The 115,480-nt window shown below is 38.3% G+C and overlaps 3 protein-coding genes across 3 annotated transcripts; 2 read left to right on the top strand and 1 right to left on the bottom strand.

The window, feature by feature from the left end:
- Nucleotides 1–7,571: 7,571 nt before the first annotated feature.
- On the top strand, nucleotides 7,572–60,948 carry RUNDC3B (RUN domain containing 3B). Its single transcript, XM_075705568.1, has 11 exons — nucleotides 7,572–7,675; nucleotides 14,808–14,923; nucleotides 23,656–23,789; nucleotides 26,798–26,883; nucleotides 30,439–30,528; nucleotides 33,654–33,734; nucleotides 35,153–35,321; nucleotides 42,504–42,661; nucleotides 57,152–57,298; nucleotides 58,228–58,334; nucleotides 60,803–60,948. Exons 1-11 carry the CDS (start codon nucleotides 7,572–7,574, stop codon nucleotides 60,946–60,948), a joined length of 1,338 nt encoding a protein of 445 aa, XP_075561683.1.
- A 3,943-nt stretch (nucleotides 60,949–64,891) lies between these two features.
- Nucleotides 64,892–86,445, bottom strand: SLC25A40 (solute carrier family 25 member 40). Its single transcript, XM_075705755.1, has 10 exons — nucleotides 86,352–86,445; nucleotides 84,234–84,293; nucleotides 80,775–80,881; nucleotides 78,682–78,749; nucleotides 76,847–76,971; nucleotides 75,511–75,684; nucleotides 73,021–73,130; nucleotides 72,617–72,698; nucleotides 70,475–70,555; nucleotides 64,892–65,007 (listed from the first exon to the last, which is right to left on the bottom strand). The coding sequence occupies exons 1-10, from the start codon at nucleotides 86,443–86,445 to the stop codon at nucleotides 64,892–64,894; spliced, it is 1,017 nt and encodes a 338-aa protein (XP_075561870.1).
- Nucleotides 86,446–88,496: 2,051 nt separating this feature from the next.
- DBF4 (DBF4-CDC7 kinase regulatory subunit) lies at nucleotides 88,497–105,110 on the top strand. Its single transcript, XM_075705825.1, has 12 exons — nucleotides 88,497–88,542; nucleotides 90,999–91,177; nucleotides 93,088–93,282; nucleotides 94,464–94,514; nucleotides 95,048–95,117; nucleotides 95,262–95,338; nucleotides 96,873–96,903; nucleotides 97,182–97,224; nucleotides 99,006–99,137; nucleotides 101,781–101,895; nucleotides 102,231–102,355; nucleotides 104,045–105,110. Exons 1-12 carry the CDS (start codon nucleotides 88,497–88,499, stop codon nucleotides 105,108–105,110), a joined length of 2,130 nt encoding a protein of 709 aa, XP_075561940.1.
- Nucleotides 105,111–115,480: the final 10,370 nt, after the last annotated feature.

Consider the following 115,480-nt stretch of genomic DNA (forward strand, 5'->3'; position numbering starts at 1 on the left):
GGGAGCAGAAGCTGCAACTGGAATTTTGGACACCATTGATGTAGAAACTTTGACTAATAAGTTATCAAAATTGGGGCATATTATATGCAACATTCAAAACCCATTAAGTAAATATATATATAAATACATCTTTGAAAGTTATTTACCTAACATTTAACAATGTCACACGGGAATCAAAATGTGGATAGTAGTAGCAAAAGATGTTAGTTTTATAGAAAGAAAAGTACTGGAACTGGAAAGTGGTATTAACATTGTCAAACTACTAATAGCATAGTAGATTCTGTGAGCAATAATCACCAACACACAAGTTATGGGACAGTCAGTGTGTACAATGGCCTAAGTTCAACCATTGAAATGGGATAGAACTGTGATCTTAGTAAAAATGAAAGCCAAGACACTATACAGGAGGCATAGAGATGATTGTAAAACAGCACATGCACAACCTGCACTGCTATTGCCTGGAGAGATCTATCAGTCACTGGACAGAAGCTAAGTAGCATTACTGATGGTGTATTAGCAGATCTGGAAATGCACTGTAAGAAATGGGGTTATAGCGACTGGGGCCTATCCTACTGGAATGCAGCCTGAAGAAGCTCCCACAATGGAAACAGAATATTGCTCCTACAATAGCAGTAACTACTTGTATGAGGAGTCAATTAGCAGTTAATGATTCTAGGATCTATGACACCAGAAATGGATACACGTTATTGTTTCTCTGCATCTATTTCAGTAGGAATTGTCAGAAAACTGTGCTATGTGTAGAGAAATAAGTGTGCAACATTTCTCATCTATCTAATTTAGGGTAAACATTTGCAATGTTCACCTGTATCACCAGAATTATAACACCCAGAACACCACCAACCTGGGGCTAATTTGGAATCTTTATAAGAAAAACATTAAGGAATCACAGCAAATAGAGCAAGTAGCTAAAAAAATTCATGAATAGGCACCAAGCAGTGAAAGGACATATTACTTCAGAGAATCAACAGCCACTAAGATCAGGAACAGATACAGAAACTGTGATTCTATCCCGACATTTTTCAAGGACAGTCGAGTACGGGTACAAGAACCATGTGTTATTTTAATCATTATTCATTATCTATGTATTAATTAGTTGCTTTTTTGTTACAGCTTGCAGTATGCCTTGTAGTATGTGACAGAAGATCCTGGAGCTATCTGGAGCTATACAACTGCAAAAGACTTACATGGACTTTGCAAGAAAACCATGAGACAAGACTGGAGCTGGATGACGCTCCAACTTCTTGCTCTGAGGCCGTACCTAGCCTTGAGCCAGCAGAACTTGACACTGTGGGTTCACAGTCAAGGCACAGGGAACTGAGCTTCAATCCCATCACTGACAGGAAGCATGCCAAGGCAGAAGACTTCTACGAGTAGAAGTATACTAAGCACGATATAATCAATATTTGCTTGCCTTGAACCCACACATAAGCACACTAAAACAGTAAACCCAGCAATAACATAGGAGCATTTTGTAACACAGCTAATTATACGAATAATATGGAACCACAAAGGGACAAAGACTTGGGATATAGATTCACAAAAGGGATACAGAAAAACATGTGCAAGTAATAAAATCTGGAAAATAAGAGCTAAGGATGCAGGATAAGGAAGAAAGAAGCCTGATAAAAATCAGAACAAGTTCTAGTCCAAAAAAAAGTTAAATTATGTTGGTAGCAGATGAGATCCTCTGCTTGTTTTGATTGGGAGAGGGTGAGGAACATTACAACGTCAAGGATGAGCAAGGAAGAATGGGGAGAAAAGTCATCCACTTCAGTTCTATCCTTACTGAAGAGCTCTCAAGTCTGATCACCTCAACATCAGTGATTCAGGCCCTCAAGAACCACAGAAATCAACACAGCATACACATATTCAGTTGCAAAAAGGGATATACTGTTCCTGGATGTATAGGAAGATTATATATCAAGGTTTGAATTGCACACCTGTGAAGAGAAAGGATCTTATTTTTTTATAATCTATTACCTGATCAAATGAGGCCACCAAGTGGCAATGTAAATATTTAAACTCACAAAGGAAAAGCGTAATACCTTCTAATAACATAACAACTTTAGAATATGCAAAAAGAATAATCAAAAGAAATTAATATGGATTGAACTTTACTGCTTTATGTCAAGACACATAAAATAATCTCATTTATGGTTCACAAGCATAGCTTTCAAAAGCTTCAAGTGTTTTAAGTCACAATGCCTTCAAATACTGCTTTCCTACTCATTTCAGGCAAGCAACCTTAAACTGACTTGCAACAAGTTTTAAAACTCATAGACTGAAATTGACATCCTTCCTGTCCTAAATCACAAACATGCTTCATATTTTAGTGTCTGCTTTTTCTTGGCCAATTCTACTAAGATGACATAATTTTGTAGAATTCAGGTCTTGTTCTTATTCTCCTTCTGTTCATGACTGTCACCCAAGTATGCTCTAAAAAGACATATGGTACTCTGCTTTCCTCAATTCATTTCACTCCTTCCACAGAATTAAGTATCAGCAGGATGCCAAAAAAGATGATGGGTGGAATTCCACCTTCTAAAACATCCTCAAACCTTTCTTTTAAAGGATCCTGTACAAATTTCTTGTAAGATGTAAGGATAAGCAATAATGCCAAAGTGCAAGATCTACAAATAACCTGACACATTTACTAATTCTGAGAATTCATATAGGAAAGACTGATTTGCAAAAGTGCAACTAGGACTCCAGATGGTACCTAGCAGGTTTCAGTACAAAGACATTGGTAAATCAAATATACACAGATATGTAGAGGATGCTGGGGAAAAAAAAAAAAAGAAGAAAAAAGCACAACAAAAAAAGCCAAAACCCCTTCAAAACACAAAGTTTTAAAACAGCAAGCACATATAACTCCTACATATACACAAAGCTAAGCAGCTGACCGAAATCCATGAGATGTGCTCCAAACTATTAGTACACGCAAAACTACCCCAAAGTGCAACAGTAAAATAGATCATATCTCATACCAAATTCACCATAACCAGTTTGTGTTTTGCTCCTGAGGAAGTCTTATGTGATATCCTGGTATCAGGTTCATTTTCTCCTACTGCAAATCACACCACAGTGTCAATTTGTTGTGGGTTAACCCTGGCCAGCAGCCAAGCCCCACACAGCCACTCACTCACTTCTGCCAGTGGGGTGGGAGAGAGAATTGAAAGGGCAAAAGTGAGAAAAATTGTGGGTTGAGTTAAAGACAGTTTAATAAGTGAAACAAAGCAGTGCATGCAAGCAAAGCAAAATAAGAAACACATTCACTACTTTGCATCACCAGGCAGACGTTTCCAGGAAAGCAGAGCTTCATCATTCGTAACAGTTACGTGGGAAGACTAACACTGTTACCTCAAATATCCGCATTGTCTCCTTGTCTCCCTGCGCTTTTACCACTGAGCACGACGTCATATGGTGTGGGATATCCGCTTGGCCAGTTGGGGTCAGCTGTCCTGGCTGTGTCCCCTCCCAACTTCTTGTGCACCCCCAGCCTACTTGCTGGGGCGGGGAAGAGTGGGAAAAAGAGAAAGCCTTGACACTGTATAAACACTGTTCAGCAATAGTTAAAATATTGGCATGTTACCAGCACTGTTTTGGTAAGAAATCCAAAACACAGCACCATACTGGCTGCTATGAAGAAAATTAACTCCATCCCTGCCAGACTCAGTACACAACTTGTATAGTAAGCTTGTTCAGGTGGAACTAAACCTTGCAAATATTTAAATTGTTCAGAAGTGAAGTTTTAAAGTTGCAAACTGTGCTGAGACACAAACTCACTGAGCACGGAATAAAAAGTCTGACTTTTAGATTTTATTTTCCAATGTGTTTATGCCTTCAGAAAATAATTCAAGTGAATGAATTCTGTCAAATTTGAAAGGGAAGCACGTCAGAGCTTTTGAATTAAGAATATCCTTAATGGAGTTTTTGCCACTTCAGTTATGCAAACAATCTGTTTAAAAGGCATCTTCTTATTGACTGAAAGGCAGTAAAACTGGAAAAACACTTCTGAGTCTTTTTTTCTTTGAGATGTAGTGATTTTCATAAGGCATTGCTATCCGTAAATCCAAACCGATTTTAACCACTTAATATTCCTCATTGCTGCTATACCAGTCAGAGCTGCTGTATTCATTCATAGTGACAATTCAAATTCCTACTTTAGTAATACTGTTTCTGAATATTGTAAGTAATGCATTCCAGCTTCACATGGTTGAAATCAAACAGGAGTTAGTTCCCAATAGGTTTGTTTTGGGTTTTGGTTTGTTTGGTTTTTTAATACTTTTTTAAGAATCGCTCATTATTCATGCCTATGCTTTACAGAGACTGACTTCTAAGTGAAGCTGTATCCTCTGATGCACACAGCTATTGGTAGCTTATTAATGTTTTAAAGCTAACAACACTGTTAGAGGGAAACAGATGAAGTCTGTGCATCAACTCACACAGACACGATGTTGTCATTAATACGGTGCATCCATATTCTGCATTCCATATTCAGAAACTTTAGAGCTGAAAGTAATTTTTCTTATGAAATTAATTATAGGAATAATTCTATGATACAACTGTCAGATGCGAATCAAAACAGTTTAGGCTGGAAGTGACCAACAGAAATCATTTTTCCACCTGCTCAAAGCAGGGCCAACTTTGAAGTTAGATCAGGGCATTCTGATTCTTCATCCAGTTAAGTTTTTCTTAGCTCTGGGACAAACATTCTATGGCTGCTCTTGGCAATCCGTTCCAGTGTTTGAATATCTTTGCTGTCAAGAATTTTTCCTAATATCTATCCTTTGTTGCAGCTTGTGACAATTGCCCCTTGTCTATTTGTTAAACACTCCTCAGAAGAGCCTGACTGTTCCATCCATCCTCCCAATAGGTAGCTGAAGACAGCAAGATTTTTCCCTTAGCCTATTTTCTTACAGAGAGGCATTAAAAATGCAAGAGTTACCACAGTAAATTTCCTGATAAATTTACTGAGCTTTCTTAAGTCTAAGGCAGCTGATGATACTAAATTTATTATTGTTTTTTATTCTTTTGAAGTCTTCTGGAACCTTTTTGCAGTTCCTGCTTTGATAAGACAGTAGTAGAAGATAAATTATATTTGAAAGAAAGCAATGATCTTTAAGAAAATTCATTTACTTGAGGACTAAAACCTATCAATATTGAACCTAAAGCTCAGTCCAACAGATAAGCCTGATTTCATCTTAAATCTCTTTCAAGTATAAAAATAAAAAGTTGCAGTTTCTGGAAACAAGGCAGAGGAGAAGAACAGAGAATATACTTTTGGTTTTGATATACATACAAAAGTTCTCCTGTTGTTTGGGGTTTTTTGTTTGGTTTTGCTTGTTTGTTTTTTGTAAAGTATTGGTAATTATCCAGAATGTTTATCATAAGTTCAAGAATAACAGACCTTGCAGCTGAAATCACTCATCTGCAGAGATTAAATCTACTTCAGCCTCGGCTTGAACTTAATCAAAAGATAACTCAAGCTGCACAAATCTCTTAATAGAAGCTACAGAGATGATGGGCCTCAATAAAGACTCCGAGAAGCAGAAAGAAACCTGAAGGCAGGCTCTTCCTTTCTGAGTCAACAGGTAACACATTCAACATTTTCCATTGATTGTCTGAAATAATGAGTAAAGAACAACAGCTTGTTTCAATCTTGTTCTAGTAGAGCTATTTCATCCAAAAACATTGTTACTCTTGCTTCCAGAGTAGAACGAGAAAGCGTATCCTCCTTCAGGCTTACCTGTGCCCCCACTCCTTTTTTGCTGTTTCTGGAGAGGGGAGGAAGAGAAGCAGGAAACAGAATGAGGAACTACCTCATAGTGACTTTGAATTGTAATGTGTTTGGGAAAAAATCCACCCAAGAAAGATGAAGCTTTACCTTAGAACAGTTTACTTATCACTTGATATAAAGTTCAACAAAGATAAACATTAGTTCAAACTTAGTCAGCTACATTCCAAGTGGGGTGAGAATACAGCATATCAAGTAACATATGATGATCTTGGAAGTTTTGGTAAGCGGTAATAACACTTGAAACGATTATGAAAGATCTTCTGATAAAAAAAAAAAAAGAGACATTTGTACGTTATTACACATGAAAACATGGTCATCTATATGGAAATCTACTTTTTAAAGTTCCTATGTCAACACAGTTCCTCTTCAGGTAATGTAATTGGCAGTCAGTAACTGGACACAGTTCCCCGTTTGATGGCATCTCTAAGAAACAGCTTCAGGTCTACAAGTGATATTTGCTGAGGAAACCATAGTCCAGTGGGGATTTGCATGTCAGTAAGTAGAAATTTTTTGTATTTCACGAATAGGAATGGATAGCTTAGACTTTAACTTTTAATTTAGGAATATCATATGCATAACTCAGTAGAATAAAGAGTTGTGCCACAATTTATGTCACCATTCATCCTTGTTGCACACAAATAAAGGTATTTTCTTAAAGAAAGGGAACTTCCTCTCAGAAAATAAGGAAAACATTAATCCAGACAGCTCCACATCTCCCCAACTCTCCAGCCAAATCCACTCACAAAACACAATTAATTTACTGCTAGGTTTTCTTCAGAGGTGTTGAATCATCCCATCTTCCAGTGACTCGAACTTCGTTTCATTTTGCGTCTCTCACACAACTTGACACCAAGGCAAAGCCCTACACCCAGAGCTCTTGTAAGCATGCTCTGAAATCACACCTCTGTTTAGACCAAGGACGACTGGTTGCACGTCGGTTGCAGCGTGGATTACCATTTCATTCACATATTCCCACAGGTATGGCCTCTAAAGGTTACATATGCCATAAAGCTGTGTCTAACGCTTCGGAGCGGCTTTAACTCTAAGCCGAGCACCACCAGCAGCTGCAACCAGATGAGTTCTCACGCCCTAGACAGCAACTCGCTACGAAGAGAGAGAATTGCTAACGATTAAAAGCAGCCCCCAATTTCACAGACGCCTAGAGGGCTACAGGACTCACTCGGGGGTCCTGAGCCCCACCGACACGTACCGAGTGAGGGGACGCGAGGGCGAATGAGGGCAAAGGGACGCTGGGCAGAGCGGGAGCGCAGGAAGCCTCCCACAGACGCCCTCCTCCGCACCTGCCGGAGCGCTCCCCGCTCCTCAGCCGGGAAGGCGACCCGGCCACCCCGCCACCCCCGCCGTCGCCTCAGGTGCCGCCCCGCCCGCCTCCCCACCGCTTCCGTTAGCGGCGCGCGCCCCTGTGAAGGACCGGCCGGCGGCGGCGCGGCGCCGCGCCCCTCCCGCGCGCTGATTGGCTGGCGGCGCCGGCGCTCTGCGGCGCTGTGGCGGCCCGGCTGCCGGGAGCGGGGCGGGGGGGGGGGCCGAGCCGCCCCCGCCGCGGGGATCCCGGCGCCTCCTCGGCCGACCTGCCGCCTGCCTCGGGGCCCTCCGCCCGCGCGGACCGGGCGGCGCGAGGAAAGCAGCGGGGCCGCCTCCTCCGCGTGCGGCGGCGGAGGGCGCAGCATCCCCGAGACCGGGAACAAAGGCTCCGCGCCAGCCCCGGCGGCTCCACCTGCCCCCAGCGGAGATGGCGTCCCTCGGCTTAGGGGGGCTCAACGTCTCCGCCCGCAGGAAGAGCGTCCCGTCTCGCAACGCCGCGGTGGAAAGGCGGAACTTGATCACGGTCTGCAGGTGAGCCCCCGGGCCCTGACCCGCCGCCGCCTGCCCTGCCCGGAGGGGACCGCTCCTCTCGCCCTCCCGCCGCTTTGGCCGCGGGCAGCCCTGCCTGAGGGGGCCGTTCCGCCCCCCCCGCCCCGCGCAGGTGGGCGGGAGCGCGGGCGGCAGCCCCGCCGCAGCCGGCGGCCGCCCTGCCAGGGGGAAGGCCGGGGGGGTGCCGGCCTCCGGGGGCACGTAGCGGCGGGAGAGGGCAGCCTCCAGCCTGACTCAGCTCCTTCGGGAGCCTTTGCGTGAGGGGCGTGAGCGGCGGCCGGCGGGCAGGACGCACCTGGCAGCGCCGCCGGCCGCACCGGTGCATCGGCCGTTACGTGGCTTTTCTGGGGGGGTTGGGGGGGTGGGGTGGTTTGGGGCACCCTGGTTGTGCTCCTGGGCGAAAGGCGTGTGCCGGAGCAAGGCAGGGCAGTGTCAACTCTCAGCAGTGGTGAACCGAGGTTTTCATCTTCGTGAAAATAGAATTGGTGTAGCGTCGGTTTCTCTTAAATTGACGCGGTACGGCCGCTTTTAAAATTTAGACTTAACATATATCGGACGTGAAGTGAAACCTAAAACTGGTCTTCCAAGCTGCTGTAGAAGCGGCTAACCGTGTGTTCTTGCTGGTGCCGCAAGAGCAGTCCCGAGGAGGCTGCGTTCGGGGGATATTTTTATCTCCAAAATCTAGATCAGGAGATCCGCAGTATAGGCTGGATCTAGTGTATTCAAATTTTTTTTTAGCATCTTAGTGCTGAGCTTATACAAGCTTAATAATGCTTCCTATGGCTTTCCATGTAAGCGTCGCCACTGCTGTCATTGTTGAATTCATGCAGCATTTCCAAGTGTGCAGTACTGAGCCATTACATCATGGCAAACTTTTAAATACACGAATAGGCTGGTAGCGATGACTCTCTTAGTTCATCTGTCTCAATTGCCAAATTTTTAACTTATCAAACTAATTTCAATATTACCTGAAGAAGGTCATCAGCAGACTCGTGTGAGCTATGATATAATTTTAATACTCACAAATTTTAAGATTGTACCAGGACAACTGTTAGATAATTTTGTACCCTCACCACTTAATGCTGCAGCAGTATTTTAAAAAACAGTTTAGGACCCCATATTCTTCCTTTTTTTTTTTTTTTTTGCTTTTATTGTTCATTGTAAATGGGTTTTACAAAGTGTAAGTGTATCATCTGGCTACTGAAAGGAATTTGCTTCAATATTCCTTCAAGCCCTAGTATCTGGGTTTCAGAATAGCATCGATAGTACTCTGTCTTTTCCCAGGCTTTTATGCCGACCTCGACTATTACCTGTGAAAAAGCTACGGAACAAAAACATAGAAAACAAAGATTTTTATCAAACTTGCTGAAGCAGATCAAATAGAAGAAACAAGCTCTCAGTTTCACCATTGATACAGAGATACAGATATTGCCAACCTGCAGGCTTGGGAAAACACGAGTTTTATCAAGTAATAAGATAATTGTACAAGATATAAACAGTTCTTTTTAAAGGCATATATTGTATATGACAGAGCTTGCTATTTTCTTCTGCCTCCTCATTTCAGAGGAACTTTTCTGTACTCTGTGCTGTTACGTTTAATTTTCAGTTTATTTCATGTCCTTGTCCTGCAGTTGAAATTATGTTGTAACATATTTAAAGATGCTCAGAAATCGGAGGGAATTCAAACACACATGAAACAAAGAACTACTACACAAACTACTTGAAACTGGTGTATTTTAATTATTTTCAGTTAAACAATTCAATTTTTCTATATCTTCATGAAACCTGAAGTTGCTAGTTTGTGGATACACCTCAAAATTTGGAAAGGATGGTGAGGAGAAAGGATTTGCATTGTTATGATGTGTATACATTTATTTATATTTTTATTCTTCTGCTAGTGTAAGAGTAAATGTTTGAAATATTTCTGTGCTTTACTGTAGTTATTACACATTTTCTAATATTGAAAAGTGTTACTTGTTAGGAAGAGCCAAATTAGTATCAAAACCGGTAAGATAATAGTCCTTTCCAGTGAAAATCCTATGAGAACGTGAAATATTTCTGGTAAAAATAGCTCTAATTAATTGCTTCAACTAAATTTGGTTGATATGGCTTGCTACCCAGTGAAGGTGAGGGATCACAAAGAAGATATTCTTCTGAATTACCATCTGTTGACAGCCTCTGATAATTTAATGAACTATTTTTGTCAAAGCCTCAGTTTAGCAGATTTTTACTTGATAGTTAAAACAGGCTTTTGGTTTTTAGTCTTTTCTTACAGTGATGATATCTAACTCCATGCCGATGTGGATAGTTTCTTATATTTACAGCTTTGGAAGGAACAATTTGTTTTCACGAAAATGTTGAGTGGCAATGTAGCCCCAGGAAGTAACGTAGTTACTTAAGTTCCATAAACCAATTGCATGTGACAATAGATGGTTATGTTTGTGTAACTGCACAATGGTGATTTAAATTGCAATAATTTTTAGCTTTTTTTTTTTTTAATTAGTAATACATGCTCTAAGGTCTGTCTCTCTCCCTACCTTTTTTCCCTAAAGCTTCTTGCCTTCCATTTTCCAATAAGTGATGCTGGGATTTTGAGGTTGTTCTTTGTTTTGTTTTGTTTCAATCTAGTCTCCCCCAAGATTCATAGATCAAAGATCTGTATAGATACAGAACCACCAAAAAAAGAGAGACAGGCCTTGGAAGTGAGGATCATAGCTTAAACACAGAATGTTAACACACAGTTGAACAACTGTCAGGAAATGTATTTTTAAAATAGTGATTTTGCTGATAAGCATAAGAGCTGTTGCAGTGACCCTTAGCTGAACTGTGGTTTCATGTCCAAGTCATGTTTTCCAGCATAAGGGATATTCGTTTATAATCTTGGGGATTATTCTATATGAATAGTTTATGTTCTTTAACATGGCATTTTAATGACATTTCCCAAATTGCAAGCTAAATAAATTTGACAGAATCTTTCCATTCATTTGAAAACTGAGAGGAACAGGATCTGACAATGAAAAGTGACATATTCATATAGCAGTCAAATTTTCTGCCTTTTTGCTTTTTGATTAGAGGCTTGTTGCTGTTTTGGAAATAAGCCTATAGACCTGGGACATATCTACAGAAGGTTTGACTTTGGTTTGGAATTATTCAAGAAATTTGGGACACCTTCTTGTGCATCTTGTAAAACAGTGGAAGAACCTACCCCAAAAAGATTGCTATAAATCTTTCTTATTCAAGAATGTTTCCTTCTTACATAATTCAGGTCTTTTTAAGGTTGGAGAATGCTACTGTTGCTACATCTTTTTTTGGCTCAAGCAAGACTAGATTCGTGACAGAGAAGACTATGTAGAAATCTGAAAACATCAGAGGTCATGAAGGTCATTTAGAAACACTGATATTGGAATCTCTCTAATGGCAGCTACTGTATGAAAAAAAAAACCAAAACCCACAACACAACCCCCATATTGTTGCAATGGGAAATGATTTGATAAAACCCTTTTTTTTTTTTTTTTTTTTTTCCAAAAGAGTCTTGAAGCAACAGGTGTTGGAGCTGTTATTACTCCTCTGCCCCCACAGTCTACCAAAAAGTTCATCTTAGAATATTTTAAGTTTGTTTTCAAGCCACTTTACTGTCTCATGCCCTTTTGTTACAATTTCTCTGTTAATCTCTGAAGTGTAGGTAGACTGTTGCTCTAGAGTTGTAGTGCTGCTGTAGTAGTCCAGTGAGGGAAGATGAAGTTAGATTGGATATAGATTTAGATTGGATATTAGGAAAAATTTCTTCACGGAAAGAGTGCTCAAGCATTGGAACAGGCTGCCTAGAGAGGTGGTGGAGTCACCATCCCTGGAGGTGTTCAAAAAATGGGTAGATGTGGCACTTTGGGACATGGTTTAGTGGGCATGGGGGTGTTAGGTTGACGGTTGGACTGATGATCTTAGAGGTCCTTTCCAACCTTAATGGTTCTATACTAGTTTTACTTTAAAAAATAATCCAGCCACCAAGCCAGGAAACATGAAATTAATTATTACTCTACCCTTAATTGGTTTAGTGGTGGACTTGGTAGTGTTAGGTTAATGGTTGGACTTGATGATCTTAAAGGTCTTTTCCAACCTAAATAATTCTATGATTCTATAAGTTGGGAGCAACAAAGGGAAACAAGGAAGTTACTCTAACTCTACCTACTTGGACTTCTTTTTCTTCATAGCTCTTGTGTACTTTAGACCTGACCTTTTTTTTCTTGACTTTCAGTCCCTAAGTAGTTCCACATAACTATGGAAGAGCATGGGCTTTCTTTGCTAGGGGGGTGTACACTGGAAACAACATATAAGGCATCTTTCACAACTGAGTAAAATTGCATACCTAATGCTTACAGTGTAACCTTTTTTCAAAGGCATCACTTCTATATACCTTAAATCCTTTTTCCAATCTGCGTGGTAAACATAGTGAAGTGTGGATATCATGCAAAATGTGTTTGTGACTTTTAACTTAGACTCCATAGTACTGGAGAAAAAAGAAAAGAAAAAAACAACACAGGAGTATTTGCCTAAGATTTTTTTTAAATATCCCCAAAAATATTTCCGGTCAATCAAATTTTGCCTGGTAGCACTGTTATCTTCCTGGTCTATGGAAATAAGGTGTACATACTCGCACTCCCTGTCAGTTCTCCTAAAAGCCAATTTCAGCCAAACTTGACATAGCTTTAAAGGTTGTTTAGGTTTTTGGTGAAAGTGTAGAGAGACGGAAATTAATATTTCTATGGGCAGCATGGTGGCAGTAATATGAGCACTTAAAAAGACCACCATTAATAATGATGAGCTGTTAGACTGTCTTTTCTAATCAGACCCTACGTATTTAAAAGTTGCTGTATCCTCAAAAACTAAATATAATTTTTTTTCTTCAATTGAATTGCAGAGCGCTTTAAAATTAAAAAAAGAAATTACTTATCTGTGATTTGTAGAAGTGCATGTGAACTGCTCTTAAGTGTTTTTATTGAATATATTTCCATTTCTGAATATGTATCCCATGCAATATTAACCAGTGAACTTTTAAGTAGGACGCTGAATAGACTAGCTGAATAGATTAGCTACATATTATACACTACTTTGTTGTGCAGTTTATGGATGATTGCACCATGATCATGTCTCTGAGTTTTAAGATGATATTCCTATATATAGTCCAGCATATTACACTGCTGACTGACTGTCTCTCTTGTCTATGTACCCATGAGCACCTTCTTTTTTTCAGATCTGCACGGTGTGGGAGGAGTCTTCTTGTTAGAGTTAATACCAACTTGGTCATGGCATTGCTATATGCTTTTTTTTTTTCCAAAATTAAGATGATTTTTTAATAGATAATTTCACAGCTCTCATACAGCTTTGAGAAAACAATCATTACTGCCATTAGAGTAGTCAATAGCTATGATACTGACTAGGTAGAAATTTACTCGTGGGCATGAATGTCTCTCACTCAAAATTGGTTAAAAATGTGGAGGAGTTCAAAACTGAGTCATAACTTGGCACTGCAGAAGAAGCTTCCTCCCCCACCCTTCTCACTCCTAATTGCTGTCCTGCCAAAACCACTACAACAATAGAAGCCTGCAGGAAAAGGTAGGATGGGGAGTCTTTATTCAGAAGTTTACTTAGTATAACATAATTGAGTTGAAACTCTTGAAATACATATGTCAGTTCAGTTTGAGCGTAATTAATTTCAGGTAGTAAATGAGCATCAGGAGACTGTGCTGACTCCACCAAGGATGCAGTAAAGTTACTTTTACAGCACAGAGCATTTGAAAATAGTACTGCTGGTTTAAGCAGTCTCATTCCTGCCCATGCCTATACAGCATGCTGCTTCTGCAGCTGTGCCATAGAACTGTTTGTGTTGAGATGCTGTGAAGTTTATTTATTATGAATGTATCCACATTTAAGAGTCACTCCACCCCTCCTTCTCTCAAATACTAAAAATCTAGATCAGTTCATAGTGAGCCCCATAAAAAGTAGAACTGGCACAACTGAGTGGGCAGTGTGCACAGGTGTCTGGTCTGGGATGAGCGGGCAGAGCGTGAACTTCCTAAGCTGGTACTGTTGAAGTTTGGCTGTTGTGAAAACTGTTGCCTCAGGCTCTTGTATGGCTCCATTAATACAAATAAGGATTGTTGCAAAAAACCACAATAAATGCCTCAAAATAAATGTTACTTTCAAAGTTGAGGACATAGGAAACTTGCTTTGAAACTGAAAATTGAAGAACAAGGAGCAGAAAGGAGAATAAAGATGGATTACAAGTAAACTGGAGAAGGCAAGAGAAAAATCAATTTTAGTTGTGTTTTTTGAGGTTTAAACTGTCTTCTTCTGAGTAAGAATTAAGTAGTGGAAATGCAGATGTAACTAAATACAGCTAACTGGCTAATTGACTATTTACATCTTCTCTGTTTTTACAGTGGCTTGATTCAGCCTTTCCAATTTCAAGTGTTAGAGCGTTTAAATTGATAGCTTTTCTGGCATAGTAATGAAGTAATATGATTCTAAATAGGGATTGCCCCTGTTCACAGGGAAATCAGCCTGTCCAAGTTAATGCGCAGAGTTTACAGTGCATAAAAAAAATCATTGTTTTAAAATATGTTTGGATTATTCTTGCATTAGGATGAAATTACAGTGTTCTCATAATAGGATAAAGTTTATACTTCTGATGCTTGGGCATGGATTTTGGGAATAAAAGGAGCATTGGGTGAAATGTCAAGCAAAAATCATGATGTTTAGGATTACAAAGAGAAATTGATGTTGGATGCTTTTGAGTGCTTGATTTTCTACACTTTATTAAAATAGTTTAAAGAAGAGGAAAATAATTAGAAAATAATTAGCTCACTTCTACATAGAAAGTGCGGGGATTTTTGTTTTCCTTTTGGTTTTAAGGCTTTATGCCTAAGACCAACAGTGATGATTGTATTTTCAGGCTATTTCTCGGTGTGGTATGTGTTTGTGTTGCTGTGACTGAACTTGAAACCATCAAGGTGGTTTTCTGGTTCTTTGCTTGTTTGGTTTATACAAACTACTGTCCTGCTATAGAGGACCAATAGCTATCCATATAATTTGTGATTGCCCTGTACTTTTACTCTAGGTTTTCAGTCAAGACTCTGATCGACCGTTCCTGTTTTGAGACTATAGATGATACTTCCCCCGAATTTAATAATTTTGCAGCCATTCTGGAACAGATTCTAAGTCATCGACTGAAAGGTATGTTAATTAACTTCCTTACTGGTGATGTTTTTGCCATGAGAATTTGTTTATATGAAACCAGTGTACATCTGTAGAAACTCCTTGATGCTGAATGAAAACGTCGGCTTTCTTTATGTGTCTGTCCCTTTGCTGTTGCCTTCCTGACTGTTTGCATTACTGTGGAAAAGTCAAGGAAACGGATTTTGTGAAACATGTTCCCAGTGTTCTTGTTGGAAGCCTTCTTGGCTGGTAATTAAGCAAGTGGATGTTGCCATGGTGCTGAGCTCTGCCTGCTTTTCTGCTTTATGATAAGACTGTGTCCTAAGAGTCTGAGTCTGAAAGACAACTGTAGTGTTTTCTGCTTTAACAGAAGCTATAGAGAGCGTATCTGTGGAGCTACTCCCTTTCCTTTCTCCCTTCCCTGCTTTTGTTGCCTTATTTTCTGGATACTGTGTTTAGGTCCTTTCCTTAGGTCCCCCCCACCCCTCTAGTGAAGCTGGTTTTTGCGACTGGAATGTAATGGATCTGGACTAAATTGATTTTTGAGAAAGGTCGGTTGTTGATTCTCCTCTTGTCTCCGAGTCAGATGTTGTTCTAATTCAAGAAAATGTTTGTTTGCATTTTCTGATTGTTCTAGAGGAAGCTGCTTTGCTAAAAGAATGGAGCGCGCCTTAGCAGTAAGAGTCGCTAGAAAAGGACTTTGGAAGCTTCTCCTCATTTCTCAGTTCTGTCTACAGTTTCTGAAATTATTTGAGGATTATGAAGGACATCATAATCATCCGAATAGAGATGTGTAATATGACAATCTACTCCTTTTCATACTTTTGCTTTTTAATATTCATAACTAAGCTTTGTGAACAATATTGTGTGTAGGCTGACATTTGAGTAGCACAATTACTACCTGCTGTCATTCTGTCAGAGAAGGAAAAAAAAAAAATCACACAGTGGGGTAGGAACATAGTGTTTGTCACATTGTGACAAAGATTATTGGAGTGATTATGGGTACTTAGCAACTTGACACTGCAGGGAAATTGCTCTGTTTTCTCCTCCCCAGCTTCAGTGACGTTTGAGCAAAAATCATTATGATTCCCCTCCCCAACATTCTTTTTGCTTCACAGTCTATTATTCAGGACAGGCAGTACAGAGAAGAAGCCTTGACAGGCTGGCAAATGGGTTACAGGCAAATGGAATTTGCAAGTAAAAAATTATTTCAAATAAAAATAGAGAAAATCAAAAAGTTAAATTGTTGTTTCAGTCTTCCCCTTGTAATTACCAGTATGATTTTCTAAGTTTGCAGAGATAAATAAAACTATGAAAAAAGGCAGCAACTTGTGCATTGTACTGCAAATAGGGGAATATTTTGGTAATAACCTAGATCATGTAAGTAATTATTTTATTCCTTAAAAATTTGAAAGGGAAATTGAGATAATAAATGTACCATGACAACTCAGATTTTAAGAGGGTATATATTATACAACACAGAGCTTGAAAGAAATTGCATTTTATTGGTGGAAATGACTAACATATTCTGAATGCGTACTTCGTGTCAGTAGGAGCATGCTAAAAGCAGACTGGTGATTGCAGTGAGTTATACAAAATGTTTTAAAGCAGGCATAACATACATGATCTGTTTGGTTATGGTAAGGTAAATGGTGTCATTGTATCAAAGTTGTCAGGATAGTCCCATGGCAGTGTAGTTAAACAGTTGAGCCAGATTTGAGAGTTTGAGTTATAGACCTTTACTTTCTTAAGGCCATGGCAAATAACAATTCCTAATCTTTAACTTCCTTTGGAAGTTCTGGGTGAGGAAGGAAGAATTAAAAAAAAAAAAAGTTTTAATTTGCATTCTAAAGGACTAAATTTACTTTTATTAGAATACTTTTACTGGCAACTGTCTTTTCTGACACTAAATATAGTATGTTTTTAAGGAGCAAAGCATAGTCTTGACTGTTGCTGCTTATTAGTTTCATGTTCAGATAGGATCCAGACAAAACAAAATGGGAGGAAGAAGGATAGCCATTTTAAGGGAAAAAAATGTTTAACTACAGGGATTAGAATTTTATGCTTTTCCTGAAACCATTGCAATTAAGGATTCTGAAATAATAGTTCTCCAATCCTCATCCTCCTGGCTGTTCTGCTAAAAATGCCAGTTGCAGCAATATGAGCACCATTTTTAAATTGATTTTTTGATAGGTAACTGATCTGATGTTGCCAGCTCTGAATAGCAAAAAGGTCAGGAAACAATGCTCAGAGTGATTTAGGTGCTTTTGTTGGGTTTTTTTTTTTTCTTTTCAGAATCATTGAAGAATTTAGTTTGGAAAGTACCTTAGAAAGTCATCCAGTTCAACCTCTTGCTCAAAGCAGGCCTGTCTCAGATTGCTCACAGCCTTTTCCAGTTGAGTGTTGAAAATCCTCATGGCATTTCTTAAACTCAGTGCAGTTTGCTACAGAATTCCCCCACCCCCTTCACTCTCACTTTGTGCTTACCTTTCCCTGATATTGGCCATGGTCCTCACTGGATCCTGTGGTGAGCCAGACCAGGAAGTCAGACAGGCAGAAAACTAATGACTTTCCCCGTGGATGCCCTTCTTTAACCCTGCTCATTTTCTTAAGAGTGGTTTAGATGTGGGTGTTTGCTTAGTAATAAAATGAGATGGCATAAATATATCAGGTCACACAACAGAGATCTGTGAACACTGCTCGAATGCAGGTATCTGTTCATGTGATACAGAAGACTTAGCACATAATGGCACCAAAATAGTTCCAAAAATAACATAATATGCCATGCCCAAAAGGCCACATCTGTACCACCTTACAGCTTCGTGTACCCCAATGCCAATAAGTAGCAGTCAGGAATAGGACACTGTTGTTAGAAAAAGCCATCTGGCTCGCAGCCTATTTTTGAATTGCCCTAAGGAAGAGAGAGAGAGTTTGAGTAAGCCGTATTAACTGTCTTTTCAGGGATTGCAGGCTGTTGATTGCCTTCTGCTCTAGAAAGTGAAGAGATACTTATCCCTGTACTGTGTAATACCGTATGTGTAGTACATCTGGTACTCCCTAGAAGTGCTGGATTTATTGTGAATGTAGAGTAGACCAAATATCATAATGAGGAGGCTATAAAGCATATTTTCTTCCTGTCATTAAAATAAGCTGTGTGGCATGCCTGCTGGCAAGATATGATACTACTGGACAGGACAATTGAAGATCTTGAAAAGGTAGGAGAGAAGGAGTAACAGAAGAAAAGATGAGTGACTAATTAGTCTTTTTTTGAAGGTCTCTGGACCAAATAAGACCTATAGTCCTGAAAGGGATTTTACAAATTGGCATCAAATATATCTGTGTGTGATAATCTTTGAAGAAAGTTGGGTAATTTCAGGAGCCATTTTTTTCCCCCAGATAAAGGAACAAATTTCAAACAACTATTAACTGTTCTGTACTGTGGAGATTAAGCTGTATCTTGTAGTTGTCTTGGTGGTTTCTTGTTTTCACTGCTGGTCACAGATTTTTCAGGTATTTTTCCTGTAAGTGTCCTTTTATCAGATCAGCTAAGTAAAGTCGGTGCAGAAATGGTAGGGGCATCAAAAAGCATTCAGCAGCAGTACTTGTGATTTGATCACAGGTATATCCTAGCTAAGTTAAAACCTGAAGTCAATTTGAAGTGATGTGTATATTGTCTTTACTGTATCACAATGTTGTATGGTTTTCTGCCTTTTTCTATCACTGTAAATTAGTTTTAACTGTCAGTACTGAAGAACATTAATACCTATTCTAGATTTTTATGGCCATTATCTCAAATATATTTCTGAAAACTATTGTATGTATTTGTTGATTTACTCTGTTTTCATTGTAATATCCTTTACAGCAAAATGTGTTTATATGCAAACTGCTAGCCAGTATGCATGCTTAGAAATAGTTTTGGTCTATAAAATAAGTTCTGTCACTAACAACGTATATAGTGCATCTTGCTTGTGACTTCTGTAATTTTTGCATGTCATGGTTACTCTGAGTGTACTTGTCATCTATACAGTTATTTGCATTTACCACCATAACGACACAAAATAGTATGCTGTACTGTGTTTTTTTGACACTTCCACAACTTTGTGTGCCTTTTTCCCTGTACGTACATTTAGAAGGTATTATAAACACATCAAAAGCTTCTGCTAGAGTTGCTCCTGGAAGCTGCTTGTCTCTATCTGATCTATGTTATTCCTAATTTTTAGTGACTGTGGAATTAATTTGCTTGCTTTTCTTTTTTCTTTTAGGAAACTTACTATGAGTAGTAAGCTTCTAGGGTAATCAGTGCTGCTGGAGTGGAAAGATAAATGTAATAATTCTCTTCCTTTCCTCATTTGCTAAAGTGTTCTAGTTTCATGCATCATCAATAGTCTGGTAGTAGTAATGGTAAATAGCTGTACTAGTGATGTCACTGGTAAATGTTGTTCAATTTTTGCACTTCATAGTAAGGTGAATTATTAAATTCATTTCTGAAGCAGTGAAAGACTTCTCTTAACTGCAGTGCACAATTTATCCCTTCACTTATAGTTTTTATTTTACTTACATATCTTTAGGAGGGAAAAAAAAGCACTTACTCCTACCTGCTATTTCATTGAGTCTCTTTCTTTTTAAGCAATGAGTATTAATATAATTTTTATTAATCAAAATTCCCTGAATGCTAATAATTCAGGCAAAAACAGTGGTTACCGAGGGAAAGGGTGTGAATTATGTCTGCAGAAAGCAATTTGTGCTTGTAGGTCTAGGTCGCAGATGAGGAAGCAGGGTTCTTTAAGTAAGATGCAGCTTGTCATACTGCTCATCCTGACAGAAACAATACTGCTGGATAGAATAGTTAAGGTAATGGATATATAATGGGGATGAAAAAGGTAAGTTAAAGAAGTTAAGAGCTGAAGGCACTACTGTCATGAAAAGACGAAAGTTTAAGCATATAGCTGTGGTGGCCCTTTATTTGGTGTGATAATGCTATTAGCAGAATAGCTTTTGTTACTAGATTTAGTACTTATACACATAGTGACCCGATTACTGGCTTTGGCTAAAAAGAAATAGTAGGGCTCTTGTGTAATTTGTGGTTTAGCTTATTCTCCTTTCTCTTGTATGGAGAAAAATCTTCAATGAATTTATAATTGTCTTGGAGGACTGGGTTTATGAACTACTGTAAATTTTTAATGACCCATTCTGCAGACCCAAAATAAAAGAGTAGGTATCACAGAAATTCCTCAAAGGAATAGCATGCCAGTTTATTATCAACAAGTTGTATTAAAACTTACTTTTTGTGGGATAGAAAAATTTGCTGCAAACTAAATAACACAGGGAAGTCTGGAGAAAACCTGCCTGTACTTTAGAGCATCCTAGTCGTTACTGCTTTGCAACTGTGGAACTTCGTAGATATGAAATTCAACTGCGATCGAGTACGAATCAAACTGTTTAACATGAAGAATTTCTTGGGTGTGAAAAAAGATCTGCACACCTAGTGTTGCAGATGTTTGTATCTAGTTGTCAGACTGGAGCAGAAATGGGTTGATATAAATAGGTGTGTAGCAGTATTCAAAAATGTGGTGAAACAAAAAAATTTCGCAATGGTGTCTCTATTTACTTTGCTATTCTGTAGAAAATTATTGAATTAATTTGAACAATGTTTAATATTAAACATGCAGCTTCCATGGTTACCTACCAATTTTGTTTGGTTGACAAAAACAACATCATTCCTGTTGGAATAGCTGTCAGCTTCTGTGTCTTCTGCTGACATATTAACTTCATGGCAAAGACCACAAACTCTTTGTCCTTTGGACCTCCCAGGAAACTTACTCTTTCCTGAAGAAGTACTTTGACAGAATATAAGATGTATACTAAAATTAGCTTTGAAGTTTATTAGGACTCTTTAAAATTTAGGTATGATTTTAGAATCATAGAATCATAGAGCAGCCCATGCTGGAAGGTACCTCAAAAGATCATCTGGTCCAACCGTTTGTGGGAAGGGGAGCCTAGATGAGATTATTTAGCACCCCATCCAGTTGCATCTTGAAAACCTCCAGCGATGGGGACTCTACCACATCCCTGGGGAGGTTGTTCCAGTGAATTATTGTTCTTACTGTAAAAAAAATTCTTTCTTATGTTGAGATGAAACCTCTCCCAGTGCAGCTTGTGCCCATTGCCCTTTGTCTTCTCCATGTGGCTCCTTGTAAAGAGAGAGCCTCCATCCTTGTTGTAGCCACTCCTTAAGTACTGGAATACTATGATGAGTTCCCCTCTGAGCCTTCTCTTCCCTAGGGAGAAAAGACCTAATGCCTTCAGTCTTTCTTCATGGGGCAGGCTCTCCAGCCTCATGGCCCTCCTTTGGACCCTCTCCAGTCTGTCCATGTCCTCCTTGAATTGTGGGGACCAGAACTGGACACAGTACTCCAGGCACAGCCTGACAAGCACTGAGTAGTGGGAGCTATTTCATTCCTCATTCTTGAGAGTTCTTGTGGCTGTGTACATTGAGTGCCTTGAGAGCCAAATAGAATTTCATACGCTAAAAGCTTTTAAAATTGTAGGGAATATACAGCTTGGTATCTTATTTAGTAGTTCTTAAAATACATTCTCGCTATTCTCAGACAGTCTTTTCCAACATTTTTCTGTGTATAGAAAGATTAAGGAAGTTTTTCTTCTGATGTTGTTAATTACTAGAGTGTGGGCAAGATTTAAAGCTGTAGGGAGAAAACAGTGAAATATAGAAGTCCTTGGTTCACAAAAGGTCCTGAGCCAGCTGTGAGTTTCAAGTGAAGACAATTCCTATTGAAGCCTGAAACCAATCATACCCTCCCGCAGAGCTGGCTGTGAGATGAGAGCCCACTGTTACGTTAGAGAATATTGTAATTATGGCCAGCTTGCTTTGTTCATCAGTGCAAGCCAAATAAGTGCTGTGTGCTGGAATTTCTGTTGTAAAGGTATTTTTGTTTTTAAATGACATGTGTTTTTCAGGTGCCCATTGGTACAGGGAATTGCTCTGAATTAGTGACTTCAGAAAACTATAGAGTGAAGCTGTTTGGTTTTTGCAGAATATATTCTGTCCTTAAGATAAAAAAAAAAAAAAAAGCCACAAAAGCTATTGTATGATATACTTGCCTTTATTAGTTGGCACTGGAATTGGTGACACAAAGTCATCTTCACGCTTAAGTTGCATTTAATTTTGCAGGTATAATCCCCAGGGCAGAAATGTTTCTGATATGTTCAAGAATATGAAAATCATCTGTAGCTTTTCATGTTGTTACAATGCCATTGAATTCTTGTTGCTGTCCGCTACACTTGGCATTTCAACAAAAACTGTAAGTTCATAGGAGCACTTACCTCATGGGAATTCTTTTATTTTAGTCCTTAGAGCTGAGAAGATCTGAATCTACAGTAACTGAAGCACCTTGGGATTTTGTTTTTTCTTTTGGCATATTGAATAGTATGTATTAATTCTTCCAGCTTTTGTTTGGTTTTTTTTAAAGTCTTTTATCAAACTTTGAATTTGATAAATAAATCCATGTGACAAAGCAAGCAGATGGGCCACAAAGTCAAGTTACATGCACCCTTTAGGGAAAAAAACCCACTACCTGAATTTCTTAAGATCATACGGGACAGATCCTTGACAGTACTCTGGCTATGCTTGGAGCTAAGATAAGTCATGCTAGGTAAAAATGTCCTTGTCATCATATTTTGGCATTTTATTTTTCCTATGTATGATTTGCAGTATCAGTCTAAGATACTCTTTCTAGAAACCTGAGCTTTCTAACAGCAAAAGAATTAGAAGTCTTTCTGATAAATTAGTAAAGCTTCAGAAGTACAACTCAAGACTTGAAATAAAATACAGTTAGCTTAACAATAAGATCTCATTTTATATGGAAAAAAGGTTTTGCATGTATGTCATGGCAGTCATCAGACTGCTCATCTTGCTTTTTACATACCTCTTTGCAGTTGTTTGCTGTTCAGTCTGAAAAATGGGGCTGAACTGTTGTGTCTCTGATGAAATTTATTTTGTGTGCAAGTAGCAAGTAATTTGCTTTTCATTTTCTAACTGTGATACGTTCCAAGCTGGACAAAAATATGAAGGATTTTGGTTAAAGCTCCAGAAGAGATATTGATTTGCTCAATTAATTTTGGTCAGCTTCGCAAGGAATGTTCTGTGTGTACTCAAAATAAATTGTGACTGCAAAACTTTTTTGGTCATGCATCAATTTCTCCTTCAATGAAAGCACATTTTGAAAAATTCCAATCTGCTCCTAAAATAAAGCTAACACTACCGCAGCAAACAGTGGTCTTCTATGTAGACTTTTTTTTTTTTTTAATAGAACAAAACTCTCTACTTGACGGCGTTAGTGAAACATGCAGTACTACGTAAAACAAATAACAGAAATACTTCTTGCATCATATTTTTAAGTCACAACAGTGTGTGCTCTATTGTGATTTAAGAGTCCTGTAAAGAACTGTTGAGTATTATTACAGCATGCTAACAAGGAAAAAACCAACAAAATACACATATGTACACAAAAGCCCCAGAATTTTCTTTCTACATCGGTTTCAAACCGGGGTGAGCTGCATAATGCAAGTTTTTTTACATCTGTGAGCCAGTTTTCAGTAGGAATTTATGGACTTGCTAGTATAAAAACCTGTCAGTGCAGGCAACCTATAGAGAAGTATTTTAATTACGTTTATCTCCAGTAAGCAGAGAGGGAGGTTCATAAATCTTTACATATGTTGTATTTTGATTTAAGGTCAGATCACCTGGTTCGGCTATGAAAGTCCTCGTAGTTTCTGGGACTACATTCGAGTAGCTTGCCGAAAAGTCTCTCACAATTGCATCTGCAGTATTGAGAACATGGAGAATGTCGGTTCTTCTAGAGCTAAGGTAGGGAAGAGAAAGGTTAAATTGACTTGTTTATTACATTGCTCTGTGTAAGATATAGCTGACGTTTCTGTACCCAGAAAAAAACGTATTACTAAGCTTGCCCCACAAAATTTTTCATTGTTTGAAATAATTTTTATATGTACCTAGTAAATATTTACTTTTTAAAAAAACAGTTTTAAATCTGAATGTGTTTCCTTTAAAATTTATGTTATTCAGTAGAATAAATCTCATTCTCTATTCAGTGAGCATGTTGTATTATAAAATTATTGCCTTCACATATTTGAACTTACATAATTTTTTGCATTTAAAAATGCAGTATGTTGAGGGAAGTTAAGGTCGTGCGGGCATGCCTGACATCTAATTTTAAGACTGTAAAAATTTGATATTTTTTCCCCTAACCTAAGTATCATTTTATTTTATATATAATTTATGCACTAAAGAAAAGGTGTGATCAGCTCCTGAGTTTGTTGGTGTGATTGTGCAGGAAGCCTTTAATAGATTTATTTGCTACTAAATATCCATAATTTTAAAGGATCTATATAGAAATGATATCATAATTCCTGATTGTAGGTATGATGGAAATGTTAAGGAAGTAACAATTTAGTGTGTTTGTATGCATATGAACTGAAATAGAATAAGCTTTAAACTGACCTATCATTAAATCTTAATAGTGTGAGACAATATAGACCAACACCTTAAAAAATACTGTTGGACAGAGATTACAAGTTCTTTTTACTAGATTGGAATGCTTTTCAATAGCTTGTATTTCTGTGTAAAGCAGCCTTGATTGATAACTGAGAACCTTCTTACTTGAAAGTGTAAGTAATATAAACGGATGCACAAATAAATGTTCTTAATTATTTTTATTCCTAAATGAACTAGAATCAGTTGTTTGAACAAGTATCCAAACTGTGTTCCATGGCTATTTTAAAAATCCTGTAGTTCCAGATTTTTATTATACTCTGGATTATTTATGGTTGGTGTTATTGGTGAGGTGGAAGTATTTAGCCTGTTATATACAAAAACTCTGTAGATTTTTTTCAGGGGTGTGACTGTGGTTAATACCATTTAAATTACAGGTATTTACGCAACCACAATTTTCTTCAATAAATGATGATGCTTAGATCAAGCAGCACTGTGAATCTAGCAGATCTTTGAGCAGCCATTATGATGATCCATAGTATTGCAGAACAGTTTATTTGCTATGTCTACTGTTGCTCCTTTTCTTGTTTTGTATAGACTCAGTTTTAAATTTGATATAGTAAACATATCTGTAATTTGCGTGAATTACATGCTCTTCCTAGCACTCAATGTACCGGAGTAGTAGACCGATAATGTATGACTGCAGCTTCTCTTCTTGCTTATGTTGAGATCTGGAAATTCAGATAATTTGGAGAACTTATTTCCAAATACTTTGTGGAGAGACTCGTGCTCTAGAACCTGATGATTGTATTGCTTATATTCAAGATTTATTTTAAAGGTATTTCTGAATTCCAAGATTTTAGTAGATATGAATATTTAAATTTAGTAGATAATACAATGCAAAGCTATTTTCTGAAATACTCTTCTAAATAAATTAAAATTTTCTTTTACTCTGTGCAAAACTCCACGCCAAATAGTAAACAAAGAAGCTAATTTGTGTGGTAGGTGTGGAGAGCGGTGTTGAATTTTTTGGGGGGGGGGGGGGCGTATTTTGGATGTCTGTATCAGAAGAGGTTGGAGGCTTGTCAACACAAATACCAATGGTATGCATCAGTTTTACTCATGGTCCAAATAGGTGTCTGCTTCAGCCTGGAAGCTGTTAGTAAAGGGTTTGCCAGTGCTAGTTAGCCCTGCTTTCACTGGAGCTGTATAGACTTTAGTTGTTAGCTAAGGAGCATAATCAGGGTTTGACTGTTTCACTCATGTTCTAAATAACTGCAACATGAAGGCAGCTATCCAGATAAACATCCTTTTAATTTTAGTGCATTCTATGTTAAAGTTTTTCCTGTTGTGTTAGTATTTATGAGAGCTTTTTTTTTTTTTTTTGGCTATTTAGCATCTGCCTGTCCTATTGTAAGTTTAGTTTGATCTAGGTCTATATAAAGTAAAAGTAGGATTATAATCTACTGCAGGTGGTTTTAGTAGAATGTCTGTAGTAATATTCAGCTAGATGTCAATAAGCACCAAATATATTAAGCAGAAAGATGTCTTACTAATACAACTATTTGTAAGTTTATGTGGGTTACAAGAAATGTTCCTAGTGTTCTCAAAATGACTATCATAAGTATGGCAGCCATTTGAAATGTCTCTTATAAACTACAGTCCTGTGCACTAGACCTGTAAATACAGTGCAACATACATTCCTAAAGGTTATTTTTGAAACTATTGCTGTTGTTTATAGAACTGTTTGAATGAAGTTGTGCTGTTGGACTACAAGTTTTAGGCCTCTTAGATTTGATTTAATTCCTGTATATTATGTGCACCTTCTATAATGATGTCCTTACTGAGGGGAAGAAATAACTTCTGCAAATTACCTAATAGAAATATGTCACTGAGTTATAATTTTTTTTTTTATTGATCCCACAAATATTTGAATGAACGCAGAGAATTAGTTCTTACTTAAATCGCCTTGAGGGTAGGTTACTGCTGCTTTACAGCAGAACTGATTGGATGCTTCCAATACCATTGTCTTTAAAATGAAAAGCTTTATGCCCTGATCTGCTACCAATTATGCATGTGAGATTTTCAAAAGGCTGGAGTATGTAATTACAGGAAAATCCTTTTTTTTTTTTTTCCCTTCAAATTTTGGAGAACTTTATTTCACAATAAAGTTTATTTGTAAGAATGCATTTTCTATTTTCATTATTACTATAATGAAGTACATCTTAGCAACAATTTCTGTTTAGTGGTAATTTTGTTAATCAGTTTGTTTCACCCAGGTAAATCAACTATATTCATTTTCAGATGTAAAATTAAGTGTTTCATTCTATAATACTTAAACATTTGATATTTATTTCTTCTTGCAGGGTCGAGCCTGGATCAGAGTAGCACTTATGGAAAAGCATTTGTCTGAATATATTTCCACAGCTCTGAGAGACTTCAAAACAACCAGGTCTCTAAGACTTTTATTTTTGCAATATTTTAGCAAATGTTGCTTACCTGAGGGACGTAGGTTTGAAAGTGAATGTTTCACTTGATTTGTATAGGAAAGGATATCACTAGTAAAAGAGCTGTAACCTAGTAAAAGGTATCTGGAGTTGGTATCAATTGATTGGATTTTAGCATGGGTAAAACTGCAACATTGAAAATCCCTTTGTGATTTTAAAAATGTGGAAATAAGCCTGGAATTAGTAGGTAGGTCAAAAGAGAAGAAAACCTCTCTAAAGAAGGAACTAATTCTGAAATTGTAGCATGATAAGGATAGAAGACAGAAGATGTAATGTTCCTTTCAAAATTTGGTATGGTTGACAGAAAACCCTAGAGACTCAGTGAAAAATAGCTTTTATAGGAACTTTTCTTGAACAAGAAAGGAAGGTAACTTTTGAGAAATATAGAAGAACAGAATTAGTGATCAGGCATAGCTAGGATTCTTGATGTAATATGAAAAATATGTAACAGATTTTTGTTGTACCTTCCAATTGTAGAAGCTGTTATGGACAAGAATATGCGTTGTGATAGAAAGTACTCTGGCAGTTTTGGACTGGTTCTAGATAATGCGATTATTATACGATGCTTTATCTTGTAACAAGTGTGTCTTGCAGATTTGTGATGAAGTCTTCTAAATATGAGTGAGTCTGTAACATGTTGTGCTACCTTAAGTTGAACTCTAAGTTTTAGACATACTGAATGGACTATTTAAACAATAAGAATTTTCTCTGTACGGACTGTTGTTCATTCAGAATATTATTTCTGTTTGTAATACTATTTGTCCACAGATCTCCATATATTTTGCCAATATTAAGGTGACTTTGAAATACAATTAGGTAAACATCCCATTTTTTTGAAGTTTCCAGACCTGTCATCTTTATTTTACCCAGATTTTCTTGCATTTACAGTAGACAAGAAGCTCATAAAACAAAGATTTCTGGAAAAGATTTACTCATGTTGCCTCAAACTGAAAAGTCACTTGGGTTTTTGAGGGGGAGATGAGAAGGAAGAGGAGGGTCACAAACTGTGTAGTTAAGTAGTACATTCTTTGTCCCTGTTTGGTAGTGTGGTTTGTTTGCAAATGGATAACTGTTCTTATTTCATTAGCAGTTTCAAATTAATTTATTTAAACATGTTTCATATATTTGAATGATCTTTCAGTGGTATAGCTTTTGGAAACAACCTCTCTTGCATTCCAAACATAGTAAGTGCAAAGTTTGTTTTGAAGTAATATTTTAAATACATCTAATGGAAATAAAAGTTACAGTTTCAGATCTTGGTAGTGTGGATTTCACATCCGCTAGCAATAATGGACACACCCTCTTTTCCCATGTGGGATTTCAGATACCTAATAAGTGGCCTGATTTTTTTTTGGTTATGCTTTGCACCATTTAGTTAGCATTTTAAATTATGTGTTGTGCTATATGTATATGTAATAATTATTTATATAAACTATGAAATCGTCTGTTACACGTCTGTATATGTAGAATGTCATTCATCTATCATACTGCTAGCTCTTTTTAAACCTCACTGTTGCGTTTGGGTGCCTGATCTTAGCACTAGTCCTTTAGTGAAGCATGGGCATGCAATTATTCTGTTAACAAATTGGTCAGCACAGACTTTAAAGTAGACTGTTCTGTTGTGAGATGTCAACTGCATAACACTGAAAGAAGATTTGTGAGTTTTCCAAGGGGACTGTTGTTTTGGCTGGATTACTGTATCTGGTTTAAGAAGCATTGTCACTGTCAGACTAACATCTGCATCTCACTGTTACAAGTATGCCCTGTCTTTTTTGTCTTTTTTGTGTGATTACTTTCTAGGCACCATTTTACAAGATAAACTGAACACAGTACAGATTCGTACCTGGCAGTGATTTTACGAATGCCAGTGAAATGGTTTGTAATCAGCTTGTACTGGGAGCATTGCTGTTAGTTCACAAATAAGAGTAATTGTACTGAATCAGACTGTAAAGTCCATCTAGCTCAGTATTCTGTCTCAGCCAGTGGCCACTTTAGCCTCCTGGTGCCCTTCCTGGAGTCAGAGGGTAGAGAGCTGAGTCTGTACATCATAGCCTATGTCAGGACTATAATCTCTATATTGCCAGAGGAAGTCTTCCAGATTTCTTGCTTCCACTGAGAACATCCAAGGTCTTGGACAGCTTGTTTCCTTAACAGCAAATGGATGTCTCTTACGAAACTGCAAAAGTGGGACTTCTGACGGTATGCATTATAACACAGTTCAATCTTTGGAGCTGTGCCCCAAAATGTGTCTTTTCTGGATATTCGCCATGCAGCCAACTTGAGTTCTCACTGAGCCATCCCAATGCTTTTATGCAGTTCTTAAAACAGATGGAGCTTTTGGTAGGGCAGTGTTGCTGGTATTTGTCTGACAGATAGGTTACATTCAATAACCTGGCACCTTCTTGCAGTCATACATTGCTAGAATGTATAAGTGGACTGTGCATCTCAGTTTCTGGTAAGTGACCTTTCAACCTTGCCTTTGGTACTGAACAGCTCTTGGTTTCCTTCTTTCCACATGTAACACTCAAGTGAATTCTAGTGACCTTTCTGCCTCTGCTGCTGCCAAGACTCCTTTAACACAGAAATTAAAGTTGTGTGCTAATTTGCTAAACAGACCAAATGCCTTTTTTATAAGGCCATGCATGGCAGTGGTGGGTCCTGTTCACCTGCCCTGTGCATGGAACATTTCTGTCTGGAGTAGCTTCTGTGGTAGCTGGGAGGAGAAAATTAGAATAAATGGGAGAGAATGGGGAGGTGGTGAGGGACAGGTTTAAAAATTGTTGCTTTATTGCTCACTGTTTTCAAGCAGCCTTCACAAGTCTGCATATACCAGGGTATGTGAAGTGTATTTTGAGATCGAGCTGTGGAGTTTTTAAACTTTGGCCGATAGGTGTGTTACAATAAAAAATGGTGTTAAGAAAACACTCCTCCTTCAAATAATGAAGATTTTAAATCTCAGAATAACTGGATGCAGCATGCATCTTCCCAGCATGTAGTATTTTAAGAAAAAGCACGCTACCTGGAAAATAGCTGATTTGTGAAAAACTTTTTTTAAAAATAATCAAGTACTGAGAATGAAGAGTGAACGCTGAACTTTAAAAAAGCTTGCTAGTACAATTGTGAGAGAACTTTTTTTTTTTGTACAATGGAATAATTTTTTTTACGTACATGACACAGATTCTTCCTTTCAGCAGTAAAGTATAAGATATCTTCTTCATTTTCTTTGCATTTTTTCCATACTGCTCTACTATTTCTTAGGGCTAATATTGTAAATTCTTTTTGCTTATGTCTAAATTTTTATGTGCTCTAAGACTGTGGTGGTTTGTGCTGTCCGGTCTACTGGTTTGCTTTATTTGAAATCAAATGTGAATGCCCCTGGGGTTCACATGAGTTGTTTTTATTTAAGCTGGGTTTCTCCAGTTTTCTGTTAACTGTGAAAAACATTATTATTATTTGAGAGAAAAATGGTATTAACTGAACTAATTTCTTTTTTATTGAAGGAGATTTTATGAGGATGGAGCAATTGTTCTTGGTGAAGAAGCAAATATGCTTGCTGGTATGCTGTTGGGACTCAATGCAATTGATTTCAGGTATTACATTTGCATACTTCACAATAAAATGCTCAGGGTAAAGTGCTTATAAATCGATGTATTATGGAAAACATTGTTAGATTCCCTTGATAGTGTGAGAGACAAAACTTAGGTGGGGGGGAAGGAGGTAGAGGGAAAGAGAGAGATCTAGAATGGCTCTTATAGATAAAAACAAAGTTATGCCATAGTTTATATAGCTGCGTGATTACACGGTCTTTCTTTCAGGTATCAAAATCCTGAAAGCAATCAGAAGTATAATTGCAGAAGGTATATCAAACCTATTAAGTGAAACTTACAGACAATTGAATCTTTTAAAATTATTTTTAAACTGTAAGGAAAACCGTGTGATTAAGTACATGGTTATGCCCTGATACTCAAGTGACAGCGTTATAACTGCATATGTAGAAGGTGTAGGTATCTTTAACTTTAGCACTTCTAGATTTTAAAAGCTTAACCTACAAATGACTGTTTAATATTAATTTGTGTTATAATTAACTGCAGCCAAACTGCTAAGTATCAGCAAATTACATGAATTTACCTTTGCAATCTCTAGGTAGACTTTTATGTGTTTTGTTATATGATTAATTCTGTGTTTTAGGGTAATAAAGGTGCAAGCACACCCTGGATAATATAAAACACATCTTGGTGTATATATAAATATATATATATTAAAAAAAAAAAACAAACCCAAAACAAAAACAGCAAGGTATAAAGACTAGAGCGCCTATGGAAAGATCAAACCTGGCTGGCACAAGGCCCTGTTAATATGCCTGGCTGGGCCCACTGAGCCTCATACAGAGCCATGGGGGAAGGGTTTTCTAATACAGCATAGAGAAAAGGAGAGTGATGATGCTTTTCTTCAGTCTCCTGGCAGTACACTGTTAATATTTACCTTGCAGCAGCATTAATGCTTGTCATAAACCAGTTTAGGAGATAAACTGGCAGAAAACAGCACATAGTCTCACTGGATGCACTGAGTGATTGTTGCCAAAAGGCCTTTGGAGATTTACTCCTGCTTACGTACCCTTATACCAGTTTTGAGGCTTGTTGGACCCTTCTGTGAGTCTGCTTAACTTGTTAAAGAGTAAAAAAAAAAACATACCCAGTAAGAGAAGACAGGATAGTCATTTTGTTGTTAGCTAGTTTGGTTCACAGAAACATCCTATTAGTGGGAGAGATAATGGGACCATAAGGCTTAGAGAAGAGAAGGAATAAAAAGGATCGAGTAATATCTTCCTTTTCTGGTGGCAGTGAGCATTTAGGTCAGCTGCCTGTGGAACTGCAACTGGATGCTAAAGGGGAAAAAACCCTAAAATTTCAGGTCTTGGTGGCTGAACTAGCTCATCATGGAGTCAGATAAGTGCCAATACCACTGTAAAGAGGGGAAAGGGAATGTCTGGTTGGGGTTTTAAAAAAAACAAAACAAAACAAAAAAAAAAAACCCAAAAAGTGGAGGGAGAGTTTGAAAACGCAGGATAGCTTCTTTTGCCAGCATTTAGTTGTTAGATTGGCTTAACTGCATCCTCAACATATGTTTTGGGGGAACAGAAGTGTGCTGCAGGTTAAGAGAGCTAGCCTTGTATACAGCACATTCAAATCTTACCAGATTTTATTAGTTTAAGCTTTACACTATGTGAAATTAAACTGCTTCTGTATTAGCACTGTACTTGGAAGCACTATAGCTATACATGAATAAGCAGCATAGCAAGAGTAGGTCTGCAGTATGTAAATCCTCCCATAATCATCTATTGACTGTTTGTCTCATATAAGCCTCAATGATACGTACTACCAGTATGAGAGCTTAGTTGAATGAGTGTGCTTGTTCTTCCTTTGTCCTCTGATTTCCAACATAAGCATATTTACAGGTATCTTAATAGTATTCAGAGTAATGATTAGTTCTTGTTGGAGACATGTAAGTTTTTGTCAATGCAGCTTTTAAGAGCCTAGAAATTTTCTGGGCAAAATAGGAACATAGTGCTACAGGAGCATTTTTATTGTGCCACATATAATTAATAGTATTGTGGTTTGAATGACTGAGAAGCTGTAGCCATTCTTTGCATGTCATATTTGAGATTTTTTTTTTTTTTCAGTTCAAACAGTCTCTTATAAATGTTGACTGGCTTATCTTTGTGAAACTGTAAATAAGACTTTGGGGTGGAGATGGGGGAACCGAGGTGAGAACAGAATCTAAGTATTTTTTTTCCTCCCTCACAGCAATGTGGAATTAGTATCTACTTAAAATAATAGTGGTTTTGCAGGGGTGCTGTTTGTTGTTTTCTTTGCTTTTCTTTTCTTAGGGAAAAAAAACCCCTTCAGATGTACTTCCCAAATACCACTTAAGTGACTGTGTTGTCAAAAATGGCACTTTGCAATTAAGTTAGCAAAAGCTGTGTCTTACTAGAATCTGTTTTTTGATGACAGAGATAGGAGGAGTGAGGAAGATGAGCCTTGTGGAAGCATAATTAATTTTGTCACTTCTGTGATAATTAAACATGATTCAAATACAATCTTTTACATCCAGTACAAAAAGAATACAGTGTAGATGAGAGCTTTATAAAGCTACAGCCATTTAAGAACATTTTCTGAAAGTTAGTTTCAGTAGTGTTCCTCATCTTCCTGCAGCCCAACACCAAAAAGTATCTGCAAGGAGAAAGACTGAAATATTTTTGAGAACTGATTTTTGACTTAAAGTTAATAGGATGGTTACATAAGTACTCTGCAAATGAGCTTAAATACTGAAGATTCCAAGCTCATCCATAACTCTTGTGTTTCTTTTGCTTCAGCTAACTTTCCTTTTCCTGTTATTCCTTTGTAATCCATCTGTATTTTCAGAATAAAAGCAGATATTTGAAAATTAGGGTTACCTAATAATACCACTTGCCCTGATCTATTCCCTGATTATGTGGAATTTCTGTTTGTTGAGGTTTTCATTATCCTGTCCTGAGTGACTCTCATTTAATATTAAACAGTCTAGCTTGGCTGAGTAGGATTTCAGTGTTAAATACTCTAGGCCTTTCTTATTACCAAAAATGAAGAAAAATCAAATTTCACATTGGTAAGATTCAACTGTCACTGTCATTTAATTTTCTTGTTATAATCTTATCATTGTTTCTCTGTTTTATCAGTTTTTGTCTGAAGGGTGAGGGATTGGACGGTAGCTTTCCAGCTGTCATAGACTATACACCATACTTGAAGTTCACCCAAAGGTACTTTTTATCTTTACACTGCTTTTTTATTATATTTCATTGGCAGAATTTTACTTCATGCTGGGCCTCTTACTTTTCATTTCACATTCAAAATAATATCTGTATGTAAATACAAACCTCTACATTCAGCTACCATGTTCTTTCAGACCGGTGGAATTATTACATGACTCAACAGAGTGAATCGTGTGAGCTTTGTTTACTTGGATTAGAATCACAGTTCAGCAGGAAACAAATTTTTAATTTCCTTTGAAGATCACCAAACCAAGTTGTCCTTTCTCTTGGGCCTTTTCCATGTAGCCATAAGCTAAAAAGTAGTTATTTTGTAAACAAAAATTATATATGCCCTGGTAAATGGTAAGATATGACAGATAAGCAGTATGGAGTATGAGCAGTTAGCACATAATAGAAAAATCATGACCAGTTGCGTATATAATCTGACCTTCCAGTTACGTTTTGCTCCTCTGGTCAGCCATGTGATTAATAATAAAAAGAATGATCTATATCTGACAGATCAGATGGCAATCTGGCATCTGCAAAAAGCACGCAAATGGGTCATGTTGTATTGTTAGGTTTACTGAAATGAAGAAAGCAGTTGGGAGTTAGGAGTAGTCTTGAAGATGTACAACTGAACATGAAACATCCTAGTTATTGTCTTGAGATTTCTTCTTAGCTTACATGTTAATGACAAATTGCATGGTTCAGTTAAAGCAGAATTTGCATCACAGCAGGCTCATGGGGTTGCAGAAATCACTACTTAAAAAACTAGTGTAGTGGAAATCATTGTTGTAAGGGAAGATTCCAAATGGGTATTGGGATAAATTAAAATTCTTTTCTTTGAGACTGATGTCTGAATTCTCTGGCATACATTGATTCTGGATGATATGGAGATATTTTAACAATGAATCTGCATGCTATGTAGGGAGATACTTATGTTCTGTGAAATAACAGGCACATAGTCTTCGCTATAACCATAACTATACATTCTCATTTAAATTTATCATGATTTAACATAACAACAGTCACTTTTTTTTATTTTTCTGCATTTTTAGAAACAAATACAATTTATTTTCAGATGTTATTCTTTGCCCTGAATTTGTGAAGGAAAGATTAAGTCACCACTTCCTTAGATAGCATAGTGTAATGCATTGCCCTTTCTATTCCAGGACAGTGTCCCACATACAGTTGTCTGACTTGCCTAAGACAACTTGACTAAGATCACAAGCAAATCTTTGCCCATTCTTTTATACAAATAAAAACTTGAAATATAAGTTGTATTTGGTGATCTATCCCAACATTTCTATTCTTTTTCGTTTACAGAGCTTTAGATATCTTTAAGAACTTTGGTGCTTTAATTTCAAGGGGAATTTGCATTTTAACAAACATAGTTTTTCACTTGGCTAATAAATATGATCCTTCAGTTCTGACAGCATCAGCAGCGATGAAGAAGAGCTAAGAACACTGGGCAGCAGTGGCAGTGAAGGCAGCACTCCAGAGAACATTGGTCCTCCTTTCATCACAGATGAAAACAGTTGGTACAACAAATGCAAAAGGGTAGAACAGAAGTACCGGCTTGCATTGGAACAGAAGGTAAAAGATTAGTTTTGGGGGGTGATGGAGCCAAAGCTCATCACCACCCAACTGGTGACATACGCATTTAAGTAAAAGCAGAAAAATATATTAAGTATTATTTAGCTTCACATAAATCATAGAATCATTTAGGTTGGAAAAGACCTTTAAGATCATCCAGTCCAACCATTAACCTAACATTACCAAGTCCACCACTAAACCAATTAAGGGTAGAGTAGCAACCCCACGCCTCCTGGCTTGGTGGCTGGATCATTTATAATGAAAGTAAAAACTAGGAATCATTAAGATTAGAAAGGATCTCTAAGATCATCAGTCCAATCATCAACCCAACACCACCATGCCCACTAAACCATGTCCCAAAGTGCCACGTCTACCCGTTTTTTGAACACCTCCGGGGATGGTGACTCCACCACCTCTCTGGGCAGCCTCTTCCAATGCTTCACTACCCTTTCCGTGAAGACATTTTTCCTAATTTCCAGCCTAAACCTCCCCTGGCGCAGCTTGAGCCCATTTCTTCTTGTCCTATTGCTTGTTTCTTAGGAGAAGAGACCAACACCCACCTCACTACAACCTCCTTTCAGGTAGTTGTACAGAGCAATAAGGTCTCCCCTCAGCCTCCTCTTCTCTAGTCTAAACAACCCCAGTTCCCTCAGCCGCTCCTCATAAGGCCTGTGCTCCCGACCCTTCACCAGCTTTGTTGCCCTTCTCTCAACACGCTCCAGCACCTCAATGTCTGTCTTGTATTGAGGGGCCCAAAACTGGACACAGTACTTGAGGTGCGGCCTCACCAGCGCTGAGTACAGGGAAACAATCACCTCCCTGCTCCTGCTGGCCACACTATTCCTGATACAAGCCAGGATGCTGTTGGCCTTCTTGGCCACCTGGGCACACTGCTGGCTCATGTTCAGCCGGCTGTCGACCAACACCCCCAGGTCCTTTTCGGCCAGGCAGCTTTCCAGCCACTCTTCCCCAAGCCTGTAGCTTTGCATGGGGTTGTTGTGACCCAAGTGCAGGACCCGGCACTTGGCCTAGTTGAATCTCATACAGTTGGCCTTGGCCCATCGGTCCAGCCTGTCCAGGTCCCTCTGCAGGGCCATCCTACCCTCGAGCATATCGACACTCCCACCCAACTTGGTGTCATCTGCAAAGTTACTGAGGGTGCACCCAATCCCCTCATCCAGATCATTGATAAAGATATTAAACAAGACTGGCCGCAAAACAGAGCCCTGGGGAACACTGCTCGTGACTGGCCACCAGCTGGACTTAACTCCATTCACCACAACTCTCTGGGCTTGGCTACCCAACCAGTTTTTTTACCCAGTGAAGAGTATGCCCATCCACGCCATGAGCTGCCAGCTTCCCAAGGAAAAGGCTATGGGAGACGGTGTCAGAAGCTTTGCTAAAGTCCAGGTAAATGACATCCACAGCCTTTCCATCATCCACCAGGCGGGTCACCAGGTCATAGAAGGATATCAGGTTGGTCAAGCAGGACCTGCCTTTCATGAACCCATGCTGGCTGGGCCCAATCCCCCGCTTGATCTGCACATGCCTGTTGGTCTTAAATTTTACGATCCTCAGAGTATCTAAGTATCTTTGCTCATTAATTTGAGGGGAAAAGAGGTTTGGGGAGAGGGGGAAGAGAATAATAATAATCATAATTCAGAGATCGAATTTCACAATCTAGTGTAGAAACTTTGGCTCCTTTTTCCAATCTCAGAGTTACAGGCAGTGTATCTCTGAAGCTGTTAGGTTGTGAGCTTGAAATGAACACAACTGTCCACAGGATTTTCTTCTTCCTTAGAGGGCATACAATTTTATTGATGTGAGTAGACTGCCAGTTGAAGGCTTTTATAATGATAGTGATGTTAAACTTTAACATTTAGTCTTACAGGAAACAAAAATGATCAGCAAAGTAATCCATCTAGGAATGAAAAGCAGAACTATCTTCTCAGTGATACTGAGTTGGCTTTTTAGAAAATACATAGTTTTAAGACCTGCTTCTAACTAGAATGGGAACCTGCCCCCTGTGTTTGTATTTGATTTTAATAATTTAGGTGGCATATTGAATGTTATTAAACCAAAGGTAGTCCTACCTCTACCACCCAAAATACTGTAAGTTTAAGGTGAAGTATATGTCCAAACTTTAGTATTTTAGTATTTTTAAAAGCAAAGTGCTTGTCAGTTTTTCATAACAGCATATTACAACTACAGAAACAACAATGCATATTAGCTAGTGGCAGAGAGAAAGGGGAAGACACTGAAGAAATAGTGCACAGAAAAAGAAAGGAGGGGTCAGGAAAAATGAAAGGGAAGAAAAATGAAAGACAAATGGTTAATGTTTTTTAAAGAACTTTATTAGTATTCCTTTTTCCTAATGTCAGAATTTGATTTTGGTGAAACTCTGAATATAGTAAACCATATGAAAAGCTGGAACTACATAATGGTGCTTGGAGGTGTAATTACTTCCCTTCATTTAGGACATTAGAATCACAAGATTATCTCTTTGCCTTTCTAGTTTTTACTGTACTGAGAAGAAAAAAGATTTTAAAAAAAGAAAAAAAGAGAGGGTCAGATGGGATCTAGAATAGATCTTCTGCCAGTTAGGACTCAGTACATTAACTGTGGCCCAGGTTCTGGTACCAAGTCAATCACATACATATTTAAATTCTAAGAATGATTGTTGGCATGGTTGTGGCCTGGGACAACTAGCACTCTCCCAGATTATTTTAGGTCACAGTTTGTGAATTAGTTTTTGTCAGTGATCATTCCAAATAACCGGTATGATTTCAGACGTGGTCCTTTGGAACTTGAGTTTTAGTATAGCTATAGCCAGACTGAGAAAATATACCTGAGAAGGACTCCTGGCTATGTTCAGTTCATTAGGGTAAATGTAGCTATGGACTGCTAAATTCCAGTTTTAATACAGAATGGGTAGAATCAGAGTTGGTTTACTTTAATGCATGTGAGAGAACCTAGCTGAAGTTTTTTGAAGTAACAGTGAAAAAATCAGATTTACTGTGGGATGATAGATGTGAGAGGTATTTTTTTTAAGAATATGCATGCAAGTATTTCTTTCTATTTTTGGTCCCTTAGACTTCTCATTTTTTAAATATGACCTTAAATGTTGGCACACAGGTTGCTGGTACCATCTTTTCAGCCAGTGTGGTATCATTTTCCATATGGCAAGAACTTGTGTTCCTTGGGTGTCTGTCTGGTACAGAGGATATTTACCATGCTTTTGTAAACCAAAATGTGCCATTCAGAAGGAATCTCTTAAAATGCATAAACAAAATTAAAACCTTTCCCTCCCCACCCCAACAGTCCTTGAAGCACAGAAATGTATTCAAGACAGCATTTCGTCCTTGTGTCCAGACAAAAACATAGGATCGGTTTGAACTCTGCTCTTCCTGCCTCTGCCCCCCACCCTGAACACTGAAAAATATTTTGGGGTTTAATGAGGAAAGTGTCATCAGCTCTGGAGAAGCATTGAAGAGAACAAAATAGGTGAATATTTATTTTTCTTGGTACATCCAGGTGGTTCATTTCCAAGGATACCCCATGAAGGATACCCTATCAAAGCTGTGACATCTATAGAAACAATATTGAAACAGGGTGTCCAAATCCACTCGCCAGAATCACTAGGTAGCTGTATGTCTACAAAAGCACAAAGATCTTCAGTGGCTGTAGCAGGAAACTGAGGTTTTGGTTTATTCACAAGTCTAAGATCCAGCAACATTTCTATTCCATGGGAAGTTGTTTGCTGATCTGATACTGAGTGTTTCAAATATTTGAGCATTACTATTTTAGTGAGTCACATTATTCCTTGTAGCATTCTCTTAATGAATGGCCAACTTCTACAGTCAACTAATGTAGGGGTGAATTCAAGTCAGTTCTGTGATAACTCTTTGGAAACTTTGGTGCATTTAATACAATTTTCAAAATGATAGCTACTCTGACAGCCATTGACACTTTCCTAACTGCCCTCCTTTAGAATGCCTACTTGACAATTGCAGCGGCAAAATAACTTTTTTTTATTCCCACAGGCAGAAAATTTTCCAGTGTCTAATTTTCATTTGGGATATGCCTGCCAAATTTTTATTTAATTCACTTCAACTATACTACATCTGTTCTATTACAACTTGAACAGATGACCATTAAGAGGTTAGATGGACTGTGGAATAGAACTGCTTTCCTGAGTGTTTCTCTCCTTCCCTTTTTGGGACCTTTTTCATGGCTGTAAGTTGCAGCAACTGCCTTGTTTTCACTGCCGTAAGTTGCAGCAACAATCAAGGTGTGCACAGTGCAGTAGGTACCCATTAATCAGAGACAGACTGTTTCCTTTCAAACAAAGGGGCTTTCTGACATTCTGTGTGTTGGAAAACTGGATGTTTGTGACAAGAAGACCAAGTTGAAAATAGTGTATTTTTAGTAACTGATACAGTAAGTCTGATAGATCCTTCTTTTGCTCTATTGTCATTCACTTTGTGCAAACAATGATAAATTCCTTTTTTGTCTCCTAAGTAAGTATGTGCAGTCATTAATAGCACAGGTGAATGAAGTTTACCAGGGTCACAATATGACAAGCTATTTGATTTCAGCTAAGATAAAGGTATCTGTATCTTCTGAGCTGTTTGAATGGTAGGATAGGGTCAGGTATTACTTTAGCAAGGTAAATCCTAGTGTTGCTTTATTGCATCAACAGTGCTGTGCTGGTTTAGACCAAGAATCCTTGGTTATCCTATTACCCTATCTTGGATACTTGCCTGAAATAGATGTGGGGGGAAGAATAAAAACAAAGCAAATGTATATGCACTGTTTTTCCTCTAATACTTTCTCGGCCAACACATATCAGCTCAAGGACTTCCTGAAGCTGATAAGGTCCGTTTAGTAATCCGTGATGGATTTCTTCCAAATACTTGTAAAATATCCCCTTGACCCCATGTAAATTTTTAGCATCCAGATAATTTTTTTGGCAAAACATTCTGCATATCTACCATCTGTTGTGTGAAAAGCCACCTCCTTTTCTGTCTTTTGAATGTGGCTCCTACTGGCTTCGTTTCATGGTGCCTAGCTCTTGTATTTTAAAAAAACGATGAACAGTCACTTTCTTCTCGTCTTCTCCAGGCCACTCTGGAAATATGATGAGTTTGTCTTTTCCAAGTTGTATCTTGTCCAGATTAATGATTCATAGTTTACACATTTGTTACTTATGTGGAAGTTATCCCTTCCCTATTTTGGAATGGTGTAAACTGTTCACTTTTTTATAGTAAACTCCTAAATTCTTTGTGTACTGTTTATACTGGAGTTTTATATGCTTTCACTGGTGGGATGATGCATCTCCGTGTCATTATAGATAGCGGTATTTACTGTTCATAGTATTCTGTTTCTGATACTGATGCTTCATATTTAAAATATTTTTGTAAAATGTTTTTTTGACATTCTGGGATTTGTGTATGTCCTAATGCATCAGTTGGTACTTTCAAAGCATTACTTAGAGCTCCAAGGAGTATCTTAAGAGTCGAGGTAACAGTAACATTTGACAGGGCAGAACTAGGCATACTGAAAAGCTCTCAAGATTCCTTGGAACTTGTACTGCGACCAAAATAAATTCCTGTAAAATATAAATATATTCAGTGGATAGAACTGTATGTAATCATAGAATCACAGAATAATTGGGTCAGATGGCACCTCTGGAGATTGTCTAGTCCAACTCCCCTGCTCAAAAAAAGGTAGACTAGAGCAGGTTGCTCAGGGCCTTGTTCAGTCAGGCTGTGCATATCTCAAGGATGCAGACTCCCCAGCCTGTCTGGACAACGTGTTCCAATGTTCATTTAAAAATAAATTTAAAATTTTTTTTCAAAAAAAGTTTTTTTTTCTACATTTAAATAGTTTCCTGTATTTCAATTTGTGCCTGTTGCTTCTTTTCACTGGATACTGCTAGGAAGAGTCTGACTCCATCCTCTTTACACCATCCTGTTAAATATTGATAACACATTGATCTGATTATCTTCTTCCCTCTCCTCGCAACCCTGGACTGAGCAATCCCAGCTCTTTCTGCCTCCCCTCATATGAGAGATGTTCCAAACCCTTTATCATCTTTGTCATGATGAATTATTAGTAGCATTTTACTGACCAGCTAATGTGAAACCTGTTTTCTTACTCAACAGTACTATGCCTGTTCTATGTCTATGAAAACTACCTTTTAAATTTTTTTTTTTTAATGTGGACATCTATGAAGGAGTTACACATTTTTCCACAGGCTTCAAGGAGTGTGCAAAATTTTATGCAGTATAGACTTAGTGTACCAGCTTTAACTAAGAATTGATAAGAAGTTACTGGCATGTGACGTGCTGGGACTCTTCTTGAAGAAGAAAAAGAAATAGCTCCTTAGTATTGTAACCAGATGTGTAATTTGTGAACATACTTTGTGACCAGCCTGCGATCATAGCTGCTGTTAAATGCTCACATTGTGGATTTTTGTAGATGACTAAGTAGCTGGAGTGTGATTAGGACTGCCCCATATCTTTTATAGTATCAGCTGGAAAAATGGTGACATAAATGCACATGCACATTCCAGCTGTGCATGTCCAATGTTACTAAAATAAGTGACCTTCACCAGTTGTCCTACCTTATGCTTTACTGTAGATGAATATTTATTTCAATAACTTTTTTCTTTGTCATTTTAATGTGTGATGTGGTATTACAGTTTTCAAATAAACTTTAAAATAATGTTGGATATTTTTTATAATTCTGGATCCCTTTCATTAACTATACAGATCCATATAGATACTTTCTACTCTTGTCCTTACACAGTATCTAACATCCTACATCTGTTAAGTCATAGAGTTCTGATCTTTCTCTTGTACTAGTGACTGTTCTATGTTGTTGTTGAAAAATGAGTTAGTGTTTCATGGTGGTAGCATTCCTGTCTCATTGTTTCATCCATTATCCTATTCCTCCACAGGAATATAAACAAGTACATGATTTTCTTGGTACCTATTAGGAAACATCACGCTAATCTTAAGTCAATTTACTAGTCTGTTTAAAAATAATTAAAAAAAACCCTACAACAGAACCAAAGTAGAACTGCATACATCTCAAACCAGAAAAATGTGAACATGTATAATGAAAAGTTTTTTTGATAGTGTGTTCTCTAAGGCTTTCTAACACTTACATTTTCAGGGTTACCTTGAAGAATTGGTACGACTCAGAGAAAACCAGCTGTCTGAATCTGTCTCACAGAATAAACTGCTGTTACAAAGAATTGAAGATATGGATCTAGCCCATAAAATGGAGAAGGAACAGCTGGAATATATCATTGTGGAACTGCAAGACCAGTTGTAAGTTAGTATAATGGAGAAACGTTGTTAGAGCAGTATTACTTAATTTATTTAACTTATTTAACTATACAATACAAAGAACTTCTGGTCCTGTGGAAATGAGTCAAGCTTCTTAAAAAAATTGATGTATTTAGTTTTTTTTCCTGACAAATCTTATATTCAGAACTGGCTCCCCTGAAAACTGCAGTAGTGTAAGACCGAATAATTCTGAGAATTTTTTTTTAGCTCTGAAATAGCTTACAGTAAACTTGCTCAAATTTTTAACACCTTTTTATAAAATGTTCTTTATATTTTATTACTTCCCACTTGAAGGCTACCCTTAAAAAATAATATTGGAAACAGCTTCCTTTTGAACAGTGTTTTTAAAATGTTAGGCAAGAGAGGATAGAGAAATACTTATTTTCTTTGCATAGAATCTATTTGATTTGCATGGGGCTCAGACACAGTAGAAATTCATCTGGTAGTCCTAAAAATATTCAAACTGGTGAAATAGTTTGCTACTCACCCTTTCTTCAATGCAAGGCAAAATGCTAAAACAGCAGGAAAAGGCTTAATTTTTTAATAGCATATGTGACTCCTAATATGATAAATATTCGACTATCTTTTGATCTTTAGGTAGTTTATCCTCCCAGCCCTATCTGTTGGGTAGCGAGGTACTGTCCTTTTGCAGAAACACTCCCTGGTAATGTTTTAAAGACCCAGATAGATGGAAGACTGGCTGTGTGGTGATAAATTGCCACAAGACTCTGTAGTATGCATCTGAAGTAATTGTATATTCTGTTCTGTTCATAACAAATACAAGATAAATTATTTTACCTTATATCTGGAGTAATCTGTATGTGTCTGAACCCTGAGGTAAAATGGAAGTAATCTGTGGCCTTTTTAACAATCCTGAAACAATCCAGGATGAAGAGAATATAAAGATGGCTTTGGGGTGCTTTGATTCCCTCTGCCTAACGTCTCTCTGAGACACCACCCGGAAGGGTCTTTTCTATGCTGAAAAAAGTACTAGCTTGTAAACAGAGCCTTCCCCTACCCTCCCCTTCCCCTCTCTGTCTTGTGGTAGATAATTTTATTGCCAGTGCTTGAAATGGATTTCATGAAAATCCTCAGGAATACAGCATTTGCATTTTATTTATGCCAGTTTCAGAGTTGAGGAAGAAAAAAGATGGTTTTCTGAGTCTTTTTCTTTTTCTCATTGCCTGTAAGCTTTTGAGAGATACCTGTTCTTGAGTTCTTTTCTGAACTTACTGATATAGCTAATGATTCATGTTATACTTCTTTGGCCTCCCTGATTATTTGGTGGTGGTGGTGGGGGTGGTGTGAGCTCATTTAAACCCACTCTGATACTTGGAAATTTTGAACGTTCAGACCTGCTGTTAATTTTTGGTTGAGCTATATGCAATCAGACTGTTCTAAAGATCTTGGTCTTTGGGGTTTGTTTTTGTTTGCTGGCTTTCTTATGTAAAGGCTCAAATTGTGGAGCAGTTTCTGTTGTATCTTGACAGTGTGTTCTTGTATAGCTGTTTATGAGACACTGCAATCAGGAGCCTGGACTACACTAGATATTTGGTGAGAGGTATAATTTTGCATTGTTATTGCTGTGAGTGTAGTGTGCCTCTCAGATGAACTCTTCTTAAAGTGTGTTAGGAACTCATAGTTCCTTATTGGGGAAAGGGAAGGGAAGAAATATTCCTAGCAGGTTTCTGATGGTGAACACCAGCCATAATTAACATCTTGCAATCATTCTTTCATACTTGTTTTTTTTCTTTTTTCTTCTTTGTTTCTTTTTTCTTTCTTCCCTCCCTCTTTTTTTCTTTTTGCTTTTTCTTTTTTCTTTCATTTTTGCTTTTTTTCTGACCAAGGGTAACCTCGCAGCAGAATATGTTGTATCACTAACATGTCTGTAATGAGGAATGAGTTTTGGCCAATTGCTTTTTATGGTCTAGCCATTTTAGAATGGTGTTCATGTAATTCCAAATCTTAGTGTTTTGCTCCCTTACCTTTAGTAGCATTTTGAAGTAGTGAATGTATGCTGTAATCTTTTTGAATTCTTTACCAGCAGCTAAGAGCAAGTTTGGGATTGTAATTCTGCCCAAGGCATATTACATTACTGTTTGTAAAACATGTTGAGATCTGATTTAGGATCGTTTGCTGTGTAATGGACACTATTATAAATAAACATTCTATATTTTCTTTTTAATAACGCTTTTCTATTCCACTGGTGGTTGTTGTTAAGGTAGCAAGTTCTACCACTTCAGGTTTCTGCTGAGTATTTGTTGATGTTTCCAAAACGGTATTTCACAGGCATGCAAGTCAAAATGTTTTACCTATATTTCTAATGGATTTGGGCAAAATCTGAGCCTATGTCAAGGTCTGCCTTGCAAAAAAAAAAAAAAAAGTGGGGATGGGGAATAGAGATCTGACTTTCTTGGCAGTATAGGTTGTTACTGTTGCTGACTTGGAAACCAGATGACACTAGTGATCAACAAGGCCTTCAGGTTATAAATTAGATTACCTACAGAGAAACTTTTCCATATTCACATTTAATAAGGCAGTTTGCTGTAAAGCATGAAATAAATATGGAAATAGGAGATTGGAGGAACTTGGGAGTAATTTTTGGTTTACAGCTGCTATGGAAATCCTAATGTTCTACAGTTTTCAGTATTCTTGACTTTGTCTCACACGCTTGAGTATCCAAACTACAATGAACAATATAGTTTTCAATTTAGTTAAAAGCCATTTCATGGATCTCATGAATACCAGTATCTGGAAAATAGAGAAGCTGAAAATTTATCAAATAAGTTATTCACAAAAGAGTAACATTTTTTTGCATCTCTCAGCTTACTTGGATTTCTTAGTAATATGCCCACCCATCTGGGGACTGGACGTCTCACTTTGCTGGCAGGTGTCTGATGGGAAATCAAGTTAGAAAAGTGAAACTGCGATAGACCACCTGATCATCGGTCAGACACATTTAAACTAATGCACAGCTGATCAAGAAGAAGGTTCAGACTAGACAATAGGAAACTTCTGTACTGAGAGGGTGATCAAACACAGGAACAGGCTTCCCAGGTCATCGATGCCCTAAGCCTGTCAGTGTTTAAGAGGCATTTGGACAATGCCCTTAATAATATGCTTTTTTTGATCAGCCCTGAAGTGATCAGGCAGTTGGACTAGATTGTTTTAAGTCCCTTCCAACTGAAACTATTCTGTTCTAGTCTAAGAACAGCTTGCTCTTTTACCATTTTCAGCACCTCCAGATGAAATGATTGCCTAGTGATATGTGTCAATTGTTATAATGATGAGGCATATTCTGGCATTCATCTGCTTTCTTTAGAAGTGTTTGCCATCACTGGGATGTGTGTTTGCCTGGGACTTGTAGTTGAACATTAGAGAACAGTGCTTTTGGCTCCACTCTTCTATAGAAATAGTGTATTTTTACAGTGAGGGTGGTCAGTTCTTAAGGCCTTAAAATGCTTAAAATTATCAGCTCTTAAGTGCTTAAAAATAACAGCTCACAGGAGGACAGCCAAGAGAAGCCTGTGACCCATGGTGCGTTTAACTGAAGAAAACCGTTTGAATTCCATAACATTCAAAATGTGATGGGAGAGAGGGATCCCAAATCATGAAGGAACTGTATCCTGGAATATTCAAAACTCACAGAGGCAGCCATTTCTTCCCCCTCTAAGATCCTGCAAAGAAGTGTTGAATGTCTTTTGGAGCAGAGAAACATTTGATTGTGCACTCCATCAGTAAAAAAATTCTGAGCACACCCCCCTAATATAGGTATATTTATTTATTTATTTATAAATTATATACATCTACTACTAATAAATTATGTTCATTATAAAACATACACAACAATAAAATTAAAAAGGATGAGATAAAGATTAAATAATCACTATTTTTAATTTTTTTTTTCATTTATTAACAGTACAAAAAGTATTTTCTTCCTGTACCCCAAATGATTGTCTTACGCACCCCACTTTGGAGACCACCACCTCCAAGGACTAGTTAGCTCAGTCAAAGAAGTGACTGGGCAAAATCTGGAACTGTTTGCCCACAGCATCCTTGCATTAAAGCTCTATCTCAGCTTAAACAGGCTTTTTTCCCCCTTAGGGTGATTCTTTGTCTTTCTTTTGGCTTACATACTACCTAAGGCAAACTCTGCTGATCTTTGTAATTTTAAAGTTCAGATTCTGCATCTCAAATTTGTATTTATATATACCAAATATTGAGGTATGATTACAAGAGAGATTCCATCAATTTCCTGAATAGTGACTCATCTCCTGCATAGTGACTCACTGATGTTATAAAAGCTAATCACTTTAACAAAAAAATCTTTTTAAATAAAGTGATAAGGAAAAAGGAAAGCATTGTATGCAAAGGTTAAAAAAAACTCAAAATGCTTTAAAATTTTTTTCTTCTGCTGTGATTTTTGTTGAAATGACAATAGTGATTTGGATAATGTTTACCAAAATGGGTTTCCTCCCAGGGTGGTTTTCAGATTGGTGTGCCTGGTGTAAGATGGTACAGCCCCTTTGTCCCAACTGGTGCAATTTTTTTTTTTTTTAAATTTATCACATGTATTGAAAATGTATTTCTTAGATTCAGTGGCTATGCTAGATTTTATACTGCTCTGCTTTTTCTCTCCCTGTGTTGTGTCTTCCTATATCCCTGTCTTGTTCTGGTGTTTTATGTGGACATGTGGAGGGAAAGAAATTCAAGAAAACTCTCGTGTTTGGAATTCTGTCTTTGGTTATGGCACAAATAAGACTCAAATTAAATTGTAGGGACCATCACGTCTTACATTGTATTAAGCTTGTCTGTATAATTAAGAATTTTTTTTTAAGCAAATCTTAAAGCTAGATTTATTTAATTTGTCTAGCTGTTATTGGTCAGTCTTTTCAAGGCCCAAACAGTGCTTGTACTTCATTCTTGGTATTTTAATATAGCTGTCTGATAGATCCAGCAATACTGCAGTTCTTATCTGGATAATACAAATGTCTTTGTAAAGACAGGAAATGACAGCTTAGTTGCAACCCTGAGAGACTGTTTGCATCAGTGACACTCTTTAATTACAGGAAATGTTCTGTGTATATTTCTACTCCTGAGTTGTACACAGCCTCTCACTTATGCTTCACTATTTTCCAGGCATTGACTGTTGGAGCAGTCTGTCCACACACTTACTTTTCCCTATGTTAGCACTGCATTGAGCTCGGGCTAATGCATCCTGCCTTTCAGAGGAGTCCATCAGCTCATTCTCAGCATGAGAATGAACACAGCCACAATAGTTCTGTGAGCAGCATGCCAGAGTAAATTCATACATAGAAACATGTGTAAGTCCAGGCAAAATGAGCTTCTCTCTTTCAAATACACCATGTTCTGTCACATCTGTTATGGAGTACTTAAAAGAAGATTTACTATATTCTTTGTAGCAAAGGTGATTCCTTTCCAAAGATTGATCATGCCCCATTTGGTTAAAAAACTTGTTTATGAAAATAGTACCTGTGCTTCTCCTCGCTTTGTCAAGATTCTGTTTGTAAATGCTCTAGAGCCTTCAGAGTGCTGCCACAAGTACTTTGCCTCAGAGCAGGCAGGGGAGGGTCACAGATGAAGGCACAAAGTTGTAGAGGATGTAGGCTATACTGTGCTGTCAGGGACAAAGCAGAGAAAAGCTTGTCCAAGGAAACAGAAGCAGAAGGGTCTGAGCCAAAGGCTTTGAAATTTACCCTGTGTTTTGTGTCTCCTTGTGAGTAAAACTTCAAACGGTGGGTTGCCTGGCTTTGTAATCCTCGCTCAAAAACTAAATCATCTGGAGAAATAGGAAAGCTGGATTGCTTTTATAGTATACTACCTTCATTTTCAGGTAGTCCTCTTGTATCACTTTTTTTTTTTTTTAAAAGAAACTGAATTCGTCAGCTTTGTAAGTGCAGTAAATCCAATTTGTTGTAGCTGCTTTATTTTCTCACTGAAAGGAATTGGGAGATTAAAATTTAATGTTTGATCTTCTTGGTGAATTTCTTTCCTAGACTGTCAAAACTGAGAATGCTAATCCTTCTTTCCTTTTAAAGCTTTCATGGATCCTTGCTATCAAACCATAATTCACATTAGCCACGCTTTTATTTGTAATGCTTCCTGTATGTCCTCTGTCTCCCTTAAGTTTGCAGCAGCAGTTTTAAATCCTTAGTATTAGTCTGGTCTGTTTTCAGCTCCTTTGTTTCACAACTTGTCTGTACTTCTTTTTTTAAACAGCATAGAAAAAATATTGCATATTTTGACAAATGTTAAAACTGTTTTGTTTTGGCAGTATTTTGGATTTTTTTTTTTTTTGTGTGGAATTCATTCTTTTGAAGTTTACTGCACTATTGTAGGCCTGTTCTGTTTTACAAAGGTATGGATAGACAGCAAGAAGGTTCTGTTTTCAGTGAGATGGAAACCTGTGAAGACATGGGAGTTTCCTTTTTGCTTAAAAGTGTAACTAGGAAAAGTTCAGCTGTGTGTAGTACCTGGACAGATAGATTCCTGCAATTCAGAGTGGAGCATACAGAGTGAGGAACAGCAAAGAAATATGCAGAATGAAACAAAATTGCAGCCAAGCCTCTGACATGATGGAGGACATGCTAATATTAGCATCCAGAGGGATTGCATGGATTTATTGTGCAGCAGGAAGCCAAAAGTTTCTGGATTCATAGCAGCCTGAAGAAAGGACTTACTCTGCAAGGTGCAGTAGATAGGGAAGGATTTATTTTTAAACCCTCATATATACAATTACAATGTTGGATATCTCTGCTGAAACTCTTGCTAGCTTAATATGGGAGTGGAAGTTTAAAAAAAGTGGTTGTTCTGTCAACCCAAAGTTTACCCAACCATTTCGCAGTTGATACTGGTGTTTTTACTGAATCCAAGGGACACATGTTACAGTGGCAAAAAAATTATTGAGAAGACCACTGGTTTGGGTGAAGTTTTCCTGTTTCTGTTCTGAAGGAAGATCTTGATTGCCCCCCACCCCCATAGAAATGTTCTTTTAAAAGGAGTTCAGCTATAGACAGGTAATGTGTATTTACATCACTGACATAGAAAAAAAAAATCCTTGAATCACTAGCTCTGTTTGAGAGGATATTTACTAAAGGCAAATTTGATAATCTGTCAAAAAAAGCTGTTGCTCCATTTCAGCAGAAAGGATCTGATAGTTGAAGAACAGAATTAAAAGCTGCTCTTTTTTAATAGTTTGGTTGCTAGTCAAGTTCAGTAGTTTTCTTGCTTTCAGTGAAGACCTACTGTTTGGGGAAATGCATTATGCCTGTTCTCCTCCTCCAAAGGAATCAGGCCTGGTTATTTGTCCAAGGACATGAAGAGTGTCAGTCATGCGCTGCAGTAGTATTTTAATGAGCACATGCAAAGTTAACATACTGTAGTGTGTTTTGATCCATTCTGGACGTCTGTATTCTGAAATAAAGTCTCCACTGTAATTAAACTAGAACTCAAGAGTCAAGCTGCCTGTATTTCTGCCAATATAGGCTTATCCAAGTTACTCCAAAGGTCAAGGAGATCAAAGGCTGTATAAAATTGATTACAGTAATTTTATTACTGGAGGATGTATTTCAAGATCTCTAGGAGATAACAAAGGAGGACTAAAAAGATTGCTGAAGAAGCTTCAAGGGGATCTGTTCTGTGGCACAACTAGTACCGTTGCTGTGATGCACGAAGATCTGTTGGCCAGTCAGAAAGAGTAAGAAAATGTGGTGCGGTAGGACATACCTGCTTTTTTTCACTGCAGCGGCTGCCATTAGAAAGTCTGCTGGGATCTAACTGCTCTGGCATCTAATTTGGGGAATACTGTGTCTGTGCACAGGGCACAAACCTGAGAGAGGTGATGTATTGCAGCATCAAAGTCTTCTGGTAAGTAACTCATTCTCATACCTGCTGATCTAATTTCTCAAAGTCCAATGACATACCAGTCCAGACAGCTCACTGTCTTGCTACAGTACTGACAATTTGAGAGTTCCCTTTTATTTTAGAGTTGCTCTTACAGATTTTAGTTATATTCATGTATGCTATCAATTTGAGTTTGCATTCCATATTTCCTGTCCTAAATAAAGGTTTTTAAAGCTTGTTCTTTCTTATTCAAATGTTTTTATTTTTTTTAAGCTTTTATTTTCACTTTTACTTTTCACTACTCAGGTAGTTCTTGAACTGGAGCACTCATCTGATATAATTCCCTTTCTTAGGGAATTAGTCTGTTTGGTTTATTTCCTGTCTTCATCTGCTGGTAGGAGGGCAAATTGCCAACTGGACTGGCATTTTCTGGATTTGGAGAAATTAAACTTGCAGGTAAGAAATTACTGGTTTTTATAGGTATAATTGGAAACAGAACTGACCTTTTGTTTATTAAACAAAAAAACTGTGTAAATGAGTCTTTCAGAATAGGCTTCCAATGGCACAAGTCTGGATTTGATCCAGGGGAAACTGGAAATCCAATCTAGCTGAAATGAGACCAGAAATTTTGTGTTGTTACCAACATAAGGCTTTTCTATATTACCTTTGACTAAACTCGAGATTCATTTTGATTTACTTATTTATTTTTAAATTCCCAGAGGTAATACAGTTACGATATAGTAAGTGACTAAAGATAATCACCTTTTTATATCATTTCTGTTTTGCGTGCAGGTTGTCTTTTGTCCCCATCCCCCACTCTGAATGAGTGAATCAAGTCAGGTCACACGTTCACGATGCAGAAGTCTTAGACGTGTTAATTCAAAGGAGCAATTTCTTATCCTTTGGAGAGGTAGCTGAGCTGCCAAAAGCAGTGCTAGTGCAAACAGAACTGTTTGTGGGGTTACTTTACGAATTAAAAAAACAAAACCAACAAAAACTTCTTTAAAAAAAAATCAAAAATTGACCATTTCGATGAGCCATTTTCAGAGTAGCTGCTACCTGATTGCACCAGAACAACTGAAAGGGCAGCATACTGTGGAGCAGGGATTGAAATGAGCAGTAATTTATCAGTTGCTTTTTATTGTTATATGTGTACCATACATAATGATATTCTGCTTGTGCTTAATAAATAATCTCAATAAATCATGAAATAAACATCTCAAAATAATAAACATGGAGGACGTCAGCAAGTATATATTCTGGAGAGTACCTGACAAAGACAGGGCCAGTGACCAGTAGTGGAGAAGGATGTTCATCGGAAGACTTCACTAATTTCACTTTTCCCCACTTCTTAAATACACAATTAAAGGACTGAAAGTCAAAAGCACGCAGAGACTTTTTTGGGAATAGCTGTATAAACCTGATGTTAAAACTCTGGCTGTTGCTGTTATTCTTGAATAAAAGTAAGTAAATTTACAGGCCTGGAGGGGAGAGTTTGTATCTGCACTTCAAGCAGACGCTTAATTCCTAACTTGTGAGTATGTTAGTGTTGATTAGTTAATGAATCATCAGTATTCTTTTGTAATAGGCAGGAATTCGTTAGCAGGATGTTTTTACTGAATACTTTTCTTTGTTTTCTAAGAGGAACTTAATTTGAATAGCGGTTCCTGATGTAGAGAACAAAAAATAAAAATGTAAGCCAAATATTTGTTAGTTTTTAATGATGTGTTCTAGTATTACGATGATGATGTTCTCTCTTTTGCTGATTGTTTTTCTGGATAACAAGAAGTCAGTTGCAGTAGAATTTTGAATTGGTATGGAGATTTTCTTTTTTTAGACATTAAAAAAAACCCCACAATTTAAATATCATAACTTAAACGGTATCCTGGGCTAACATGGTGAGACTGTACATTATACTTCTCTTATATATGTGCATTATGGAAAAATCTATGCCATGAAGTAATACAGAGGTTATTTGATCATTTTAAAAGCAATTTTTTGAAAATACAACACCAATGCCCCTCTCCTGGAATAAATCCCAACAAGAATTTTGCTGGATTTGCCTCACCACTTTTCAGTATGAAAATAGCAATTCAGCAATTACTTCCAAAGGAATTAGAAATATTCTCTCTCTGCCTGCCATCTCTTCAGTATTTCTTGATTTTTTGTAATTTTTTTCAGAACTTTAAACACAATATGAAATTATCTTATACAAGTATTTGTTGGGGTGAGGACTGCTCAGTGCACAAGTGTTGAGAGCAGGAGAAAAATAATTGTTTTCCTTCTGCGGATCACAAAAGAGAGCTGCTACTTTTTGCCAACATGATTATGAAGAGATGGACATGATTGTAGGTAGAGAAGATAGCAGTTAGTGGATGGAGGGAAAAAGTTCACAGGCTTTCAGACAACCAGGAATTCTTTCATGCCTGGATTAGGTGATGTACCATAAATCAGTTTAACCCCCCTGCTCTCATAATAAATTCTTACATATTCTCCCTCTTCTAAACAAAACTTTCTTCAGTCTGCAGTCTCGCCATGTTAGTCCAGGATACCCTATTCAGCCATATCTCACATGCTGCCTTTCTTTCTTTCATTCAAAAAATAATCATACAGTCTCTTATTAAGATGGACTGTATTCTCCATGTACCATCTACCTTCCTGAGATTATTACATTTAGAAGCCATTGTTTTTATCTTCTTTTTGGCTTTCAAGTTTTCTATTTCCAGTCTGAAGAAAAGGAGTTAACAATTTGTTGTATGTGCTCATTTCCTTGTTTTCACTCAAACTTGATCCTATTTCCTTCTTCTTTTTTTTTAATTTCTCTCTATAGTAAACCCTTTTCTCTCTTAGTTTTCCTCTTCCCTTTTTGGAATGTCCTTGCTTTTACTCCTGTATTAAATGGTTTAACATATTGTCTACAAACCTTATCTTGCATCATCCTTAAATCACCACAGCTACAAAACCAATAGAACAATATTTTATTGAATTTTATTTAAAAATAGAACTGCATGCTTGTGTTGTTCAGTGTTATTCTTATGATGTATTATGAATTTTGTTCCGTATAAGTTATGCTTATAAGTTATGAGGTAATATCTTTCATAAAATATAGACTTTGAGTCTTGGTCTACAGGCATTCAGGTCGTTCTGGTTTTCAATTGGTGTTTCTCACCAGCGGTTCGTTCTCGGGAACAGAAGCAATAGAATAAAATCTGTTTGTACATAGGTCGTTCCAGTTCCGTATGTTTTACTACAGACCAGCATTTTATACAGAAGCTTATATATTACATTATTTTTATGTGAACTTTTGGTAACACTTTTGAAATATTTCCCAGTCAGGGCCCAAAGAGTTCAGTAGTTTCTTTTTTTATGTGTGTGTAAATAACAGAAAATACTAATTTTACATTTTAGTCCTGAATATTTTTGTGAAACTTGTAAATTTCACAAATATCCTCATTTGCCATTTGTACCTCTCACCAATTCTTCATTTCTTATTTTTGCTCTATGAAGGCTTTATTCTAATTTTTCCTCTGAAAGCTTTTATATGCCAAACTTATTTTGCTATACTAGCAGATAAGTCAGTTTTAATAGTAATATTCTTGGTTTTGTTAAACAGCCTGACAGTAAACATACAGCGGAAAGCTCAATCTTCATTGTACTCACTGTGATCATTAAGAAAAGTTCTACTTCAAACCTGCAGTATTGCAGCCTAGAGTTGGCCAGCACAATGTTTGCATTCTGAGGAACAAGTGCTACTGTAGAAATTCAATCTGCCGTGCATAAAATAAATTGTTGTCTTTTGAGAGCTCTTAACTTGTAGGAAGAGCTCCTCTTGTCTGACCAAGAGTAGGACAGCACTCAATAATCTTGTGCAGCGTTTTGTCACATTGAGTGTTTTGAAATTTGTATGCTTTTTTTCATTAAAAATTGATCATATTGCCTTCCTTTTTAACTCCTTTCGATAGTAAACACTTTCGTCTCCATTTCTCTTCCTCTTCCTGTTTTTGAATATTTGTAGCAGGATCATTTTTGCCTCATAGTGATTAAGAGTTTGAGGATGACTTATGCTGTGTAGACGTGGCGCTGAGGGACATGGTTTAGTGGTGGACTTGGCAGTGTTAGGTTTATGGTTGGACTTGATGATCTTAAGGGTCTTTTCCAACCTAAATGATTCTATGATTCTGTGCAGTTTAATACTTTGACTCTTAAAGTAAGTCTGGTTAATATGCATAAATTGATGCTGCCTTTGTTAATCTTGAGAGAATTGCTGTTTGCAAGCAGTGCCTTTAATAAGTCTGTGCTGCAGTGGAACCTCATGATACTTTAAAAATGGCTGCAAGAGAGCAAACAGCTAAATAATCTACAAGGCTGAAAAAGGAGGTGGTAACTACCACCAACTGCTGTGAATATATTGTCTGATTTCCTACTGTCTATACTACTATTTTATATATACTGAATACTGTGGACTGATTTTATATATTCAAAGTTATTTTTGCATATTTTTAAAGATTCAGAATAAAAGCATAAAAGTTTTAAGAAAGGAATAGTTACTTCTGTATCCTACCTGATGCCTGGTTTTCTTCCTGAGCATGGTGGAGTGGTTTAACTAGTGATCTACTGTAACTGTCTTTAAATGTTGTTATGCTAAAATCCCTGGAGCAGTTTGGCTAGGCTTTGTTTCAGAATTTCTTTGTCCACACAAAGGGTGAAATTTCAGGTTACTATAACATAAAGATTTGTGGGAAAAGCCTCCATATAGAAACCTATGTAAAATGCCAAATTTCTACTATTAGCAACTTGTCTGTAGATGTGTGGTTTTGTCATCTTTGCTCAGCATGTTTATTTAATAACGACACTGCTGTTGAGTTGTGTGGTGATAACGTACAGGAGTTGTCCAAATGGGAATTTACATGTACATGTTATATGTGTATGAATTTGTGTTTAGTTACTGTGTGCATAGTTGCTAATACAGACTGTGTCCTGTTAGAAAACTTCTATGAAAGCATACAAGAAGTCCTTCTCAATAAGGAGGTGATGTAGTGTAACTGGCTAACCTCACAAGAACTGGCTAGGTCAGTGTTTCAGTTTCCTCAAATCCACAAGCCTTTAACAGACCTGTTTAATGCTGGATGTACCCCATGGGATTAGGGAAATCACATGGGGAAGTGAATACCATACAAGATACTTTAAATTATTGAGAGCTTTGGGTTATCAAAGTGGTTATTCCTATAGACCCCTTAGAAGGGTGAGGGGGGAGATCCCAGGGTAGAAAAGCTGATTGTTTACTTGCATGAATACTGGGGGAATTCGTCATCTTGAAAAGTTTCTTGAAAATACTTTGTTCCCTGTGGTGCTTCATCACTTTCTCTTGCAAAATTGCTGTGCATCTGTCTCCTTTCTCAAACTCGGCTACTAAAAATTCCTTACTGAACTTGCTATTGTTGTACCTTGTTTTGTGGGAAATCTTGGTTCTTTGGGCAGTGTTACGTGCCCTTACTGAGGTTCTTGTCTAACCAGTTCAGATACCGCCAGAATTAAAACTGCATTGTAAAAGTAGACCAGTTGACAATGTTATTTGTGAATTCACATAAATATATGTGTACCAGGAATAGTTAGTTAATTTGCTATGCAGTTTGGCATTTCAGATAACAACATGGCATTTGGCTTTGAACTCCCGAGTACATTCGGTATGGAGATATGTAACATCAGATATTTGCTTCCGGCCACAGATAGTCAAACTTGTTGTAAAGCAGCATTTAATTATTGCCTAGTATTTCATGGATTGGAGGATTTATGGGTTAACAAGCAATATTACTTTCATTTCTAGAGTTATTCTACAGCACTATAAGGGTAGGTTGGAGGTTGCCTTTACTATTGGAAAAAGACTGATCTTGTCTTGGAGCCTGAAGAACCATGTACTTTCCTTATTTCTGTATGACTCTTGGCAGATGATTTCCAGTATTAGCATAGTAGCTTCCTCATTTCCAGAATTTTAGAAAACTGGTCTGCTTCATGGGAGTATGAGGCAAAACTAATTTGAACATATAAGGTACTCAGTTAACACATTTTCTGTAATTTAAAAATATCAATTGCTAGCAACTCTAAGGTGGTAGAAAATAGAATAACTATGTGTTATATTTTACCTGGAAGTATATAAAGGAATTTACATGTCTGGTTTTTAGTTCATTCTGCAAAAGTGGTGGTGGGGGGAGAGTTGTTAAAACTGAAAAAAAAATTGGGGGGGGGGGGGGGGGGAAGGACATAATTTTCCCATAGTTGATCTGCAAAATAGTTGGCCTATGAATTCCCATCATGCTGGCAGAAAGAGTCTTTAGAATGCAGTTAGTTTTGGTGTGTTTTTTTTTTTTCTTTAATTGCTTTTGCAGAAGGATCTAATTTCAACTTTTTTGTGTTCCTAAATACATCTCAATAGGTTTCTAAGTTGCTTCCCCTAGAAAAAATGAACAGTCTAAGATGCTTTATGAAATTGCAGTCTGTTGGTCACTCGAAGTAGAACATCAGCTTGGTCAGGACTATCTGTCCTGTTATTCTTTCTGTACCTTAAGGAATTGCATTTAATAGACTGAGATTTACTGCTTTTTGTATTCACAGGACTGTGCTAAAGAATAATGACTTGAGATCAAGACAAGAATTAACTACTCACCTCACCAATCAGTGGCCTTCCCCAGGAGCTCTGGATGTCAATGCTGTTGCCTTGGACACTCTACTCTATAGAAAGCACAATCAACAGTGGGATGAGTAAGTTGAATATTTATTTTGATTCGCCTTTAGAGGAAGAAGGAAACTCAAAATTTATACATTTTCCTTAGCATACTCTGAAATATATCCTATTGGAATTATCTGTTTGTACAATGTACAAGGATCAGCTGGCAGAAAAAAAATCAGTTTCTCTTGCTTACCATAAAAATTTCCTTCCTTTGGATTAATTTAAGAAAAAAAAAAAAAGGAAATCATTGCTTTAGGAAAAACCAGTGTTTTAGAAAACAAGCAAACAAAAAAAATAGAGTGTTTTCCTGGTTTCAGTTGGGATAGAGTTGATTTTCTTCCTAGTAGCTGCCTAGTGCTGTGTTTTGGATTTAGTGTGAGAAGAATGTTGATAACACACTGATGTTTTAGTTGTTGCTAAGTAGTGCTTACACTAGTCAAGGACTTTTTAGCTTCCCATGCTCTGCCAGGTGCACAAGAAGCTGGGAGGGGGCACAGCCAGGACAGCTGACCCAAACTGGCCAAAGGGCTATTCCATGCCATATGATGTCATGCTCAGTATAGAAACTGGAGGGAGTTGGCCGGGGGGCAGCAATTGCTACTCATGAACTGGCTGGGTATCGGTCAGCAGGTGGTGAACAATTGCATCGTACATCACTTGCTTTGTATATTCTTTTATGATTATTACCTTCTCTTCCTCTGCTGTCCTATTAAACTACCTTTATCTCAACCCATCGGTTTTACTTTTTTTTTTCCGATTCTCTCCCCCATCCCACTGGGACAGGGAGGGTGAGCAAGCGGCTGTGTGGTGCTTAGCTGCTGGCTGGGGTTAAACCACAACAGGTGTTTAAGAGAAGAAGGATTAACTGCCTAGGTTTTTTTTAGAAAACTTTTTAAGAAGAATTGAAGATATCTAGTTAGATTTTTAAATGTGTTAGTATTAAATATTACTTGCTTTGCAGGAAAAGTTTTCAAAGTCTGGACCAACTTTCAGCAGAAGTTAGTCTTTCTCAATCCTCTCTGGATCCAGGTCACTCACAGGATGGGAAGCAGAACTTGTTAAATGAAGGTATAGAGCCAATCTAGTGGCTTAATTTTATTTTGTTCTTCATAGCTCTCATCTTCAGTCCCTGTGAGATGAGTTTTCAGTGTGAACAAAATATGCATTGAACAGCATATGTTTCATTGTTATGCAAATTGTTTCAGTTTCCCTAAGGATTATACTTCAAATAAGTTTGGATTTATGAAGATGTCCGCCCTGCCAATAATTATAAGACTTTGTGCTGTATTTAAAGCTAAGCTTCAAATATGTTGCGTATCTTCCTTCTCCATCACAGAACCAGAGACAGCTCAGCTACAAGGAGGATAGGATCTTCTGTCATCTTTCTGCTATAACTAACTGAAATCTTTTGAGTTTGTTTGCTTTTTTTGTTTCTTAAAAGAAATATAAAGGTACTGGATTTGCAACTGCCACTGTCATTCTTGCATCTTGCATTCAACATTTATCTGTGGAGATGCAGCCTGACAGTGTTTCTGTTAAAATAGAGAGAGGAACATAATATGAACCATGCTATACATATAAATGTAATATCCACCCGCCCCCCCCCCCCCCCCCCCCAAAAAAAAAAAAAAATCTGTACACTTATCAAAGTTTAGCTGCTCCATCTTGTGGGCAATTGTGAAAAGCAGAAAAATACTGGAGGACTTCTGAAATAGTAGTATTCTGGGTCCAGAACATAAATTGCTATAAAACACCCTTTTTGTATCTCATCAAATGTTAACTTTAAATAGACTTGAGAATACAGAGCCTTAGTAGTTCATAACTGTAAAATTTCTTGTTTTTAAAATATCAAGGATGTAAAATTTAGAACTTTTTAAAAAACTAAATAGTCTATAAATTATTTCAGGTTAGCTTAGAGAAAATGAAATAGAATCAGCATGGCTATTATGAAGCGAGTTCTTGTGCAGATCTACTTTCAACTGGTTTTTTTCAATATTAATCGTTTGAAATTATGCTTTGTTTTATCTTCTGTAAATTGAGGTGTGGCAAAACCACAATAATAATAGTTTAGGTTTTGATTTCAAGACTCTGTATTTAAAGGTAGCATAACATCTTTCTTCTACATCACTGAGGTTCATCAGTACCTAAGCTTTAATCTAATTTTGTAAGACATGGCTTGTGATCCTGCTGTTCAAATACCTCTGCTCTAACTCTCAGTATGGCAGTTTTAATTAAAAGATTTCAAGTAGTAAACTTTCACATTACTATTAAGCTCGCTCATGTAGTCAGAGTTTTAGCTTCACACTTGTTGAAATCAAGGGCTGTGCCCAAACAGTGTTACACTGTGCTCTTTGTGTATTTTATATCCTCAAATTGAAGGTAGTCTTTAAAGGGTAGTTTTTGTGGGAATAAATATTTTTCTAAAAGTGAAGACTTTTTAAAAGAGCTAATCTAGTTCATTCTTTAGTGAAAGCTATTCTGTTACTTGAAAAAAGCTCAGTAGAGGTGAGACCTAAAATCTACTAGAAACTGCTAATAAGAACCATAAATGTGAGGACTACATCTCATTTTTTTCATAATTAATTTTTGGGCAGGGCACAGTTTGGGTTGTTTGTTTTTTTTTCTTACACCATTCTCATGAGAATAAAACTCTCCTGTCAGGAACAGGAGACACAATTTTAAGAAATGCTACTTTATAGATGTGATTTAAAAGAAATTCTGGTTGACTGGCTTATCAGTAAAATCTTGTGCCAGTAACCTTTTTAAACGGATTTTAATCTCTAGTTTAAGGTGATCTTTTTCTATTCTGCAGGTGAGCCAGGAGGATGAAATAGGGAGATGCTGGTAGATCAAATTCTTTATAATGTAATTTATTAGCGGAGTTTGCACAAAGTAACTTGAACGGATATTCTGAGAAGGGAAGACATAAAATAAATAGAAAAATTGTCCAATGCAGTCTTATACCTATAGGCATGTTTCATGTTAACTGTCAAGTATACTCGGGTGACGGAGCAGATACCTGTACTGCCACTCTTGCACTGTAGGGCTTTTTCTAGTGGTGGGAGCCTAATGTACTTCAAATTACCAAGGTTTAAAAAAAAAAAAAAAGTGTGTATTTTTAAATAAATATATCCTGATTCCAGTTAATTCTACTCCTTTTTGAGGGACTCAAAATTAGATCTCTGATACTGATGTATTGGTAACATCACTCCATTTATATATAATGTATTCGACTAAAACAGGCGCTTGGATTAGTAACCTCTGTCCTCCATGTAGTTAGTGGAGTCTCTGTAGGAGACTGCCTACAGCCCAGCCTCTAATGCACGGGTAGGGATCTGTCTACCACCTGGACAGGGAAGGTGTGGCATAAATTACATGTCTTCCTAATTGCATTTATGAAGGTCGTGTGTGCAGAAGCAGTAATATGTAATTCATAGTAGTGTAGATGAAACAGTTTTTCTATTCCCTCATATTTTTGTGGTCAGGTCATCTTGTGCTGTGAAAATGATTAGCTTAATTCTTGTTTTTCTTAACAGGGAAGGAAGACACTCCATCGTTGCTTGGTCTTTGTGGCTCTCTTACTTCAGTAGCAAGCTACAAATCTCTCACGAGTCTGAAATCAAGTGAATATCTTGCAAGTCCCACAACAGAGATGACAAGTCCAGGCTTAACACCATCTTGAGATACACACAAGAAGGAAGAGCTTTGTGTTGTATGCATTTGGTTTATGTTCCATAAAATGACTTGCAATGAAGACTGCTAGTTCTAAGTTAAAAAATAAGCTGCTTTATTTTTTCTTTTCATGGTTACCTGCTTAAAAATTCACAAATTCTGTCAGTTTTCATTCAAACATTTTTTTCCCCCCAGAGGACTTTTCAGATTTGCTATTTTAGTCTTGAATTATTTAAAGCTCTTGGTCAGGTACAGGATGTATAATCTGATGCTTATGACTGATTTTTAAAATGAAACAGATGGAAATCAGTCCCCCACTTAACTGCCGTGACCTTCGTTTCTCCTTGCAATGGCCTGGCCCTACTCTAGCCACGGTGCTTCTCTGCAGTGCTTTAAATATCTATCAACTCTTGCAGAACAGACAGGGAATCCTGAACACCAGTCTTTGTAGGCAAGTAAAGATTTTGCCTAAAAATCCAGCTTTTCATCTGTGTATGTTGCATAGGACCTCGAATAGCATATTTAACCTATCGACAGCTCTCCTCAAGTTGACTCAGTGTTAGATTTTGCATTCCTGTTAGTATCATGGCACGTAGATGTCTGAATCGCACTGAAGAATCACACTGAAACACTAATTCTTGCAGTTGCATGTAAAAAACAAATGTAAGTTGATCATGTAAATCAAGCATACTTAGCAATTTGTAAATGTTGAGGAAACTCACTGAATGCTTTTGAGTGACCTGAGTTACAGATAATCAAACATTATATGAGAAATTTCTTGGTTTATTGGCCTTGCTGGAAAGATGGGGACTAAGGATGGTGAGGTTAGCACCTTGGGAAGTTTGGATTGTGTGTTTATTGGCAAGATCCTGAGGAGAGTGAAAAAGGGGAAACAAAGACAATACAATGACAATATTCTCATGTTAAAGGTTTTTCTCATTCCTGTAGTAGTGCAATAGGTATTTTTCTTGATTAGGTAATACAGCAGAACTTCTTTAAGTGAGTTTTCTCAAATTACTTGCCATTGATTTAAATTACTGATAGAAAAAAAAAGTGAGACATTTTTTAAATGAAACTAACTTTCCAGATTACCCTACAGTTCCAAAGTTTGCAAATTAATTTTTGAATTGCAAACTATATTCTTAATTCTTTGTAAGATACAATTTTGCTAATCAAGGTAATGCTTAACAGTATGATTAGTAACTTTTTAAACAAGACTTAAATGCATGTAAGTACCTTGTATTTATAAGTGCTAGGGAAAATGCTTTTTTGTGCCAAAGAAGTTTCATAAATTGTTTACATGAGTAGCTGCAATACAAGACAGATTTTTAATTATTGCTTACTCTTAGGTGTTTACAGTATGTCACAACACTCTATGGTTTTAGTTTATTTGCCTCTTGTAATGGTACCTTGGCACTACTACTATAGTCTGGTCATCTTAGGGTGGGCTTGAAAGAAAGAGGATTCATTTTTACCTTTATTAAAAACTACAGGAAATGTTTAGCCTTTCTAAGTATGAGGCTACACACCTCTGGAACTCAACGCACTGTTGGATTTAGCTGGAGGAGGTTCAAGATGCATCTCCTCAACTCTCTAGTCCACAGTGCTGGAGGTTACTCCATCCATGGCAGGGTAAACAACTACTGATGCCATTTTACTGCAGATTTTTAAAGCAGCCTAGCAAAATCCACCAGAATTTGTCTTTCAAGCCCTCATGTACCCACTCAGTTAATTTCTCTGTAATAAACTCTGACCATTAAATCCTTTCATACACTGTCAGAATGGCCATTACTTCATGTAACTTTTTTTTTGTTGTCACATTGAGCACCTGTTCTCTCATGGCAGTTGAGTAACATTATTAAATAATAATTTGTAAACTAGAGATGCATTTTTACTACAAATACAGTGAGTGAATCCGAATTCCACAAGTTAACATTCTACATCAAGGTACATCAAGATTTAATCGGTCTTGTTTGCTGTTGAACACTTCTACATCCCACTACATCAGTATTTTGGAGGGGCCTATAATCATGATCTTCAGTCATGTTCGCTGATGGCTCTTTTCTTGGAGCTACTGGTGTGAACTTCATATGTCATTTAACTGAAGTCTTTTATGTAGTCTGACACCATTGTGAGTTTCCGGGTGTCATTTTGTGCATGGGAAATCAGTTATGTGTGTCTTTCTCAGTTAATTTTTAAAAAATTTGAAAAAATGCCAAAACTGTGTGTTTTGTTGCCTTGACATTCCATAAATGTTGCATGTAAATTAAACGTTTTGTATCATCGCTAATTACTAGTTTTTGTCTCTGTTTTAATCATGCAGGATAAAATAAGACCATTTGGCAAATTGCAGTGTTACTGAGCTTATAGCAAATTCTTTTCTTGCAGAACAGGGAGACTTTGGTTTTACTGCTGTATTTCATTCACTGTGGTCCAAAATCTGCCGTTACTACTTCCTCTCTCTTAGGCCTTGTTTTGTGGTTGTAGTGTAAAATTACTTGGAAAATCACAACGGGGGAACAGTGTCAAATATGACAGTACCTCTTGCCTGCACCGTATGCTGTAACCTTGTACCAAATGTCTTTACAACTAGAGCATTTTTCAGTGTGTGGTGAATTTTCACCAATGCCAAACACATGCTGCGATACCTTCTTCAGAGTACAATAGGACTGAAGTCTGTTTCTTGGTAAAGCTCACCCGAAAGTTGGTGTCTTAATGACCTGATTACCGAGTTGCTTTTGTAACAGCACACTCCCTCATTAAAATATACAAAGAATAAAATTCAACCACTTTATTGAAAATGCACAAAAAAAGGGAGGTAGTGAGGGTAGTTAAAAAATAATTTAAAAAAAAAAAAACATACAGAGGAAGCTCTGATTCAGTAAGTCAAGTGCCTGTGAGCAAGGGAGATGTTGCAACTGTTCGTACCACGTGTGTGCAGCACACTGTAGCAGACCACGGCTGCGTCTATAGTAGTAAACTAAATGTGCTCTTGCCTTTGGCTAGATACACGTCCGAGTCAAACTGGCATGGAACCACCTGTGTTTATGCCAGCAAACTTGGCCTTCAAAACCAGGTGATCCCATACAAACTGTATGGGGAATGCTCCCTGGCAGGCAGCTTGCACCTCCCCAGGCATGCAAGGGAGCGTTCCTCCAGAACACCTGTATAGGCAGTTGTCTTCAGCGCCTGGGTGTACTTTCATTTCTGAAGAGTATTACCTTAAACTAAAAAGCCACTGCAGCACCTATCAACATATTCACCATGCTCTCTGGGTTTCTAGTGAGCATGATCTACTTTCTCCAGTTTGATCTAAAGCATTTTTCATTTTAAATAAACCTGAGAAGAAGCCAAAGACTATTTTATAATATGCATTTACACAAAATACATAGCTGCAAATAACAAACATGCACAGAATTAAACACGTATTAAGCAAGAATAAATAAATGTTTATTGAATTCTATCAGCCTTGTTGTGGAGGAATAATCATATCGTACAGTTGGAAGCCCAAAGCATTTTCTAAACATCATTTCAAATACCCAACAAAAATCTTTAGTCAGACTGAAAATTAAAACAGTGACAGTGGTTATTCTTCATTGCTCTGTCCAGCCTCAATTTTTTTTACCTTTTCATCATCACTGAAGAACAGTCAGAGCACCTCTTTTTTATCTTTTTTTTTGTTCCCCCCCTTCTTTCCTTTTTTCTCTCTAGCTGCAAGAGAAGTCACAAAATCTTCAGAGATAGTTTAAGGGTCATGTGTATTTTCTTAGTCTTAACAAAAAAGAAAAAGTTAATTTATCCTTTTTGAAACAGTTAAAAATGAAGTTGTATTTAGTTATCAAATGTAATGGCAGAACTTCACTGGGAATTCTAGAAAATGCCTTGATAGATTCAAACTTCGCACAATATATTTCACCATATATTTTGACTTCACACAATCCGATGAAGGAGAATTAAGGGCGTTGGTTTGTTTTTTCATTTAAATGAGAAAAAAAAGACTTTCCGTATTCATACGTGCTGATCATTATGGCACAAGCAGGAGCAACTTTAAACAGCCGTGGAATAGCACCTGCCCAGAAAAGAAAGGGAAGTATTCACTATCATTTGTTTTCAGACTGAAGCAGACCAGCACTATTTAGTGGTCACCATATGCTGATACCATAGCGTATCAGTGTAGAACTGGGACTCTGCCTGTCCACATTCCTCAAAATACCAAAATTACTGGCTGTAGGTATTACCACCGTAATAACCACACGCGCTCACCTACACTCTCCTGGGTGGCCTGCCTGCCTCAAATCCATTGTGTCTCTGCCCCTTCTGTCTCTCCCCGGAGATGGAGCACCTTGACCTGCAGGGCTATGCTCTGGCCCTGGGGGCAGACTCTGTGCCCTCCCCTAAGGGTCAGCGCAAACTTGCCGCTCACCTGGGACAAGCAGAGGCTTGTGACCTCTCAGGTCAGACAACAAGAGGTTCAGGAAGCCCTGAATCCCGAAATGGATAAAGTTAGGGAGGAAAGGGCTCAAGTACCACACTGGGCTGTAGCCTCTGCTACAGGTATGCATCTCAGCCCTTCAAGCCAACTGTTGAGTAAAAAGTGTGATTCCCCTGCCACTGCCTCCCAAGACCTACAGCACTTTCACTAAACTGCAAAGATCCTAGTTATGTGTACAAACGATAGAATTTAGGCATTAAATATCTCCCATTATAATCAACTGTGATCATCAGTGGAGTTTAGAAAGGGATTCAGCTTACCTAGAGGTAGGAAAATCAGGCTGAATCCACTTGTCTACACACAACCATCTACCTCCACTTGAAATGCAAAGATGTCTGCATGGAGCTAGTACAGATGATGCATGACCTATGGAAAAATTGTGTCCCTTTGGAACAGTAGCAGGAAGCCAGGCAGAATAACCCCACGTCATCTCACCTATGTGTGGGTGACTGAACTGAGATAGCAGCTGATCAAGAGAACGCCTCTACACTCTGTTACTCACATGTCAAGACCTAAATGTAGGTATCGTAATCCATGAACTACACTCCACCCAAAATATGTAATAATACTGATACTTTGTAGTGTCATGCATTCTGCTAGCATCAGTGCTCTGAAACATGCAAACCCTCTTACCCGGTTATGTCATCACTGTACAGCACATAAAGCAATTTAATCTTTTTCAGCAAACACAAGTCTTGCAAGTCTTCAACTGTGTAGCCATTCACAAAGGGAATGCCAATGAACCCATGCAGTGCTGTCAATACTGGTAAGCATCTTGGGTTTGGAATGTCTCTTGCAGTTGTTCATTTAAGTATGAACTACTATGGGCTTTTATCTCAACAATGTTTTAATCTCAGTATCTCGTCATTTCCTCCTGAGGCTGCCAGAGTCACACATGACAACACGTGTGCATTATGAAGGCCTGCTGTGCATGGCAACAACAGGGCATTGCCCCAGCCATTCAACAGAACAGGACAACAGCAGCCTCAACCATCAGGTAGACTTGCTGAAGACAGAAAGACGTGGGAATCTCTTCCCCTACAGCCTGGGAGAAAGGCATGGGGGGAGCTGAATGACAGGTACCAGGGAAGTAAGAAGGCTTAGGGAGATGAGCATCTGGAGGTGGACATGCAGGAAGTCAAGGGCACTTTGTGACTATGAGCATTTTATATGCATTCAAGGTTGAATTTTCAATCTCCAGTTGCCATATGTAGAAAGGAGCATATTCAAAAGAAAAACACTTTAAAAACAGTTTAGTTATGAAGTGATACTGTTTTAGTCTGGTGATACTTGGGCTAGCAAATTATTGATAGAACTACCTCAGTGTACTTATTCAACAATGCGAAGTTTCACCCCCAGGTAAAGACTTGCTTTTGTTTAATAGTAGTTATAGTAGTAGTAGTTATAGTAGTGTATTAGTTGAAACTATCTAAAATTTTTCCTCAGCACAAGAAGGACATAGACCTGTTGGAGCGGGTCCAGAAGAGGCCCACAAAAATGATCCGAGGGCTGGAGCACCTCTCCTATGAAGCCAGGCTGAGAGAGTTGGGGTTGTTCAGCCTGGAGAAGAGAAGGCTGCGAGGAGACCTTATTGCAGCCTTTCAGTACTTAAAGGGGGCCTATAGGAAGGATGCGGAGAATCTTTTTAGCAAGGCCTGTTGTGACAGGACAAGGAGTAATGGTTTTAAACTAAAGAAGAATAGATTTAGACTAGATATAAGGAAGAAATTTTTTCCAATGAGGGTGGTGAAGCACTGGAACAGGTTGCCCAGAGAGGTGGTGGAGGCCCCATCCCTGGCAACATTCAAGGTCAGGTTGGACGGGGCTCTGAGCAACCTCATCTGGTTAAAGCTGTCCCTGCTCCCTGCAGGGGGGTTGGGCTAGGTGACCTCTAAAGGTCCCTTCCAACCCAAAGCATTCTGTGATTCTATGATATTTTAATAGTAGTTAGGCAGTAATTCTTCACAAAAAGAGATGAACCAGTAATTAGAATTCTTGAGGATGTGTAATCAGCTTGAACATTCACATGGTGAATATCCATTTGCACTGTCATGCAAGGCTGGAAACTTACTCGCTCAGTTCCTGTCACATGGTGGCAATCCCAGCGTGCCTTTGTGCATACTCAGGTATGCAGAGTGGGAAATGCCTAGCACCAGCTGAGTTTCCTCTTAATTCCCATTCAGCACAATGCAGGAAAGGGAGAGAAGATAGATAGTGAGTGCGCTTGTGGATGGCAGTTCTCAAAGAACTCCATTAACTGATAATCACAGCACAGCATACAGTGCACAGTGTAACACAGTAACCTCCATATTCATATTTTTTTGGATAGGAATCGTGGACTGAGCACTGTGAAGCAAAACTTAGAAGCATTCACCATGAAATGCATTTCTTGGAATAGTGGAAGAATGTTTAGTTATAGGTAGGTTGGAGGAACTAGGAACCTCATACCAAGACATCACCCAGGAAAAAATACTCTATTTCATTTGCTATGGGCTGAAATGACTGCAGACATCTTGCTAAACCCTCTGACATTTATTAAGACAATCTTGATAATGGTGATGAACCACAGTGAAGCACAAGTATTTTGGAAGGTAAGATATAAAATATAACTTCCTGTAAGGTACAAAAATAAACGTCTAGAAGAGCTAAAGGAACGTATCAGCTTCTTTCTCAAATGGCTCCATAGTCACCATACTACTGCTCTTGAACCCATGGATAAAAACTTTCAGCATCTCCCATTCAAATTAGGCCCAAACACCCCCATTCCTCTACGAAATAACAAGGCATAGACAAATCTACTGTAAAAATGCCCTCTATTCAGAATACAAGCATTTCCACTTGAAGTAGACTCTCAGAGAAAGAAGAAATGAAGTGAGGAATGAAGAATGAAGAAAGGAGATTGAAGAGGGACAAATTATAAGATGTAGAGTTCTTTGTGTCTCAAGAACTCAAGATATCTGCTGTGATGTTTAGTAAGTTGTAAGGTTCTACTCTAATGTAAAAGAGAAAGAAATCAGAAGAGAAAGGGAATTGCAACCATCAGAAGAATAATAGACAATCCTTTTTGGTAACTACAGAAATGGAACATTCCCTGAAAAATCTTAAGAATTGAAAGAAATCGTCAGTTTCAGGATGAGGTAACAATAAGGAAGTTTTGCTCCAGTGCTGGAATACCATTTTTTCTTGTCTCTTATGTCACACTGGCCAGCTCACAAAATGCCTGTTCTGGCCAGGGCAGTTTGGTTATGCAGTGGAAAAGACACAAGTCTCATGAGGTCTCAGAAGCCTCTATGATCACTCCTTGATGCCAGAAAGTCATCTTAAAATCAAGCCATAATGTTGAAAATAAGGAGGAATAATACAATATTTCCTGCTGAACCTCTCAGGAAAATGGCCAGCTTCGTTGCTGGAGGCTTTGAGTTAGTAGCAAGAATTAGGTCGTATGATTAGGTAGGGCTCACTGGTTTCAGAGAGTTGCCAGAATTTGCAAAAGACACCAGAAGGTATTCCTGGGGGTCTCTTTTCTGTTCTATCAATATGCAGGGTTTAAATGGCCAAGATATCATATGATGGTCAGGGATACATCTGTGCTGGTCAGCAGTAGAAATAACTACTGCACATAGTTCAGGGCTAAAAAGTGATCTTTGCCAAAGCTATCAAAAAGACTAGAAGACAGTCTTTAAGACAGTCCATGCAAGAAGAAAAATAAAACACATCAAGGAATTACACAGCCAAATGGGGTCTTAACAGTGACATTCTGTCTTACTGAATGGCTCAGAGGAACTGAACAGTACCAGCTACATATTAAACTAGGTACTGATGTGCTGAACACTGGACACAGCTGGGCAGCAATGGTCTCCTGATAGGTTCAGTGAGGGTAAGAAAGTCATGTCATGTCAGATGTGTACGCTTGTGTGAGTACACATGAGATAATGTACAAGTAAAATTTAAAAACTCTTTGCCTCATTCAGAACTCATTAAATTGTCAAGCCTGCATTTCTCCATCTGTTTAAACATAAAAATTTAACGAAGATTTTAAATAACGTTTGTAGTTTGATAGAAAATTTAAAGGAAAAAGTTCTTGGGGAATAGTTGTTGCATGACCTTGAATGTCCCAAATATTATACTGTATTTGACATAATTACCCCCATCTAGCAAACAAACAAATACTAATATAACTGACATATCTTCCAGTCCTCTGTAAAAAACTGCATCATAGTCCAACTTAAAATGACTGCATCATAGGATAGATGGGATCTATCTGGGCCTAGTAGTCCACAGGCCAATAACAGTATTTTATTATGTAAATTCTACTTCAACATATCTATTCCAATCAGAGTTCTTGGTTTCTCAATAATGCATCTTCTTCAAAGACTAAGAAGGGAGACAGAAAAATACCACTGAAGCTTAAGCTCTGTTTCTAAGACAGAAAGAACCAAAACAGTTGAGTATAAGAACTAGTATGAGATGAAGAACAAAAATCAGGATGGCTATTCCTAAATATAGGTGCTGCAACAGTACTGACAGTTTGGAAATTTTTATCACTGGACTAAAAACTGCATCTAAGAAGCTTTCCCAGTCTACAAACACCTCCATACTGTAGCTTCCAAACTTACAATCCGTTAAATTTCCTTTTTAGCAATTTTTTCTGAAAAACCCAAGCATTAATGATTCTATGATTACAGTTTAAGAAATCAACAAATTATTTAAATTTGAGAAAACCTGTTTCCTGAACTGAACTTTTTCCTACCGTTTTTAATTGCCAATACAGCCATATTTGTCAAGCCCAATCCCGCTGTTTTGCAAATAACTCCTGTCCATCTTGGACAGCTGTAGCTTAGTAACTTGTGAAGAGATTACCAGAATTCTCTCTGTATGTATGCATGTCTGTTGCTTTATAGATACAAACTATTCCATAACTGAGTGTTCACAGAGATGGAAATATTATATAATTTATGCATGTTAACATCTATAATCACTTGTTACTGATTAAAAAACTTTCTCTCTAGTCTGAGGTTTTTTAGAAAAATGTCAAAAGATTTACCAGCAAATAATCCAGTAATCCCATTTTTAGTGACAATTTTCCGCATAACTGCCCAGGTTGATGTACAGTCCCTCTGTGGAACTCAATACAGTACAAGAAAACAGTGAATTAAGCAATATATACAATGCCACAGAAAAATATTTTTAGAAATCAGACAGTCACTTCAGATGTAATTACTAAGTTTAATTAATTTTATGTTAATTTTATCCATAGTATTTATACAGGATGTTAAATTCATACAGTATGTAAATTCTTACAATACTCAAATTAAAACAGCATGACATGGCAAAACCTGTAGTAATGCCTGGAGTAAGATATATGAACAGGGTATTCTACTTACTAGAGTAACTGATATAGTTGAAAAAAGTCATCTAGCTTTCAAATGAGTCAGTCCCCCTCCATGTCACTTTATACAGGCAGCTAAAAGATCATCACAATTCAGATTTTCAACCAAGAACTTGCCTTTATGGTAAACTGAATTTAAAGGTAATTTTTGAGAACTGATATCATAAGAATGGATCATAAGAATTATTATATTAATTAAGCTAGGACACTACAACTTACAACTTTTGTCTAAGTTTACAAAAATCAAGTTCCCCCTAAATTTATAAGTTAGTTTAAGAAAGTATAGGTCTATGAGATGTGGATCGCAGTTCCTTGTAGAGCTAAATGACATACCATAAGCAGCCTAACTGCAGCAGCATCAAGAAGCAATCTGCATTGCAGACATATGCAAGTGTTTTAAACAGAGGAATTTTTTTGTGCTATTTCACTCTGCACATGCTGTTTTCATTGATCCGTAATATGTAAGTGGCTAAGAAATTTTTTCTAGATGCAAGTTAAAACAGTTTCATAGAATACATTCAGCAGGAACATCCCACAGCATCTGGAAGCCACAAAATATTTTTGCAGCTAGAGAGAGACAATATGTGGATGCATAGTCAAGTGTCCAACTCTAACAGCAACTGGATTTGGAAACAATTAAACTAGTACAAATTATAGATAACCATAATGAAATTTTAAATATGTATTAATCTAGTTAATATCAGCCTAATAAATATATGGCAGCTACCTGTGATTCAAAGTGGTGTTTGCAATGAATCTTACATTCATCAGGGAAGAATTGAAACACAGTAACTATTTATATTTAAAGCTTGTTTGATCTTTGTCTGTTCTGCAATGAAACATAAATATGTTTTTTCAAGAACTATACCAGAAAAAAACAGTTTACCTGAGAGAATGAAACCTCTTGCCAAAAAATGAGCTCTAAGTTTTCATGATTTCTTTCTGAACTAGGGCCTTCAAATTAGTTTCTAAGCAGAAACTGGGTACTCAGCCTTTTTACTGGTCTGTAATCTTAAAGCCATGATCTAACATTTATTTAAGTTAATGAAAGTCCCTCACTGGTCCAGGTTCCAAGCAATGGAAAAAAAAGTTTTTAGATACAACTTGAATTTGTATAAAACACAGTGGTGCTCTACTGAACACAGAACAAAAAAGAAACTTACTTCCTCTTTCATCCTTTACAACTGTTAGGATATTCACTAATATGCCCTAAAAAATAACTTCTTTGGAATCACACAAAAATAAGGTAAAAAATACACAACCTGAGCACAGTGCTTCTCTCTCTATGCTAATATTTAACAAAAGAAGAGTATCATTACGAAGGAGCAAATGGTGGTGAACGTGCAAACATTTTACCACGTTATTTTTATCAACTCAAAAGTCTTTTTCAATAGATCACTGTTCACCTCAATGTTTTATAAGAAATTAAATTTTTGCCTGTTTAAATATAACTTACTTAAATGTATACAAATTTGCAAGTGGTCTGCCTAAATGTAATAGCTCTGGATTTTTTTGTTTATATTTTATACCATCTTATTAACCTAAATAGTACTGAACTCACACCTTTTCCCTCCTCCATGCCATTAATGAAATATTGTATTTATCCTAGGAGACAAAAAATATCCTACAAGATGTTACAATTTGGAGAAGAAAAAAGGCCTTAGTGATAGCATTTTTAGAGAAACTTTAGAAGAAGAGACAAATATTTAAAATTCCTACCAAAAGTCTATATACTGAGACACTAGGTTCTATTTATCCAAACATTATGGGTTCTTTTCCTCCTTACCAGCAACTTACTTTTTAAGGTCTCACTCTCCCAAAGTTCAGTCTGCCTATGTGTTTTCACTACATCAAATGGCAGAGTTATGACAGCTGCAATCTATCAGGAAAAGAAATCAGTTTTAGTGTTAAAGCACAAACAATTAAAATTTAATTAAAACTTTTAAATTAAAGTGCACGCAATTTAAAACTAGATTTGATATTCCAAGTGCCTGATATTATTAAAAGTCTTGTATTTCAGAACACCGTAATGTATTCAGATATACCTAATCAGCTTGAATGCTAGGCCAAGTGTATTTAAAGTAGATGCACCCCAAAACATACACCATTTATGAGAGAATCTCATAAAATCATACCTCTTTTAAATAGTTTGTTAGTGATAATAACACCGAGTAGTACTAGAAACAAACATATATACTTACAGAGCCAGATGCTGCTCCTGAAGTGAAAGCAATAAAAAATGTTGGTTCATGTACACCAACTTCTTTGCACATCATCTTCTTGAAACGTTCATAATTATACCAGTACATTGCTATGGTTATAAAAAAATAAACTTGCATTACAACACATTTGTATGTCAAATACAGAAATTCTTTTATCAAGTACAGATGTAAGAATTCTACTGTGGCAACAGGAGCAAAAAGAAAGAAGAGCTGAAAGCAAAATAAAAGTGTTCTGCGATGATCCATGGACAGACTGCCTTGTTCCCCTTATCTCCATATTCCAAATTTCTTCATATGATACGAATTAGCCTAATTCTTTTGTCATTCTCATAAAGTAACCCCCACTTTAATACAGTCTAAACCAAGCACTACAAAACTCACATAACTGATTTTTTAAAATTCAGTTTAACATAAATAAAAATGTAGGCTTCTAATTACTTGCTATATTTTCAGGCATATTTCACACATTTAATAGATCTCAACAACTCTACAAAAACGCGTTTCATTCAAAATGAAAGGTTTCTCAGGACTGCCTCATACTCTTCTGGGGGACAGAGTGTAAACTTTAATTCTGAGAGAACCAAGAAATACGATTTTGCTCTTTGGAATTACTAGGAGGGGGAATGCCTCTGTGAGGACTGTCAAAGGCAAGTCTGATGGACAACTTATAGGAATAACATCTGTTTCTGTTTTCATCTGCTGAACTAAACTGCACTCTCTGCATTCTAACTAAAACTCTAAACTGTATGCTACTGGGCTGAATTATAGAGTGATTTCTTGAGGCAGTTTGTCAAATAAATACTGCAAATGACGGCTGCATATCCTGAAAGATAACTGTGCCTCATTCAGCACGGAGTTCTGGAGGTTGTGCCAGCAGAGAAATATCAAAGTATTTTCTTGCCACGAAGAGTGCCAGCACATATGTCTGGCCTCCAACATTTTGCAAAAGTGAATGTAGGCAGTGTCTCAGAAGGCATTCTCAGGGTTTGAGGAAAACCTACTACTGCAATGTATGAAACCCTAATTTAATATAAATTATCTAAATCCAAAACTTTGCTTTAAGCACCTGCAGGACTCCTTTCCCTGTATACCTTTTACATTTATATTCTCTGCAACACTGCTTAAAGAATGACAATAAAGAAGTATTATTGTTAACCCAGTTCTTGAGCTTACGAACATTCACAGCTTAAGTTTTATTCAGTCTAGCTAGCCTCCCAAGGAACACGCTTGAAGCCTATCATTCACACTTGGGCTAGTAACACACTGGGATTCTAATCACCCTATGCTGCTCGAGTCACACTGTGCTGCTTGACTGCTTCTCCAGAGGAGCTGCTTTCTCAGTGCAAATTGTTACACTGATTTTAATTCATCTTGAAAGAGCTAACTCAAGCTAACTGCAGCAAAGGCACAGACTGTGCTGGAAGAATACCAGAAACCATGATGCTGTTGGGGAATCATTCAAACAGAAGAGCTAAGACTGAAGGTATTAAGGGAGCATATCTTAACTGCCTAGAGAGTATATATAAGGAAAAAATAATCAGAAAACACATTTTGAAATGGCATTAAGCAGAATTAAACACCCTTAGCTTTATATCATCAGAGCTTTGTGGCACTTAATTTTTTTTTTTAAATACATTTTCCTTCACTCCTGCATCTAATTGTCTGCTCATTTCCAGCTCTTTAACAACAATCCTTAACCTATAAGGCAGTAGCTGCGTGGTAACCTGTGCCTCTGCCTGTCCAGCACCCCATGATGCCTATGAAGTACTGGGCACAGAGAAGTGCCCGACAACTGTGAAGTGAATGCCAGGGCAGTGTGGAGACTCATTTAAAATCAACAAGGATGTTTTGGACGTTTGTGACGAAAAGGGAGAAAGCATCGCCTCCTCTGTCCTTGTTGTCTTAAAAAATAGTCCTAAGACTAGCTATGCTCTCTGTCAGGCTTTTCTTCTTCTAGACTTTCAGCTTTGGAGCTTTGCTAATGCGTGGTGCTCTAGCTTCATGTTTTTTGGAGCAGTTATACAAACTCACTCATCTTGCTAACAAAAATTCCTGAAGACACTACCGTGTCACTCTCTCTTTGTATATGTTTTCAAAATCAAGCATCAGAACACTTAGATACAGCTTGTTTCTCTATAAGGAAATAGCCACTATACCTATCACAGAGAAAATTTGCTACTGAAAGTCTTCAAAACCAGTCATTGAATAAGCTAAAGATGAGAAGAAACAGTCTAAATATAGAGAAAGGGAATGTAACAATGAATCCTAGCTGGTATCCACAAACAAAATGAGGGAAAAAAATCAGGTCCTCAAAGAATTTATAAATAAAAACACTCAAAAGAGAACTAGTAAATTTCAATCATTCTTAAAGCTAACCATTAAAATCACCTAAAACCACAAAGTCTAACAGAGTTATGCATAAACAGATCTTCTGACGTAACAGAAACTTGCACATAAAATAAACCCTACCTGAGAAAGGTACATCTCTCAGAACAGTAGAACTCCAGCCCCTCCACAGGGAAAACCATCCGTCTGTAGCCACTTTACTGCTGATGCACGTGTACAGTTGCCTGTAGGACAACTTGCGATACTGCATTCTAGTCCTGATCAGCTCCAGGGGGCTCACTACGGTAACTGAACCAACTGCAAATGAGAAAAATGTGGGCTTTTTTAAAAATCAACATCTACTAGTAACATTTCCTGAACATTAAAGTCAGGTCTCACCTTTCTTCATATATTTGATTTCTTTCAACTCTCCCATTTGCCTTGAAATAATTCCCCAAATAAGTTTCCTTTCCAGATAAGAATACCATTATCTATTCATAGCACGTAAAGTTTCCAGGCACACAAGCTACCTACCTTTTTCCAATACTGGCATGTTGTAATCCATGTAACATATTAAGAATCCTCATTTTCAGATTTATTACATAAATAGGCCGGAAATTTCAAATACTTGTAAAGATTACTTTTCAATAATTACCATTTTTAAGTGCAACTTTAAGAAAGTGAGCTTGGGGTTTGGGGTTTTTTTGTTAAGGATGAAAATGATGGTTAGAGATTAAGCTTTTATTGATTTCCAAGCATCTTTCCCTTTCTTATTTTAAACTATCAAGACTATTTAGCAGACATTCTGTATCTGATAAAGCAACTCTCTTGCATCTCGTGGAAAGATCAGTGAGTCACCACTCACTAACAAGTTCCCATCACACATGTAACAGACTTCAACGATTTTACTAGACCCAGTAACTTTTCTCCTGTTGCTGGGATAAGGTTTCTTTAGCATGTGAATTTAAAATCTGAAGCAGTCCAATAAGAACAATTTGCCACATCACCACAGAATAACAATTCTTTTTCCACTAGTCTTCCAGTCCCCCTCATAGCTGTCACAAGTAGAATATGAAACTACATCCTCAGAGTCTTCTAAGAAAGCCCAGAAATATATGACCTGAGCTACTTCTACAAAAATATATGAGGAAAAGGATAAACAAAAGTAAGAAAATATAAAAACAATAGACTTAAACTGCCCTTGGTAGAAGTCTAGAACTATAAAATTTTGTATAAATTACAAACATAGTGGAAGTGTAACAGCAAAAATAAATCACATTATTCCAGGTTAGAGGGTTATGTTGCCCAAAAAATACTGGGTAATTTACAGTATTCTTTCCTATGCCCAGCTCCACGTAATATTATCCCTCATTTAAAGCCATAGCAAATTTACTTTAAAAACAAAACAACAAAACAAAGCCAAGAAAACAGCATACAGGTATTTTATTTCGGTTTTCTCTTTAAACAGATGACAACTTACATCTGCTGAAGGAACCTGCAAGAACTGGAATATGTTCATCATCCTTTCCTAGTCTAGATTTCAGAGCTTCACTCAGTTGGTCATAGCAGGTAAAATAGATTACTGTGGTAGGAAGTGCCATTATTCTAAAATGTAAGAGAGGGAATCTGAATTAATACAAGGAAAGCAGGATCATAAAGTCAACCATCTTGTATGGATATTTTGCCTAATAAGGAAAAGTTAAATCTCCAGCTGTGTGTTAAGGATGAAGAAAAAGCATTAATCCCACGACTTTGATTCACTGCCTCTAGTTCAGAGTTTCAAATTCACAGATTTCCCAGTTTTCCAGTTTTTCATTTCATTAGGAAAAACTATAAGTAAAATGGTTGCGGATTATCTCAGTCAAAATTTATTTCATATCAGCTTCAGAACTGTTTTGATAAAGGAATGGAATTGAAAGGTCTGAATATGAAGCAGGCAAACAAAACATTATGGAAGTAGTTACTAACCTTAAATTTTCATTGATTTAACAACTGGAGAGTATTTTCTCTATCTTAATCAACACTTATGATTCTCATAACTTGAAAGACAACATGGAGTGAGTAAATATAAGCTTCTTCCATTCCAGCATAGTACAGGCTATAGCAAAACCAGCTAGACCTATAGTCATTCAGTGTAGGGGTAAAGCACCATAACTTACTATAAAATGGCAATTATATTTCTGTGTTATGTCTGTGCACATACCACTATTATCAAAAAACAGTGAAGACTGTCATGCTTGGAAAACCAACAAGCCATTTTTAGATCTTCTTTTAAAAACTATGTACCTCTCTCCAGTCAAGAAGCTGGTTCTCCTCTGCTGGAATACAGAACATACGTTGAAGAAAAAACTGTCTTGGCTGAAATACAGACCTCTTAGTTCAGTTAGGTCCTAAAGGTTTCTATATTGAAATTGCCACATGCTGCAGGATAAATAACAAGGCCTGAGCTCCACCATAGTTTGCTTTTTTGTGCCTATATACTGAGCACTGTGTGCAAATCAAAAGTGTACCAGTACTTTCCCACTGGGCAACACTTCATGTCTTACAAGATACAACTTTAACATACACATTAGATTTGACCACTTTCTTAGATTGTTTATGGAGGAGGACATAATTATAGAGGTCTTAATTACTATCTGTACCAGGTTAATATGAATAAAAAGATAAAACACTTTGGTGCTGTTTAGCCTAAAGAGAAGACCACGAGGAGATCCAATAACACTGTTTAAATATGCAAATTGCTCTTGTAGAGAGAAGATGAATGATCTGTTTTCCATGACAAAGTTGGATAGGATAAAAAACAATAAAGTTCTTTGGAATAAAGAAGATTCTAGTTAGATGTTTAAAAAAAAATTAAGTAAGGGTAATGAGGTGCAACACTGGAAATCGACTGTGTCTGTGGAAACAGCTGTGTTACTTATTGCAAGTCATTAGTAACAAGCTAGGATAGCAAATATCTATCACAGACTAGCATTCTCTAACAATCATGTTTGACCCTGTGATTCGATGATGCTGTCAAGGAGACAGTTACAGTAAGGATACAACCTCTGAAAGGGAGAATGAAAAGTCTGATGTTCCTGCTTAGCTACTGAGAATATATCAAAGAAGTTGCAAGGAGAAATCTCAAGATCTGGTGAAAATTATGCTGTCTCTAGACGTTTCTGATTGAACTGATTACATCATTATCTGTAGCTTCAGAATTTACCAAATTTTTAAAATCACTTAGAAATAAACATACTAATTTGTCTAAATAATGAAGTTATTTTTTTAATGATAATTCATAACTTGTTACCAAAAAAAGAATATTCAACTTACAGTGTTGGGGGAAGTCCACTCCACAGTGATTTAATTCCCTCTATTTGAATAATTTTCACAAATGCATCCTAAAAATACAACCAGGCAAAGAGCAACAATTAGCTACAAACTTCTGTATTCAGTAATATATTTTAGCTGGCAGAACACAAAATTAATGCGTTAAAAAGTATGTTTCTAAAATGGCTTATCATTGTAAGAGCCCAATTTTGCCATTGCTTACGCTAGCTGTCATATTGAATCACACAAATAGTTCCACTGAGCTGAAGAGAAATATTTGTGCAATTGAAATTAAGAATGTCCTTCCATTTTAAAAGACTGAAGCTGGAAGTTTTCATCAGTAACTGACAGCCCCATGAATAAGTTATTTTCAGAACTAATACAGCACAGCAGCAACTTGTGGAAACTTCCCAAAAATAATCCACTAAAATATTTTCTTAATACATAACAAAAGTTCTAGGCATGAAACAGCAATTAACTCTCAATGATTCTTCAATACTTGCTTTTTCTGACAACATGACAACGTACGTGCAATGTATATACATTATACTATGTACTTGGAAGCTTACAATTAATATCACAGCTGTCACATAGATTTCTGTGACCACTGACAGCAGAGGAACACTAAGCCTTGAAGGTCATTCAACTGAAATCACCATCAAAAAGACAAACTCCCTAATATTAGGACATCTAATTTTCTTAAACATTTGGGACGAGGGTGAGATTTGATGGATTAGAATATGCTCAAGAACAGACATTATCACACGGCCTCAAAAGATACAGAGCCTGACAGACTACAAAAAGGACTCTCGGGAAGAAAAAGGCAAATAGCTTTAGCGTAGACAGCCCTGATGGACAGATCCACTGAGGTAAAAAGTTGCATGGGGAAAACAAAGACATGATTTATGAAAACAAGCCTGACTTGAAAAAACGGAGCTTTGAGAGGGAGGCAAGATACCCTAAAAGGTCCTAACACAGTTTGACAAAAAAAAAGACACTTAAGACGAAAAAAAAAAAAGACAGAAAATGGAATATTAGTATTTTATGTTTTCTCCAAATGTATTCTGTACTAGTTAGTTTATATGTTTATAAATCCAGCTTCAGCAAATTTACAATACAGGAAGGTACATAAAAAAGACTGCAGAAAGGACGTAACTAAATCCAGTGACTGAGCAGCATATTTATATACCTAATTATATGGGCAAATACAGCAAAACATTTGTCCTGTTACTGGCAATCTATCATGTCCACTACAATCTTCTTCACTGCACAATTGTCCAGCACCGTTTTTTTTTTTTTTTTAAATGAAAGGAGATTCAATGATATGATAGTCATTCCTCTTGTCACATTACCTTGTCACAGCAAAAATGGGCATAAAATCATGCCAATTAGAAAACTAAGCGACTTTCTAAAAATTTTATGATAAAGTTAATTGAAAAAATCAAACTTAGAAGTTATTAATTTTTTAAAAAAATTAACACTGTAAAACTGCTCCAGAAACATTTTGCATTATCATTTCATTCTTCTCCAGAGTTTAATTCTGAAAAATCCTTGACCACTTGTCATTTAATGGCAGAGTCAAACAAAATCTTGATTAATGAAGCAGCATCACAGTGTCTGACAGCAAGTCTGCTTCCAATGTCTGGGTAAAATACTAGTCCTACAAGTTTCAGTGGATTCAGAACTTGACATGAACTTTAAAACACTATCTGCGTTGTTAGTTCAGCTCAGGAGCATACTGGGAGCTCTGTGGACTGAAGAGAGGTAAGCAGGCACAGAAAATCAGTATCTACAACCAGCAACTATTGGTAATATAGCTCAAGTGGAGAAAATAAAACCATAGAGCTAGAGCCATTATCCTGTGAGGAAAGCGGTGCAGCTGCCCCCTTGTTCGTCTTAAAGGAAGAAATATGTATTTTCTTGTAGAAAGTAGAAGGTGTCATTAATCACCATATAAATTACACAGTCTAACCACACAAACGCCCTCTCAAATGATAACAGATTCTACCAGAACTTAAAAAAACCAATACATTTACAGTATGCCATTCTAAAATGTTTTCAATGTACAGTTTTATATAAATATAAAATGTTCTTACCAGTGTCCCTTTGAAATGCCCAGTTTTTTTATACCAGGCTTTGCTGTCCCCATTCTCACAAACACATATATGATCCATAAGGCCATTCGAGTATACAAAACACTTTCCTAATAAAATGGTGTATAAGAATATAGTTAATGCTTGTAAGATTGTTCTTACTCAGCAGCAATTTCAAATTCAATATAATGGCAACATAGATTTATCTCTGGTTAGACAAACAGGAGCAAAATAATCTTGGAAAGTCAATGACAACAAAATAGGTAAAAGGAAAGAGGGAACAAATGTACTCCTCAGAGTGCCAGACTAAATGAAACTGCCCTCACAGGCTCCAGGAGACATGTTTATGTTATACTACCATCTGCCGAAGGCTAAAAAACACACAGGACCCGAATGTCACTATTGTATGCAACTATGTGAATATCTTTCAGACTTTTAAATCTTTTATTAAGTAGCCTCAGCATCCACATTAGAAATGAAGGTATTATATCTTAGGTTAGACTGTATTTATACTAGATCATCCTCTCTACTTGTTTTTGATTTCTTCTACATCACGTACTTTGAATGTGTTTGATAGAATATTATTACCATTACAAAAACATACTTTGAGCTTCACATATTCAGATTTCTGAAGTGTTTAAAAATTGCCAAAAAAAACAGGATAGAAGGCAAAAGTATTTTTTCCTGTTTTACAACAAATCATAGAATGATAGAATCACAGAATGCTTTGGGTTGGAAGGGACCTTTAGAGGTCACCTAGCCCACCCCCCCTGCAGTGAGCAGGGACAGCTTTAACCAGATCAGGTTGCTCAGAGCCCCGTCCAACCTGACCTTCAATGTTGCCAGGGATGGGGCCTCTACCACCTCTCTGGGCAACCTGTTCCAGTGCTTCACCACCCTCACTGGAAAAAATTTCTTTCTTATATCCAGTCTAAATCTATTCTTCTTTAGTTTAAATCCATTATCCCTTGTCCTGTCACAACAGGACATCGTATGTTTTTGTGGGATTTTTTCCACTGTGTCTATTCACTGGCACTTTAGCAATTTCGGTATATATTGCTGTGTTGCTTCCCGCCCCCACTACACTGAAGAAACAAACATAATTATTGTGAAACAAATGAAAACATTCTGTAATTTAGCATTATGATAACTATCAGCTAAAGGCAATCTTGCTAAAAAGATTGCCCCCATCCTTCCTATAGGCCCCCTTTAAGTACTGAAAGGCCGCAATAAGGTCTCCTCGCAGCCTTCTCTTCTCCAGGCTGAACAACTCCAACTCTCTCAGCCTGTCCTTGTAGGAGAGGTGCTCCAGCCCTCGGATCATTTTTGTGGGCCTCTTCTGGACCCGCTCGGACAGGTCCATGTCCTTCTTGTGCTGGGGACCTGAGAACTGGATGCAGTACTCTAGGTGGGGTCTCATGAGAGTGGACTGGAGGGGCAGAATCACCTCCCTCAACCTGCTGGCCACGCTTCTTTTGATGCAGCCCAGGATTCAGTTGGCTTTCTGGGCTGCAAGTGCACATTGCTGGCTCATGCCCAGCTTTGCATCTACCAGTACCCCCAAGTCCTTCTCCGCAGGGCTGCTCTCAATCCCTTCATCCCCCAGCCTGTATTGATATCAGGGGTTGCCCCATCCCAGGTGCAGGACCTTGCACTTGGCCTTGTTGAACCTCATGAGGTTCACACAGGCCCACCTCTCCAGCTTGTCCAGGCCCCTTCAGATGACATCTTGTCCTTCTGGCGTGTCAACCACACCACTCAGCTTGGTGTCCTCTGCAAACTTGCTGAGGGTGCACTCGATCCCACTGTCTATGTCATTGATGAAGATATTAAACAGCACTGGTCCCAGTATGGACCCCTGAGGGACTCCACTTGTCACCGGTCTCCATGTGGACATTGAGCTGTTGACCACTACCCTCTAGATGCAACCATCCAACCAATTTTTTATCCACTGAGCAGTCCACCCATCAAATCCGTATCTCCCTAATTTAGAGAGAAGGATGTTGTGGGGGACTGTGTCAAACGCTTTACAGAAGTCCAAGTAGATGACATCCATTGCTTTTCCCTTGTCCACTGATGCAGTCACTCCTTCATAGAAAGCCACTAGGTTGGTCAGGCAGGACTTGCCCTTGGTGAAGCCGTGCTGGCTGTCTCGAATCACCTCCCTGTCCTCCATGTGCTTGAGCACAGCTTCTAGGAGGATCTGCTCCATGATCTTCCCAGGCACAGAGGTGAGGCTGACAGGTCGGTAGTTCCCAGGGTCCTCCTTTCTTCCCTTTTTAAAAAGGGGCACAACATTTCCCTTCTTCTAGTCACCAGGGGCTTCACCTGACTGTCATGACTTTTCAAATATCATGGAGAGTGGCTTGGCAACTACATCAGCCAATTCCCTCAGGACTCTGGGATGCATCTCATCAGGTCCCATAGGCTTGTGTACATTCAGGTTCCTCAGGTGGTCTCGAACCTGATCTTCCCTTACAGTGGGAGGGGCTTTACCTCCCTGGTCCCCATCTTTTGGTCCATTGACTCGGGAGGGGTGAAGAGGGAGGTTGCCAGTGAAGGCTGAGGCAAAGAAGTTGTTGAGTACCTCAGCCTTCTCCTTGTCTGTTGATACTAGGTCAGCATTCTTGTTCATCGGGGGGTACACTTTGTTTAACCTTCCTTTTCTGGTTGACATACCTGTAGAAGCCCTTCTTGTTATTCTTTACACCCCTTGCCAAATTCATCTCCATCCTCGCCTTGGCCTTCCTGACCCCCTCCCTACACAACCAGGCAGTTTCCCTGTATTCCCCCCAGGACACCTGTCCCTGCTTCCACTGCCTGTGCAGTTCCCTCTTGCTCTTTAGTTTGACCAGCATGAAATGTGACCACAAATATTCATCTCCACATACAACATGGAACTTCCACACCAGGCATCTCATTTCCTTTTGAATCTCATTTATTAGTTACAACTAAATAGTAGGACTCATTGGCATATCTTTGAGCGTTCGATGTCTTCATCTATTTAGAGACCAAAGTGACAAGTGACTTAGGTAAGACTTACTGCTCTTTTTCAAAAGTCTTTGGATTCTGGAAGAGATGAACTTTGACATAGCATCCTGATCACATAAGCCCTCTGACGAAATATTTAGTTATTTATTAATAGCTTGGGTTTTTTAAACTCAATTCAGTAACAGTTGTACCTTCTGCCACAACGAAAATACTAAGGAAGACAGAAAAAAGCCTATTTAAAATGGTATGTTTTTGTGGGATTTTTTCCACTGTGTCTATTCACTGGCACTTTCTTTAGCAATTTCAGTATATATTGCTGTGTTGCTTCCCACCCCCACTACACTGAAGAAACAAACATAATTATTGTGAAACAAATGAAAACATTCTGTAATTTAGCATTATGATAACTATCAGCTAAAGGCAACAGCAAAAAGCAAACTGAGTTGTCCATTACACCACACATTTATTTACCTTTGGGGAATGGATTGCTTTGGACTTGCAGTCGAGTTTTGACAACATCAAGAGGAGTTACTAAAACGAAACAAAGTCGTCATTTAGAAACACCCTGCATGCCCTGAAAATGTAGAAGTGAACAGATGCCTTACCATGAACTTCTAAAAAAAGAGACCTGTTTTACAATGTAATCAGACAGAGGAAGAAAGGAGAACTGCAAATCCTGCATGGTTTGCAAATGGCCATACGTATCGCTTCTAATTTACTAACAGTTGCACAGACAACAAATATTAGAGATACACAAAGCTCATACAAAAACCATTGTGTCATCTTGTCTGAAAGTGCTAAAACTTGTGCTATTATGCTCTGCTGCTAACCTTTTATAAGTGACATTCCACAAGGCGTATAGGATCAGATTTTGGCCTCAAGCATGTAAAATATTCTAGCATTTTTCATGTGTTTATTCTTTTTCAATGAACTGACTGTAATAGCAACATTCAAAAGAAAAATGTTAAACTCATGATGTACTTTCCTTCTTTGCTGTGTGTAGACAAGATCTAAAATTTTAGAGTTGTTGAAAAGTAAATGAAGGTTTAGTGAACTTTTCATTGCTTCCCCTCCAGCCCTTACAATTATTACAGGCCTAGGCATGCTGAACACTACAGTGGCTGGTCAGCTGGACCAGCCTCTACTGGTTGTATTGACTGAGGGCTCGATTCAGTTGCCTACGTACAAGCAGCTAGTGCCATCTGAGCCTCTGAGGTATCCAAAATACCTACACAGTTGACAGAAATTACACGGGACCTACAACCTTACTTACTAAGCAGCAGCTAGAGGCTAAGTCAAAACTCCAGCATGTGTCTCACTGAACACATTCCTATGCACAGGCAACTGAGTGACACCTTATCTCTCTACTGATGCCTCTCAGTTGACTAACCGGAGGTTGAATACTTGGCTCACATTTCCATATCTAAATGTAGGGATCTAAATGTGACTCCTGCAGCTCAATTCAGCTGCTTAAAATTTGGCATCTAGTAGCATTTTAGCCACTCACACATACTCTGCCTTGTCTCCTAGCTGACCCTTCAGAAAGGAGCCAGTCTCCTATACCTCTTGAGGTCTCAAACACCAACACCTTATGCTGTGCTAGAATCTTATGTACACACAGTTCGAATCCATCTTGGGAATTCCACAGGTCTGACATAGCTTTGCTTCCTACTTTACCTAAAATCACAGGACACGTGGTATAAAAACAGACTAAAAAGACTATGAATTTGACAGGTTCCTGGTAAGATCCTGTTCTGTAAAAATTTGGAAACTTTGTGTGGGAAAAATAGCACTTAGAAAATTGCACAGTTCCCTGCAGCATAATTCATGTTAGAAGTCAGAACCAAAGGCTAGCTTAAGCCAAAAAGTAACTGAAATACAAAGTATAAGCTAATGAGCTTGGAGAGCTGCAAGGGCTATGAAGTGCTGAATCTAACCAACCAATGCCTCCTTAGGTATGCATGGGGAAGGAGGTCCTGAGCAAGGTGACTGAATATGACACAGAAGATGAATTCCACAGACTATCCAGAAGTTTAAAAGGCTAACAAAAAGCTATCCTTAAATCAATGTTTAGGGGCAAAACTCCCCACAATAAAAGGCTTTGACAGTGTAAGCCATCACAGCAGAATAAATTAATGTTAATACTGAAGTGGTAACATGAAGGGGACATCTCACAGGGGCCAGCCTTGCAGGATTTGTGTCTTGCACTATAAAGCAGACTTTTATTTAAAATCTATTTTTCAGCAGCAGGAAGTATGGAAATTAATTTTTATTATTAATTTAGTTCCTTGCAGAAAGAAACCAATGAATTACTACACCAAGAGGAAAAAAAGACATAGAAATGAAAAGTTAGTAAAAATTATTCTTATTTTCAGAAATGGTTACAGATTGTCAGGGATGGGAAAGATTTCAATTAACCACATTTGTTAAAATACAAAAAACTATGAGAAAGCTATCCAAAACCAGCCTTGTTGAACATACTGGTGGAAATTTATGAACCATATATATGCACACATCACGCTAAGTCAAACTGAAGAGTAATCACCTTGCTAAGATTCTGTCTGTGGCAAGCTTGATAGTTTGCCTTACCAAATAATGATGTAATTATAGCTCCACAACAAGAGGCTATTGCTTGTTGAGCAATAGTTGTTTTATCTAAGTTGCTATCACTCATTTCAGCCATGGCTTTATCCCTGGAGAAGAAAAACCTGTTAAGGAACAGAAAAACATAAAGCAAGACTATGTTCAAAACTTGCAGAGAATCAAAGGAAAAAAATATTTTAAATTTTCATTAATCCATTACATATAAGCAGCAATAATGTAAATATTAGTTTTCTACTTGAATACAAGCATCTCTGTAATTTTTTGAAATTAGAGTATTTGCTCCATGTTTTGTAAATAATCTAAGTTTTCTAAATGACAACAAATCTTTCAAATCCTTCTTACATGAATTACAATGTTTATATTTTTTGTAAACCACATTAAATATTTAATATGTATTACCTCTTGCTGCAACAAAGGGTTTAGGAGTATGTAAATAATCCGTACAAAAATAAATTCCCAGGCTGTGGCCCATAAACCATAGCACAGCAGAATAATTTATCTAGCCCGCCTCTTGCTTCTGTCATTCCTGTGAGAAAATTCAGAGAGCTCTCCTGGTTGATCCAACAGTCACAGCCTACTAGCGATGTCTGTATCCCCTGGCAAGGTCCTCTCACGCAATAAACAGCAACCAACTAGTTTTAATGCTACTATTAAATATTAACTGCTTGAACAAATCCTGCTGTATGGCTGCAGAGGCAAGGTTACAGTACCTTAGGAGCGTACTCACAGTATCTACAAATAAGGAGCTTATATATTCCCAGTGTCGGCAACTAGCTAGGACAGGAAAAAATAATAAATCAATAAAAACATTTCAGGACATAAAATCCCCAAATACAGGCATCCTTCAAAACACATGTGGTGCATAAGTGCAGTTGTGGCTTTATTAGTTAGCAGTGGTCTATGCTTTTTATTTGATCTACAGGAACATTGTATTTTGCTATTTCTACTAAATTTCAAATAAAAGATAAGAAAGATTAAGCTGCATAAAACAAGATTTGCCCCCCAGATGCTAACAACTACTAATTGGGGGGTTGGGGGTAGGGAAGTAATGGTCTTTTTTTAACGTATTTTTAACTTATAACAAAACTACTTTCCAGAATAGCATATATAACGCGTTTACAAGCAACAAGCGGGCTGTCACCTCCGGGGGCAAAGCCTTCCGCAAGAGAAACACGGCGCGTCCTCAGGCGGGACCCCGCCGCTCGCCACCGCCCACCAGCCCCGGCACAGCCGCAGGCTGCGGAGCCCTGCCCCGAGCCGGGCCAGCGCTCTGACCGGCCCCAGGGCCAGGGAATGCCCCGGGGAAGGGAGAGCAGCGGAGGGGGCCTCCGGGGCGGGAGGCGCTGAACCCGGTTAGATCGCCGGCCTGCCGGCACGGCGCCTGCACCGGCGGGAGGCAGCGCCTGCGGGAGGCCGCGGAACCGAGCGGCTGCTCCTCAGAAGGCCGCACCCCCGACCCCCAAGCTCGCCGGGGCGGGGCGGAGAGGCTCTTCCCCGGGACTTCTACTGCGGAGGGCGCCCAGCGGCCCGCCCCGGCCCCCGAGGTGCGGCGCGGGGGGGAGGCGGCACCCCGCCCCCCGCCCTCACGGAGCCCCCCGGCCCCCAGCGACCGCTCTCCCTTCGCCCTCCCCTTGGCGGAGGGAGCGGCCGCCGCCCCGCGCCCCTCACCCCGCCCCGCCGCCCCTCCCCCGCCTGCCCGCGCCCTACCGCGTGCGCGCGGCCGGGGCCGACCGTTGGCGGCGCGCGGCCCGCGGCGGGGCAGCGGGCGCCCCGGCGGGAGGAGCGAGGCCCAGCGCGGCGGGCTGGGGCTGCGGCTGCCGGAGGCGGGAAAGCCTGGTGAGGCGAGGCGAGGCGAGGCGCGGCACGGCACAGCACAGCACAGCACAGCACGGGACGGCGCGGCACCGCCCGGCGACCCGCGCCGGCCCCAGCGGCTGCGGCGGAGCGGGCCGGGAGCCCGCGGGGGGTGGGTGGCCGGGCTGCGGCGGGAGGTGGGGGCTTGGAGCCGCCGGGGGAAGGGGCCTGGCGCTGCTGCGTGCCGGGGAGCTTAGCGGCTCTGCTGAACCCCTGCAGGTCTGCCGGCGGGCGGAGAGGAGAGGAGAGGAGAGGAGGATGTGACTTCGCGGGAAGATGAAACCAAGCGCTGCGGAGGCCGCCGAGAAGGGAGCGCGTCCCCGTAAGCGGCGGGTCGCTGGGGGTGCCCGGGGGGAGCTGCCGCGCCCCGGCCCGGAGCTCGGCGTAGGGGGATCAGACCTTTCCCACCGTCAGCGCGGTGGCTTCCAGCCGCGGTCTGGCGTCGGTGCCGCCTTGCAGGCTTGTCGTGAGCCCCCGCAGTCAGCCTGGTGCTGGGTTTGGGCCTCTTGCCTCAGGCTAGCGGGTGGGCACGGCCTGGGCTGGCTTCCTTAGGGGCCGACAGCTGAAATAACCTTTGCGTGGTTTGGGGAATTAAACGCAAAAGTGTGTAACTGGAAAGGTGGCTAGCTGACTTGTGCAGTTTTACAAGATGCTTGCAGCGCAAAGGAGCTAGTAGCTCTGTTGAAATTCGCTAGGCCGCTGCCGTGCAAACTGCTCCAGCCAGGCAGGTCTCTGCTGGTGTCAGGAGCGGGCATGGAAGGCCGCCTCAGCACGTCAGGCCCAGGGCATTAAGATGCAGTCGCTTTACGAGAGAGACTTCTTGTGGCTATTGCAGCACTGCTAACTCACTCCATAGTTTTTATTATTCCTAAGAAGTTTAATCTGTATTTTCCAGTATTAATTCCAGTACTTAGTGTGTTAATTTTTGAGCTGCCCTGGCCATCGTGTGTGTGCGCTGGATATAACACCACATTTGATCCCTGGGCATCTACAGAATTTCACACCTGCTTATCATCCATCTTTTCTGTTTAGATTCTGAATTAGTTAAACTATCCTAAGCCTCCCCATTTTGCTGTTTCTCTAATTCTTTTGATTTCTAGATTCTACAAATCTGACTGCTGTTCCTGCTTCACTTACATGTGTTCATAACCATTACTTACAGAATCTTGCAGCATGAGTGGTGGTTCTGCTCCCTCTCCTGTCTAAGACCATTTCAGGGAGGGAGGGAGTACATAACAGAGGGACTGTTTTGCATGTTGGCTTTATCTCCAGAAGAGGCCTGCTCACTTCCTGCAGCAGCCCTCATTGTCTGTTTTGAGCTTCTTGAGAAGCAACTAGGAGTAGGGTGTCAGTCAGTGAGGAAGAAAAGACAATGTAAAACTAATGATGTGCAAGTCTTGGATGATTCTGTCTGTCATTGGTTGTAAATGGATTCCTGTGGAAGTGTGTAAGAACAGAGAAGGTATAATTACGTTCACCTAATAATATTGTTCTAGTTTCCAGCTAAGTTTAACTGCAGGGACTATATGAGTTGCAAGTCACTTCTGCGCATTTAGGACCCCTCAAAGTATTCCTCTTCCGTGTACTTGTGCAGCCTCCCCTAGAAATTGCATCTTGGTATCGACAACATTCTTTGGCAGCAAGTACACAGGGTTGCCCGGTTGCATAGAGAATCAGTTCCTGGTTTTCATTTTGTACCTGACTCCTAATTTTGTTTGGTGCCCTGTAGCTCTTCTACTGGAATAGGCTGTTTAGCCATTCTTTCTATGTTCTTCTTGATTTTGTATATCTGTATTCTGTTTCCCCCAAAGCATTTACTTTACAGGCTGTCAGTGTCTTAATCTACAAGGTCATTCTTCATGTCTGATAATCCTTGTTATTCTTTTGCAGGCTGTATTTAAGATGTAGCTGAGTTCTGCGTTTATGAAGTGGCATAATAAAATTATCCATTTTATTTTCTGTTTCATAGCAATTTCTAATTCTTTTCTTTTTTGATTGCTACTCAGTGTTGAGCTGATGTTCTTGTAGAACTCTACCACAATCCAAGATTTCCCTTGAGAAATGAGGCTTGTTTCTCACCCAGACTGAATTTTTTTATTTGCTTATTTAAATGTCTAGTCTAACAGTTAGGCCTGCGTGGATAGCTCTGTGTTGAGCATCAGGAAAGTTCATCAGCACAGTTTAATTGCTGTATGTGTTTTCTTAGTTTTAGAGTAAAATTCACTGGGACAGAAAGAGTGGTCGTAACTCGAATAGTTCTGAACTTTAAGCTTAGCTCCCCTGCATCTCAGGTGGGTGCTCAAAATTCATTTAAACAGTAGGATCTAGGGCTTGTATTTTTTGGTGTTTCAGTTACTTTTGACCGTTTTTTGTTCTAATGAGCCTATGTGAATCCTTTTTGTTTCAGATGAATGAGAGAGACAGGTTCTGTTCTAAAATGGTGTTCTAGTGCTTCTTAGTGACTGTGCACTGTGGTACAGAGATGGCAAGTACTTGCCAAACTGGGTGAGAAAATTGGTGGCATTGTATAGCAAGTGAAATAAAAAGTCCATTTTAGGGTATGATTTTAAGAAGAAACTTTTAAGGGCTATGTGTGTGGTATTATTATTAATGTCTTGGTTTTGACATGTTTAACATAGAGCTATTTTTTAAAAGTCCTGTATTGCACGGAAGCTTGCCTTGTCCATGTCCATAATTTAGGAATTTTCATTTTCAAAAAGAAAAAAAAACACAGTTCATAAAACACAGTCCTGTTTAAATTCCCTTTTCTTTTTGCAGCGGATGGAATGCAAGCAAAACCAGAAAAGATAAGATCTTCTCTGAAGAATGTGAAAAAAGATACAGGAAAACCAGAGAAACTTAAATATAAGCCACTCACTGGGAAGGTGTTTTACCTCGATATTCCATCAAATGTGATCTCTGAAAAAATAGGAAAGGACCTCAAAGAGCTAGGAGGAGTAAGTTAATGAGCAGAGACCTTTATGAAACTAGAAGAAAATCTGCCCATGTGGAATGCCTTTCCCATGTTCTTTATGACTGCATTTTAATGTTATTTGTATTTTATATGTGACAGGATTTTTTATGTTTGTCTTAATATTTAATACAAACAATTAGCTTATCAACAAATTATTTTTTGTTTTTTTTGCTAGAAGCTGCTTTTCTAACAAAAGTTTATTGTGAAGGTTTATTTTCAGTTGATTATTCATTTGCTTAAAATTTCATTGTTTGAGGTGATTTTTTTTTGTGCTGCTTCTGACTATATTGACATGTATACATGTTACAACTAAAGTTGTTCAGCTGAACCTGAAAGAGATTAGAGGAAGTGTTTTGCATATGCTTACTAAATGTCAATAACTTCAGTAAGTACTTTCTGCACAGAGTATGTTAATAAGTATTTTTAAATACTTTTATTTAAATCATAGATTTTGTGAGCATCTTAATACTTTTTTTTCCTGATTCTCTCTTCTGTATGGAAGAAACACTTTGATACAAGCAAGTACGGGATATCATAGTAACACACAAGCAATGCAATTGCTTAGTCCCCTTTAAAGTTGAATATTTTGAATTAGTGTAGAGAAATCTTGGCACTTAAAGTATTAAACACCCTTTAACCACAGAAGCAAAAGGGATCTGCTTAAGTTGCTAGCTATTCTGAATGTTGCTTTGGCAATACTTCTTTGACCTCAGAGGAGCACTGAGCAGTTTTACGAAACTGGTGCTTGTAAATCAAGATGCTGTCTGAAATGATAGTAGAGGCAAGGAATTGCAATAACATGGTTTCAAGTTGAATGCATCTGTTTACATTTAGCATTAAATGAGCGCACGCTATCTTTCGTCTTTCTCTCTAAAACAGAATTTTAGGAGTTCATATGTGAAATGTAAGGTTGCAAATTAAAGACTGAAAAGGAACTTTTTCTGTTTTATTCTGTGGAGTATATGCCTAAATCTGAGGAGCCCAGAACCCTCGAGATCAACTACCACGTGTTTCGTTATTACTTCTGTGAAGTGCACTCAAAAGTGCCTCTCTCTATGTCCCATTTCTGTAAAAGGTGCATAGAGCAGAATGGGAAGGCACAGTTTCAGGCTTGCTGCCTGTGCAATTTGTGCTTTCCAGGCTGATTAGTGGAGAAAAGGAAAATACTTTAAGCTACATAAGCTAGCAAGAAGTAACAAGGCAAATACAGCTGATAATCACACAGCTGTTGGTAACAAGAGACTGAAGGAGCAAAATGGTCCATTGGTCCATGAATGAGCATAGGATAACCACGTATTTTGTCTTGCTGAGTATGAAAATACTATGAATCAGCTTAAGTCTTCTACATTTTTGAGAAGTGTTATGAATACTGTAGGTGTGAAACATGGTAACTACCCTGAAATTTTGATTTTTCTGCTGGTTCTAAACTCAGTGGATTTATAGCTTCTTGCAAACTGTAAATTACATTTGCATACACATGCCTTTAAGTTTAGCTGAACACTTCTATGTAGTTTCTGTTACATAAAATTACATAAACCGTGATTTTCCTTGAATTATTCTGTTATTCTCAATGCGGTGTTTGAATTCTTCTATTTGGAAAGTATTACAGCTAGATAGTTCAAAGAATGATAATAATTGAAACAAAGCAAAGCTCTTTTGATAGACATTATGAAATTAAGAAATTGAAATTAGAATTTGTGACTAGTAAAATGCTACTACAGCTCAATTGTAATTGTCATCCAGATCTTTAGAAAATACCTTGTCATTAATTCAGTGTTTTTTAACTTAATTGTTCTAGAAGTTTTGTCACTTTTCTTTAAAGTATGCAATGTAAAACTGAGTTGCTGATTTATTGTCCTGAAGTAATTACTTGCTTTATATCTTTATATTTAGAGAGTGGAGAGTTTTCTTAGTAAAGATATCAGCTATCTGGTGTCTAATAAAAAGGAGGCAAAATTTGCTCCAACTCTCGGTCAGATTTCTCCAGTTCCTAGCCCTGAATCTGCACATAATGGAGGAAATAGTTCGCCTTTACCTAGCAACCGAAAAGATCGACATGATGGAAGTTCATTTAAGATAGTAGATACAGTAAGTTTCTTAGTAATAATACTACAAATCGGGTACAACCCATGGGATATGCTTTTACAGTTTTTTCTCCTGTTTTGTTTCCTAAAGATGGCAACAGTTCCTTGGGTGGAAAAGGTTTTTCTAATTTTTTTTTTTTAACAGGTCAAACATAATTTTAAACTAGTTCAGGCTAACTTGTTAAACCTAACTAACTCAAACTAAGTAAGCCAAATTTAAAAAACTAGTTAAAAAAAGAGCATTTTCTGCAAATAAGCAGACTACACTAAAATCTGTTCTAATATAGTATGACTGACTTGTAATTAAACATTAACAGCTGGATCAATATGGATAGGCTCTTGATGGCATCCAGTGGTTCCTCTCTCTTTAGCAACGCAGCCTATTAACATCTGGTTGCTGTGATGTTGTTAGTGCAGATATCTACAGAAGCACTCTTTGGTGGTAGTTCAAGGAAATAAGATTGAATATTATGAATATTGAGTTTTTTGAGCTCTTAGAGGATCACGTTAATTGCAACAGTCAGCATCTGAATTTGTGCAGGTTTATGTGAAGTTTCTTACATGGGCAAGTATTGCATCCTTTCAAAATACAGTTGGAAACAATTAGCTGTACTATCTATACACATGGTACTTAGAAACATGACTGCAAGCCATTCTGTGGGCTAGTCTGTGTATTACATAGGTGGGATCACCTCATCTTGCAAATAACCTGGATAGGTAAAGGCATGCTCATTATGAATAAACAGCATGCAGTACAAAAGGAGATGCACTGGTGATAGAAAAGATGGCGATAAGATAGAGTCTACAATTATATTCATGACTGTTAGCTTAATTTGGCACAAGTCCAGCTGATGAAAGCTTATCTTTTGGTGTGTGCCACTGGCTGCTTATTTCCACCATCTGTGTTGTTCCAGCACTAATATTGCTTTAGCCATGCAGTGACCTGCTTTGGCTGAAAATAGTTACTTGTTGGGTTTTTTTTTTTTTCTCTTTTCTTTCCCTAGACTGTCTCAATTGTAACCTTGTGGGGAAGGTGTGAATTAATGAAAAATAGCAGTACAGTGAACAAAAGGAGACTATCATAGCTAAAATACATATTTGTTAGCAACAATGTAAATTGTCTTGCCTTTTGTTTTTTTGAAATAAATTCTAACTTGCTACAAATATGTTTCTGTTTTGATATAGGTACGTATGAGCAGAGGAAAATCCTTAGTTGAAAAAGCAATCAAAGAGCAGGTAGGCCAAGTAATCAACAATTCCGTGCTTGAGAAACTGGTTTTGCTCATCTAGAAAACAAGCAGTGGCAAGAGTGGTCTTAGTGGTCTAAAAGAGAAGTCCTCATGGAATGCTCAGGCAGAAGTTGAGGATTGTCTTAAGTAAAACTGTCGGGTCATATTTTCTGGGTGTTCCCTGAAGAATTGAGTGTCTTGTGACCAGTATGATAATTTTTCAGGATTGCTAGTATAGCCAGCATGAGAGGTGCTCATGAAGTTAATGTATAAATTCACTCTCTTCAAATCTTACTATAAAATGTGACAGTGGAGAACAGTTTTGGCTTTGTGAAAAGTTAAATATAATCTTTTGATGGTGAACTGGTGTGATGTGGGGATGGAAAAGTCAGTTGAGGAGAGCGATAGTCTTTTGGCAGGAAGCAAAGCACCTGCACTTTGATCTCAGCTTTCATATTACATGTTGTAATATATTTGTAATTATTTTACATGATCTACCATATATTGCTGAAAATTATTAATATAATTTGTCGTTTGCAGGACTTAATCCCCTCTGGTAGTATACTGTCCAATGCTTTGAGTTGGGGAGTGAAGATACTTTATATTGATGGTAAATATTTTTGTTTGATGAAGCCTAGCTTGAACCTGTAACATTCATTTAATTATTATTGAATTCAAAATATTAAAAATAGCAAATTACTTCAAACGTACAAAAATAAACTTAGCTGAGTATAATTCTCCCTCTTTTTGCCAGATGTCAAGAATTACATTGAACAAAAGAAAAAGGAGCTCTACTTGATCAAAAGAGTGGGCAGTTCTTGTAAAGATGCGGTAAGTGGCTCTTTGCCATTTGTGAAAATGCCATTTGTTTCATTAACTGAGAAAACACAGGCGTACCAAATACTACCTACTGTGAAGCTTACAGATTTTATTTTAATGAAGTCTGCTCATGTTCAGTTTTTCACAGACCCATATGTTTTATGAATTGATTTTAAAACCATCTTTGAAAAATAGAAAGTACTAGCTATATATTTCAGCATTATTCAAAAATAAATTCCATAGTAGCATTGATCAAATAATGTGTGGACCTTTGCCCTTGCAGAGGATATCTAAGAATCAGAAGTACTGAACTGTCTGAAACTTCCATTCTGCCTGCCCCCAAAATAATAAATAATTAAAAAAAATTGTAGCTTGGTTTTAGTGTGATGTAAGTTGTGGTTAAGTTGCCTTGTATACTTTTCCCTACAACACAGTGATTAGAAACCCTTTCCTTCTGATGGACCATTTTGAAGAATCACAGTTACATTTCCTGAAGAAGCTGTCTCTAGGGAGTCTGTCAGTTGCTCAACTCCACATCTTTTGCTTACTAGCCTTTTGAAGAACTGGCATAAAGCATCTTTGAACTATTCTGCCAATAATACGCAGTTGGCATGGGAAAATCCCGATTTCCCCAGATTTTAGTGTATGATATAGTGAGACACTGAAACTGTTTTAGCCGCTTGTGCGCTTCATCTGCAGTTGCTCTGTAATTAAATTTAACATGTGAAATTGTACGATTACCTAGTCTAGGCAGGGAGGGGTCTGTGATAAATAAATGGAAACATACCATCTAGTATACGTTCTGTTGGTTTGGAATGCAATATTGGCTAATTATTGAGGCCATATGAAATCCTCTACTAAATCACCAGTGTATCGGTATTCATGGATAGCAGGGTAGGGGTTTTTTGCAAGTAGTATAAAACACGAGTTCATACTTTTACCAGAACCAATTACAGCTAACAGCCGATGCTTGAATGTAGACTTTACTCTTCTCTGAAGACAAAATACTCCTTTTAATTTTAATCTTCATTGCTTAAAAAAAAACCCCAACCCACCCAACCTGTGTAAATCCATTCAAATGAGAAGAATTGTTTTAATAGGAGAATGTTGCCATCTGCAGGTTTTGGTGGTATTTTACAGCTTGTAGTTAATTAGCATTTATAAAGTGTTGTAAAAATGTTATCCATATTTAAGAATCAACTTCCAGCCATGGCAAGGTGTTTTGGGGGACAAGAGAGAGTAAGTGAATAAATTTACCTGTGTGCATTTTCTTGCTTGGTTTTGGGTTTAGGAAAAACAAATTGAAACATCTCAAGGATAACACTTTTTTTGTGGTGTAGAAATAAATACTTCTTTGGGAAGCCTGTCACCCTATTTCTGAAGTACTAATGAGCTTAGTTTCCTGCAAAATTTATTGTGACTGTGTATGAAGTCATGATTAATACAGGGAGACCCGGATAACTTCAAATTAGTTAGAGCTAAATCTTCAATAAAATGCAGAATAATATTCACAGGGATTTTATACCTTCTCTCTTTCTTCCAATAGGGAAAACAAGTTACTGCTCCAAAGTCAAAAAGTAAGTATTTCAGTATTCATAGAATTCTTTGTTCTGCCTTACATTCTGAATGCTTAAAAATGTACCAGAGTTCTCATCCTGTCAAGTGTGCTGCTGTATTCTGATTTGTATGTCTAAGAAAACCATGTAGAAGAACTTCATGGAAATCGAGAGTTTGCGAAAACATGTACATAATGAGTTCTAGAATAATGACTGCTTATTTATTCAGCTATTGGAGTAACTTGCTGAACGAAGAAAAGTATTTCTCTCTTAATTTCCTTTTCTCCCCCTTGAGCCAGGTAGACTGAAAAATCCATTTGTCAAGGTGGAAGATAGAAGTCGGTAAGTGTTCTCTTCATGCATTCAATAATGTTCTCAAACTGAGTAATTCAGAAGCATTTAGTATGCCTTGAGGAAGTGGCTTTCAGATTTCAATTTCCTTTGACTTCCTGACTTAAGAGGACAGTATGCCTGGCATTTAATAATAAGATACAGAATTTTCATCTCTGCATGCTGTGGGTGGTTATCTGTGTTTAGCCACTGAATGAGCTTGAGCAGGCAGTAGTATAGTAGGGAATATTTGCAATAGGTACTAGAAGTGGAAAGTTAATACGTAGCTCCAGTTTGTAGGCCATGAGAGGTGGGTTCTTTGGGTTACTTCCTGCCAAGGGCCATATGAATGGAAAGGAAACCTGGAAGCTTTGAAACTTGACATCTTTTCTTAGATCCAAATACTGTAGCCCAAAAGGCCAATAAAACTTTGTGTACTAAATTCCAGTCCTGTTGTCCCAACTCAATAACACTCATCTTCTGCAGAGACTGTTTAGATGTAAGGAGAAAGAAGTTACTGTAGTTAAAATCATCCCTTGAAATTAAGTTTAATTTCCTGTTCAATCATTTATTTTTAAAGGAAAAGAAAGCTATTTAATCTGATTTCAATATCCACAGTAGCATGAAATCTGCTATTTTTAGCCTTTAAAATTTGCACATCTTTCTGGTCCTGTAAGTGATTGGACCTGATTGTGTGAGGGAATACCAGTTTGCCAGAAGTTGCGAGAGCAATGAATTGTAAAAAAGTGCAGTTCTGCACAGCATGTTTTGCATCTTTATATTCTTAACTAACTCTGCTTTATGATGATGTTTATATGATGCAAAATTCTTTGACCTGATTTTTTTTGACACTTTCCTGAACTAAAAAAATACATCTAAACCTGGTCTTAGACTGAGTTGGTGTAATAGGTGTGAGGGACATGAGGATAGTGGGGAGAACTGGACAAACACAGTTGTAAGTACAAGGAATTAGTATGTAAGTATGTGTGAACTTGACTTCTGAAAGTAGCCATGTACCAAACACCTGAAACACTTTAAAGTGTTTATGTAACGTAAACAATGGTTTTTGAATGTTCAAATGTTATGCAACATAAGTACAGTTCAGAAGCAGAACAAGATGCTTAGCTGTCCCCGTTATGCAGACTGGCTCTTTTTCTTCTGCCTGGGTAGCTTATAACAGTAATGTGGGGGAAAAACCAGGCTGAACTCTGGCATCAGCATTTCAGTCAAGTGATTTAGTATGTGAACTTTTGGCATGCCCTATTTTAAACATTTTTTAAATATTCAGAGCAATGGTATGGTTGCTAGTTCTGGTATCTTTCTAAGTACAATGCTGTACAGGAAAATTATCTTTCTGGAAAATGAAAAGGTCAGGTTTTATATTGTGAATGGTGAATGGATTAAAATTGTGAAAAAGGAAGAAAATAGTAAAATGGAAAAAAATTTAATGCATTGGATATTAGGAACTGCTATAGCTACTTCTCAGGAACGCAAATGCACCGTCACCCAAATTGTTCTTAGTTTTATTGGTTACTTAACTCTCAAGAATAAATAGGCATGAAAGCCATACCCCAGGGAATATGTAAGACAGTTATGGAAACTCAAGGCAAATCTACTTTGAGAAAGTATCAAATTTATAGGAAGGAATGACTCTAGGATATTTATCTGTTTGGCATTCTGTGTATTGTAAGAGAGAAACGCTTCTTCAAGATTTTTGACCTGATTGTAAGTTGTGTTATAAACTCATTTTTCCATTTCTGATGGTTCTAATGCACTTGCTTTGTCTAATACAGCCACTACCGACCATTTTATCTGCAGTTACCCGGTTTTCCAGTTCTGAACTACTGTGTTCCAAAACCATATAGTCCATTTGAGGTCGATAAGAAGCATCTTTCTGGTCAAAAGCAAAGTCAGCCTAAGCAAAGGTTTGTTGAAAACTTCTTATTGAGGTGTAGATAGAAGAGAGGGTGGTTCTCTAAAATAATTCTTAAGTAATTGTTTTCTAAAATAATTGCTCTGCTTCTAATTTTGTGTGATATTTAATACTAATGGCCATGCTTCAGCTGATGTATTTGCTGCACTGTAACTGTTGGTGTCTCTCTATCTTTCTGTACTCTCTTTATCCTGTCTTCAGTCCTGTTTTTGGACATACAGATGCATACATCCAAAAATGCGGCCTTCTCCTATCACTGTGGGTCAGCATAAGATTTTTTTTCCTTTCTGCCACTGGTTTCTTCTTTGTCCTCATCTTGGATGCCATCCAGTAAGTATTTTACAGGAAGTGGATTTCTTAAGACTTCTTTTGATATTTGTCAGTATAATGCTAAAGTAGGCAGTTAAAAATTTTTTAAAACAGTGGTATTCAGTCATACTGCAAAATCATTGTTGATAAAGTCTAATTTGCAGAAATTAGACTCTGCAAATACTGCTTCACCTCTTCAGAGATGAAAAGTGGATGTCAGCTGCCCAGTAGAATTGCAGTTGGTCTTGCAGCAGGTGTTTATATGATATATTTTGGCATTTATGCTCTATTTGAGCACTCCGGATGCAGTTAGGACTTTTGGTAAATCAATTTTATGGTTTGAAACTACTTAAGAGTCTTAATGACCTGTTTTTTTTGGTGAATCAAACTGTTGTTTTGAATTTCTTCTGCCTAGTATATCTGGAATATTAATGATTCTTTCATTGACTTCTAAAATCGATTCACGTGAGAGACTAAAGATATTTAGGTGAAAGGTAGCTTTGCTATCTGTGGAACTTTCTGTATCTAGTAACTTTTGCTGCTTTTCTGTCCTCAGGGTCTAAGACCCATTTAGGTTTGATACCTGTTTTCTTTATAAAGCTTCTCCACTGTTCAGGTTCTGTCCAGTCTTCACCATTATTATATTGCTGGAGGATTTCAGCTGATGTTGCCATGATGAATGTTGTTTTTTTTTTTTATTGGGTTTTCTTTTTTTTTTCTTTTTTTAGTTGCAATTAATGTAGCAGTATGAAAAGCAACTGTAATGCAGCAGTAACCTTTGCAATAATAAGCAAGTTCTGATGATGTCTCTTCAGAGGAGGGTTAGAAAGGCCTGTTCTTTTTGAAGCATTTAAAAAAGAAAGAAAAAGGGCAATATTCTTTTCATTTGTATGGATTAAGGACTATGATATATTAAAAATTTCAGGAGTTATGTTTGAATGAATATTCCTATTTAATCTTTCAGGTTGGCACATGCCAGAGAGATAGTTAGGTGGGAGATTATTTCATAGTCAGCGGGTAAATGTGAGGGATGTCAGTTTCAGGAGAGAGGAAGGGGAGTGCTTGCTTGTTTTCTCTTTATCTGGGAGAAAAGCTTCTTGGAGCTAAGTTGTCAATTCTACTTGCTTCTGCATCAGGCAAGACCTGCGGACATTATTCAGTCTTCAGATGATAAATGCTGTTGCTTATATCCTGCTTTACTGGTTCTCTGACTTTTGCAGTTCTGAAGAGGGAAGGTGAAAAGGCTCGTGTAATAGTAAAAATACACAGTCAGGTGGAGCCTATTGTGTGGAACCCAACAAATGCTGGGGCAGGTGTTGCCAGTTTAGGCTTCTTGATTGAAAGTGATTGTTGAAAGCAGTGCACACTTACTGTGCTGAGCAACACATTGCTATGCTTTTTAACTTAGAGATTTTTCAGGACAGGTTTTCTCATGTAAAGTCCTGAGCGTACATCTATGCAGATAACTTGGTGAAGTCTGTCAGAATTATTTTTGGCTAGACAGGGAGATGGCACTATTCCCCTGAAGTAAAAGGGAAGTAGAGATTGATGGGTTTGCTTTACCGCTAGCATATCATCCTTCGGTGGTTTAATAGTGAATTGTAGCAAACAGTAGCTCTCCCCAGATGAGGACTCCAAAGGTCATGGAGCAGCTATTGAAAACCTCTTCGTGTTTTAATCTCCAGGAAGAAATTGATGTTAATTTCCGCGTGTTTCCACTTAGCCTGTACCTAGAAAAACAGGACAAAATGGCATTTGGTCAGCATATTCAAAAGCTACGTATAACCAACAAATATGACTGTTCTTTACTTTTACCAAAGAATGAGAGTTCATCTGTCAGACCAAGTGTTTTTGCTGCGTGTTTTCTTGGCATCAGAAATACTGACAGTAGATGAGATGTTAGAAGACTTTTTTTTTTTTCTAGTTTTGGTTTTTATCAAACCTCCTTTTATCAGCTATGCACAGATATTTCAATATGTCCTTTGATTTGTCAAGTGAGTTTTTTTGTTTAGTGATTTTGCATTGTTTATTCTGAGTCAGTGATAGTAGTACATCTGTACTAACCTGGACGTTTTATGCTTACATATAGTTCCACTGGGTCTGCCTGTCTTGTTGCAGTAAATCTTTTTTAACTAATGTCTCATTCTTATCTTTGTTTTTCCTAAACATTGACTAACATAATGTAAATAGTTTGAGAGGAAAACAAGAGGGTTTGGGTTTTTTTTTTTCCCCCCAATTAAGGGAATAAGAACAAACGTACTGTGAGAGGCAAGTATAGAGCTCAGCTCCATATTTGAGACTCATTAATATATCTTTCTGTTAACAGAAACAAAATGAATAGTGACAAGGACTGTGGAACTCCTGTCCAGCTCCCTCAGAAGGACAAAAGAAAGAGAGGATATTGTGAATGTTGTGGGAAGAAATATGAAGATCTGCAAACAGTATGTGAAATGTCAAGTATATGCTTTGATACAATCATATCTCTTGGGTGTGGTATCAACTATGGTTCCTACTTGCTAGTTTAATGTATTTTTTTAATCTTAAAAGATTTCTGAATATATCTCCTAAAAAGCAGCAAGCGGGTATTTTTTTCCCTTGTAGGTTTTAATTCTTGATTGCTGCCTCGATGTATGGCAGCTGAAGGCACTGATAGTTATGTCTCAGAGACACTGTTAATAAATTAATGACATTTACTTACTGCTCTGTGTCATACTGTTAACTTGTATATTCATGTCAGTAGTATTAGATTTGTTTCATGTTTTTTCTTTAATTCCAGCATCTTGAAAGTGAACAGCACCGAAATTTTGCACAAAGCAAACAGTATCAAGTTGTTGATGATATAATCTCAAAGTTTGTTTATGAATTTGTTGAATACAAAGATGATACAAAAAAAATAAAAAGGTAAGTTACCTTTTTACCTAAATTTTAAAGTCTCTGTGAGTTAAGACATTGAACATAAAGATACTCAGAATCATAGAATTGTTTAGGTTGGAAAAGACCTTTAAGATCATCCAGTCCAACCATCAACCTAACATTACCAAGTCCACCACTAAACCAATTAAGGGTAGAGTAGCAATTTCATGTTTTCTGGCTTGGTGGCTGGATCATTTATAATGAAAGTAAAAACTACGAATCATTAAGATTAGGATCTCTAAGATCATCAGTCCAATCATCAACCCAACACCACCATGCCCGCCCGCTAAACCATGTCCCAGAGTGCCACATCTACCCATTTTTTGAACACTTCCAGGGATGGCAGCCTGTTCCAATGCTTGACTACCCTTTCCGTAAAGACATTTTTCCTAATTTCCAGCCTAAACCTCCCCTGGCGCAGCTTGAGCCCATTTCCTCTTGTCCTATTGCTTGTTTCTTGGGAGAAGAGACCAACACCCACCTCACTACAACCTCCTTTCAGGTAGTTGTAGAGAGCGATAAGGTCTCCCCTCAGCCTCCTCTTCTCCAGACTAAACAACCCGAGTTCCCTCAGCTGCTCCTCATAAGACCTGTGCTCCAGACCCTTCACCAGCTTTGTTGCCCTTCTCTGGACATGCTCCAGCACCTCAATGTCTTTCTTGTAGTGAGGGGCCCAAAACTGGACACAGTATTCCAGGTGTGGCCTCACCAGCGCCGAGTACAGGGGGACAATCACCTCCCTGCTCCTGCTGGCCACAGCATTCCTGATACAAGCCAGTTCTGAAATTCTGGATCTGGTACCAAATAAATTCATATTTTTCAGTCTGAAATAAATCACTAAAATTTGCAATGCAGTTGTACCTTGCAAATCAGTTCTAGAAAGCAGAAATTGGGGGGGTGGGGGTGGGGAAGTGCACATGGCATCACAGGAAAATGAGACTGAAAGGAATTGCCAGAAGTTGTCCTACCTATCCTTCAGTGTCAGAAAAGCAAGATCTATTGTACTAAAATATTGCTGACAGAAGGACAGCAATGTCTGGACATCTTGCTCTAAAAACTTTCTGATATTCTTAGTTGCCTGTGATAGTATCCTCAGTCAATCTGATCTCCTTGCCAGTGGAAAAACTTCTCCTAGTGTGATCTAGGTCTTCTATCTGTACTCTAAGCCACTTAGCTTCTCTCCTGCCTGTGCTGGACAAAGAAAGCAGATTTTCCTTTCTTCTTCATAGTCCAAACGCTTAAATGGGAGAAAAAGACTTGTTTCATGGACTGTAGGCATCAGTGAATGGTAACTCAATTCAAGATTGCTCTGATTTGTTTGCAAATGAGTCAGGAGATAAGGAATAATTTTCTCATTTCTTTAAAAAGTATTGAAGAAATAAAGATACTCTATATTCATGAGCTTCTTTTGTTCTTAATACCACTGTGAACTGAGATTTACTGAAATAGTAGACTGCTTACTTAGTGTATTTTTAAAACAATTTTATGAGCTGTAGGAATCAATAAGAAAACATCAAATTCAAATAGAAGGCACTATGTTCCTGTAGAAATAGTGTGTTGCTACCCTAAATATCCTTCCTTTAAATGTTAAAAATTTCTTTGTCAGTTGCATATGGAGTTATGTTACCCATGTTTCTTTCAAGTGTTTGTTAGTAATTTTAAACAATTTCATTGTAGGACAAAGTGCAGTACAGGATATTTTTCTCCTATTATTGGAAAGATAACTAGACCAGATGAGCTGAAAGAACGACTGAAAAAGCAGCGCATTTCATTGAAAAGTTACTCGTGGAAGGATACGGCAATGCAGGCGCTCAAACTGGATCGCCAGCCTGCAGAAGTACAGCCAAATTCTGTGCCAATACCTACCCCTATTTCTGGATCTGTCTGTTCGGTTCTTTATTGTCACCTGTCACAACCTTCAGAACTAAAAAATAAGTTCAGAAATAATGATGAAAATATTAAAACTGATTGCTCCTGTGCTGCAAACTTAAGAGACACTGTTGTATCATCAAATTCCATACAACCACCCCCTCAGAAAGATGACAAAGCATACACAGAGAACTTACCTCGAGCTTGTGAACCCTTGAGTAAAGAAATACTGGAACCAGAAGTAAATAACAAGAATATACAGTGTTTTCAGGAAGGCACGTGTACTTTATATTCTCATAGTCAAGTTACAGATTTTAGTGAAAAAGACAAAAACCTATCGCAGCCAAAACGAAAATTAAATAATGCAGTAGTTCTACCAGCAAAGTGTTTGAAAAAAACAGATGCCAGTCCTATGTTTGTCAAGAAACATCATGATTTATGTGATAATCATCAACAGATGCAGCACAATGTAGTTCTGGAGGCTGAGGTACCTGATACTGCTATAAACAAAGAACTTACTGAATTGGCTGCCAGCGCTGCACATAGTTCACCGTCTGGAAAGCTGCACAGAAAAGTGAAGCTTTACTTGGGAAGAAATAAAAGAGAAACCCGGAAACAGAATATGGAGTTATGCGTAAAGTATACGGATGGACAGTCTGTTTCTGAAGAGAAGAGAAGTTCTTGTAGCTCACCAGTGCAGGCCCTACTGGAATTATTTCAGACAAGTGAAATAAACTCAGAATTTGGAGGCATTTCAGGTTACACTGAGAACAAAGGTTCAACTAGCGTGAAAGATATATGGGAAGGGCAGAATGCAAATGTTATGTGGTCATTATTTTCCTCTTCATCCTCATCCCCATTTGTTGGATTTTAATGCTGCTTTATTTAATGTAATGATTTTTAAATAAACTTGCAAATTTAAGATTTTATTCATGGAAACTTTAATTGCTGTATTATATGTACAGATGGTTTGGTTTTCAAGTTTTTTTATATAAACACTTCTGTATATGTAAATATGAAGAATAAAACTAAGGTGGTGGTTCTTTTTTTTCTTAAAAGATACTGCTTTATCAGAGGTAGTAAAAGGCTCTGACCCCAGATTCGGGGTTCAGTTAATTGCTAGGCAACCAATAAGCATGATGTAGCTGCATTTGGATAGAATAATTTTCTAACATCATTGATTATCTGATGTTCTAAATAACCACATAAATAACTGGATGTTCCATTGGAAATAAGGCAGTCCACTACTTACGGACTGCTGATGTTTTGTGGAGATTTGGTTGCGTCCCTTCTTCCTTCTGCTGCTGCATTCTTAGACAACGGGAAAAAAAAAAAGTCAATTGCTTTCCTAGTATTTCTTCTGCTGAAATTGTCTCGGGGAACCTGTGTAATTGCAAAGAAATAGGATTAGGAAAGCATGTGTTACATTTTTTGGTTACTCTGACATAATTTATTTTTAGACTATAATGAGCTGTATTGTGTATTTCAGCCAATAGGAAAGCAGTAGATGTATACTTGAATTTTTTTCTTTAAAAAAACCCAACCAACGACGGAGCAGCAACAGTGATGACAACAAAACAGCCAATAGGTTTCTGATTGACTCAGGTAAGTTGTTTGATTTTTCGTTCAGAGTAGCCAGCCTGTCTGACTGGCTTACTTAGAGGCAGAGTGAAAGACACAAGTGAGAAGTGGGAAGGGTTTTTTAATGCTTCAAATCTTTACCAGAGCTGATCTCTTTCAGAATTTCAATATCTGTAAATCAGTGCAGGGCATGAGTATAGAATTACAGTGGAGGTAATTGCAAAGCTTTATTAATAAATGTAAGTGCCTTAAGGTCATACAAGAGATCTAAACCAGCAGAAATTACTCTCATTAATTTTTGCATAAATTACTTGTTTGCATTTTTATCTCTTGCCCATTTAATATTCTCAAACCTAGTCTGTCAGTGTTCTTATGGTTTAAGTGCTTTCAGTCATTGCATGCTATTGTCTGTCCTTCTAGGATATTTTCTACGAGGGGTAGGTGAAGCTTCTTGGTGTGCAGGAATGGGTGAGGAAAATGACATAAAATTACTTTCCTTTAAAGAGAGTAAATTGGAAGCTTCATGATGAGAGTAGTGGCTTAGGGCATTGCTGTCACCTTTAAGTTAAAGGTGACAGTTTTTGTTCTACTATTCATATAATTGCCTGTACAGTCTGGTAAGAACTGCTTTTGGTCTCTCCATCTTACTGGTCACTTCTGGCTTGATTTCTAGTTTCTTCCAATCTGGATTCACATCAAGAAAATTCTATAGAAAGCCATTACAGAAAGTAGCAAAATTAACATTTTAAAAAGGAGTTGATCTTGAATATGTATGTGTCTATATATTTTGCCTGTAATTTACCAATATATAGTGTTTTAGGAATGGGGGTTTAAAGTAGAACATTGAAGCAATTTGTTCTTCGTTTTGAGCGACACTTTAATGATGGAATGATTGCTCTCTGATTTGATGAATGCGATCTTACTTTAGGAACAAGTGTCCATTTTTCTTCTCTTGAGAATTTTTTTGGGGTTTTTTGGTTTCTTTGTTGGTTTGGGGTTGGTTGGGGTTTTTTAGCTTTTGGTTCAGTACTAAAGTCAAAGAAAAACTTGCCGGTTTCCCCTAACACATTGCAACGATCTGTCAGTAGGTATCTCTTGTGGACGTGTCCCTCCTCACGTCCCTGAGACACATGCTCTTCTTAGTGTGCTGGCCTCCATCCAACTGGAATGTATATGCATGGTTATTTATATACATAAAGATTATTGCAATAGTTAAGGGGAGAGGTAGTCAACATTAGTAAATCTACTCACCAGATAACCAATGTGTATGTCTTGCATATTATATGATTAGATGCAATATTAGAACACGTTAGCTCAATGGGCACTGCAAAGAGGAGATTTAAACACATTGGAATCTGGCTTTAGAATCTTAAGGGAAAAAAAAATCAGAGGTTTGTCATTAAAATATGAAGATGACTCATTGTAATGCAGAAAAAGTCACTGCTACTGGTTGCAAAAAGTGCTTTTAGTCATGCAGCTTTTGTGTACAGGTGTCTAGTCACTTTAGCGCGTGCTAAAAGTCCCCTTTGTATGTAGTGTGTTCAGATAGTGTCACAAGCCACAGGGAGCATATTAACTATTTCTAAAACAGATTCATTCTGCATGTTTTGTGTGATTTTCATGCATTTATTATCTTTCAAGCTTGCTTTTTTAAAAAAAAAAATTACAAAAACTTAAAAGGAATTATATTACTGTTTGAAAAAATTATTAAATATGGAAGGCCAATTGCTACAACATCTGTCTGTCTGACTTCCTCCCAGAGAAGAGAATGAGTATTTTCAAAATATGTGGCAGGGATTCTGAGAAATGTCAAACACTTCAGACAAACACTACCACAACTACCTCTGTAGTCACTAGAATAAAGGTTTAGCATTAGAAGTGCATTTTATCTGTAAGTACATCTTTGTGATAATTACATATTATATAATTACAGCTTGAACTCTTTCTTCATAGGTACATGAATTTCTTCTAATGCACATCATTTTTTGATTGGCTTGCTTTCTGTGAATTTGAGAAGCTGATGTAGGTAATTTTTATATTCTATTCAAAACCAGTCATTAATATACTAATTGTTGCTTCCTTTTTGTGGTGGTTAGAGAAACTTGGAGCTATATTTCCATAGTGTCTGCAGCGTACAACTATACACAGTGTAAAAATACAACATTGTAAAGAAGCACCCAAATCTTCACTGTTACCAAAAAGTGAAAGCTTTAACATTTGTGTAGAACAGACTACTTCAGTTTGAACTGATTTGAAAAAAATCCCCTAGATTTTTACATTATAAAAGTACTCTTATTTAAGTGATTATCCTGTGGCCCGGTGACCGTTACTGTTTATTTCTCATAGGTGTGGCAAGCACATTTCTGGGGATGCAGAATATTTTAGCATAATCTTTAAAATGTTAAAATAGAAGGCATGTGCGTGCACACACACGTACCATTACTGAAAGCCTGTGCAGACACTATAGCGGTGTGGTACTTCAGCGTAACGGTGGGTTGTAACTGATCGGGTCAGACCCACTTTGTTTCATTACCATGGGAGAGAGAGAGAAATTATTTTGAGTAAAGACTTTTAACATGGAAACTGTAGCTACACAATGCAAAGTGGGGATGGTAGTAACAACTTCAAAAGAAATACAGGTGTTGAAATCTGCCTTTAGAAATAAAGCATTAGAAGAAGTAGTGTTTTACTTCAGTTACACTTACACCAAGTTTGGTTTGGTATCTTTGCAGTGGATGCCCAACCGGTGCATGTGACTTTGCTCCATGACGTGTTTATCTGGAACAGAAATGTTGTTTCTCTTCAGGTAAATCTATAGTGTGGCTGAGTTCCCAGGGGTTGGGAATGCTTCTGTGTGTGTGTGCCTATGCATATGGGTGTACATGTAGATACTCGATGTGTATATGGTGATAGTGGGGATTAGTGTCTCCATGACCACACACATGTAAGGAAGTTCTGCAGTTATTTTTGAGTTTCATGCACTTGGGTAAGCCCTACACTCAGCAGCAGGATCTTCAAGCAGTAACGTCTCTTGCTCAACATCTGACTACAGAACACTTGACACAAAGCAACAGGTAGGTGACTGAAAAGCCAGCCTTCCCCTTTGGAGTTGGGGGAAAGGTAGTTACAACCTGAAGAGCACTGAGCATGCTAATGTCTGTTCTGCCCTTCAGGGGTTGCCAGTGTGCATCAAGGTGATTGAATCTGTGTTCCACCTCAAGCTTGCAACAAAAGGGCACACCAATTATCCATTCACGCTGTCATTGTTCTGTGTTATCTCCTGGCCTATATGACTGCAAGGCATATGACTCCTTAGATGCACCTGTGTAGGGGGTGTGTGCCTCCATCCTGCACTCTGAAAAGCCTTGGCTCTGAAGGACTCAGCTAATGTAACTGGTGATGGTATCTATGAAGCTCTTGTAGAATCATAGAATGGTTTGGGTTGGAAGGGACCTTAAAGGTCACCTAGTTCCAACTCCCCTGCCATGGGCAGGGACACCTTCCACTAGACCAGGTTGCTCAAAGCCCCATCCAACCTGGCCTTGAGCACTTCCAGGGATGGGGCAGTCTCCGAGTGCAGGAATGATGAAAAAATGGTAGCTGTTCTAACTGATGTAGTTCCAATAGGGTGTGTGGACATGGGATGAAGATATGAATCCCCCTGTGTTTCACATTTGGAGAATCATTGTGAGCTATATGGTCCATGTGACCTCTGGGCCATTTGCTGATAAACACGAAGGGCTGATAAAGGCTGCCCATGCTGGGCTTTTTGATCATGTTGATAGTTGATACCACTGATACCTGTAGCAGAGTGAAGGTTAAGTGTGAACTGAGTTCATTAACCAGACTAATGTCTCTGAAGGTGATATGAGATGAATATTGGGGGTTTTTTACCATGCATTCTGTAAATGTTACTGTTTGGCTTGTGTTATTCAACAGTATATTCACTTTAGAGAATGCAGCTATCCAAAATATATGCTGAGCATCCCAGATATAGCACCATAAAAAGATTTGGGTTGCAAAGCAGGTGTTTGAGTGGAGTCCAATTGCATTTGGCATAAAGCAGCTGTAGATTCAGATGGTTATCAGATTTGAACTTTTTTTTTTTTTTTTTTGAGCTCAGGGGGATCTCACTTCAAGATTCAGTGTCTCTAATATTCTTTGAGTATGTAGATAGCTGGGCTTTAAAACCCAGGCTTTCTCTGTGACCTTCAGAACAGTTTTGCAACGTGGTGCTCCAGTGGAATAGAGGGTGAGAGCCACACAGTGGAAGTCAATTGCCAAATGATGGTAGTCACTTCCATGGTTCAAACCACCAGGCAGAGTAGGAATTGGGATGTGGGTGTCACACATTTCAGGTGCCCACACACCAGCAGATGTCACATGGGGTTCATCTTTCAGGTGCAAGCTCTGCAAGCATCATAATTGAGCCTCAGAAGGTTCATGGCCCTTGGAAAAGGAAAGAGTCTTTTGGCCACAGAAAGATGCATGAATCTTGTTCTGCATCCTGCATTCAGGTTGGTTTAGCTAAGTGGCTATTTAGCTTGTTTCTGAGGATAATTTTAACAACTAACTTCCCTGACATACTTTAGGGGTTACTACAGAAGATCTAACCTGGAAGCTCCTAAGTGAGTACAAGTTTTGTATGTTGTAAAACTTGCATGAGATCTCGGAACGTTTTTTACTTTACTGGTGCCCTGCCTTCCAGACCACTTGCCACTGAACCAAATGATTCTTTTTTTTATATGATAAATAAAAATCTTGGCTTTTTTTACGTCACCAGATTTTCTGAGAAACTGTCGATGCTAGGCCATACTTGTAGTTACCCAGCCCAATCTCCTAATTCCAAGAGTGGCGAGCAGGGGTCACAAGAAGTGCAAAAAGGATCCCATGCAATGACTAGATGCGGGGTAAAACCCCCAACCAAAACACCATATTTGTAAACTTGGAATAAAAAAAAAACGGACAAAGCTGATGCACTTTCATCCAAAACTGGCTGTTCATTGCTGCCAGTCTGCATGTTCTCTCAGTCTGTAAGAATGTCCTGTCATCCTTGATGCTGAGAATTTTGAAAGATTTCATCAACAACTCAAGCCTTCAGTGTTGCATTAAAGCATATTTCTTCTCATCAGCTTTGAATTTACCAGGTTTTAGTTCAATTGACTGTCCTCTTACTCACACTATGCTGCCAGGAAAACAGAAAGCACCAGCTTACTTTCCCTATACCACCTATGTATCATTTTATTGTGTTCTTGTCTGTTCATCATCGTCCTGAACAATCCTAATCTTTCTGGTTTCTGTCACTGTCTTTCTCTGAGCTTTGCAACGTCCTCACTGGGAATGGCTGGTGCAGTGTTCCAGATCGGGCTGTACCTCCAATTTAAAGTCAAAATGTATTCTGTGTGATGTGCTCTTTATTTAGATTACAATTGTACATGCTTCCTATTTTGAGGTAATATTCTAAACTAAGTAACCAGCAAAGCCAAATGTTTTTATCTGCATTAGTCAGAAAGTCACTGCTGTAAATGTACAGTCACGCAGTCAAAATGCACTGTTGACTGTAATTGGACATGTAACTAGTACTGATACAAGAAAATTTAATTACCATGTATTCAGAATGTAAATGTGTTTTTTAACATGGAAACATTTAGGGCAGCACACTTGTGGTAATAGGTGGTCAGATGAATAGAGACAATTACAAACTATTCGTAGATCTGCCTTTTATTGGGAAAAAGTCTTAATACAGTTTTTACAAACTTCATGACTGAATATTGATCGCTGAGTACGTGTTAAAAAGTGCCCTGGATTTCAGTTACAATCTATTACATTTGAGAAAACGAAAGTTGCTGGGTGTGGGGAGAAGAGTTATACTTTCCATGGTATTAAGTTGCTGTAATGTTCTGTAATTGGAGTCAGTGTTATTTTTCCATCACGTCTATGCATACACAAGGCTCCATTGTGTATTCCTCAAAGCAGAAAATTCAGATTTCATCAAATTTATTAAAATACAAAGCAATTTCTGTAGGTTTTTTAGCATTTAAAAATGTGTTACTCTTTCAGCATTTTAAAGTAGGCTAATTTCTTCAGAACTTTAGACAGTATAAAACTGTAAATCATGATTGCAGTCATTACTACTTACCGTAGTGATCACAGCAAAGCTTAAGTTGTACAACTGGGAGGTAATTTTCAAGAATACCCCAAATAAATTAGAAGTACAACGTCAACAGAGCTGTTCAGTCCATGTGTCTGTCTTATTTTCTGTAGAAAGGAGAGAAGTAACACTTAGATGTTAAATTTAAGTGTTAAATTATGACTTCTAATTAATTATGGTTCAAAAATAATCTTTGCAATACCTATGGTAAATCAAAAGCTGAATATCTACTTATAAATCACATTTTCTTAACTTTCTCCTGATCCTTTGAAATATTGGCATATGTTTTTCAGGCTTCATTTTTCTGCAGTTGTGGTTCAGATAGTCATATAGAATACGTTATGTTTGGCAAGTTGTGAAGACATGTTGCAACATAGCATAGAGCTGTTATTGCTCATTTAAAAAAGAATTGGCCTGGATTTTCAGTGTAATAAAATTCCATAGAATGTAAACTGGCAAGAGAACGAACGTTGGAAAGTTGGCCGTCGTTTGCAAACACCAATTTCTTTGGGCACCTCAATATAAGAAAGACATCAAGCTATTAGAGTGTGTCCAGAGGAGGGCCACCAAGATGGTGAAAGGTCTCGTGGGCAGGACTTCTGAGGAGTGGCTGAGGCCACTTGGTTTGTTCAGCTTAGGGAAGAGAAGGCTGAGGGGCGACCTCATCGCAGTCTACAACTTCCTCAAGGGGGGCAGTGGAAGGGGAGGTGCTGATCTCTCCCTGGTGACCAGCGATAGGGCATGATGCCCTTAGTCATATGGTTTAGTTTTAGGTAGTCCTGCAAGGAGCAGGGAGTCGGACTCGATGATCCATATGTGTCCCTTCCAACTTGAGATATTCTATGATTTGCTGGAAGAAGAAAAAAAACCTCTGCCCCATGATGTGAAAGAGCTCATTGCTCAGAGGTGGACCGTCTGCCGCAGTCCTAAGCAACATCAAGGAGCTTCCAGTGAGGTAAGACTAGGAAGTGAATATTGACGTTCTCTGCCTGATTGCCCAAACGAACCTGGAAAAGCCATCAATAAATTAAAATATTATTTCTCTGAAGGATTAAGCCTGTCAAATCATCCACTTTAATCACCCATTTCTAATGAATGTGTACAGTAAAAGGAGACTTCAGACATGCAGATCAGGATTTCCTTCATCGTGATTTAGATCCTTCAGTGTCATATAGAAAATTTCTGCAATTTGTTCAAGCCTTCTCTTTTGAATTAATCTTCAGTATTTATCGTAGAAGAGTTTTCCTAGCCAAATGGTAGAAGGATGCAAACAAGAGAGGTTTGCAAGGAGAGGGACATAAAAACTCTTTCAGCTCTGTTTTGGCGCATCACTTCTAGCACATACTTTTCAAATGCCTTTATCTTTGTATTAGTTGGCTGTATTTCTAAAAAGAGTTTTAAAAATTATTCTTAAAATTAGTGAACAGTTTTGACCAAAACAGAGTTGGCATGCCAAAAAAGTGCTGTGTTTATGAAGCTACTCTCGTCATACCTCACCACGTCGCCTGAGCCCACAGACTGGATAAAACTCTGCGTTCATAGACATCAGCTTAAAGCAGCCATGCCTTGGCTGGTGCTGGGTTGGGGAACCTTCCACGTGTGTCATTGACACCAAATCCCTCAGCATTTCTGGACAATGGTAATGGCAAGAGAAGAATGAAATATATAATGTACCGATCCAGGAAATGAGTGGATAACTGTACTGTGTATCTACTGCATAACGGGTGTAATATATACCCAATGCCATGAATTCTCACAGAAATAGTGACACGAGAAGCTGTGAAATAGCATGCTAGTGGGGACAGTTTGGTCTAACTGAAATAACTGTAGGGGTTGGCTGCAGCCTGAAATGTAAGGATTTATGACTTTTGAAAAAAGACTGAAACATCACGTTATAGCACTGATTTTTCTCTCTCTATAAATAGCACTTTCTCATTTTCTTTACCCAGCCCACCCATGGTCCTTTGCATACCCTGCAGCAGAGTTTCATAAGCTAACCGTGAGCTGTCTGAGCAACTGCTAGAGGATTTAATGGATACTTTGAGGTAATATTCTGTCTTGCCTGTAGCGTATGACTGCAGTGTAAGCAGGACAGCACAAAACTTACTAGCCACTTTCTCCTCAAAGTTGATATATATTTCCAGATGCAATATTGTGTCCTTCAAATACCTGTCTTGTTCCCATCTTGAGCTTGTCAAACCATCGTTTTGTCTGTGGTTTTGTATCATGGAAACAATCTGTGAGAAACCGAATTTCCTTCATCTGTCCTCTAATTGCTTCCCTTAATAAGATGATCGATGCAAGTAAGGTAAGAACGACAGAAAAATGAGGCCGGAGCCCTGACCTTCCCCGGCGGGGTGGGCCGTGGCTGCGGTGCCCGAGCGCCGTCCCTCCCGTGGGGGAGCCCACGGAAGGCAGCCCAGCGGGCTGCAACGCTCCTAAGAGCAGGAACGGAGGCACCAGGTGCCCTGACTGTTGCCAGGGCAAGCAATGCAATTAATATTGATCTGCGTAATGGTTTTAAGATTATGAAAACAAAGATTTTTTTTTGTTGTTGTTGTTCTTTTCATCTTCCAGACTAACAAGCAGCAGCTTTCAGTGCCATTTACTGGGATGCCACCTCTCTAGTATGTACTCGTAACCGGTGTAAAACCTTGCCGTGGGTGGTTTGACCTCATATTCTCTTGCACGGGTCAGCACGCAGCGGCACCTGCCACTGCGCTGCTCTGACCTTCCTCCTCCTCCCTCGACTCACCTCGGCTGTGTGCCGCGGCAGTGCTTCCCATTGCCACTTCGGAAAACGGCGGGGGAAGGGCTGCCTCAGGCGACTGCCGCTCTCGTCCCATTTTCAGAAAGAAGCGTAGTTAAGAAAGGTGGGCGATGCAGTGCGGAGAGGCCGTACCGCTGCCCGCGGCTTCCCGGTAGGTGGGGGTGTAGAATTGGGCTGCAGCTGCAGCCACCCCTCTGCTGAGGGAGCCTAATCCTCGGCGTTCGGGGAACGGACATCGCGGGGACGCTTTGGCCTCTCGCTTAGCCCAGGAGAGCACGTTGTGACTTACTGAATGATTCTGCGTGGTGATCCTTTCCAACTCTCTTTAAGCGTCAGTCCAGTGGAGAAAGCGGGGAGGGAGTGGAAATTTCAGAAAGGCGGGATAAAGGTCACAGAGAAGGAAATGGAGGCTTGCTCCGGGAAGGGACACGTCGGGGAGGAGAGGGGCTGGCGGCGGGAGCCCGTCGGCGGAGGGGCGGGGGGCAGGACCGGCAGGTGGGGAGGGAGGGGGAGGGAGGGGAAGCGCTCCCCCCGCCTCCGCGGGGGCCCCCGCCTCCCCCCGGCAGGGCGGGCCGACGGCGAGCGCGGGTGTTGCAGCGGGGGTTCCCGTTGCAGCGGGGGTTCCCTTCGCCCCGGGGCAGCGCGGTGCCGGGGCTGCCCCGCGGGGCGGGGGCGGGGGGCGGTGGCCGGGCCGCTCTGCGCTGCGGCGCTCCCCTGGCTCCGGGGCTTCCCCTCCGCTCTC

Source organism: Pelecanus crispus, chromosome 2, assembly GCF_030463565.1.
Source record: "Pelecanus crispus isolate bPelCri1 chromosome 2, bPelCri1.pri, whole genome shotgun sequence".
NCBI classification, from domain to species: Eukaryota; Metazoa; Chordata; class Aves; order Pelecaniformes; family Pelecanidae; genus Pelecanus; species Pelecanus crispus.

Bases quoted from the DNA above. Each gene is read 5' to 3' on its own strand.
- RUNDC3B (XM_075705568.1), top strand. From the start codon at position 7,572: ATGGCGTCCCTCGGCTTAGGGGGGCTCAACGTCTCCGCCCGCAGGAAG. The intron at 14,924-23,655 runs GTATGTTAATTA...TTTTGATTTAAG, and splicing joins TCTAAGTCATCGACTGAAAG to GTCAGATCACCTGGTTCGGC. The intron at 57,299-58,227 runs GTAAGTTGAATA...CTTGCTTTGCAG, and splicing joins CACAATCAACAGTGGGATGA to GAAAAGTTTTCAAAGTCTGG.
- SLC25A40 (XM_075705755.1), bottom strand. From the start codon at position 86,445: ATGGCTGAAATGAGTGATAGCAACTTAGATAAAACAACTATTGCTCAA. The intron at 84,294-86,351 runs GTAAGGCAAACT...GTTTCGTTTTAG, and splicing joins TATAATTACATCATTATTTG to TAACTCCTCTTGATGTTGTC. The intron at 70,556-72,616 runs GTAAGTTGCTGG...TACTGTATTGAG, and splicing joins GGAGAGTGAGACCTTAAAAA to TTCCACAGAGGGACTGTACA.
- DBF4 (XM_075705825.1), top strand. From the start codon at position 88,497: ATGAAACCAAGCGCTGCGGAGGCCGCCGAGAAGGGAGCGCGTCCCC. The intron at 94,515-95,047 runs GTAGGCCAAGTA...TGTCGTTTGCAG, and splicing joins AAAAAGCAATCAAAGAGCAG to GACTTAATCCCCTCTGGTAG. The intron at 96,904-97,181 runs GTAAGTATTTCA...CCCTTGAGCCAG, and splicing joins TACTGCTCCAAAGTCAAAAA to GTAGACTGAAAAATCCATTT.